At 46.4% G+C, this 144179-nt stretch overlaps 1 protein-coding gene across 2 annotated transcripts; it reads right to left on the bottom strand.

Annotated features, from left to right (window-relative positions):
• Positions 1–35615: 35615 nt before the first annotated feature.
• LOC137545086 (uncharacterized) lies at positions 35616–113560 on the bottom strand. Of its 2 annotated transcripts, XM_068266195.1 has the most exons (6): positions 113186–113560; positions 59232–59579; positions 55064–55096; positions 50041–50184; positions 45142–45182; positions 35616–36432 (listed from the first exon to the last, which is right to left on the bottom strand). In XM_068266195.1, exons 1-6 carry the CDS (start codon positions 113280–113282, stop codon positions 36163–36165), a joined length of 933 nt encoding a protein of 310 aa, XP_068122296.1. In that variant the 5' UTR covers positions 113283–113560; the 3' UTR covers positions 35616–36162. The 2 variants fall into 2 exon arrangements, with proteins under 2 accessions (XP_068122296.1, XP_068122297.1); XM_068266196.1 differs by lacking the exon at positions 50041–50184.
• Between the last annotated feature and the right edge of the window lie 30619 nt (positions 113561–144179).

The following is a 144179-nucleotide window of genomic DNA, read 5'->3' as shown; positions in this document are numbered from 1 at the left end:
GGAGTGGAATCTCCGCTTTCAAGACAAAGACATTTCTAAAAGCATATATCAATATTGCAGAATGCTGAAGTTTTTTTTTTTTTAATGAATGTTGTTAGAAAATATATCTTTATTTTATTTTGCTGCCAGCTATGAGTTTCCAGAAGCAACTTAACTAAGCTAAAAATGTGCTTCTTTGCGAGATGGTATGTGTAGTGTCTGAGCAGTTATTTCCTTTTCCCGCATGGATGGTTAGCGGAAACACAAAAGCAGAAGTCTTGCGATTCATTTTCTAAGCCTGTTCTGGATGAGAGAGTGGCAGCCAACTTGGCTATCCAATCTGGGTTTAACACACACCAGGGGAACACTACCTGCCTCAATACATAGGGGCATATCCACAAAAGTTCAGTAAAGCTGCCATGCACAGAGAGGACGTGGCCAGTGCGAAATTTCGCATTGAAATTCGCATTTTCGCATTGTAATCGTAATGCGAAATTTCAGGGAAAATTGTAATTGATTTCGTATGTAATAGTAGTATTTCATAATTTCGTTTTTATGGTAAAATTGCTGTGCACTCTCTGTGCACAGGCAGCTTTTCCAGACTTTTGTAAATATGCTCCATCGTGCCAACTGTGAAATGTGGTGGTGGAAGAACAGCCCTTAATTCCAATCAATGGAGTTAAAGTATACCTGAGATGGGGCGCAATAAAAAATGTATACATACCTGGAGCTTCTTCCAGCCTGATCACTCCCTCGTCGTCCTCAGTCGCCTCCTCCTTGACCCGCAACTTGCCACGGGAAATCCTCTAGTCAGGGCCAGTTAGTGCAGGTGCAGTCTGGTCAGGCACGCTCCCCCGTCTTGCTTCCATCGTTGTGAGCATTATGCACCTGCGCAGTAGTACCGCACAGGTGCAGAACTCTCCCAGCAATGTGAAAGCGGTGGGAGTGCACGGCCAAGCCACTCATATGTAGTGGGCCCTGGAGGCCAATTGCAGACAAAAGGGAGTCGTAGGAGGATGGCGTGGGAGCGATCAGACCAGAGAGAGCTGGAGAAAGCCCCAGGTATGTATATTTTGTCTTTTTATCTCCATCTCAGGTTACCTTTAACCTCTTCAGGACCATAGACTTACACCCACCTAGTGACCAGCCTATTTTTTTTACAAATTAGGGCTCTGCAGCTTTGAGTGCTCACTGCAGAGCCATACTAATTGGAGGGCTCTGATCCCTGTTGGCATGTTTGTTTATTTATTTATTTATTTGTTTGGTTTTGTTTTTGTTTTTTTATTAAATTTTACTATTTTTTTTCTTTCTTTATTTTTTAACCCCTTCCTCCCTCCAACCGCCAATGACAGCGATCGGCTCTCAATAGGCATCAGCCTGTGAGAGGGGATTGCTCTGTGAGCCTCTCTAGAGCAGGCTTTCTCAACCAGGGTTCCCTGGAACCCCAGGGTTCCTTCGAGTACTCTGCAGGGGTTCCTTGGGATTTTTCCCATCGTGGGGGGAAGTATAATAGAGCACATTATAATAGATGGTACTGTAACAAGAAGCACTAAATTGGGGGGTCAGGAGACAGTATAATGAGTGGCAGTGTAATAGGGGGTAGTGAAATAAACAGCCACACAGATTTTTAAGACCACGCCTCCTGCAAAACAAATGCAGGGGTTCCTCGAGATCAAAAAATTGTTTGCATGGGGTTCCTTGAGATCAAAATGTTCTTTTCAGGGTTCCTCCAGAGTAGAAAGTTTGAGAAAGGCTGCTCTAGAGGATAGCGGAGTGAAACGGCTGTCCCCAGTACCGCAGTGCTGTAGATCGCATCGCTGTACAATGTAAATAGACAGGTGGTTTCCCTGTCTGTCACGTGTGATCTCCTGCAAAAACCCCGCCCCGGGACTTAACGCCTTTCGATGTTAGGCGGTCCTGGGGCTGCCACCCTCCCGACGACTATCGGCGTTAGATGGTCGGGAGGGGGTTGAGGGCTCAATCATGAAAAATAGTTGGGTTACAGGCTTACAGCACTTAATTCTAATAATTGGACAGTGTCACAGGAGCCCTAGTGGCTGACCGCACTTAGCCCTCTAAACGGTGCCAGCGCACAGATCGTGCGAACTCTGGTCGCAGTCAATGCGCAGGAACCGTTAAGAATTAGCCGCAGACAACTCAGAAGGGAGCCTGTGAGACACGGGTGATTACAACGTCACCCACTGGTTCAGAGTAAGCTGCCACCACCGCGGTTAGCATGGGACCGTGGAGCCCATTAACTGACTAGTCCTGCGAATAAAACCGTTAAACACACGATATTCTGTCTAGCCAACAACAAACAAACAGTAGCGTATCTTCAGAGACCCGGGATCAGTTCTGTGTGTGCTGATAAGCAGGGTAGCGGAACCGTGAATGACTTGGAGGAAGTCTTTTATTCACAGCAATATAAATAATTAATATATACAGACAATTATTAAAATCAACAATTATTAAAACAGTAATAGCCAGTATGAAAAATAAAAGAAGGGAGAAAAATACTTAGTTCCGGAAAAGATGTCCTTTTTGTGGGAAGAATCATAAAGTTCTTGGTTTCAAAGTCCAGAGTTCAGACCAGGTGGGGGCCAGCATATCCTCAAGCTGGCACTAATGAGTTCAAGATGGTTTCAGAGTGGAGGACCCTGAGTTTGGGTCCTCTGCCATTCTTATGCCCCTGAGTCAGTAGGAGGGAGTGAGGGAGGGGAGCCACACACCCCCTTAGAGGATGAGATGAGCCCTCCCCTTGTCCTGAGGACCAGCAATCATATCTACCCATATATGGGCTCTATCTCACAGAACCGTACAGGTCAGGGCAGATTTATTAACATTTTCAGGTCTGTCTCGATTTACCCAGCGCCCTGATACCAGACATGAGGGGTGGGACCCCTGTGGTATCATCAGGGCACTTTCAAACTGCCTAACTGGCAGTCCTTACCTCAGAAGGTTCTGAAACTTCCTCAGAACCAGCACCGGGGCTCATGCTACACTTCCCCACGTTTGGTGAAGCTGCCATCTCAGGAACCCCAGAAATATTACAGATCTGGGAAGTTATGGATTATGCCATGAGACTTCAGGTTTATTCAGGATGTGTTCTAGCTGCTAACAGCTGACTTTCCTTTGATCTTTACTAGGGAGCAAAGTGTCAAGACCTCCCGTGGATTCGTAGCCTGCCTGGCTGTACCTAGGCATCCTTTGGTTAATTAACATCTCCATGAGATCAGCTAAGTGTCACCTGGTTCCCAGAACCAAAAAGGGAATTGTGCCTTCCACAGGGAAGATGTCCAAGCTAATTAACACCTTCCCCCAGGCTGTCACTTAGCTAAGACAGATCCCCCAGCTGTTCCTAGTCAGAGGGATACTACACGTCAAATCTTGGTTCTATTGATCTGAGGCGCACTCGATGCAGGAATCGAGTGCGATCGTTCTTTTCTTCACGGGCGGTTCCAGGACGCGCCTGCGTCCCCGCAATCGTCCGTGACAGCCCTCCCCCTTGTCTGCGGCTTAGCCACTCATCCGCACGATGTGTGGCGGCGCCGCTAACCTGGCTGACGGGCCTCGAGTTGCCGGTACGGCGGGGAAACCTATTGGAGCCTGTGGCTCGGTTCCCCTGGACCGGTCGCGGTCTGGTACCCTCAGGGTTGACCCGACCTGGACCGTTCTGGACAGGGCGTTTGCGCCACTGCAGTCGGACGTGGTGTCTGCCGGGACTGCTGACAACGGGCAGTGGGTTGGTTAGGTCAACAGCCAGCCCACGCAGGGTTCCCCTGCTAAGTGGCTGTGGACCTAAGGGAACCCCGCGGGAATCCCTGGACCTTCCCAGCTCCTGACAGACGGCACATGCCCTGCAGTAGTTCGCTACATCCCTGTTCATCCGGGGCCAATAAAACTGGTTCCGAATACCGGCGAGTGTCTTGCGGACACCCGAGTGCCCTGTCAGAGGATTACCATGTGCGGATTTCAGCACATGTCCCCTGAACGCACTCGGGACCAAAAGCCACTTGGTATTCGCGTGGGATCTACCTGTAGGGGGCTGTACAGACTCACTGTACAGTCTCCCACCTTCCCAGTACACCTTGAAAGCGGCCCCGTCTGCGAGGGACTCAGCGGCTTGCTGCCTGAGCACCTCCAGGCTTGGGTCACTTTGTAGTGCGGCTGAGAATACGGCGCTGTCAGTTTCAGCCAACTGGCTCATGTCACACGAGGCCAGCGGCTGAAAGGTCTCATCCCTGCGGTCAGAGGAGGGGGAGGAGGCCGGAACCCCCTCCACCTGTTCTGAGCTCGGGTTCTGAGCAGTGCAGCTGCGCGGTACTGCTAGCACAGGTACACTGTCAGAATGGCACAGACGGACATTACTCAAATCATCATTGCATGCAGTAATGACATTGACAGGTATAGACATTTTTTCATTACAGACAGGTTGTACAGTAAACTCAGGTACAGTTACAGCATCATCACAACAGACAGTCTGTACATCAAACTCAGGTGCCTTTGAAGCAGGCACTATGGAACCTGGTACCCTTGAACTGGGCACATTCAACCCACCTCCCCCTGGTGCTCCCCCAAGTGTATAAAGTACCTGGTGGTGGGTGGAGGGTCCGTCTCCTTCCGTGAGCGACAAGGCGGTCGTGGCAGGTTCATAGTAGGACACAAGCTTGCCCAAATCAGTCCCCAGCAACACAGGGACTGGGAGATCCTTCATAACCCCAACAACCCTTTTGTGGACCCCTCCTCCCCAATCCAGCTTCACTCTTGCGTGGGCTATGTGAAAAAGGGTGCCCTCTACTCCAGTAAGGGCAAGGGATCGGCTGGAGCTGATGCTCTCCGTTGGCACAAGGTGTGAGTGAACTAACGTGATGTCAGCTCCGGTGTCTCGGAATCCGGTGACAACTTTGCCGTTCACTCTAACAAGTTGCTGCTGGTCGGTTCGGTCGCGGATTTCCTTTCCGCGGGCAAACAGGACAAAATCTGATGATCCAGGCTGTGGTTCGCTGGCGGGTTGCCTCTGCTGTGGGTGAGGTACAGGTGATGCAGATGATCCAGGTGCCGGTGGTGTCTGTCTCCGCTCCGGACAGTCGAATTTCATGTGTCCGGGCTGGCGGCAGTAGTGACAGGTGACCTCTCCAGGCGCTGCAGGCCTGGGTGCAGCAGCTGCGCTGGGCGGCCTCTGTGGCGGACGGCTCACAGGGGCAGGAGAGTCTGCCAGAGTATTGGGCTGACCTCCTCTCCATCTGGATGGGACAGTTCTGCGGGTATCAGCCACCCGGGTAGTTGCAAAAGTCTCAGCAAGGTCTGCAGCGACAGTGGCTGAAGCCGGCCTGCGTTCTAACACAAACTGTCGTACATCAGCAGGGCAAATGTTCAGAAATTGTTCGAGGACTATCAAGTCCTCCAGGACGCCATAAGACCCTTTGGTGAGGCCTAGAGTCCACTGGCGGAGTGTGGTAAGCAAGCTGCTGACCACATCTCGGTACGAGTCAGAAGACTTTTTCTGCCAGGCCCTGAACTTTTTCCGATAGGCTTCTGGCGTCAGCTGGTACTTAGTAATGATAGCGTCTTTTATAGCAGCATAATCATTATCCTTCTCCGCAGGCAATTCTGCGAAGGCATCAAGCGCTTTGTAGCGCAGCAAAGGTGTCAGATGTCTGGCCCACTGGTCTTGGGACAGACGATACTGACGGCATGCTTTTTCAAAAGACCGCAAAAACAAGTCAATGTCAGTGTCTTTTTCAATATTAGCAAATTTAAATTTTGCACTTACGGGCGCTGCAGCTCCTTCAGCAGGGAGGCTGGGCGGTGAACTCCGGCTGGCCTGTTGCACTTTTGCCATGTTTAGCTCATGCTGTCGTTGGCGCTCCCGTTCTCGCTCAGCGGCATCCCTCTCCGCGTGGCGTTCAGCACACAGCAGCAGCTTTGCGTTCTGCAGATTGGCGCTCCCGTTCCTCTCGTGTTTCCATGTACTGCATGTACTTGTCCAGGTCAGTCTCCATCAGCTTTTGTAATGCCTGCTGCATTACCGGGTCAGCACCCATGGACAGTCCAGTACTGGCCAGTTCCGGGCGAGTAATGTCAGAAACTCTGGGATTGGGGTCCATACTGACAGTCTCTGGCGTAACTGTTGCAACAGGGCCCGCAGGATGCTCAACCTCTGTACGCCTAAGATCTTCAGCCTCTGGTTCCCCTCGATTGTCAGATGGGCTGGTATCCACCTCAGCGGACACTCCCGGCTCCCGCAGTTGCTGGGCATCCCATCTGGACAAGTCTGCTATCAGGTCCCGTTTTGTCTTGCGGAGGATGCCAATGCCCCTCTCTTCGCAAAGATTTTCCAGGTCTGCTAGGCACATGTTCTGGTAGATCCCAGACATTTCCATGCCAAATAAAATAAAACTTTGGGGAAGGGGTACTGGCTACACAGTCTCTCTGTATATAAAAAAAATATATTGCCTTCCAGCTACACCAACGAATTAGTTCGTTTCTCGATAGCGCTAGCGCTATCGCAGATACTTTCAGCACAACACAGGTCCCAACCGCTGCCTAACACTGTCACAGGAGCCCTAGTGGCTGACCGCACTTAGCCCTCTAAACGGTGCCAGCGCACAGATCGTGCGAACTCTGGTCGCAGTCAATGCGCAGGAACCGTTAAGAATTAGCCGCAGACAACTCAGAAGGGAGCCTGTGAGACACGGGTGATTACAACGTCACCCACTGGTTCAGAGTAAGCTGCCACCACCGCGGTTAGCATGGGACCGTGGAGCCCATTAACTGACTAGTCCTGCGAATAAAACGGTTAAACACACGATATTCTGTCTAGCCAACAACAAACAAACAGTAGCATATCTTCAGAGACCCGGGATCAGTTCTGTGTGTGCTGATAAGCAGGGTAGCGGAACCGTGAATGACTTGGAGGAAGTCTTTTATTCACAGCAATATAAATAATTAATATATACAGACAATTATTAAAATCAACAATTATTAAAACAGTAATAGCCAGTATGAAAAATAAAAGAAGGGAGAAAAATACTTAGTTCCGGGAAAGATGTCCTTTTTGTGGGAAGAATCATAAAGTTCTTGGTTTCAAAGTCCAGAGTTCAGACCAGGTGGGGGCCAGCATATCCTCAAGCTGGCACTAATGAGTTCAAGATGGTTTCAGAGTGGAGGACCCTGAGTTTGGGTCCTCTGCCATTCTTATGCCCCTGAGTCAGTAGGAGGGAGTGAGGGAGGGGAGCCACACACCCCCTTAGAGGATGAGATGAGCCCTCCCCTTGTCCTGAGGACCAGCAATCATATCTACCCATATATGGGCTCTATCTCACAGAACCGTACAGGTCAGGGCAGATTTATTAACATTTTCAGGTCTGTCTCGATTTACCCAGCGCCCTGATACCAGACATGAGGGGTGGAACCCCTGTGGTATCATCAGGGCACTTTCAAACTGCCTAACTGGCAGTCCTTACCTCAGAAGGTTCTGAAACTTCCTCAGAACCAGCACCGGGGCTCATGCTACACTTCCCCCACGTTTGGTGAAGCTGCCATCTCAGGAACCCCAGAAATATTACAGATCTGGGAAGTTATGGATTATGCCATGAGACTTCAGGTTTATTCAGGATGTGTTCTAGCTGCTAACAGCTGACTTTCCTTTGATCTTTACTAGGGAGCAAAGTGTCAAGACCTCCCGTGGATTCGTAGCCTGCCTGGCTGTACCTAGGCATCCTTTGGTTAATTAACATCTCCATGAGATCAGCTAAGTGTCACCTGGTTCCCAGAACCAAAAGGGGAATTGTGCCTTCCACAGGGAAGATGTCCAAGCTAATTAACACCTTCCCCCAGGCTGTCACTTAGCTAAGACAGATCCCCCAGCTGTTCCTAGTCAGAGGGATACTACACGTCAAATCTTGGTTCTATTGATCTGAGGCGCACTCGATGCAGGAATCGAGTGCGATCGTTCTTTTCTTCACGGGCGGTTCCAGGACGCGCCTGCGTCCCCGCAATCGTCCGTGACAGACAGTAATTTAGTCATACCTTCCAACTTGTTGAGATGAGAAAGAGGGACACTTAAGCCACACTCCTGCCACACCCCTGACCACGCCCCATCACAACCCTAGTCATGCATACCATAAAGATTTCATAAGGAAAATATGTTGTTTTATAATTCAAACCACACACCGTCCTTTCTATCCTGGTTCATTTTCCTTCATATTAACATTTTTAAATTAGTAATATATCAATTTCAAGCATGTGAATAAAATTTAGAGTCAATCAAACACATTTTTTAGTAGAAAAATATATACATTTACATAGAAAAAGGGACAAAGTTCTGAAAGAGGGACAACTGAGGAGGAAAAAGGGACAGAGGGACAGGGCTCCCAAAGAGGGACAGTTGGGAGCTATGATTTAGTATAAAAAAAACTTTATATTCTATCTCTGATAATTGTTTTTGTTTTTTGTTATTTAGCATCTTCAAGTGACTGCAGATATATTTGTAGTGTGATAGGTGAGCACTACTTCCTGTTTGTTAAAGCACTCGTGAGACCAGGAAAAAGGTGGTGCGATATTTGCCTTGCTGTCAGTCCTGGTTTCCTGTGTGTATCCTGTGCTGTGGTATAAATAGCTTGCTGGTTTGCTGTTCATCATAATGTTACATAGTTACATATGTAAAGTTACATAGTTAGTTTGGTAGAAAAAAAGACATCCATCCATCAAGTTCAACCAGAAAAAAAAAAAAAAAAAAAACACCATCCTTAGCACGCACATATCCCAGTTGATCCAGGGGAAAGCGAAAAACCTTACCAGGTCTGGGCCAATTAGCTTTTAAATCAGGCCAAGATTTACCATAAGGCACTGTAGGCACGTGCCTTTAGGCGACTAATGATATGCAGAGTCCTGATGAGAGTGTAAAGTAGAGGTTACTCACCCAGCTTTCCACTGACAAAATCTCCCGGATCAACCCCTCCACGTACAGCTTCGGTAGCTCCGGTCTTTTGTCTGCACATGATTGGGGCTTAGCGCCATGATGTTGATGATGTCCTGGCGCTAAGCCCCAATGATGTGCAGAGAGAAGACCGGAGCTTCCGAAGCTGTAAGGGGCGGGGTTGATGCAATCCTCGCTGGAAAGAGGCATGGTAAGTAACGGTCCCGGGGATCGCTGCAAGGGGGCAGGGGGTGAGGGGGGCAGGGGCTGAGGGGGGCACTTATAATAGGCTATCTGTAGCTGGCTAACATACAGGGGCACACATAGCTAGCTAACTATTACTGGGGTCACCTATACCTAGCTATCTTTACTGGGGGCACCTATACCTAGCTATCTTTACTGGGGGCACCTATACCTAGCTATCTTTACTGGGAGCACCTATACCTAGCTATCTTTACTGGGAGCACCTATACCTAGATATCTTTACTGTGGTCACCTATACCTAGCTATCTTTACTGGGAGCACCTATACCTAGCTATCTTTACTGGGGTCACCTATACCTAGATATCTTTACTGTGGTCACCTATACCTAGCTATCTTTACTGGGGTCACCTATACCTAGATATGTTTACTGGGGTAACCTATACCTAGCTATCTTTACTGGGAGCACCTATACCTAGCTATCTTTACTGGGGTCACCTATACCTAGATATCTTTACTGTGGTCACCTATACCTAGCTATCTTTACTGGGGTCACCTATACCTAGATATGTTTACTGGGGTAACCTATACCTAGCTATCTTTACTGTGGTCACCTATACCTAGATATCTTTACTGGGAGCACCTATACCTAGCAATCTTTACTGTGGTCACCTATACCTAGCTATCTTTACTGGGAGCACCTATGCCTAGATATCTTTACTGGGAGCACCTATACCTAGATATCTTTACTGGGAGCACCTATACCTAGCTATCTTTACTGTGGTCCCCTATACCTAGCTATCTTTACTGGGAGCACCTATACCTAGATATCTTTACTGGGGTAACCTATACCGAGCTATCTTTACTGGGAGCACCTATACCTAGCTATCTTTACTGGGAGCACCTATACCTAGCTATCTTTACTGGGGTCACCTATACCTAGATATCTTTACTGTGGTCACCTATACCTAGCTATCTTTACTGGGGGCACCTATACCTAGATATCTTTACTGGGGTAACCTATACCTAGCTATCTTTACTGGGAGCACCTATGCCCAGCTATCTTTACTGGGAGCACCTATACCTAGCTATCTTTACTGGGAGCACCTATACCTAGCTATCTTTACTGGGAGCACCTATACCTAGATATCTTAACTGGGGGCACCTATGCCCAGCTATTTTTACTGGGGGCACCTATACCTAGCTATCTTTACTGGGAGCACCTATACCTAGCTATCATTACTGGGAGCACCTATGCCCAGCTTTCTTTACTGTGGTCACCTATACCTAGCTATCTTTACTGGGAGCACCTATACCCAGCTATCTTTACTGGGAGCACCTATACCTAGCTATCTTTACTGGGAGCACCTATGCCCAGCTATCTTTACTGTGGTCACCTATACCTAGCTATCTTTACTGGGAGCACCTATACCTAGATATCTTTACTGGGGGCACCTATGCCCAGCTATTTTTATTGGGGGCACCCAGGGGTGCCTCTAGTCATTTTGTCACTCCAGGCGAGAAAACCTGTGGCGCCCCCCCCCCCAAGCCCCTCCCCCCAGGAAAATAATCATAATGCAGCATCGTTTCACCAGAAAATAATCATAATGCGGCAGTGTTTCATCAGAAAATAATAGTAATTATCGTAATTCAGAATCGTAATTCACCAGAAAATAATCGTAATGTGGCTGTGCTTCACCTGAAAATACACTTATTGCAGCAGCATTTCACCAGAAATTAATCATAGGGCAGCAGCGTTTCACCAGAAAATAATCGTAATGGGGCAGCTTTGTCAGAAAATAATCGTAATGTGGAAGCGTTTCACCAGAAAATACACGTAATCCGAGCAGATGGAAAGAGTAGAGAGGGAGAGGCAGCATAAGATGTAAGAGGGGGGTAGAGGAACAGAGAGGGGGAGGGATAGACAGCATAAGATGGAAGAGGGTGCAGAGAAACAGAGGGGAGAGGGAGAGACAGCATAAGATGGAAGAGAGTGCAGAGGAACAGAGAGGGGTAGAGACAGCATAAGATGGAAGAGGGGGCAGAGGAACAGAGAGGGGAGAGGGAGAGACAGCACAGCACTAAAGCACAGGTTTACAGCTTTACCAGCCTACAGCCTAACCAGCTTTCAAAGAAAACTCTAGTATCAAAAGAGCAGGGCACATTCTAGCAGTTATAACAGTACTGGGAGTCTGCACACAGGACAGGAAGTGTACTTAGCAGCCTGCCTGCATACCTTCTCTTCTGCCTGTGCATGCAGCTTATCATCTCTGTCTGGAGCAGAAACGTCCCTTCTCCCGGGCTGTGTTGCTGTCTTGTGCGGGGGCGGGGCTCCAACACGGACACATCACATTCTTCTCTCTGTGACTGCATCTGTCCCCTGGCTGTCTCGCTCCAGTGTCTGTGTGCAGCCAGTGACACAGACTGTCGGGGGCATAAGCTGGCTGGCCGCTGGCTCCTGGTTTGACTGGCATGGGGCAGAGTTAAAGGCTGGGCCACACAAGGTAAACACTTTACCTGTGTGGCTACTGAGAAGAAGGGGCACGGCTTTAAAGAAGGAGCCTGGCAGAGAAGAGCAGTATTGATTGCTCTATTGGCTGGGGAGAAGTGGAGGTGGAGGCACTGCTGAGCACATGGTAGCGTGCCGAGTACCGGGGACTGAGTCGAGAGGTAATATAATATAAAAAAAACCAAAAAACATGGTCACGGTAGCAGCGGCGGGGGAATGCGCCTCACCACCTCATGGCGCCTCACCACCTCATGGCGCCCCAGGCAACCGCCTATACTTGCCTGGTGGGTGAGACGCCCCTGGGGGCACCTATACCTAGCTATTTTTACTAGGGGCACCTATACCTAGCTATTTTTACTGGGAGCACCTATACCTAGCTATCTTTACTGGGGGCACCTATACCTAGCTATCTTTACTGGGGGCAGAGCTGGGACAAAGTCCTTCAGCACCCAAGGCTAAGACACCAAAGTGCACCCCTCCATCCCTCCCCCCCAGCCGTCACACACTACTAGACTGAGGTGCCCCAGGGCCCCAAACCTCCCCAATACCTTAATCTCTAGTTATCTGACTTGCAGTCACTGCTATGTATCCCCTTTTCCTATTTCTTTCTGCTTCAAACACAATTGGGAATGACAACTGAATGAATTGTGCGCCCCCTCCTACACTGCGCCCTGAGGCTGGAGCCTCTCCAGCCTCTGCCTCGGCCCGGCCCTGACTGGGGGCACCTATACCTAGCTATCTTTACTGGGGGCACCTATACCTGGATACCTACGGTATATTGGAGGCACCTATACCTGGCTACCTATACTGGGGGGCTAAATATTACTGGCAGGGGTGGTAATTTTTAAATTTTGTTTTAATTAGATTTTGCGTTTCAAACTTTTATTGTACTCATAATGTATACTAGACCCTTCCCAGCCACATTTTGGTAAGTTACAGGAAGAAAGGTTTTGGAAATTAATTGGATCACTTTTTGCACAGAAATACAGCAGAAACTGAAACTGAACCAGAGAGGTTAAGTTGCAGAGTGGAAGAAAAATTGTGACAGATTTCAGATGCACCTGTGTGAAAAGCACAAGATCGACCACAAGTGTATTAGGCTGCTTTTTTTTAGCAATCATTATAAAGTTTATTTGGTCTGCCAGAAGCCACAAGCCGTGGAAAGAGTGGGAGGGTGACGGGGAGGGGTGAGCGGTGGGCTGCTGTGCGCTGGTGGTTTTTGTTAGAATTCTATGAACTCTGCCCCACCTTGGGGGCTCCACCCAGCAGCCTCTGTATGTGTCATCTGTCACTTTCACCTTAGCCCAGTTTCTTTCCATAGATAGGTTATGTGCCCTCCATTCTAAACCTGTCACCCCTCTGGGTTTCCAGAGCAACCATTGCTTAGATACTTAAAGAGGCCCTGTAGTGATATACTGTATAGCAGAATAATGTAGTAAATTATTCAGGATATCCACTTTTATGTTAATTATCTTGGTTTCAGCATCAGAAACAAAAGTTTGCTTTCTTAAAACAGAAAGAATTTGCAATAATTCAGGTTGGAGTGAGCTTGAGATGTCTCCCAGTGCATCACTGCTGAATATATGCAAATTAACCATTGTTACCCTTAGAAGCTAAACACACCTCCAGAACCGCTGGAATGCAATAATGTGTCAGCTTGTTAATTTGTACAGAGCCAGAATAATCCAACATGCACACAGACTGTTTCGGATTGTTTGATCCTCATCAGTGCATGGCATGGATTAATTTGGCTCTATGCAGTGTACCACCAAGCAACAGAAACACTTCCTATACCTATATAATGCTGTATATTAGCATGAACTCCCGCCCTCCCGGTGATATTTAGCTTAGACTGTTTAGTTATCTGGGAGATATTATTACTACTGACTTCAAAACACGCAGTAAACAAACATTCTGCAGTGGTGCACCTGGCAGCACTAAAGATGTCACCACCAGTGATAAATTGTATAAGACTCGCTGTATGAGAAGGGACAAAAACATCAAGGAGTCGGACAACACTCACTCTGGAAACGCCTTGTTCGAGCTCCTTCCAACAGGTAGACGTTTTAGATCAATCAGCACACACAAACAGACTTTTTCCCATCTGCCATAAACTTATTAAACTCTGAATCATCTTTGAAATAATGAACACTGTGTAAAAATTGTTTCAATATTTGAGATATCTGGCATACTTGTATAATGCCTCTATTTCTACCTTTGTTACTATGTTCCCTATAGGCACCATGGGGCTGTCCTGAAAAGTAATGTGTTGTGTTCAGGGGCGTAGCAATAGGTGGTGCAGAGGTAGCAACCGCATCGGGGCCCTTGGGCCAGTGGGCCCCCAAAGGGCCCTCCTTCAACTACAGTATTAGCTCTCTATTGGTTCTGTGCTCATAATAATCACTTCTATGGATACTTTGAATAGTGGTAATCATAAACAGACTGTTTCCCATCCCCTTCTTGTCTGACACTGTAGTTACCATTGGCAGGTTTTGGTGCGCCGTATCAATTGTTATGTATAGAGTGCTTGGGGGGCCCCATTGTAAAAGTTGCATCGGGGCCCACAGCTCCTTAGCTACGCCACTGGTTCTGTTATACAATGACAATAAAGTGCTTGAAAAATTTTGAAATCTAGGTGGTTGATGGTAGTTATTTCAATGATCAGCCCATGGTATAGAAAAAAAAAAAAAACAGGAATCTGTTCATCCCATTTAGATAAGTCTGATCTCCAAGCTCATCATTGTAAACCTAATCCAGGCCATACATTATACAATCTGACAGTTCAAATTGTGCCCAATCTTCCTACATGTATGTTGTATAAGGGCCTAACTGAGTTTCATCTATCCAAATGATATCCAAACTGTTGGTAATTTTATTACATAGATGATGGAAAGATTATGCAAAGTTTATACAATCAGGTTGTGTAGTATAATGTAGTATATGGCAAGCTTAAAGATTTACCTACCAACTTTTGGAGCCAGTAAAAAGGGATACTAAGACCTGCCCCCACTGCAACTTTAGCCACTCCTCAATTTTGCATGCAGCGTGCTGCTCTATACAGTTCCCTGGTGTTTAGCGGCCCACCCTCTCATCCCTATACAGTTCCCTGATGTCTAGCGATTCTAGGAACTGAGCAGGGGAGCACAGGACAGGGCATGAGCACAGGGACACGGGAGGGGCATAACTAGAGATCACTGGGCCCCTCAGCAAAACTTTGGATGGGGCCCCACAAGCAGTAGTTGCTGGAGGGGGATTGCTGATAGTAGCCTGAGGTGAGGGAGGGGTGGAATCTGGGCCCCCCTCCATGCTGCTGTTTGTGCTTGCTGCTCACCCTTCCTGCACTGTGTCCCCTCCTGCCCTTAAAAATTGCCCCAGAAGGCCCCAGAGCCAGGGCCCCCCCTCAGGCTTCTCCCCCTAAGGGTCCCCCTGTGGCTGCATCCACGGTAAATGAGGATCGTTGAGTGATATGCTTAAAGGACTTCCGAGGCCAAAATGAAGAAAATGACACTATATTAGCAGAATCCACAGAAAGCAGAATCCACGGAGGACGTCCTGCGCGTCCCCCGCTCCGTTCCGCCGTCAGTGCAGGCCTTTCCGTTCCCCCCAGGGCTTGGCCCGACCCAACCAAACGGTTCGAATCGATTCCACCTCTAAGATGGCCACCGCCTTTGATCTGCGGCTGCGCAGTACGCTTTGCCGCGAGTGCGACTGCGCAGCCTTTAGCCCACCTCCCGCCGCGTAGTGGGTCCCGGCATGCTCCCCAAGTGTATGTCGGGCGCGGCTGGAGGCGGGCTAAAGGCTGCGCAGTCGCACTCGCGGCATAGCGTACTGCGCAGCCACGGATCAAAAGCGGCGGCCATCTTAGAGGTGGAATTGATGCGACCCGTTCGGTGGGGTCGGGCCAAGCCCTGGGGGAACGGAGAGGCCTGCACTGACGGCGGAACGGAGCGGGGGACGCGCAGGACGTCCTCCGTGGATTCTGCTAATAAAAAGGTATAGTGTCATTTTCTTCATTTTGGCCTCGGAAGGTGGAGTCGAGGCCTGCTAAGAATTTTACTTCCTGCTCTGAGGAGGTGATTACTCCTACACTAAACATCCTGTACATAGAGTTGGGCCGAACGGTTCGCCTGCGAACGGTTCCATGCGAACTTCAGTGGTTCGCGTTCGCGTCCCGCAGGCGAACTTTTGCGGAAGTTCGGTTCGCCCCATAATGCACTATGAGGGTCAACTTTGACCCTCTACATCACAGTCAGCAGGCCCAGTGTAGCCAATTAGGCTACACTAGCCCCTGGAGCCACTCCCCCCCTTATAAAAGGCAGGCAGCGGCGGCCATTACGCTCACTCGTGTGCCTGCGTTAGTGAGAGTAGGGCGAGCTGCTGCAGACTGTCTCTCATAGGGAAAGATTAGTTAGGCTTAGCTTGTTCCTGGCTGCATACCTGTTCTGTTCAGTGAACCTGCCACTGCATACCTGTTCTGTGAACCCACCACTGCATACCTGTACTGTGAACCCACCACTGCATACCTGTTCAGTGAACCTGCCACTGCATACCTGTTCTGTGAACCCACCACTGCATACCTAGTCTGTTAACCCACCACTGCATACCTGTTCAGTGAACCCGCCACTGCATACCTGTTGTGTTCAGTGAACCCGCCACTGTATACCTGTTCTGTGAACCCGCCACTGCATACCTGTTGTGTTCAGTGAACCCGCCACTGTATACCTGTTCAGTGAACCCGCCACTGCATACCTGTTCTGTTCAGTGAACCGCCACTGTATACCTGTTCAGTTAACCCGCCACTGCATACCTGTTGTGTTCAGTGAACCCGCCACTGTATACCTGTTCTGTTCAGTGAACCCGCCACTGTATACCTGTTCTGTTCAGTGAACCTGCCACTGTATACCTGTTCTGTTCAGTGAACCTGCCACTGCATACCTGTACTGTTCAGTGAACCCGCCACTGCATACCTGTTCTGTTTAGTGAACCTGCCACTGTATTCCTGTTCAGTGAACCTGCCACTGCATACCTGTTCTGTTCAGTGAACCGCCACTGTATACCTGTTCAGTTAACCCGCCACTGCATACCTGTTGTGTTCAGTGAACCCGCCACTGTATACCTGTTCTGTTCAGTGAACCTACCACTGTATACCTGTTCTGTTCAGTGAACCTGCCACTGTATACCTGTTCTGTTCAGTGAACCTGCCACTGCATACCTGTACTGTTCAGTGAACCCGCCACTGCATACCTGTTCTGTTTAGTGAACCTGCCACTGTATACCTGTTCTGTTCAGTGAACCTGCCACTACATACCTGTACTGTTCAGTGAACCCGCCACTGCATACCTGTTCTGTTTAGTGAACCTGCCACTGTATACCTGTTCTGTTCAGTGAACCTGCCACTGCATACCTGTACTGTTCAGTGAACCCGCCACTGCATACCTGTTCTGTGAACCCGCCACTGCATACCTGTTGTGTTCAGTGAACCCGCCACTGTATACCTGTTCAGTGAACCTGCCACTGCATACCTGTACTGTTCAGTGAACCCGCCACTGCATACCTGTTCTGTTTAGTGAACCTGCCACTGTATACCTGTTCTGTTCAGTGAACCTGCCACTGCATACCTGTACTGTTCAGTGAACCCGCCACTGCATACCTGTTCTGTGAACCCGCCACTGCATACCTGTTGTGTTCAATGAACCCGCCACTGTATACCTGTTCAGTGAACCTGCCACTGCATACCTGTTCTGTGAACCCGCCACTGTATACCTGTTCTGTTCAGTGAACCCGCCACTGCATACCTGTTCTGTTCAGTGAACCCACCGCATCAGTGCGCATACCTGTGCAGTTAAGTGAACCCACCTACCTACGTGAGTGCACGCAGTGTGATATACCACTCCGTGCATACCCGATATGGACAAAACAGGTAGAGGAAGAGGTAGTGCCAGAGCCAGAGGAAGGTCACCCGGCAGGTCTGTGCGAGGTTGTGTAAATGTAATTTCGTGTGGACCTGGCCCACAGTACAGTGCTCGGAAGAAGGCACGTCCCATCACCTCCCAAGATTGTCAGGACGTGGTTGAGTATTTAGCGACACAGAACACCTCATCTTGCTCAGCCACCAGCGCTACTACTAGCACCACTTCCGCTGCATTTGACACTTCGCAAGAATTATTTAGTGGTGAAATCACTGATGCACAGCCATTGTTGTTACAGCCAGATGAATTTTCACCAGCTCATATGTCTGAGTTACGCGCCAACACTATGGATGTAACGTGTGAGGAGGATGAAGGACCTACTGATGGTGCATGTTTGGATTTTTCTGAGGCAAGCGAAGCTGCTCAGGATGATTACGATGATGACGATGATACAGATCCTCTGTATGTTCCCAGTAGAGGAGATGAAGAGGACAGTTCAGAGGGGGAGTCAGAGAATAGTAGGAGGAGAGAAGTTGCTGAAAGAAGCTGGGGCAGCTCTTCGTCAGAAACAGCTGGTGGCAGTGTCTGGCACCATGTATCGCCACCTATGTACAGCCAGCCAACTTGCCCTTCAGCATCAGCTGCTGAGGTCCCCATAGTGCCCACATCCCAGGGTGGCTCAGCGGTGTGGAAATTTTTTAATGTGTGTGCCTCAGATCGGACCAAAGCCATCTGTTCGCTCTGCCAACAAAAATTGAGCCGTGGAAAGGCCAACACTCACGTAGGGACAAGTGCCTTACGAAGGCACCTGGAGAAAAGGCAAAAACAGCAATGGGATGGCCACCTGAGCAAAAGCAGCAGCAGCACACAAAAGAAAAGTCACCCTCCTTCTCCTCTTCCTCCTTCAGGTGCATCATCTGCTTCTGCCGCTTTCTCCCTTGCACCTTCACAGGCACCCTCCTCCACTCCGCCTCTGCCCTTGAGCGGTTTCTGCTCCTCTGCCCAAAGCAGCAGTCAGGTGTCCGTGAAGGAAATGTTTGAGCGGAAGAAGCCAATTTCGGCCAGTCACCCCCTTGCCCGGCGTCTGACAGCTGGCGTGGTGGAACTGTTAGCTCGCCAGCTGTTACCATACCGGCTGGTGGACTCTGAGGCCTTCCGTAAATTTGTGGCCATCGGGACACCGCAGTGGAAGATGCCAGGCCGCACTTATTTTTCTAGAAAGGCCATACCCCAACTGCACCGTGAAGTTGAGAGGCAAGTGGTGTCATCTCTTGCGAAGAGCGTTGGGTCAAGGGTACACCTGACCACGGATGCCTGGTCTGCCAAGCACGGGCAGGGCCGCTACATTACGTACACAGCCCATTGGGTCAACCTGGTGAACGATGGCAAGCAGGGCGCAGCGGACCAAATTGTGACACCTCCACGGCTTGCAGGCAGGCCTCCTGACACCTCCTCTCCTCCTGCTACATGCTCTTCGCTGTCCTCCTCATCCTCCTTCGCTGAGTGGCAGTTCTCCTCTCCAGCTACACAGCCCCAGCTCCACAGGGCCTATGCTGCATGCCAGGTATGACGGTGTCACGCCATCTTAGACATGTCTTGCCTCAAAGCGGAGAGTCACACTGGAGCAGCTCTCCTGGCTGCTCTTAAGAAACAGGTGGATGAGTGGCTGATCCCGCACCACCTGGAGATAGGCAACGTGGTGTGCGACAACGGCAGCAATCTGCTTGCCGCTTTGCATATGGGGAAGCTGACACACATACCCTGCATGGCACATGTCATGAATCTAGTTGTTCAAAGATTTGTGTCAAAGTACCCTGGCTTAGCGGATGTCCTGAAGCAGGCCAGGAAGTTCTGTGGGCATTTGAGGCGGTCTTACACAGCCATGGCACGCTTTGCGGAAATTCAGCGGAAAAACAACTTGCCGGTGAGACGCCTGATCTGCGATAGCCCGACTCGCTGGAATTCGACCCTGCTCATGTTCTCCCGCCTGCTAGAACAGAAGAAAGCCGTCACCCAGTACCTCTACAACTACAGTAGAATAAAACAGTCTGGGAAGATGGGGATGTTCTGGCCCGACAACTGGACACTGATGAGAAATGCATGCAGGCTCATGCGGCCGTTTGAGAAGGTGACCAACCTGGTGAGCCGCAGTGAAGGCACCATCAGTGACTTGATTCCCTACGCTTACTTCTTGGAGCGTGCTGTGCGTAGAGTGGCGGATGAAGCTGTGAATGAGCGTGACCAGGAACAGTTACGGCAGGAACAGGCATGGGACCAATTTTCATCAGACCCAGCTGTTTCCTCAACACCTGCGGCAGCACAGAGGGGGGAGGAGGAGGAAGAAGAGAAGTCGTGTGCAGAAGACGAGTCAGACTCAGAGGATGATGAGCAAGGTGTTTCTTTGGGGAAGGAGGAGGAGGAGGGGACGGCGGCAGGAGAACAACCGCAGCAGGCGTCGCAGGGGGCTTGTGCTGCTCAACCTTCCCGTGGTATTGTTCGCGGCTGGGGGGAGGAGGTTGACTTACGTGACGTCACTGAGGAAGAGCAAGAGGAGATGGATGGTACATCTGGATCCGACTTTGTGCAGATGTCGTCTTTTATGCTGTCCTGCCTGTTGAGGGACCCCCGTATAAAAAACCTCAAGGGGAATGAGCTGTACTGGGTGGCCACACTCCTAGACCCTCGGTACAGGCACAAAGTGGCGGACCTGTTACCAACTCACCTTAAGGCGGAAAGGATGCAGCACATGCAGAACAAGCTGTCAACTATGCTTTACAATGCCTTTAAGGGTGATGTGACAGCACAACGACAGCAAGGTACCACTGCCACTAATCCTCCTCCCGTGTCCACGCAGTCAAAGACAGGACGCTCCAGCGATCTCATGGTGATGTCGGACATGCGGACGTTCTTTAGTCCAACGCCTCGCCATAGCCCTTCCGGATCCACCCTCCACCAACGCCTGGAACGGCAGGTAGCCGACTACCTGGCCTTAAGTGTGGATGTAGACACTGCTGTGAACAGCGATGAGGAACCCTTGAACTACTGGGTGCGCAGGCTTGAACTGTGGCCAGAGCTGTCCCAATTTGCCATCCAACTTCTCTCCTGCCCTGCCGCAAGCGTCCTGTCAGAAAGGACCTTCAGCGCAGCTGGAGGCATTGTCACTGAGAAGAGAAGTCGCCTAAGTCACAAAAGTGTTAAGTACCTCACCTTTATCAAAATGAATGAGGCATGGATCCCGGAGGGCTGCTGCCCGCCCCAAGACTAAGTCAGTCCCTGCACACACAGCATCTCTGCCTGCACGCCGTGTGACTGGCTGCCTGGCCTGCCCCAAGAAGACTAAGTCGCTCCCAGTCCCTCCACACAGCATATCTGCCTGCAGGCTGCTTGACTACCTTCTCCGCCACCACCAACAGGGTCCAGGACTCCAGGCGGATTGCTGAATTTTTTAGGCCGCTGCTAGCAGCGGCCGCTGTAATAATTTTTCTGGTGCGTGTACATGACTGCCTAATTTTTCTGGCTGCACTGCGGGCAGCTGCAACAACAAAAGAAAAGGCATGTACATGCGCCCATTCCCCTTCGTGATCATTACCTTGCCGTGGTGAAGGGGCTTGCGTATCACAATGAAGCAATGACCGGCGCCTAGATGAGTGTCTCGGGGGGCACACCCACGATAATAAGGTCGTTGCCTCATTGTGGTCAGACCAAATTTGATCAGCTGGACAGTCACTGTTCTGTCATTCAGCTACATCAGCCAGGCGACCATATGGGCTGTAAAGCCACCAAAACCTGCACTCTCGCCATGGTGCGCACCAGTCCAGCACGGCCGTCACTACACAAACAGCTGTTTGCGGTGCGTTACACGGTGAGTTTGGTGTGTCAGTGTGAAGCAGTACCTTAATTAGAGTTGGGCCGAACGGTTCGCCTGCGAACGGTTCCATGCGAACTTCAGTGGTTCGCGTTCGCGTCCCGCAGGCGAACCTTTGCGGAAGTTCGGTTCGCCCCATAATGCACATGGAGGGTCAACTTTGACCCTCTACATCACAGTCAGCAGGCCCAGTGTAGCCAATTAGGCTACACTAGCCCCTGGAGCCCCACCCCCCCTTATATAAGGCAGGCAGCGGCGGCCATTACGGTCACTCGTGTGCTGCCTGCGTTAGTGAGAGTAGGGCGAGCTGCTGCAGACTGTCTCTCAGGGAAAGATTAGTTAGGCTTAACTTGTTCCTGTCTGGCTGCATACCTGTTCTGTGAACCCACCACTGCATACCTGTGCTGTGAACCCACCACTGCATACCTGTGCTGTGAACCCACCACTGCATACCTGTGCTGTGAACCCACCACTGCATACCTGGGCTGTGAACCCACCACTGCATACCTGTGCTGTGAACCCACCACTGCATACCTGTGCTGTGAACCCACCACTGCATACCTGTTCAGTGAACCTGCCACTGCATACCTGTTCTGTTCAGTGGACCCGCCACTGTATACCTGTTCATTGAACCCACCACTGCATACCTGTGCTGTGAACCCACCACTGCATACCTGTTCTGTGAACCCACCACTGCATATCTGTTCAGTGAACCCGCAACTGCATACCTGTTCTGTTCAGTGGACCCGCCACTGTATACCTGTTCAGTGAACCCGCCACTGTATACCTGTTCTGTTTAGTGAACCCGCCACTGTATACCTGTTCTGTTTAGTGAACCCGCCACTGCATACCTGTTCTGTTCAGTGGACCCGCCACTGTATACCTGTTCAGTGAACCCGCCACTGCATACCTGTTCTGTGAACCCGCCACTGTATACCTGTTCTGTTTAGTGAACCCGCCACTGTATACCTTTTCTGTTTAGTGAACCCGCCACTGCATACCTGTTCTGTTCAGTGGACCCGCCACTGTATACCTGTTCAGTGAACCCGCCACTGTATACCTGTTCTGTTTAGTGAACCCGCCACTGTATACCTGTTCTGTTTAGTGAACCCGCCACTGCATACCTGTTCTGTTCAGTGGACCCGCCACTGTATACCTGTTCAGTGAACCCACCACTGCATACCTGTGCTGTGAACCCACCACTGCATACCTGTTCTGTGAACCCACCACTGCATACCTGTTCAGTGAACCCGCCACTGCATACCTGTTCTGTTCAGTGGACCCGCCACTGTATACCTGTTCAGTGAACCCGCCACTGCATACCTGTTGTGTTCAGTGAACCCGCCACTGCATACCTGTTCTGTTCAGTGGACCCGCCACTGTATACCTGTTCTGTTTAGTGAACCCGCCACTGCATACCTGTTCTGTTCAGTGGACCCGCCACTGTATACCTGTTCAGTGAACCCGCCACTGCATACCTGTTGTGTTCAGTGAACCTGCCACTGCATGCCTGTTCTGTGAACCCGCCACTGTATACCTGTTCTGTTTAGTGGACCCGCCACTGTATACCTGTTCTGTTTAGTGAACCCGCCACTGTATACCTGTTCTGTTTAGTGAACCCGCCACTGCATACCTGTTCTGTTCAGTGGACCCGCCACTGTATACCTGTTCTGTTTAGTGAACCCGCCACTGCATACCTGTTCTGTTCAGTGGACCCGCCACTGTATACCTGTTCAGTGAACCCACCACTGCATACCTGTGCTGTGAACCCACCACTGCATACCTGTTCTGTGAACCCACCACTGCATACCTGTTCAGTGAACCCGCCACTGCATACCTGTTCTGTTCAGTGGACCCGCCACTGTATACCTGTTCAGTGAACCCGCCACTGCATACCTGTTGTGTTCAGTGAACCCGCCACTGCATACCTGTTCTGTTCAGTGGACCCGCCACTGTATACCTGTTCAGTGAACCCGCCACTGCATACCTGTTGTGTTCAGTGAACCCGCCACTGTATACCTGTTCTGTTTAGTGGACCCGCCACTGTATACCTGTTCTGTTTAGTGAACCCGCCACTGTATACCTGTTCTGTTTAGTGAACCCGCCACTGCATACCTGTTCTGTTCATTGGACCCGCCACTGTATACCTGTTCAGTGAACCCGCCACTGCATACCTGTTGTGTTCAGTGAACCTGCCACTGCATACCTGTTCTGTGAACCCGCCACTGTATACCTGTTCTGTTTAGTGAACCCGCCACTGTATACCTTTTCTGTTTAGTGAACCCGCCACTGCATACCTGTTCTGTTCAGTGGACCCGCCACCGTATACCTGTTCAGTGGACCCGCCACTGTATACCTGTTCTGTTTAGTGAACCCGCCACTGTATACCTGTTCTGTTTAGTGAACCCGCCACTGCATACCTGTTCTGTTCAGTGGACTCGCCACTGTATACCTGTTCAGTGAACCCGCCACTGCATACCTGTTCTGTTCAGTGGACCCGCCACTGTATACCTGTTCAGTGAACCCGCCACTGCATACCTGTTGTGTTCAGTGAACCTGCCACTGCATACCTGTTCTGTGAACCCGCCACTGTATACCTGTTCTGTTTAGTGAACCCGCCACTGTATACCTTTTCTGTTTAGTGAACCCGCCACTGCATACCTGTTCTGTTCAGTGGACCCGCCACTGTATACCTGTTCAGTGGACCCGCCACTGTATACCTGTTCTGTTTAGTGAACCCGCCACTGTATACCTGTTCTGTTTAGTGAACCCGCCACTGCATACCTGTTCTGTTCAGTGGACCCGCCACTGTATACCTGTTTAGTGAACCCGCCACTGCATACCTGTTGTGTTCAGTGAACCTGCCACTGCATGCCTGTTCTGTGAACCCGCCACTGTATACCTGTTCTGTTTAGTGGACCCGCCACTGTATACCTGTTCTGTTTAGTGAACCCGCCACTGTATACCTGTTCTGTTTAGTGAACCCGCCACTGCATACCTGTTCTGTTCAGTGGACCCGCCACTGTATACCTGTTCAGTGAACCCGCCAATGCATACCTGTTGTGTTCAGTGAACCTGCCACTGCATGCCTGTTCTGTGAACCCGCCACTGTATACCTGTTCTGTTTAGTGGACCCGCCACTGTATACCTGTTCTGTTTAGTGAACCCGCCACTGTATACCTGTTCTGTTTAGTGAACCCGCCACTGCATACCTGTTCTGTTCAGTGGACCCGCCACTGTATACCTGTTCAGTGAACCCGCCACTGCATACCTGTTGTGTTCAGTGAACCCGCCACTGCATACCTGTTCTGTTCAGTGGACCCGCCACTGTATACCTGTTCAGTGAACCCGCCACTGCATACCTGTTGTGTTCAGTGAACCCGCCACTGTATACCTGTTCTGTTTAGTGGACCCGCCACTGTATACCTGTTCTGTTTAGTGAACCCGCCACTGTATACCTGTTCTGTTTAGTGAACCCGCCACTGCATACCTGTTCTGTTCAGTGGACCCGCCACTGTATACCTGTTCAGTGAACCCGCCACTGCATACCTGTTGTGTTCAGTGAACCTGCCACTGCATACCTGTTCTGTGAACCCGCCACTGTATACCTGTTCTGTTTAGTGAACCCGCCACTGTATACCTTTTCTGTTTAGTGAACCCGCCACTGCATACCTGTTCTGTTCAGTGGACCCGCCACTGTATACCTGTTCAGTGGACCCGCCACTGTATACCTGTTCTGTTTAGTGAACCCGCCACTGTATACCTGTTCTGTTTAGTGAACCCGCCACTGCATACCTGTTCTGTTCAGTGGACCCGCCACTGTATACCTGTTCAGTGAACCCGCCACTGCATACCTGTTCTGTTCAGTGGACCCGCCACTGTATACCTGTTCAGTGAACCCGCCACTGCATACCTGTTGTGTTCAGTGAACCTGCCACTGCATACCTGTTCTGTGAACCCGCCACTGTATACCTGTTCTGTTTAATGAACCCGCCACTGTATACCTTTTCTGTTTAGTGAACCCGCCACTGCATACCTGTTCTGTTCAGTGGACCCGCCACTGTATACCTGTTCAGTGGACCCGCCACTGTATACCTGTTCTGTTTAGTGAACCCGCCACTGTATACCTGTTCTGTTTAGTGAACCCGCCACTGCATACCTGTTCTGTTCAGTGGACCCGCCACTGTATACCTGTTCAGTGAACCCGCCACTGCATACCTGTTGTGTTCAGTGAACCTGCCACTGCATACCTGTTCTGTGAACCCGCCACTGTATACCTGTTCTGTTTAGTGAACCCACCGCATCAGTGCGCATACCTGTGCAGTTAAGTGAACCCACCTACCTACGTGAGTGCACGCAGTGTGATATACCACTCCGTGCATACCCGATATGGACAAAACAGGTAGAGGAAGAGGTAGTGCCAGAGCCAGAGGAAGGCCACCCGGCAGGTCTGCGCGAGGTCGTGTAAATGTAATTTCGTGTGGACCTGGCCCACAGTACAGTGCTCGGAAGAAGGCACGTCCCATCACCTCCCAAGATTGTCAGGACGTGGTTGAGTATTTAGCGACACAGAACACCTCATCTTGCTCAGCCACCAGCGCTACTACTAGCACCACTTCCGCTGCATTTGACACTTCGCAAGAATTATTTAGTGTTGAAATCACTGATGCACAGCCATTGTTGTTACAGCCAGATGAATTTTCACCAGCTAATATGTCTGAGTTACGCGGCAACACTATGGATGTAACGTGTCAGGAGGATGAAGGACCTACTGATGGTGCAAGTTTGGATTTGTCTGAGGCAAGCGAAGCTGGGCAGGATGACTACGATGATGACGGTAATAGGGATCCTCTGTATGTTCCCAATAGAGGAGATGAAGAGGGGGACAGTTCAGAGGGGGAGTCAGAGAGTAGTAGGAGGAGAGAAGTTGCTGAAAGAAGCTGGGGCAGCTCTTCGTCAGAAACAGCTGGTGGCAGAGTCCGGCACCATGTATCGCCACCTATGTACAGCCAGCCAACTTGCCCTTCAGCATCAGCTGCTGAGGTCCCCATAGTGCCCACATCCCAGGGTGGCTCAGCGGTGTGGAAATTTTTTAATGTGTGTGCCTCAGATCGGACCAAAGCCATCTGTTCGCTCTGCCAACAAAAATTGAGCCGTGGAAAGGCCAACACTCACGTAGGGACAAGTGCCTTACGAAGGCACCTGGAGAAAAGGCACAAACAGCAATGGGATGGCCACCTGAGCAAAAGCAGCAGCAGCACACAAAAGCAAAGCCACCCTCCTTCTCCTCTTCCTCCTCCATCAGGTGCATTATCTGCTTCTGCCGCTTTCTCCCTTCCACCTTCACAGGCACCCTCCTCCACTCCGCCTCTGCCCTTGAGCGGTTCCTGCTCCTCTGCCCACAGCAGCAGTCAGGTGTCCGTGAAGGAAATGTTTGAGCGGAAGAAGCCAATTTCGGCCAGTCACCCCCTTGCCCGGCGTCTGACAGCTGGCGTGGCGGAACTGTTAGCTCGGCAGCTGTTACCATACCGGCTGGTGGACTCTGAGGCCTTCCGTAAATTTGTGGCCATCGGAACACCGCAGTGGAAGATGCCAGGCCGCACTTATTTTTCGAGAAAGGCCATACCCCAACTGCACCGTGAAGTTGAGAGGCAAGTGGTGTCATCTCTTGCGAAGAGCGTTGGGTCAAGGGTACACCTGACCACGGATGCCTGGTCTGCCAAGCACGGGCAGGGCCGCTACATTACCTACACAGCCCATTGGGTGAACCTGGTGGTGAACGATGGCAAGCAGGGCGCAGCGGACCAAATTGTGACACCTCCACGGCTTGCAGGCAGGCCTCCTGACACCTCCTCTCCTCCTGCTACATGCTCTTCGCTGTCTTCCTCCTCCTTGGCTGAGTGGCAGTTCTCCTCTCCAGCTACACAGCCCCAGCTCCGCAGGGCCTATGCTGCATACCAGGTACGACGCTGTCACGCCATCTTAGACATGTCTTGTCTCAAAGCGGAGAGTCACACTGGAGCAGCTCTCCTGGCTGCTCTTAAGAAACAGGTGGATGAGTGGCTGATCCCGCACCACCTGGAGATAGGCAACGTGGTGTGCGACAACGGCAGCAATCTGCTTGCCGCTTTGCATATGGGGAAGCTGACACACATACCCTGCATGGCACATGTCATGAATCTAGTGGTTCAAAGATTTGTGGCAAAGTACCCTGGCTTAGCGAATGTCCTGAAGCAGGCCAGGAAGTTCTGTGGGCATTTGAGGCGGTCTTACACAGCCATGGCACGCTTTGCGGAAATTCAGCGCAAAAACAACATGCCGGTGAGACGCCTCATTTGCGATAGCCCGACTCGCTGGAACTCGACCCTGCTCATGTTCTCCCGCCTGCTAGAACAGAAGAAAGCCGTGACCCACTACCTCTACAACTACAGTAGAATGAAACAGTCTGGGAAGATGGGGATGTTCTGGCCCGACAACTGGACACTGATGGAAAATGCATGCAGGCTCATGCGGCCGTTTGAGGAGGTGACCAACCTGGTGAGCCGCAGTGAGGGCACCATCAGCGACTTAATTCCCTACGCTTACTTCTTGGAGCGTGCTGTGCGTAGAGTGGCGGATGAAGCTGTGAATGAGCGTGACCAGGAACCGTTACGGCAGGAACAGGCATGGGACCAATTTTCATCAGACCCAGCTGTTTCCTCAACACCTGCGGCAGCACAGAGGGGGGAGGAGGAGGAAGAAGAGAAGTCGTGTGCAGACGACGAGTCAGACTCAGAGGATGATGAGCAAGGTGTTTCTTTGGGGGAGGAGGAGGAGGAGGAGGAGGGGACAGCGGCAGGAGAACAACCTCAGCAGGCATCGCAAGGGGCTTGTGCTGCTCAACCTTCCCGTGGTATTGTTCGCGGCTGGGGGGAGGAGGTTGACTTACCTGACGTCACTGAGGAAGAGCAAGAGGAGATGGAGGGTACTGGATCCGACTTTGTGCAGATGTCGTCTTTTATGCTGTCCTGCCTGTTGAGGGACCCCCGTATAAAAAACCTCAAGGGGAATGAGCTGTACTGGGTGGCCACACTACTAGACCCTCGGTACAGGCACAAAGTGGCGGACCTGTTACCAACTCACCGGAAGGTGGAAAGGATGCAGCACATGCAGAACAAGCTGTCAACTATGCTTTACAATGCCTTTAAGGGTGATGTGACGGCACAACGCCAGCAAGGTACCACTGCCACTAATCCTCCTCCCGTGTCCACGCAGTCAAAGACAGGACGCTCCAGCGATCTCATGGTGATGTCGGACATGCGGACGTTCTTTAGTCCAACGCCTCGCCGTAGCCCTTCCGGATCCACCCTCCACCAACGCCTGGAACGGCAGGTAGCCGACTACCTGGCCTTAAGTGTGGATGTAGACACTGCTGTGAACAGCGATGAGGAACCCTTGAACTACTGGGTGCGCAGGCTTGACCTGTGGCCAGAACTGTCCCAATTTGCCATCCAACTTCTCTCCTGCCCTGCCGCAAGCGTCCTGTCAGAAAGGACCTTCAGCGCAGCTGGAGGCATTGTCACAGAGAAGAGAAGTCGCCTAAGTCACAAAAGTGTTAAGTACCTCACCTTTATCAAAATGAATGAGGCATGGATCCCGGAGGGCTGCTGCCCGCCCCAAGACTAAGTCAGTCCCCGCACACACAGCATCTCTGCCTGCACGCCGTGTGACTGGCTGCCTGGCCTGCCCCAAGAAGACTAAGTCGCTCCCAGTCCCTCCACACAGCATGTCTGCCTGCAGGCCGCTTGACTACCTTCTCCGCCACCACCAACAGGGTTCGGGACTCCAGGCGGATTGCTGAATTTTTTAGGCCGCTGCTAGCAGCGGCCGCTGTAATAATTTTTCTGGTGCGTGTACATGACTGCCTAATTTTTCTGGCTGCACTGCGGGCAGCTGCAACAACAAAAGAAAAGGCATGTACATGCGCCCATTCCCCTTCGTGATCATTACCTTGCCGTGGTGAAGGGGCTTGCGTATTACAATGAAGCAATGACCGGCGCCTAGATGATTGTCTCGGGGGGGCACACCCACGATAATAAGGTCGTTGCCTCATTGTGGTCAGACCAAATTTGATCAGCTGGACAGTCACTGTTCTGTCATTCAGCTACATCAGCCAGGCGACCATATGGGCTGTAAAGCCACCAAAACCTGCACTCTCGCCATGGTGCGCACCAGTCCAGCATGGCCGTCACTACACAAACAGCTGTTTGCGGTGCGTTACACGGTGAGTTTGGTGTGTCAGTGTGAAGCAGTACCTTAATTACACTACCTGATTGATGTATACACATGCAAGATGTTTGAAAGCACTTTAGGCCTGTCATTTAGCATTCAATGTGATTTCTGCCCTTAAAACGCTGCTTTGCGTCAAATCCAGATTTTTCCCGGGGACTTTTGGCATGTATCCCACTCCGCCATGCCCCCCTCCAGGTGTTAGACCCCTTGAAACATCTTTTCCATCACTTTTGTGGCCAGCATAATTTTTTTTTTTTCAAAGTTCGCATCCCCATTGAAGTCTATTGCGGTTCGCGAACTTTTACGCGAACCGAACCTTACGCGAAAATCGGAGGTTCGGCCCAACTCTACCTGTACATCAAAGGGGGTGATACATTCTCCAAACAGTGTCATGTTGCCAGGTGGTAAAACTTAATAACTTTAATGATATAATGGTTTGTAGTAGCCCTGATGTTTTTTTTTTTCTTTCTTTTTTTTCTTTTTTTTTTTTTTTTTTTTAGCATACAAGGAGTTTAAAGAGACACTGAAGCGAAAAAAATGATGATATAATGATTTGTATGTGTAGTACAGCTAAGAAATACAGCATTAGGAGTAGAGACACAAGTCTTATGCTGGGAATCTTATGCTGGGATTCCCCGCTCGATTCCGCGGGCAATTCTCTTATCTTCCGCTCGTTTATCTTATCTTTTTGCTTTGTGGTCAATGCGGAATCGAGCGGCGTAACGATCGGGCCATCTAAATGGCTCAAAAAACGAACCGTGTATTCCCAGCGTAATATTGTTTCCAGTACCGGAAGTGTTAAGAAACTCCAGTTGTTATCTATGCAAAAGAGCCATTGAGCTCCACGACTTTCAAAGTTGCAGAGAGCTCTGTCTTCTGAAGCTTGTTATCTCAACTGTCAGTCATTGTATTTTCTTTTCTCTGCAGAGAAGGGTTCAAAAGTTCAGTAGGCTGCTCTGTAAAATCATTTAGGGCTTGATTCACTAAAACGTGCTAAGTGTTAGCACGCCAGTGAAAAGCCACTTAGCATGTGCAAACTGGCTTTGCATGCGCTAATATGTGCGCTAAACTTTGCGCGTGCAAAGTTTTGCGTGCAACGCTTCGCATACTAAATCAGCCACTTCGGGTGCTAAGTAGCATGATAAGCATACTTTGCATGCGAAGCGGCTGATTTGCACACGAACGGAGCGTATGGCACAACGCGGTGCGCGCGATAAAATAGCACGCGATCAGTAACAGCTTTGCTGTACAAACTACTTAGCACCCTAGTTTACATGTGCAAAACTTTTAGGCGTGCTAGCTGTGTTAGCATGCTTTAGTGACTCAAGCCCTTAGAATGCTGAGTAGTGTGTAAACTGCAAATATTAGAGAATGATGCAATGTTATAAAAAAAAAATACTGAAAATAAAAATATGAGAATATTTTCTTTGCTACTAATGTTCTAGCAATTATCCGTACTACACACCCAATTCATTATATCATGATTTATTTTTTTTTCGCTTCAGTGTCTCTTTAAAGGTCAGGTTCGGGTGAAGGTATTACATGGAGATGGAACATTTTTATTATTGTGTTCTTTCAATGGAAATAAATGACGTTATGGTGATAGAACTAGAGAGAAACCACAGCTATAGAAAGTGCAGCGGAGTAACACTGCATAGACTGAACTTCCAACCTGCTGCTACACATAGCAGTTCATCAGCTACAAGCCCCCATAGGAAACCCGCACACGTACAAAGAGAGCATGCAAAGCAGCATGGTGCCCTAAGGGGAAATGCAGCCAGGAAACCAGCTCTGCTAAGTGAAGCGTCTCGCCACCGAGCTACCTGCTTATAACAAAGGCACATTGTGAGATGCAGCAGTTACGGTCACAGCACAGACCACATCTTCCTGGCATATGTTATAGACCTCTCCACATGACAATGAGTGATGGTCAACTTCTACTTCTAGCTTAAAGGATAACCGAAGTGACATGTGACATGATGAAATAGACATGATGTATATGGACAGTGCCTAGCACACAAATCACTAGGCTGTGTTCCTTTTTTTATTTCTCTGCCTGAAAGAGTTAAATATCAGGTATGTAAGTGGCTGACTCAGTCCTGATTCAGACAGGAAGTGACTACAGTGTGACCCTCTCTGATAAAAAAAAGTCCAACTATAAAACACTTTCCTAGCAGAAGATGACTTCTGAGAGCAAGAAAGAGGTAAAAAGGGGAATTTCTTATCAGTGAGGGTCACACTGTTGTCACTGCCTGCCTGAGTCAGGACTGAGTCAGCCACTTACATACCTGATATTTAACTCTTTCAGGCAGAGAAAGAAAAAAAGGAACACCGCATAGTTATTTGTGTGCTAGGCACTTGTACATACACATGTCTATCTCATCATGTCACATGTCACTTCGGGTATCCTTTAAGGATACCAGAGCTCACATTTTTTTGAGAAACGGGGGAAGAAGACATATACTGTTACCTGTGCTGATGCCTATCGCTCTCCCCAATTCTCCTCTCAGCCCCCCGTAACTCACCTAATGGCCCACCGGAAAGATCCTTTTCCGGTTGGCCAGGTCTTACTGCGCAAGTGCCAGGTGCCCCTCCGAGAGACAGTTAAAGCGGATCCGAGCTGAAAAACTATAGCAAGTAACTTGTCTATATATCTTATCTAAAGTTTAGATAGTTTACACAGCAAATCCAGCTGCAAACAGCTTCAACAGAATATGATTATTTGTTCCTTTGAGGGCCCGTTTCCACTATCGCGAATCTGCATGCGTTTCCTGCATGCAGATTCGCACAGCCAATACAAGTGGATGGGCCTGTTTCCACTTGTCAGTTTTGCTGTGCGTTTTTCTGTGCAGGATTTTTCTGCACGGCAGAGCCCTCAGAATTCGCCTGCGTGTGGAATGCAGGCGAATCGCACACAATGTATTTAATAGGGAAATCGCATGCGTTTTTCCCATGCGTTTTTTTCCGCGAATTCGCATGCGAATTCGCATAGGTACCAATGTAAATTCACACAGGCAGTGACATGGTTAAAATCGCATATACACTCACCTATGCGAATTCGCATGCGAATTCGCGGCAAAAAACGCATGCGGAATTGCATCCGCATGCGATTTCGTCAGCGGTGGATTCCGCACCGCAATAGTGGAAACGAGCCCTGATACAATGACAGTGGCCATGTTCTGTATGTCACATTACACACAGGTAAGCTGATAGCATCTCCAGCCCTCACCTCAATCCCCTCTCCTCCTCCCTCCTCCCGCCTCCCCTCTGCCTCTGAAATCTCTGGCTAGTAGCGCCTTCCCCTCCTCCTGCCCAGACTGAGCTCCCATAAGCCCTTGCTACTGTCTGAAAATGCCAAGGCTTTCTGAAAAGCTGTGGGCGAGACTTGTTTCGTTTATAGGGAATTAGAGTATTAAAACAAAAACAAAAAAGTATTTGGCTTGAGGAATGGCCTATAAACTATATGAAAGGAACACAATTATGCAATGAGTAAAAGTTTATCTCGGATCCACTTTAAGTGACAAGGAAATGGTTTGTACAGCTCTGCACAAGATTGCAACGCTATTTACATGTTTTTTATTAGAATTGTAAAGAACAGCCTGCCAGCGGGATCACTGCTCCCGTCAAATCTCACTCCTCGCGAGATGATGCCATACAGCGCCGCTGAGAAACAACAGACGCCACTCGGCGTCCACCAATCTGTGTTAGGTGGTCGCAGCCCCGGGCTGCCCATGTGGCAGGTTCCTCAGGCGGCTGAAGTAGGGGGGTGGCGCCCCATGGCTGTGATTGGAGGGGTGCCAAGCTGGAGGGGGTAGCAGCCAGGAAGGGGAGGGGCAACGGGCACAGCAGCAAGGGTGGTGGTCGGACCGCCCCTCCCTCACCTGGGCCCCCCGTTCTCTCTCTCGTCAAGGTATTTGCGCAGCAAGCGATGTGTCAGCAGCGGGCAGGGAAGGTAATTACTCGCCTATTCTTTCCGCGTTCCAAGCGATGCATACCACCGCTCGTCACTTCCTGTAATGCCGCCCACTGTACAGTAGGCTGCATTACAGGGGGGGGGGGGGGGGGGTTTGTGGCATCCTCACAAATTTGCCTCAGGCGGCAAAAAGCCTAGAACCGGCCCTGGGCGGTCACAGAGTGGTTTAATAATTGGTTGGCTAGCTCCTCAAGCTCTTTTTTCTGTGGAGGTGACAATGCAATCTTATTGGAAGGTCAGTTGTCCAAACTCTTCCCCCTCTTCTGTTATCACACATATGAGATAGTCAGGATAGAGCTGGGAGGGGCCAGCAGGCAGCCCCTCCCTTGTGTTCACAGATTTTTCCTAACTACCCCCTCTTCTGAGATATTAACTCTTTATAACCAGCATTGAAACACTACATCTATGCAGAATTATCTCAATTTCCCTTCTAAGTGTGCAAAAAAAGAAAGAAAAAAGCATGTATCCCTTTCCACACCCTCCCAAGAGCAACAATAAATGATTTCTTACTGAGAGATACATATGCAATTATAAACACAGTGGAATGGGCTGGGAGGGGTTAAATGCTTAGTAAACATTAGGCAAGGAGGAGCTACAGCTGCAGTGCTGACCACAAAGTCAGTAAGTAATGTATAAAGTAATTCAGTAAAAATTAACACATTTCATTCAATGGGCCTGATTCACAAAGCGGTGCTAACCCAGTTAGAGACTTAAGGCGTGATAACCATTGCACCACACTGGTGAAAAGCCAGTTTAGGCGTGATAAGTTTAGGCATGATAAGTTTAGATAAGTTTAGATCGCGCACAAAGTCCCGCACGCAAAGCAGCGCCATTAAACTTTATGCGAAGTGCACTAGACTTTGCTAGCGCAAAACTTTTGATCAGCTGTGCACTGCTGTGCTAACCCAGTTGGCGCTTAAACTTATCACGCCTAAACTTATCACGCCTAAACTTATCACACCTAAACTTATCACACCTAAACTTATCATGCCTAAACTTATCATGCCTAACCTGAGTTTAGGCATGATAAAGGGCTTTTCACCAGCATGCTAACTGTTAGCACCGCTTTGTGAATCAGGCCCAATAAGTTATTCAGTAAAGTTCCACATAAAGGGGCACTATTGTGAAAAACTTAAAAATGTAAAATACATGCAAACACATACATATAAGAAGCACATTTCCTTCAGAGTAAAATAAGCCATACATTACTTTTCTCCTATGTTGATGTTGCTTACAGTAGGCAGTAAAATTATGATACAGCTGACAGGTTTTGGACTAGTCCATCTCCTTATGGGCGATTGTCAGTATTTTCTTTATTCTTTACAAATGCACTCACTGGAAATGATGTATATGATTCTGTCTGGTCTCCCTACTTGCTTGCACACTGTTTTGGTCTTTAGACTGAGCAACTGCCATTCAGGAAGTGTTTGGAAAATAAAGGAAATCATTAGAATCCCCCATGAGGAGACTGACTAATCCAAATCCGTCAGACTTTTGCATCTTATAGAGATTGTTACCAACTTAGGAAAAAGGTCATGTGTAGTTAATTTTAAATGTCACAATTTTTTGCAATAGGGGTCCTTTACAGGGAACCTGAACGGAAGGATATGGGTTTTTCCTTTTAAAATAATACCAGTTGCCTGGCTCTCCTGCCGATCCTGTGTCTATAATACTTTTAGCCACAGCCCCTGAACAAGCATGCAGATCAGATGCCCTGACTGAAGTCAGACTGGAATAGCTGCATGCTTGTTTCTGGTGTGTGATTCAGCCTCTACTGCAGCCAAAGAGATCAGCAGGACTGCCAGGCAACTGGTATTGTTTAAAAGAAAACATCCATATCCCTCTCAGTTTAGGTTCCCTTTATGTGTGTCATCCCAGAGCAAAGCCACTCACTTTGTGGTACACATATGATCCTAACTGGCCTACAGAAACCATAACGCTGCATTATTAAATGCACTGCCGGGCTACACAATTAATGAGACTATTAATTAACTCATTTTGGTATGATATTATTATTATTGACCGATTATCTCATGCATTGTATATACATGCAAAAAAAACACGTCTCTTGAAAAAAAGCTTACATTCATGTGTCACACAGAAGTATCCATGTCACAGACAATAATAAAAAAGTGATAGTTCTTAGTACAAACTCCTGGATCTCATAACTTAGAAGAAGTCAAAGGCTTCTGTTTGTCAAAGTTTACATGATGTTCTTTGGAAGAACAGAAGCAGGAACAGGAAGTCCATCATGAAAGGTAGTCCAACTGTCCCACCAACTTCATTGTTATACAATCAATTCTGTATTGACCTAAACTGGTCTATCTTAGGTTCATGATGATGATTGTACCCAAAGTTATTTGCTGAAGGAAGGAAAGACATTGAGAACATGTTCATAACTCCATAGATGGCACCTTGTTTTGAAAAGAAGCCACAGTAGATATATCTTTGGTATAGTAGATTGGTCTGAAGGACTCATCTGTTGGACCTCTACAGAACTCCTAGTCGCACAATTGTTTTTTAAATTATTCCACATTATTTCACACGCACAGTTGCATATTCAACGTCGCCTCCCTGTTCTTCAAATTGGAAAAACATCTTTTTGGCATCATGGTTTAAATCCGCATAGACAATAGAGTCTTCCTCTGGAGAAAGAGGGGTCCTAGACTGATAGCAAAGGTGGGCGTTATCATAAGTGGTTTCAGTGAGGACTGTAGTGACCTCCTGGCCTGGTGGGCCTGAAGCCCCTGAAAGTTTTCTCTCCAGGCACTTCTCAGGATCTGTTGGTGAAGCTACAAAACGTACCTGCAAAAAAAAAATTAGTCATTTCCTAATGTGAAAAATGTGCATTTTTTGAAATTTTTTCAACCATTGTCAAGTCCTGATTCACAAAAAAAGAGAAACATTATTCAATGCCTTTTTTTGAACATTTCACATTGCTTACTACCCTTGACACCTGGGGCTTGATTCACTAAGCCGTGATAACTCATATCACGGCTGTTTTCATGTGCATTTTTGTGTTTACGATTGCGCGCAATCGCAAATTTTTGCGTGAAAACTAAAATGTGCGAGAAAACGTTATGAGTTATCACGGTTTAGTGAATCAAGCCCCTGATATTTTCAGTGACGGTATAGTTCCATTAAAATGAATGTGGCTCCCAGCACTATACAGCAAAAAAATCTGACAAGGCCCACATGAGATGGCCTATGGCCTGCACCAAGTTTACACACTTGGCTGTTTAATCTCAGCTTGATATTCTTGGCGCTGATCTCCCAGGTGCAGAGATTTTGTTCTTTTCTATATCATTAGACTATTGGAGGGATTTTTTAGGCAAGAGGGTTATTTTTAGAGAACTTCTTTTAAGATTTGAAGGGGGTTGTGTTGGCACACTATAAAGGGAGGGTGTTATAGTTGGTTTGGAAGGTGAATAGTATGTATTTAATGCCAGTGGGATATGCTACGTCCGAGAGGGCATACATTTAATATAGGCAGTGGGTAAAATGGGCGCATGCTAAAATGGAGTAGTAGAATACTGGTAATAATAGCGACATTTTTCTATCCCTGTATAATCCTATTCTCACACTGACCCTCCCTTATCTATGCCTAATACCAACTTCCACTCACCTGCTCCTAACACTAACCCTATCTATGCCTAATACCAACTTCCACTCACCTGCTCCTAACACTAACCCTATCTATGTCTAATACCAACTTCCCCTCACCTGCTCCTAACACTAACCCTATCTATGCCTAACACTAACTTCCCCTCACCTGCTCCTAACACTAACCCTATCTATGCCTAATACCAACTTCCTCTCACCTGCTCCTAACACTAACCCTATCTATGCCTAATACCAACTTCCTCTCACCTGCTCCTAACACTAACCCTATCTATGCCTAATACCAACTTCCCCTCACCTGCTCCTAACACTAACCCTATCTATGCCTAATACCAACTTCCACTCACCTGCTCCTAACACTAACCCTATCTATGCCTAACACTAACTTCCCCTCACCTGCTCCTAACACTAACCCTATCTATGCCTAATACCAACTTCCCCTCACCTGCTCCTAACACTAACCCTATCTATGCCTAATACCAACTTCTCCTCACCTGCTCCTAACACTAACCCTATCTATGCCTAATACCAACTTCCACTCACCTGCTCCTAACACTAACCTCTCCCCTATGTATGCCTAATACCAACTTCCCCTCACCTGCTCCTAACACTAACCCTATCTATGCCTAATACCAACTTCTCCTCACCTGCTCCTAACACTAACCTCTCCCCTATGTATGCCTAATACCAACTTCCCCTCACCTGCTCCTAACACTAACCCTATCTATGCCTAATAACAACTTCTCCTCACCTGCTCCTAACACTAACCTCTCCCCTATGTATGCCTAATACCAACTTCCCCTCACCTGCTCCTAACACTAACCCTATCTATGCCTAACACTAACTTCCCCTCACCTGCTCCTAACACTAACCCTATCTATGCCTAATACCAACTTCCCTCTCACCTGCTCCTAACACTAACCCTATCTATGCCTAATACCAACTTCCACTCACCTGCTCCTAACACTAACCCTATCTATGCCTAACACTAACTTCCCCTCACCTGCTCCTAACACTAACCCTATCTATGCCTAATACCAACTTCCCCTCACCTGCTCCTAACACTAACCCTATCTATGCCTAATACCAACTTCTCCTCACCTGCTCCTAACACTAACCCTATCTATGCCTAATACCAACTTCCACTCACCTGCTCCTAACACTAACCCTATCTATGCCTAATACCAACTTCCACTCACCTGCTCCTAACACTAACCTCTCCCCTATGTATGCCTAATACCAACTTCCCCTCACCTGCTCCTAACACTAACCCTATCTATGCCTAATACCAACTTCTCCTCACCTGCTCCTAACACTAACCTCTCCCCTATGTATGCCTAATACCAACCTTCCCTCACCTGCTTCTAACACTAACCCTATCTATGCCTAATACCAACTTCCCCTCACCTGCTCCTAACACTAACCCTATCTATGCCTAATGCCAACTTCCACTCACCTGCTCCTAACACTAACCCTCCCCTATCTATGCCTAACACTAACTTCCCCTCACCTGCTCCTAACACTAACCCTCCCCTATCTATGCCTAACACTAACTTCCCCTCACCTGCTCCTAACACTAACCCTCCCCTATCTATGCCTAATACTAACTTCCCCTCACCTGCTCCTAACACTAACCCTATCTATGCCTAACACTAACTTCCCCTCACCTGCTCCTAACACTAACCCTCCCCTATCTATGCCTAACACTAACTTCCCCTCACCTGCTCCTAACACTAACCCTATCTATGCCTGCCTAATACCAACTTCCCCTCACCTGCTCCTAACACTAACCCTATCTATGCCTAATACCAACTTCCACTCACCTGCTCCTAACACTAACCCTACCTATGTCTAATACCAACTTCCCCTCACCTACTCCTAACACTAACCCTATCTATGCCTAATACCAACTTCCACTCACCTGCTCCTAACACTAACCCTATCTATGCCTAATACCAACTTCCACTCACCTGCTCCTAACACTAACCCTATCTATGCCTAATACCAACTTCTGCTCACCTGCTCCTAACACTAACCCTATCTATGCCTAATACCAACTTCTCCTCACCTGCTCCTAACACTAACCCTATATATGCCTAATACCAACTTCCACTCACCTGCTCCTAACACTAACCCTATCTATGCCTAACACTAACTTCCCCTCACCTGCTCCTAACACTAACCCTATATATGCCTAATACTAACTTCCCCTCACCTGCTCCTAACACTAACCCTATCTATGCCTAATACCAACTTCCCCTCACCTGCTCCTAACACTAACCCTCCCCTATCTATGCCTAACACTAACTTCCCCTCACCTGTTCCTAACACTAACCCTATCTATGCCTAATACCAACTTCCACTCACCTGCTCCTAACACTAACCCTATCTATGCTAATACCAACTTCCACTCACCGGCTCCTAACACTAACCCTATCTATGCCTAATACCAACTTCTGCTCACTTGCTACTAACACTAACCCTATCTATGCCTAATACCAACTTCCACTCACCTGCTCCTAACACTAACCCTATATATGCCTAATACTAACTTCCCCTCACCTGCTCCTAACACTAACCCTATCTATGCCTAATACCAACTTCCCCTCACCTGCTCCTAACACTAACCCTCCCCTATCTATGCCTAACACTAACTTCCCCTCACCTGCTCCTAACACTAACCCTATCTATGCCTAATACCAACTTCCCCTCACCTGCTCCTAACACTAACCCTATCTATGCCTAATACCAACTTCCACTCACCTGCTCCTAACACTAACCCTATCTATGCCTAATACCAACTTCCCCTCACCTGCTCCTAACACTAACCCTATCTATGCCTAATACCAACTTCCACTCACCTGCTCCTAACACTAACCCTATCTATGCCTAATGCCAACTTCCACTCACCTGCTCCTAACACTAACCCTATCTATGCCTAATACCAACTTCCACTCAACTGCTCCTAACACTAACCCTATCTATGCTAATACCAACTTCTCCTCACCTGCTCCTAACACTAACCCTATATATGCCTAATACCAACTTCCACTCACCTGCTCCTAACACTAACCCTATCTATGCCTAACACTAACTTCCCCTCACCTGCTCCTAACACTAACCCTATATATGCCTAATACTAACTTCCCCTCACCTGCTCCTAACACTAACCCTATCTATGCCTAATACCAACTTCCCCTCACCTGCTCCTAACACTAACCCTCCCCTATCTATGCCTAACACTAACTTCCCCTCACCTGTTCCTAACACTAACCCTATCTATGCCTAATACCAACTTCCACTCACCTGCTCCTAACACTAACCCTATCTATGCTAATACCAACTTCCACTCACCGGCTCCTAACACTAACCCTATCTATGCCTAATACCAACTTCTGCTCACTTGCTACTAACACTAACCCTATCTATGCCTAATACCAACTTCCACTCACCTTCTCCTAACACTAACCCTATATATGCCTAATACTAACTTCCCCTCACCTGCTCCTAACACTAACCCTATCTATGCCTAATACCAACTTCCCCTCACCTGCTCCTAACACTAACCCTCCCCTATCTATGCCTAACACTAACTTCCCCTCACCTGCTCCTAACACTAACCCTATCTATGCCTAATACCAACTTCCCCTCACCTGCTCCTAACACTAACCCTATCTATGCCTAATACCAACTTCCACTCACCTGCTCCTAACACTAACCCTATCTATGCCTAATACCAACTTCCCCTCACCTGCTCCTAACACTAACCCTATCTATGCCTAATACCAACTTCCACTCACCTGCTCCTAACACTAACCCTATCTATGCCTAATGCCAACTTCCACTCACCTGCTCCTAACACTAACCCTATCTATGCCTAATACCAACTTCCACTCACCTGCTCCTAACACTAACCCTATCTATGCTAATACCAACTTCCACTCACCTGCTCCTAACACTAACCCTATCTATGCCTAATACCAACTTCTGCTCACTTGCTACTAACACTAACCCTATCTATGCCTAATACCAACTTCTCCTCACCTGCAGCTAACACTAACCCTATCTATGCCTAATACCAACTTCCACTCACCTGCTCCTAACACTAACCCTATCTATGCCTAACACTAACTTCCCCTCACCTGCTCCTAACACTAACCCTATCTATGCCTATTGCCTAATACCAACTTCCCCTCACCTGCTCCTAACACTAACCCTATCTATGCCTAATACCAACTTCCACTCACCTGCTCCTAACACTAACCCTGTCTATGCCTAATACCAACTTCCCCTCACCTGCCCCTAACACTAATCCTATCTATGCCTAATACCAACTTCTCCTCACCTGCTCCTAACACTAACCCTATCTATGCCTAACACTTACTTCACCTCACCTGCTCCTAACACTAACCCTATCTATGCCTAATACCAACTTCCCCTCACCTGCTCTAACACTAACCCTATCTATGCCTAACACTAACTTAACCTCACCTGCTCCTAACACTAACCCTATCTATGCCTAATACCAACTTCTCCTCACCTGCTTCTAACACTAACCCTATCTATGCCTAATACCAACTTCCACTCACCTGCTCCTAACACTAACCCTATCTATGCCTAATACCAACTTCTCCTCACCTGCTCCTAACACTAACCCTATCTATGCCTAATACCAACTTCCACTCACCTGCTCCTAACACTAACCCTATCTATGCCTAATACCAACTTCCACTCACCTGCTCCTAACACTAACCCTATCTATGCCTAATACCAACTTCTCCTCACCTGCTCCTAACACTAACCCTATCTATGCCTAATACCAACTTCTCCTCACCTGCTCCTAACACTAACCCTATATATGCCTAATACCAACTTCCACTCACCTGCTCCTAACACTAACCCTATCTATGCCTAATACCAACTTCTCCTCACCTGCTCCTAACACTAACCCTATCTATGCCTAATACCAACTTCCACTCACCTGCTCCTAACACTAACCCTATCTATGCCTAATACCAACTTCCACTCACCTGCTCCTAACACTAACCCTATCTATGCCTAATACCAACTTCTCCTCACCTGCTCCTAACACTAACCCTATCTATGCCTAATACCAACTTCTCCTCACCTGCTCCTAACACTAACCCTATATATGCCTAATACCAACTTCCACTCACCTGCTCCTAACACTAACCCTATATATGCCTAATACCAACTTCCCCTCACCTGCTCCTAACACTAACCCTATCTATGCCTAACACTAACTTCCCCTCACCTGCTCCTAACACTAACCCTATCTATGCCTAATGCCAACTTCCACTCACCTGCTCCTAACACTAACCCTATCTATGCCTAATACCAACTTCTCCTCACCTGCTCCTAACACTAACCCTATCTATGCCTAATACCAACTTCTCCTCACCTGCTCCTAACACTAACCCTATATATGCCTAATACCAACTTCCACTCACCTGCTCCTAACACTAACCCTATCTATGCCTAATACCAACTTCTCCTCACCTGCTCCTAACACTAACCTCTCCCCTATGTATGCCTAATACCAACTTCCACTCACCTGCTCCTAACACTAACCCTATCTATGCCTAACACTAACTTCCCCTCACCTGCTCCTAACACTAACCCTATCTATGCCTAATACCAACTTCTCCTCACCTGCTCCTAACACTAACCCTATATATGCCTAATACCAACTTCCACTCACTTGCTTCTAACACTAACCCTATCTATGCCTAATACCAACTTCTCCTCACCTGCTCCTAACACTAACCTCTCCCCTATGTATGCCTAACACTAACTTCCCCTCTTCTGCTCCTAACACTAACCCTATCTATGCCTAATACCAACTTCTCCTCACCTGCTCCTAACACTAACCCTATCTATGCCTAAAACCAACGTCCCCTCACCTCCTCCTAGTCCTAACACTAACCTCTCCCCTAACTATGCCTAATACTAAACCCGCTTACCTACATAAACCCCCTCCCCCACTAATTGTTCCCTGTAGCCAGGGGCGTAACTAGATAACTAGAAGGGAGGAGCCCCTGCGATTGCAAGGGGACCTAGAGCTTTGGGGGGGCCCAACTACTAACCTTCCCTTTCCCTGATACAGGGGAGTATACTTTAGTTTCTGTGTTTTTGTGGCTACACTCATTATTGGTGTGACGATCATGATGGCCACACTTGTTTTATGACGCTTGTGAGATGGGCCCTGAGGGGAGGCAAGGGAAGAGGTGTGAACATTGAGGGGCTCCATCAATGTTTCGCTGGGGCCCCATGAATTGTGGTTACGCCACTGCTTGTAGCGGTTGTAGCTGCTATTTTTAGTTGCACCTTTTGTTGTGGCTATTTGTGACATTTATCTTTGGTCTACATACAGTTTCTATCAGCCATTAGCTTTGTGTGTTTCCTGGCCGGCCGTGCCGGTGTGCTGCTGTTTGGTTGAGGCTGAGTGGTGGGATTTCCATCTCATGTGTCCATAATATTGTTATGTGATTTTACCCTGCCAAGTTTTTACATAGTAAAGTTCTAGTTCTTCTTTGATAAACTGGTTAGGATAAGTTATTGGGATGCTCCGCAGTCATTTTTTCCTTTCCTTTGTTGTATTCCACTATTTACCTGGAGCAGCTACTTGTATTGTTATTTTCCCCATCATCAACACACCAGCTATTCATAGCCTCTCTTTTCCCTGTAGTAGCCTCCAAACTTCCCCGGCTCCTCTGTCACTCAGATTTGCCTCTTTGATGACTGAGGCGTATAGTCTTTTGCACCAGAGAAGACTGGCCTACTTTGGCAAAGGTTTATTGAATTTAAAGAGGAACTCTAACCAAGGTTTGAACTTCATCTGAATTAGTAGCTAATACCCCCTTTCTCAAGAGAAATCTTTGCCTTTTCTCTAATAGGTTATCACGGGGGGTCTCAATGGCTGATATTGTGGGGAGACCCCTCCCATAGTGTGATGTCAGGACCTTGGCCCTGACAGTTTCTTGTCTGTGAGCTTTGTTGCATTGTGGGAAATAACAACTGTTTCCAGTTATAGATAATGGCAGTTGGTACAGTGCATTTTCTTTCATGTCTGTCAGTAGTAAAGATGATTATCTGCATATGATTGTGAATCAAACAATATGAACATATTACATGGCGAATATCAGTCATTTCTTGATCTCTTTTCTATTTTTTAACTTCTCACTTTGCAATGTATTGATTCTTCCCTCCTTTTCGCAGGAGGAAGGAAGAATGGTGGCACAGGATAACAGTTATTTAATGATTTATTTATTTTTTGGTGGGGGGGAGAAGGTACACCGCAGAATATGCATCTAAGTTTAGGGACTGCAAAGAATTACTGTAATCTGCACAGGGGGTACAGAAAGCTCTTGCCAAAAATACACCGTGCCAAATTGTCAAACTTGAAACTACCGGTAGAGGTGGGGTCTGTGTGAATGAGGTCGGGGGGGATGCAAACTCAGGGCAGGATTTCTGGAAAGGTCACCAAGGCCCGGGCCCTGGGCGGCAGCTGGTCAAGGGGCGGCTGAACATGTAAGAGGGATTGATGCATATGGAAGAAGAGGCTGCAAATGAAATACAAAGGTTGCAAATGAGAAGCAACATATGGAAATAGGGAATTGCAGCCCAAGGGATCTGTATAGAACTGAAGGGGGCTGCTGTATGTGCATGTCAGACGTGGAAGAGGAACAGGAGGGGGTTGCTGCACATGGAAAGGGAGCCAAAAGAAAGTTGGCCTAGGAGCAGAAAAAATATAAATCCAGCCTTCTACAAACTACTAAGCCAGCGTGCTGCAGATATTTATAATTGACCTTTCTAATTTCAGGTTAATAAAAAGAATAAATAGAATTAACAATAGATAAATATATACTGTACCTCGTCTGCTGGCTCTGGGTCTGATGAAGATCTGCGTTTTTCTGGGGGAGAAAAAAAGGGGAAAATGTGACAAAATGTTTTTATTTTGGACCTTCTCTAGTCTTTTACTTTTTCCTTCTGTTGCTTTTTCCTTTTGCTAGACTGGGAAAAAAATGAAAGCATCACCTGATCTGGAGGAGGGTTGTTACAGTGACATCATCACACTTGGCCTACTAAGGGCATGTCTGAGACCAGGTTTGAGATGGTTAACAGATGTATGCATAGAAAGGTCCCAGTGGACTGCTGTCAATCTATTAAAACGGAATTGTAAACTGCTAAAAAAAAATAAGAGTTTCACTTACCTGGGGCTTCTGCCAGCCCCCTGCAGCCGTCCTGTCGCCAGGCAGCCACTCACCGATGCTCTGGTTCCACGCCGCGGCTCACTTTCAGTTCACGCAGTTCGGGTGGCACAGAAGAAATGTTATCATACTGCACCTGTGCAGAGCGCTACAGGACACGTACTAGGATACGCGTGGCCGCAGCGCAATGTAAGTCAACTTACAAGTCGACCTCTATTACGGGGAAACAAGTGACCTGCTGTGGGGTAACCTAGGATTGGTCCAGGACTGCAAGGGCACAGGTCGGCTACAGGGGGCTGGCAGAAGGTCCAAAACTCCAAAAAAAAAGTGAAACTCTTATTTTTTTCAGCAGTTTACAGTTCCGTTTTAAGCATTAAGTGCACTATGCAATGCGTTTCACAGGCAATTCAAGTCTCTGGGTAGCAAAGAGCCAGGTTGAACTGCTTGCAAGACTTCTTCCACCTGTCTTACAGGCACTCCAAGCTGGCTGTTTGCTATCCAGAAACACTTTATTTGACCTGGTAAAGCAGAAATTACCCACAAAACGCATTAGAGTGTAGTGCACCTAATACTTTGTTTCTTTTTAACCACTATACAGATGACAATACATTGTTCAAGTGAAAAAAAACATACCTTTTCTTGTTTCACATTGTTTTTAATTATTTTATTACTTTTGGGAGTACATTCCTCCACCAGAATAGTAGAATAGTTCCCCCGCCTGCTTTTTGGAGTATGCTATAGAGAGATTGCTTTTATCTAACAACAATTCCCTTTTTTTGGCAGGAGAGAAAACAACCACATCACCAAAATCCCCAAAATCCCCAGGCACATTCATAGATTAGGGGGGCAGTGAAAGGGTGGACATGGCGGGCACAGCTGATTCCCTTAAAGCGGAATATAACCCTGCATTTCAACTTTGCTCTAAAACATTATTTACAGCATATTATATGCAACCAGCATTTTTTTTTACTAGACCAGCATTGGAAGGGTTACACACAGAGCTTTAAAGTTCCGTGGAGAGAAATGCAGACGCATCCGAACTTTAGATAGATACATTTAAGTAAACACAATGTAACATGTGAGGAATGTGACTGACTCACTCTCTCTCTGTGTCCAGGAGCTCCTGCACAGTCAGAGTGTAAGTCACATCCCACACTTGTTACATTGTGTTTACTTAAATGTATCTATCTAAACTTCGGATGCGTCTGCATTTCTCTCCACGGAACTTTAAAGCTCTCTGTGTAACCCTTCCAATGCTGGTCTAGTAAAAAAAAAAATACTGGTTGCATATAAAATGCTGTAAATAATGTGTTAGAGCAGGGGTCCCCAACCCCCGGTCCGCGACCCAATACCGGGCCGTGGGGCGTTTCGCACCGGGCCGTGGCAAATCCCCTGCCTCACAATGATTTTTTTGCTGGTGACTACCGTCCCGCCCCCTCCTTCATTAGCCGCGAGTGCACGCGGCTACATCTCCGCCTGCACGCATTAGAGCGCAGCCGCGGAAGCCGGAAGTCACGCCCAGCCCAGCCCATCCCATCTTTCTCGGCGTCAGCGTGTGTAGCCTATGCAGCTGCGCTTTTCCCGGGCAGTGTGAGGCAGCGAGACAGGGGGATAGCGTGCCGTGATAGCGTGGCCGTGGTGGACCGTATTCAAAATACATTCTCTTCTCGGTAAGGCGGCTGTCTATATACCAGGGTTTTTCCACCTTTGAATCTAGCCTCACTACCTGTTCCGATACTTCTGTGCTGCATAGGTCAGGCCTTAGGCCTGGGATTGTTACACATGCAATTTAACAAATATGCAGTGATCATAGTTATGTGCAGTTTTTGATCCACCTCTTGCTGGCTTGTTTGCGGGCTAACTATACTTGCTATACTAGGCTAACTATACTTGCTATACTGGGCTAACTATACTTGCTATACTCGGCTAACTATACTTGCTATACTGGGCTAACTATACTTGCTATACTGGGCTAACTATACTTGCTATACTGGGCTAACTATACTTGCTATACTGGGCTAACTATACTTGCTATACTGGGCTAACTATACTTGCTATTCTGGGCTAACTATACTTGCTATTCTGGGTTAACTATACTTGCTATACTGGGCTAACTATACTTGCTATACTGGGCTAACTATACTTGCTATACTGGAATAACTACTGGCTATACTGGGCTAACTATACTTGCTATACTGGGCTAACTATACTTGCTATACTGGGCTAACTATACTTGCTATACTGGGTTAACTATACTTGCTATACTAGGCTAACTGTACTTGCTATACTGGGCTGACTGTACTTGCTATACTGTGGTAACTGTACTAGCTATACTGGGGTAACTATACTTGCTATACTAGGCTAACTGTACTTGCTATACTGGGCTAACTGTACTTGCTATAGTGTGGTAACTGTACTTGCTATACTGGGGTAACTATACTTGCTATACTAGGCTAACTGTACTTGCTATACTGGGGTAGCTATACTTGCTATACTACGCTAACTGTACTTGCTATACTGGGGTAGCTATACTTGCTATACTAGGCTAACTGTACTTGCTATACTGGGGTAGCTATACTTGCTATACTAGGCTAACTGTACTTGCTATACTGGGGTAACTACTGGCTATACTGGGGTAGCTATACTTGCTATACTAGGCTAACTGTACTTGCTATACTGGGGTAACTATACTTGCTATACTGTGGTAACTGTACTAGCTATACTGGGGTAACTATACTTGCTATACTAGGCTAACTGTACTTGCTATAGTGTGGTAACTGTACTTGCTATACTGGGCTAACTGTACTGGCTATACTGTGGTAACTGTACTTGCTATACTGGGGTAACTATACTTGCTATACTAGGCTAACTGTACTTGCTATACTGGGGTAGCTATACTTGCTATACTAGGCTAACTGTACTTGCTATACTGGGGTAACTACTGGCTATACTGGGGTAGCTATACTTGCTATACTAGGCTAACTGCACTTGCTATAGTGTGGTAACTGTACTTGCTATACTGGGCTAACTGTACTTGCTATACTGTGGTAACTGTACTTGCTATACTGGGCTAACTGTACTTGCTATACTGTGGTAACTGTACTTGCTATACTGTGGTAACTGTACTTGCTATACTGGGGTAACTATACTTGCTATACTAGGCTAACTGTACTGGCTATACTGTGGTAACTGTACTTGCTATACTGGGGTAACTATACTTGCTATACTAGGCTAACTGTACTTGCTATACTGTGGAAACTGTACTTGCTATACTGTGGAATCTAAGAAAAAAGGGGGGGCTGCTGCCGCTAACACTAGCCACGCCCACTCACCCCTCCCACCCCCCCCCCCCACCCACCCCGCCCCCAGGGGGGCCCCGGAGAAAATTTTGGTCGGGATAGTGGGCCCCGGGCTCAAAAAGGTTGGGGACCCCTGTGTTAGAGCAAAGTTGAAATGCAGGGTTATATTCCGCTTTAAGATTTCATGCTGAAATCGGAAGGGAATCGGCCTGCATTATATGGGCAGCTTCGACAGAGTCAAATTTATCTCTAATCAAATTTAATTAGAGATAAATTTGTCTCTGTCAAATCTGCCCATCATCTCCTGATGTATGGGCACCTTAAAGAGTATTTTTCCCAATCACACCTTCATTTAAAGGCATACAATGCTTGTAACTTCACATATTAAAATTTAATAATAATGTTCGTGCCTTAAAGAGGAGCTGTCAGCCATACTACCTCAGAAAAAAACCCACATAAGTAGATAAATACTTGCTCTACTTGCATAACATATGTATTGCACTGTCCACGTTTTGATTTTAGTGATTTTTCTACAGTAAAAACAGAGAAAATCTGTCTTAGCAGTTCCCATTTTAAGTGTGGCTATTTTGAAGCCAATCCTGATGTAATTTTCTCCTTTACTCTCCTCTCCTTGATTTGCCCACCCTTCACTACAGAAAGTGCATTGTCTCCGCATGATAAATATTGGCCAATCAGAGAGGAACAGAGGAGTGGGAGGGGGAAAAAAGGAGGGAAAGAGACTTCAGCCAATCAGGCTGCATGAGTTAATAAGTCTGAGAGGAAATAGAGAAGCAAAATAGGAAAACCCAGCATGCCCTGCAACTTCCTTTTTTGTTGTACTAAATCTTGTTTGTACCAAGTAAGAGTCAGATAAACTGCGGAATGATCATTTATCAGCAAGAAAAGTAATAGTGATTTTAACGTTTGGATTGCCTGGTTAGCATCCTTATTACTTGTTTACCAGATTAAAAAAAAAATGATTTTTGAAGTTATGCCCGACAGCCCAGCTTTCTGCCAGTAGAGGATAGATATAAAAGGTCAATAGTTCATATCTTAAGCACTCTGAGACCCAGGGACAGACTGTTACATTCAGCTGAGACAAAACAATACATCTGCTTTTTTAAGTTTATAAACATAACATAAAGCTATGGGATATCTAAATGTCCTTTTTAGGAGTAGGAGGATAAATACAATCGTTTATCTCATCACTTTGTTTTCACTTTTCAGTCAGTATTGAAACATCAGCCACTTATTAGACTCACCTCTTCTTCGTCGATAACAAAAAACAGCAAGGGAGACGATGATAAGGATGACACAAAGTGCTGCTGCGGAGGCCATAATATAAAATAAAATATGGAACTGCTGTAACACCGGAGCAGGTGGTGCTGATGTAGCGCTTGTAGTATCTGGAGGGAAAAATGTGATAGCTGCCATTAGATATTACCAGAGCTGGTCACATTACTGCTAAGCAATGATATCTATTTTCCATGGCTAGGGCTGCTCAAATCCGGATCCGGGAGATACCCGGATAGTTGCTATCCGGATGACTCCCAGTAAACCTGTGGGTGTGTGTGTGTGTGGGGGGGGGGGGGCGGGGGGGGGCGGGGGTTAAGCTTACCTGTCTGACGTCTTCTTCGGTCCGTCCCTCAGCGCCTCCCACGATGCGGTCCAGCGCATCACGTGACTACAAACACTTCCTCCTTCAACCCGGAAGGAGGAAGTGTTTGTAGTCACGTGACCGCCATGTGGACTGCATCGTGGGAGGCGCCAGGGACGGACGAAGAAGACGTCAGACAGGTAAGCTTGACCCCCCGCCCCCCCCCCTGCACAGGTTTACTGGGAGATATCCGGATAGCAACTATCCAGGTATCTGCCGGATCCGGATTTGATCAGCCCTATCCATGGCACAGGTGTCCTCCATGCCATTTAATGTGACCCTCAACTGCTATAAATGTCCATCACTTTAAGCAGAGAACAACAGCACACTGCCCTCACATCCAGAGGAGTTGAAATATTGTTATTTTGACCCTGGATGTAGCAACAACCCACAGGACCCTCAGTGAAATTAACATGCGGCCCCCTCCTAAGATCCAAACCCTCTTGTATGCTTCAGGCTAGTGATATGGTCTGTTGATATGGAAGGGGGCGAAGGACCAACAGCGCGGAGCACAATGGAGAGGCAGGGTAAGTAGGAGAACAATTTGCTAAGCAAGGACAATATGCCAGGTGGATTGCTCACCAACACGCTGAGGAGGATCGGATGCCACTGTACACAAGTTAGATTTTTGACAGAGGTGGGCCTGACCTGAACCATATAGCATATGAGTACAAGGCTTAACAAATGCTTCAGATAGTGGGGTCAGTATTAGTGATGAAGCGAACCTCAAATTTTCAGGAACGCGATCGTGAATTTTTCCACAAAAGTTTGCGAACAGGCAAACCGGTGGGAACCACCATGGACTTCAATGGGCAGGTGAATTTTAAAACCTATAGGGACTGTTTCTGGCCACAAAAGTGATTAGAAAAGTTGTTTAAAGTGGCCTAACACCTGGACCATGGCATGCCGGAGGGGGATCCATGGAAAAAGTCCCACCAAAATTACGTAGTTGATGCAGAGTCGTGTTTTAAACTCTAAAGGGCAGAAATCACAGTACATTCCTAAATTTGTAGAATTAAGTTTTTCAAAACGTCCGGCATACGTACATGGGGATAAGGTGGTGTAAGGGTTAGGCCCTGTTCACACTGACAGACAAAACGCTGCGTTTAATGCACCGCAAAGAACCGCAAAGAGCTTTAGTAATAATGTCGGGTGAGCAAATCATTGTTTTTACTAGTTGACACCTCCAGGACATAAATAATAGTCCTCTCGGCGGTAATCTTTGTGTAGTGATGTGTAGTGGCCGCCTTGCTTGTGCACACATTCGCAGGAGTGCAGGGGATCGCAGTTTTCTAGCCCCTACATTCGGGCTGAGGTAGCTCAATGACAGTTAAGTGACCAAAAAAAACACTGATTCTGCACGGAGGCCTTATACAGGGAGCAGTAGTGGATACTAGATGCCAGTAGTGATGGTGAAGGATTATTGGGTTATGGTCGGTGCACTACTAAGACCAGCAGACCTGTCTCTCACAGCTAACATGTGCACTGGACACACAGAACTGCAATATAACAATAGCAAGAAAATGAAAAACAGCTTTTAGAAGGGCAATTGGGTGATGGTCGGTGCACTACTAGGACAAGCAGACTTGTCTCCAACAGCTAACACGTGCATGGACACACAGAACTGCAATATAACAATAGCAAGAAAAAGAAAAACAGCCCTTACAAGGGTGATTGATTTATCAAGTCGGTGCACTACTCGGACCAGCATACCTGTCTCCAACAGCTAATGGGTGCACTAGACACACAGAACTGCAATATAGCAATAGCAAGAAAAAGAAAAACAGCCCTTACAAGGGTGAACTACTGTAGCACTAAGCACTGACTGCACCTGTCTGCAACAGCTAAAGTGCACTGTGGGGACACCACTGTGTACTCCTGCCGACACAAACACCCATTATTCGCAGGGAACTGTCTGCCAGCGAACAGTTCAGGCCATCTCTAGTCAGTACATTGTGCAGAAAGACAGAGAGAATTCAAAGAATTCTTTAACCTCCCTGGCGGTTTATTTCCTGAATTCAGAATCTAAACGCGGTGCAATTTTTTAGCATGCTTTTAGACGCTAAAATCGGAGGAAAAAAATCACACCACAGAGAGGCAGCCCATCATTTACTCACCTTCCTGGAATCAAGCACTGCAATTCTCCCTCCGTCCTCCGGGTGGCGCTGTCACCCTATACTGAGATTGCGGTCTGTCATGACGACAGACAGCGATCACAAAAGGGGAATGCAAAGCCAGGGAGGAGAATGGCTGCTGGCGTCTGGATCCCTGGGGAGGTGAGTTAAAAAGTCACAGTGCGCTGCACTCTGCATAGAGCTCCTGGAGGCTACCACGAGTCAGGCTCGGGTGTTACCAGTCTTTGCTGCTTTTTCCACCCCAAGTCTGACTCGGGATAACCACCAGCGAGGTTAACCTAAAAGTAATTTATAGTGGTTGGATATTATATTGGTTAAAGGGTACCTGAGAAGGGGACTAAATGGGAGACTTGAGGGAGAAAAAAAAAGCCCCCTGGAGGCATCCTGTGCTCTTGACACCGGTCCACCAGTCACTTTGCATGCTTGGCCCTGAGCCATGCACACCCTGATCGCGCTCCCACTGCTGGGAGAGCTCTGTGCAAGCGCAGGTGTGATCTCCCTGTAACAGCATCAGGAATGCGGTGAAGGGGTGCGTAGCAGGCCAGCCTTGTGGGGGTCACTGCTGCTTGCTGGAGGGACTGGTGTTGTGGGCGCAAGATGTCTCCAGGAGGCTGCAAGAAGCCCCAAGTAAGTTAAACTGCCTATCTGAAACACAAAATTAAAAAAAAGTTAAGGGCAGAAATTACATCAAGATTTAGCCTCAAACTGTGGGCAAAAGACATGGTTCCCATCAGGAACGGAATTCTCTTAATTTACTATATAACATTCACTGAAATCAAAACATGGACAGTACAATACATGTTTTATGCAAGTAAATCAAGTATTTATCTACTTATATATTTATTTATTTTTTTCCTGGCATAGTATGGCTAATCCTCCTGCTTTAAGGTTTCCTTTAAGAAAAAAATATACATACCTGGAGCTCCTTCCAGCCCCCTCCAGGCTTATCCCTTTCACGCCATCCTCCTCCGCCTCCTTGTTCATCCGCAACTGGCCCTGGAAAATCCTCCAGTCAGGGCCAGTAAGCGCAGGCACAGTCCGGACCCGGGCCGGATTTGTACTTTTTACTGCCCAAGGCCCACTATCACCAGCTCCCACCAACAGACAGCATCCTAAACTCCCCCTCCCCCCCAACATGTAGGGAATAGATTGTAGGCTTCTCTGAGGACAGTTAGTGACATGATGGCAGGGATGAAATTGTAAGCTTCTTGGCGAGTGGCACATTTGGTGAGTGACAGGCAGCTCAGAGATCACTGTAAGTGCTTGATCGCTGCCCCTTCATCCCCCCAGTCCAATATTCAGCTGTTAGTAGCCACCCACCGCTATGTGCAAACTCTGTAGTAGGATGAATGTTCGGCAGACTAACTTCTACTACCACCCTGCTGCCCACAGCTCGCCCCTTGCTCTCCTGGTGCCCTAGGCCATGGCCTATGTGGCCTTGCCTGAAATCCAGCAATGGTTCGGACACGTGTGATCCCTTTATCATTCCCGGGAACGTTTTGCCGAGAGCGTTCTGTATCTCTGCAGTATTACTGTGCAGGGACAGAATGCTCCCAGCAACTGGTGTCAAGGACCGACCCGTGACTGAGTAAATTGGCGCGGGCCTTTGTGGCCTTCCAGAAATCCGGCCCTGCCCGGGGCAGGCAAGGGAAATCGTGTGAACATTGGCCCCATCAAAGTTTTGCTGAGGGGCCCTACAGGGGCGTTGCTAGGATCCTAAGAGATCCGGGGCACTTTTGGGCACTACAGATGGAAAATGGGTGTGACCACAAACCAGAATGTGGGTGTTTCCATGGGTGGAGCCAAATTTACATGAACTTAACGGCAGTGTAAGTAGGCCTGCCCAGCAAAATGTAGGATGAAGCCCCCTCTCTCCATTAATACAAGAAATGAAAATGCAGCACATCACATAAATAGGAAATGTCACTTAAACATAACCCGGCAGAGTTACCTGGCTTCTGTGCTGGCTGGTCTGGCTTTCTGCTGGGTGGGCTGGCCTGTCGCCAGGTTATCTAGCAGTTCCCCCATTCCCTGACCTTCTAGTGGACCCACTCCCATGCTCCCATGGGTATTCCATTCAGGTACCACAACTCCCAGCATGCCCCCATAGCAGAACCACAGTATCCTGCATGCCCCCATAAAGGCATCACAGTGCCCAGCATGTAACCACAACACCCAATATGCCCACATGGAGGCACCAAAGCACCCAGCATACCCCCGATTGATGCACCACAGCTCCCAGCATGCCCGCCATTGAGGCGCGCCACTGACTCTGCCTGGGGGACATCAGGGGCCCCCCAGAATAGATCCGGGGCACGTGCCACTGATCTTTGGGGCTAGCAACGCCCCTGGGGTCCTATGATTTGAGGTTACACCCCTGATACTCAGTAAAATGTTTATCTGTACAGAAAGTAAACTGATCACATGGACATGACACTGACTGATCTGACAGGAATAAGAGGAGAAACAGTGCAGGAAATAGTTGTAACTTACTGTATTCCATTGGTGTACTTTGAGTTTTATTTTCTGTAAAAGAAAAAAAAATAATTCAAGTTTAAAATGATGAATCCAGTGATTTCATGAAAAATAAAAAGATAACCTGCTGTGCTGATATTGCTATGATTTATTGACTGAATTATTCTTCTATTATCAGGGGCGGAATCACCAGGCCCCCTGCAGAAATTCTGAGCGCATTCCACCGCAGATGTTCCTCGCTCTAGTGTCTGATGCTACTTCCTGTTTATACAGGAAGTAGCATCAGATACTAGAGTGAGGAACGTCCGTGGTGGAAGGCAAGGAAGGTATGTTTATCTGCTGCTGCCCGCCGCCTGCACAGACACTAATTTATGCTGCAGGAGGAGCGCAGAAGGGAGAGCCCGAGGTGAGGGAGGGGGGACCTTCACCCCTCCCCACCAATGTGTGGCCATGCTTTCCTCTCATGTTGCGACCCATCCTGGGTGGGGATGTAAAGGGGACTCCCAGATGCCACCATAACCCCCGCCCCCAGAGTGTCGTTGAACCTGTTGCAACGTAGGTGGGGAAGAGCCCCTTGTCCATGGATTGGACAAGGACTCTGTTTTAGAGGTGGAGTCTTGGCCACCCCTCTCTCTCAGAACCACCCGCATACCATAGACCATGCAGGCTGGTATAGCTCTGAGTGTGAAGCCCCAGGCAGCCAGAGCTCCGCATTCTGGCTATCCCAGCCTGAATGCAGGTCAAGGGGTTAAAGAGGCTTGGGACCCTCTGAACATATATTTAAAAAAAAATTATATGCATGTTAATACATTATCTGTCATTTTACCGCATGTACTTTGCTACTTTTTCCTGTAACTTTAACATCAATTTTCTTTATTCTTTTTGAACCATGCAAATTTGGTGTTTCTAACGTGTTTGTAGGCTGTGCTATTAACCATTAACCACTAAAGTCAGCGGCCATTAAAACATTTCCCACACTCAGAACAAGAACTTTAAAATCAATTTTCTCCAAAATTATAAAGTCTTTTTGAAAAAAACATGTTTTCTTCTTGTACCCACTGTCCTCTTCCACATACTGTGCAAATTTGGTGTTTCTAGCACATATGGGGGCTTTGCTATTAACCACTAAATTCAGTGGCCAGCGACTGACTGTAATGTAAAAAATGTGAATGAAAAGTTCACTAGAAACTGTCCCTGGCGAAGTGAAGATGTATGATCATGTGATTTTACAGAGACCCAGCAATTCAAGTCCGAGTTAGTCCATGGGAAGGGTGACATAGCTGGGGTTGCAAGATCAAGAAGGGCACACTGGGGGGTGGGGAGACCCTGCCAAAGGCTTACAATCTAATCTTACAATCTAAATATGTCAGTGGACTATTTGAGAGTACCTACATTTGCTGTGTTTACAAAGCAGTTATAGGTTTCACTCAGGTCAAGGAGTGAGGGGGGCAATGTTTCTTTTTAAAGTGAACCTGAAGGAAAAAAGTGCCCTTAGGGGGTACTTATCTGGGGAGGAGGAAGGCTCTGGGTCCTAAATAGGCTTCCCCCATCTTCCTCAGCAGAAGCAATCCAGCTCTGGCTACCCCAAAAGTCCACTTGTCGGCACACAGGTGCACTAGCGGCTTTCAGCTCAGGCACCGACGGAAATAGCTGAGCTCAGTCAGGTCTGCTCTACTGTGCAGGCGCCAGTAGGGATGGTCAGAAAATGTCCATGGAATACCAACTTCCAAGTTTCCATTCGGAAATGGGCTTGCCACAGCAGTATTCAGAAATCTGTCTAGGAAATCGGTATTCTGCGGAAACACCGCATTACAGCAACTTTGACATTTTAGCCCAATCACAGAGCTTGTTGCATTGGACCAATCACAGATTGAAAAATGTTTCCATGGAAATCAGAATACTGCAGAAATTTTAGGCCGATCATTGGTCTAAAATTTCCATGGCATTACGATTTCCATTGTAAACTACGGTATTGTTTAATTGGTTCAATACCACTTCTGAATTTTGAGTGTTGTGATTGGCCTAAATCTGAAATTTTAGTAGTAGTATCAGTTGCACTCAGTACTTAGTAGTATTGCACCAATCAGAGAAGTCAGAGGTTTACCTCGGAATATAGAAAACGTTTGCGGCCTGTGATTGGTCCAATGCATTTTGCCAATCAGAGAATTCAGTAGTACATCAAGGATGTCCAAATAAGAGCGAACGTAAATATAACGTAAAATATAACACATTTCACAAAAACGACATAATTTTATTAACAAAAATGATAAAAAAAAATTCCACAGTAATCGGTGATGGAAATTTGGATTTCCATGGTAATCTGTGGAATCTGTAATCGAAATTTACAATTATGATTGTCACGGAATCACAAACCGGCATTTCCAACCATACCTAGCTGCCAATAGAGTTGGGCCGAACGGTTCGCCGGCGAACGTGGTTCGCGCGAACTTAGGTGGTTCGCGTGCGGGTGTCGCACGCGAGCGTTTTGCGGCAAAAGTTCGCAAAAAATCGGTTCGCCCCATAATGCACCTGAGGGTCAACTTTGACCCTCTACATCACAGTCAGCAGGCCCAGTGTAGCCAATTAGGCTACACTAGCCCCTGGAGCCCCACCCCCCCTTATATAAGGCAGGCAGCGGCGGCCGTTATGGCCACTCGTGTGCCTGCATTAGTGAGAGTAGGGCGAGCTGCTGCAGTCTCTCATAGGGAAAGATTAGTTAGGCTTAACTTCTTCCTGGCTGCATACCTGTTCTGTTCAGTGAGCCCTCAGCCCACTGCATACCTGTACTGTGATCCTGCCACTGCATACCTGTTCAGTGATCCTGCCACTGCATACCTGTTCATTGATCCTGCCACTGCATACCTGTTCAGTGATCCTGCCAGTGCATACCTGTTCATTGATCCTGCCACTGCATACCTGTTCAGTGATCCTGCCAGTGCATACCTGTTCATTGATCCTGCCACTGCATACCTGTTCAGTGATCCTGCCAGTGCATACCTGTTCATTGATCCTGCCACTGCATACCTGTTCAGTGATCCTGCCAGTGCATACCTGTTCATTGATCCTGCCACTGCATACCTGTTCAGTGATCCTGCCAGTGCATACCTGTTCATTGATCCTGCCACTGCATACCTGTTCATTGATCCTGCCACTGCATACCTGTTCATTGATCCTGCCACTGCATACCTGTTCAGTGATCCTGCCAGTGCATACCTGTTCATTGATCCTGCCACTGCATACCTGTTCAGTGATCCTGCCACTGCGTACCTGTTCAGTGATCCTGCCACTGCATACCTGTTCATTGATCCTGCCACTGCATACCTGTTCAGTGAACCCGCCACTGCATACCTGTTCTGTTCAGTGAACAGTTTGGTGTGTCAGTGTGAAGCAGTACCTTAATTACACTACCTGATTGATGTATACACATGCAAGATGTTTTAAAGCACTTTAGGCCTGTCATTTAGCATTCAATGTGATTTCTGCCCTTAAAACGCTGCTTTGCGTCAAATCCAGATTTTTCCCGGGGACTTTTGGCATCTATCCCACTCCGCCATGCCCCCCTCCAGGTGTTAGACCCCTTGAAACATCTTTTCCATCATTTTTGTGGCCAGCATAATTTTTTTTTTTTTCAAAGTTCGCATCCCCATTGAAGTCTATTGCGGTTCGCGAACTTTAACGCGAACCGAAGCTTCCGCGAAAGTTCGCGAACCCGGTTCGCGAACCTAAAATCGGAGGTTCGGCCCAACTCTAGCTGCCAACACTGGATCGGGGCAGCTGAGGAGGACAGTGGAAGCCACATTAGGATCCAGAGGCTTCCCCCTCCCAAAGTAAGTATCTTTTTTTTATTTTTTTAACTTGCAGGTTTCCTTTGAAAATGCATATTTACCAAGTCCAGGTATTGCCAAGTCAATGGGCTTGATTCACTAAAGCGTGCTAACAGTTGGCACGCTGGTGAAAAGCCCATTATCACGCCTAAACTCAGTTAGGCATGATAAAATAAACTTGCGCGCAATCTCGCAGCGCCATTAAACCCTATGCGACTTTCCGCGCGTGCAAAACTTTGTGTGCAAGTTTATTCCTCAAAACGGTGCTAACCTACTTAGTGCAATGGTTATCACGCCCAAAAGTCTTTAGGCGTGCTTTGTGAATCAAGCCCAATTTGTTTATTTTAGACAGTGACACTTACCACCACCAGCTATGGTAACTTCTATTGAAGTCCCCTTCACAACCTGTCCATATGTAAAGGATGCTGAGCATTGATAATATCCAGTGTCATTTATCTTTGCAGAGTGAAGTTTTAGAACATGGACTGCTTTATGTTTCTCCTGTTGTTCCCACTCGGAGGATATCCGATGATCTGTCTTCTCAAGGTCACAAAGGTCACTCTGTCCTTCTATTTTACACCAGGTCACATTAGGCAATTCTCCGGAACAGAAACCCACTGGACACCTCAGAGTCAGTGTTTGGCCTTTACTTTGCTCAACCTTTGTGTTTCTTGGAAGGTTTATTGTTGAGGTACAGGATGACTGACTGCCTGTGTAGAAGAAAATACAACCATTTGTTATCTAACAGTAGAACTGAGCAGCAGCATTTTGAGGAATCATTTTGTAGCTTTTCTTCATTTTTGTATCTATCGGTATTATTTATCATAATAAGATTGTACATATTCATTTTTGGAAGATGGGATATTTTTTATCTGTCTAGCAGTTTTGTGGTAGCTACTTGTCCTTCAAAACCCCTATCTAATCAGCAAGAGGAAGCTGGAGATTCCAGCCCCTTGGTATAAAATGCATCGTCTTAAGGGAACGTTAATGCTGAAATAATGTAGGGATAGGGCAGGGGTAGTCAACTTGGTAAGTCAATGGAAAAACAGTTGAGGATAGCATACATTAAAATGTGTTTGCTCAATGCTTGCTTTTGTTTCAGAGAAATGTTATCTGTGTAAAAATAGCAAGTCCCCCAGCACAGAGTAAGGGCCGGTTCACACAGACGGCAGGCGGCGTCTACCGCCAAGCGTTCGGGACCCATCGGCTAACCGCTCCCATTCAAGTGAATGGGAGCGTTTAGCATTGCGCGGTTTCCGTCGATTACCGTCGATAGCATAAGCGCGGCGTTTCAATCCCGATTTAACGCATCGTTTCGGCCGTCCCTAGAAGCCGCATGCGACGTCCAGGGACGGCTAGCCGACGCGGCTTCATGTCCCCCTGCGGGGAGGAGAAACGCCGATCGCGACGATCTCAGTACTGCCGCCAGCGAACAGGACGTCACAGGACGACACGACTTCCTGGCCGCCCCAACTCGGCCAGCCGTCCGTGTGAACCGGCCCTAAAGCAGTGCATGGGTATCTTATATCTGGTCCATGCAAACAAACTTTTTAGTGAGTAAAATTATATTTCCTCTGCTTATACACACTGAACCCTATCTACTGTGTTTGTCTTAATTAGTGCAATCAGTGAACAAAGGAAAACCTAGGAAGCTTATTTAACTGATAGAGCAAAGTGAAACACAGTCTATTAAATCTTTTAGTAGCGTTTTTTTTTCAATTTTTTTGCAACTATAAGTTCTAATGAGGTGCCTGGGGGGTCACATATTGGCCTCAATTCACTAAGCAGTTTAGACTAGTCTACAGATGGTATTCAGTCTACTGATGGTTTGGTGTAATGTTTTAGTACCTGTTTTCAGACCTGTTCTAATATTCAGTAATTACATGATTCACAAAGACCAAACAAGGAGTAACCATGCCCACTTTTTCTGACAGAGATTAGACCAGCTGATTTCTGTCGGTAAAGTAATTCTGTGAGGTATTTTAGATGTGAGGATGGAACCTTTTCAATTAATTATACAGGAGTTTAATTGTATCCAGAGGAGAGCTCATCAGAGGAGAAGGATGTCAGTCATAGCTACTCGTTTGTGAATTGCATCTTTTGATCATTTCTCCTGCTTTACTAACCTAATTACCGAATGTTTAGACCAGGTCTAAAAACAGGTCTAATTTATTTGGTAATAGTGAATTCCCCTTTGATGCAACTGACCAAACCATCAGTAGACTAAAAACCATCAGTAGACTAGTCTAAACTGCTTAGTGAATTGAGGCCATTGCTGAAGTAGTGAAAAAGGCACAGACGAGGCTATATTTTTTAAGGGTGCTTAGGAAGAATAATATTCCTGAGAAATTTTTGCTCAGATGTAAATAAATGCTGATAATTTTTTTTCCCACAATAATGCCTCTTGTACATTGTCTTATCTTTTGGGAGACACCTGTGTCATTTCCCGTCAAAAAGTTACTTGCTGGTTGAATAAAAGTATCTTTAAGTCAAAATGTGCCAGGGGTATGAATAATTATGGGCAGCACTGTACGTGGCCATGTTGATAAGGGGTGTGTGCAATGCAATGTATGTAGCAATGGAATGTTATGTTGTTTTGCTGGAAAATTGCACTTTAGAATTTTGTTGTACAATTTTGGTTGTTACAATGACAATGAAAAATTCTATTATATCTTATTCTATTCTAATCTGCTGGGGCAAAGGGGAAATTTTAGTTTCAATGTATTAATGTGGGAAGTGCAATACAATAGCATTGAACATGTTCCACTTCCAACTATCATACATGGGCCCAGTGGCGTAGCTAGGGCCTTTGGCCCGGGCCACCGGCCTGGAACCTGTTGCCATGGTGCCCCGGATCTAGGGAGTGGCAGGAGGGGGCACTGGGCGGAGCAGCGGGGGGGGGGGGGGAGCTGGCAGTTAAAAACTCACCTGTCTTCAGATCGCTGCAGGCACAGCTTCCATGTAGAGATGTGGCGAACTGTTCACCCGGCGAACATCTCTGGGGCTCTTACTACTTCCGGGTCGCACTGACCCGGAGTAGTACGCCTGCTCTGCCTGGCGGAGCGCGGCCTAGATCGCGCTCCTGTTGCCGGGTACTCTCTGCGCATGAGCGTGACATCGTTCATGACGTCACGCACATGCGCAGAAAGTGCCCGGCAACAGGAGCGCGAAACCTACCTATCTAACCTACACTGGGGGAAGCTGTCTATATAATCTATACTGGGGGAAGCTGCCTATCTAACCTATACTGGGGGAACCTACCTATCTAACCTACACTCAGAGCCGGGACAAGGTCCTCCAGCACCCAAGGCTGAGACACCAAAGTGCGCCCCTCCATCCCTGCCACCCCAGCCATCACACACTGATTGCTATTAGACTAAGAGGCGCCACAGGGCCCACAACCTCCCCAACACCTTAATATCTAGTAATCTGGCTTGCAGTCACTGCCATGTATCCCCTTTTCTTATTTCTTTCTGCTTCAAACACAATTAGGAATGACAGCTGAATGAATTCTGCGCCCCCTCCTACACTGCGCCCTGAGGCTGGAGCCTCTCCAGCCTATGCCTCGGCCCAGCCCTGCCTACACTAGGGGGAAGATGCCTATATAATCTATACTGGGGGAAGCTGCCTATCTAACCTACACTGGGGAAGCTGTCTATATAATCTATACTGGGGGAAGCTGCCTATATAATCTATACTGGGGGAAGCTGCCTATCTAACCTACACTGGGGACGCTGCCTATATAATCTATACTGGGGGAAGCTGCCTATCTAACCTACACTGGGGAAGATGCCTATATAATCTATACTGGGGGAAGCTGCCTATCTAACCTACACTGGGGAAGCTGCCTATATAATCTATACTGAGGGAAGCTGCCTATCTAACCTACACTGGGGACACTGCCTATATAATCTATACTGGGGGAAGCTGCCTATCTAACCTACACTGGGGAAGCTGCCTATATAATCTATACTGGGGAAGCTGCCTATTATTATTATTTTTTATTTATATAGCGCCAACATCTTCCGTAGCGCTGTACATAGTACAAACAAATAATGGGGAACAAATATACATAAGAAATACAATACACTGTACAGTCATGACATTGAATAGAGTAAATACAGATACATACATAGTTGATATGTAGTTGGTACATATACATATGTTAAAATTACAGCAGTATGGGAAACACTAGGAGGAGGTCCCTGCCCTTGCGAGCTTACAATGTAGAGGGTAGTGGGGAGGAAACAAAGGGGAAGGAAACACAAGGATTAGTGGGTGAGCCAGTGTGCCTTCAGTGCTGCCTATAGCAAATTATAGGCTTGTCTGAACAGGTGTGTTTTCAGAGTACGTTTGAAGGTTTCCAGACTCGTGGCATGACGAACCGGCTGAGGGAGAGAGTTCCAAAGGAGAGGGACCGCCCGTGAGAAGTCTTGGATGCGAGAGTGAGAGGAGGTGACTAGGCTGGAGGACAAAAGGGTCTCCTGTGAGGAACGGAGGGTCAGAGCGGGGAGGTATCTGGAGATTAAAGAGGAAATGTATGGAGGCGATAGCTTGTGTAGAGCTTTGTATGCAAGTGTGAGAAGTTTAAACTGGATCCTTTGGGCAACTGGTAACCAATGGAGGGATTGGCAGAGAGGGGCTGCCTCAGAGGATCTAGAAGAGAGGTGGATGAGACGGGCCGCAGAGTTTAGTAGGGATTGGAGAGGTGCCAGTCTGCTTTTTGGTAGACCACAGAGTAGGGTGTTGCAGTAGTCAAGACGGGAGATGATTAGGGCATGCACAAGCATTTTAGTTGCTTCTTGTGAAAGGAAGGGACGGATTCTGGAAATGTTTTTGAGATGGAAGTAGCAGGAGGTAGTTAAAGTGTTAATATGTGGTTTAAAGGAGAGCTCAGAGTCCAGAGTTACCCCTAGGCAACGAGCTTTGGGGGTTGATGCTATTGGGGTGTTCTCTACATTGATTGTGACAATGGGAGGTGGAACAGAGAGCGAAGGTGGAAATATTACAATCTCCGTTTTGCTCATATTGAGTTTAAGGAAGCGGGATGACATAAATGTAGATACAGCGGATAGACATTTGGTGACTTTTGATAGTAGTGTGGAGAGGTCTGGGGCAGAACAATAAATTTGGGTGTCATCAGCATAGAGGTGGTATTGAAACCCAAAAGAGCTTATTATCTGTCCCAGGCCATGGGTGTAAATGGAAAAGAGGAGGGGTCCGAGGACGGACCCTTGTGGTACTCCCACAGACAGTGGGCGTGGAGAGGAGTTGGTATTGGCATAGGAGACCATGAAAGAACGTCCAGACAGGTAAGAGTTGAGCCAGGAGTGTGCTAAGCCCTTGATTCCCAGTGTTGAGAGGGTCTGGAGAAGCAGGGTATGATCAACAGTGTCGAAGGCAGAGGACAGATCTAGGAGTATTAGTACCGAAAATCTGCCTTTGGCTTTAGCAACTAGGAGGTCATTGGCAACCTTAGTGAGAACGGTTTCCGTAGAGTGTTGAGGGCGGAAGCCAGACTGGAAGGGGTCCAACAGGGAATTAGCAGAGAGAAAGTTAGACAACTCTGAGTAAATGTGGCGTTCCAGCAGTTTGGAGGCAAAGGGAAGGAGAGAGACTGGGCGGTAATTAGAAAGGGCAGTAGAGTCTAAAGAGGGTTTTTTGATTAGTGGCGTTATGATAGCTTGTTTAAATGAAGAAGGGAAAATGCCAGTTGTGATGGAAAGGTTAAACAGTGTTGTTAAAGCAGGAATGAGGGGGGAGGAGAGCTGGGGGATAACATGAGAGGGAATAGGGTCTGAGGCGCATGTAGTAAGATGAGCTTTAGAGATTAGTGAAGAAAGATGCTGTTCAGTTAAGGCAGAGAAGGTTTTTAGCAGGGAGGGGGTTTGAGTGGGTGAGTGGTTATGTGGAGAGGGATAGTTAATAGTAGGGTTAGCTGCCGGGCAGAGAGGAAAAAGGAAGAGGTGATTGGACCGGTGAAGAGGGTTGCTTTTGAAAGCTGTTCTGTAGCGTTTCAATTTTGCTCACAAAATATGCTGCAAAGTCCTCTGCAGACAAGCTTGTGGTTGTAGGGGGAGGCGGGGGGTGGAGAAGAGAGTTGAAGGTGTTAAAAAGTTGTTTAGGGTTATGGGATTGTGAAGAAATAAGTATAGAGAAGTATGACTGCTTTGCAAGTGAGAGAGCGTCCCTGAGCTGGAGCAGCGTGTTTTTATAGTGGGCAAAGTCATCTGCGTTGGAGCTTTTCCTCCACTGCCGTTCTGCTGCCCTGGACTGTCTTTTCAGTTGTTTGATGGGTTCAGTCAGCCAGGGCTGTCTGTTGATGTGGCGGGGGCTGAAGTTGGTGAGAGGGGCGGCTGTGTTCATGGCAGCAGAGACTGTGGTGGAGTAGTAGATGGATGCTGACTCGGGGTCGATGTAGGATGACAGGGAGCCCAGGGGTTTTAGAGAATCAGCTAGGGAGCAGAGGTCGAGGTTGCGATAATTCCTGCATAAGCGTGATGGCTGCACTACAGTAGCTGGAGGAGGCAGGGAGGGGCTGATTGTAAACGTTATGAGATTGTGATCTGAAAGGGGGAATAAAGAGTTATTAAATGTGGAAACTGGACAGAGCCGGGTAAAAACTAGGTCCAAAGTGTAGCCATCTTTGTGGGTGGAGGTTGAGGACCATTGGGAGAGGTCATAGGATGAGGTGAGTGAGAGGAATTGTGTGGTAGTGGGACAGTTAGTGTCTATGGGGATGTTAAAGTCCCCAATGATGATGGAAGGAATGTCAGTGGATAGAAAGTGGAGAAGCCACGTTGAAAAGTGGTCAATGAAGGTGGAGGCTGGTCCAGGAGGACGGTAGATGACAGCAACCTGGAAATGGTGAGGGGAGTAGATGCGGACAGCATGAGCCTCAAAGGAAGAGAAAGCCAGAGAAGGTGCAGGTGCAAGCGGTGTAAAGGAGCAGTGTTCGGAAAGAAGAATTCCCACCCCACCCCCATGTTTGTCACCCGATCTAGGTGTGTGGCTAAACTTGAGGCCACCGTATGAAAGGGCAGCTGGAGACACAGTATCAGATGGGGTTAGCCATGTCTCAGTGAGCCCCAGGAAGGTGAAAGCATTAGTGATGAACAGATCATGGACGTGGGCTAGTTTGTTGACTACAGAGCGTGCATTCCAGAGAGCCCCAGATATGGGAGGGGGAGAGCTGGGAAGGCAAGGAATGGTGATCAGGTTACATCGGTTAATGTGTGCGGAGGAGTGAGGACGGTCAGTGCGGGATGTGGTATTTACCAGAGTGCAGTGCGGTCTGGGAGAGGGTCCTGGATTGGGTGATATGTCCCCAGCAGCAAGTAGGAGTAGTAGGCAGAGATGAGAGAGGTGAGGATGTGATTTGTATGTGACAGAGGGCTGTTTGAGAGATGTGGAGGAAGGTATGTGTGATTTGAGAAATAAGAATAGTTCATGAGTAGAGAGAAGAGAGGATGGTAGGAGAGAGGGAGCAATGTAGATGTTATTGCTAGCAGCGGGAGGGGTGAGGGATGTAGGTATTTTAAGTAGTGGGGCTGACAGAATAATGGCTGTAAAAATGATATTAAACATTTTGCAAGTTGGTGTGTGTATAATTAGGGAAAATAAGTGTCAGAGTTAGGCCCGGTTCACATTAGAGGTTGCTATCCGGAATCGCCGTGCCGGAGCCGTGCCGGAGCCGGACCGCATGCGGACCGGACGAAACGGACGCACGGCATAGCAATGAAAGTCTATGCGACCGTTCACATGCGTCCGTTTCGTCCGGACCGGAGCCGGACCGGATCCGGACTCCGGCGTCCGTTCCAACATGCGCTATTTTTTGGTCCGGCTGGTCCGGCTGACGTATCCGGACCGGAGCCGGAATGTTGCATCCGGCCAATGGAAACCAATGAGAACCGGAGAGCGCACAACACACTGGCTATAAAAACCGGATGTTATACCACACTTCCAATGCTGACTCTATGGTATGGTGGCCATTTTGGATGGGGACCACATGGCACCAGCGTTCACAGAGTGGAGCAGCAGTGACTTCATGCTGGAGCTCTTTGGCAGCAATATGGAGCAGGATCTGTCTGATAGCGAGGGGGTGAAGCCCTACACAGCAGAAGACCTCATCCTACAGGTGCAGCAGGTACCAGCCCTGTGGGACAAGGGGGATGCGGACCACAGCAACATCAAAAAATGCAGAGGCCTGTGGAAAAAAATTGCCAAGCTGTATGTGGAGGACTTTGAGCACTTGAGCAAGAGACAGCAAGGCACAGAGGGTATGTTGACTAGAAGTTTTTGGGGGGGCTTGTGGTTAGCTTGTGATGTATTCCACTTTTGCTATGGATTTGTGTCACCCACGTGTTGCCCACCCACCCGTGGCCCACCCACCTGTTCCCCACCCACCTGTACCCCACCTGTGATGTATCCCACCCACCTGTGATGTATCCCACCCACCTGTACCCCACCTGTGATGTATCCCACCCACCTGTACCCCACCTGTGATGTATCCCACCCACCTGTGATGTATCCCACCCACCTGTACCCCACCTGTGATGTATCCCACCCACCTGTACCCCACCTGTGATGTATCCCACCCCCCTGCGATGTATCCCACCCACCTGTGATGTATCCCACCCACCTGTGATGTATCCCACCCACCTGTACCCCACCTGTGATGTATCCCACCCACCTGTACCCCACCTGTGATGTATCCCACCCACCTGCGATGTATCCCACCCACCTGTGATGTATCCCACCCACCTGTGATGTATCCCACCCACCTGTACCCCACCTGTGATGTATCCCACCCACCTGTACCCCACCTGTGATGTATCCCACCCACCTGCGATGTATCCCACCCACCTGTGATGTATCCCACCCACCTGTACCCCACCTGTGATGTATCCCACCCACCTGTACCCCACCTGTGATGTATCCCACCCACCTGTACCCCACCTGTGCTGTATCCCACCCACCTGTACCCCACCTGTGATGTATCCCACCCACCTGTGATGTATCCCACCCACCTGTGATGTATCCCACCCACCTGTACCCCACCTGTGATGTATCCCACCCACCTGTACCCCACCTGTGATGTATCCCACCCACCTGAACCCCACCTGTGATGTATCCCACCCACCTGTACCCCACCTGTAATGTATCCCACCCACCTGTACCCCACCTGTGCTGTATCCCACCCACCTGTACCCCACCTGTGATGTATCCCACCCACCTGTACCCCACCTGTGCTGTATCCCACCCACCTGTACCCCACCTGTGATGTATCCCACCCACCTGTACCCCACCTGTGCTGTATCCCACCCACCTGTACCCACCTGTGATGTATCCCACCCACCTGTGATGTATCCCACCCACCTGTGATGTATCCCACCCACCTGTACCCCACCTGTGATGTATCCCACCCACCTGTACCCCACCTGTGATGTATCCCACCCACCTGAACCCCACCTGTGATGTATCCCACCCACCTGTACCCCACCTGTGATGTATCCCACCCACCTTTGATGTATCCCACCCACCTGCGATGTACCCCACCTGTGCACATAAAACATACACAATGACCAATTATTAAACATCAATTTATTGTAAAAAATTAAGACATTTAAAATCACTTAAAAACTTGAAACTCCAAAATAAACACATTTCAACAAAACATTAAAAACCAAACATTCACCCTCGTCCTGGTGGTGTGGTAAAATAAAGTCTCAGTTGGTCCCTGTTCCGCAGTGACACTACCCTTGGCCTGGTTGCATACCTCCGCAGGGGCATTAGTGGAAGCACATTCGGGGGTTCCGGAGTCTCTCTTTCCTCCTGCCGCACAAAGTTGTGGAGGATGCATGCTGCCTTCACCACGACAACTGCATTGCCCGGTTTCAGCAGCATGGGCGTGTGGAACACCCTCCACTTTGACACCAGGATCCCAAATGTGCACTCCACCATTCTCCTCGCACGGCTCAACCGAGCATTGAAGTGTAGCTGGCTGGCATCAAGTCCCCTGTCTGGGTACGGACGCATTACATGGTCGGACAGGGCGAAGGCCTCGTCCCCCACAAACACATAGGGGTAGGCTGGTGCCCTTGTCCCAGGCCAGGGTCTGTCACGGGGGAGACGCAGTCTGCCTTCCTCCATCAGCCGGCAAAGGGTCGTACGCTGGAAAATTCCAGAGTCATTGGAACTACCGTACGACCCCACGTCCACGTACACAAACTTGTAGTCCGCATCTGCCACTGCCATTAGAACAATGCTGAAGTATTTTTTATAGTTGAAATAATGGCTGCCACTCCCCACGGGTTTCTGAATCCGGATGTGTTTCCCATCCAGTGCGCCAACACAATTAGGAAACTTGCACTCGGTCCAGAAGCCCTGGGCGATCTCCTCCCATTTCGTGGTGTCTGGCACAGGCATGTATCTGGCCCTCAGTCGCGTCCAAAGGATCCTCGAAGTCCTCACGACGATGCCTGCCACCGTGCTCTTCCCAATACGAAATGTGACATGTAGCGATGTATATGTTTGTCCAGTTGCGATGTACCTACAAGAGAAATAATCGAAATCAATTTTTCATGTCGTTACAGGAGAAAGGTTCAAGACAAGGTGGCGCAATATACGTGATGCATACGTGAAATGGCTACGGAAGAAAAAACTTGCCGAACGAAGTGGCAGTGGCGGGGGAAAGCGACAAAAAGACTACCAATTTGCCAAGCAATTGTCTTTCATCAATGCAAGCCTGGAACCTAGACTGTAAGTACCACTACTGTGGGCAGGAACTGAGAGCTCATTTTAGCAGACAACTACCATGACTTCGGCCATGTATTGCTATAAACTGGCCTCAATTCCCATGGCTAGCGAACTTTTCTCACAAGCTTTATCAAATGTTTGGTAGAAACGGTTGATAAAGTGTTTGCTAGTGTTTGCTAGCTCTGTGAATTGACGCCACATGCTGTTTGGCACACCAATAAATATTGTTTTTATCTACAGGACTGAAGACAATTTGGAGCAAGAGGAACCGACCCAGGAGGCACGGTTCAGCAGTGAGGAGAGCTTGGTGGATGATGACGTCGCCGATGTAACCTATTTCCCCGAGGAGAGGAGTAGGAGGAGGGAGTCCTTAGCTATCCCAGCTCTCTCCTTTGATGATGACTTGGGAGAAGAGAGCTTGGATGTTGAGGTTGCAGGACCGAGTGTGGAAGAAGCTGCACCTCCACAATCGACCGCTATGGAAGCTCCCGGGGAACAAGAACAAAGTGAGGAGCACCGAGAGACTGCAGCACAACCAGCGCGCAGGGCAACCCCGACACAGGCCAGAGGACGGGAAGATGCTGCCACACCACCAGTGAGGACCACCACACCAGTGAGGCGTCGAGGTACCCTCCCCCCAACAAGGAGAGAGACAGAGTCCGAGATGTCCGGGGCTGTCTCCGGACTTCTCGGGATTCTTCAGAGCCACCAAACTCTCATAACCCGGCAGTTGCAAGATGAGGACAGGGGCCATATCATGGAGCAGTACAAGTCCCACATCACTTCACTGCAATGTGAGCTCGACGCTGTACATGGGCACTACAGGGACGAGCTTAAAATGATGCATGAGATGCACAGAGGAGAAATCGACCAACTGCGTGCGCAGCATCATCAGTCGGTGGGCCAGCTGCAGAACATGATGCAGCAAATGCATCAACAAAGCAAGGAACTACTGAAATTGCAGGCACACCCGTGTTTTCACACTGTGATGTCTCTAATACCATATTTGGAAAAGGTGCCTTCCCAAAACATGATGGCGTGCCATTCCACTTTGCTGGAGGTGATCAAACAGCACATGGACACGCCATTATTGCAACCACCAATTTTTAGACCCCCACAACCAACAGCGGTGCCCACCTGGCAATCATCACAGATGTACACCGGCTACAGAGGCAGTCAATATGGGCCACCGCTGTCAGGGTCCAGCTCATCCACGACCAGCACCCAAGAGAGTACAGATTTCCAGGCAGCAACTCCCACCTTTTCTAGTAGTGGTGCAGATACAATTTGAAAAAAAAAGTCAAATTGTTCCTGGACATGCTCCTCTGAATACTACCTCCGATCCTCGGAGAAAGGATACCATCACAGGGCTTTTTAGCCCAACCTTTTCCCTGCCCCATCTCCTTCAACCAAGGTTCAGAGGTGTTCAGATGACCATGTCAGGGAACTTTTGGTTTTGCTGGACTTGAACTTTAGGGCCTGGTGTCCCCGAAAGACACTACCTGGGTCACAACCTTGTGCCTGTTGCACTGCACCTGTAGTCATGCACCTGTCCCTTTGATTCCTCTTGTTCCTTACTTTGTTGTTCCTAATCACTTGCACAAGACCCTTGGAGCCATGGGTGAAGGACACCTTGACTGGTCGGTGAGAGGCCTAGCCTTTTCACTGACCTGTGTCCTTCATCTATGGCTCAGAGGGTCATGTGCCAGTGGTTAGGTTTTTGAAGCACTTCAATTTATTAGGGCCTGGTGTCCCCGAAAGACACTACCTGGGTCACAACCTTGTGCCTGTTGCACTGCACCTGTAGTCATGCACCTCTGCCATCGGTTCCTCTTGTTCCTTACTTTGTTGTTCCTAATCACTTGCACAAGACCCTTGGAGCCATGGGTGAAGGACACCTTGACTGGTCGGTGAGAGGCCTAGCCTTTTCACTGACCTGTGTCCTTCATCCATGGCTCAGAGGGTCATGTGCCAGTGGTTAGGTTTTTAAAGCACTTCAATTTTAGGGCCTGGTGTCCCCGAAAGACACTACCTGGGTCACAACCTTGTGCCTGTTGCACTGCACCTGTAGTCATGCACCTCTGCCATCGGTTCCTCTTGCTCCTCACTTTGTTCTTGTTCCTAACCACTTGCACAAGACCCTTTGAACCATGGATGAAGGACACCTTGACTGGTCGGTGAGAGGCCTAGCCTTTTCACTGACCTGTGTCCTTCATCCATGGCTCAGAGGGTCCTGTGCCAGTGGTTAGGTTTTTAAAGCACTTCAATTTTAGGGCCTGGTGTCCCCGAAAGACACTACCTGGGTCACAACCTTGTGCCTGTTGCACTGCACCTGTAGTCATGCACCTCTGCCATCGGTTCCTCTTGCTCCTCACTTTGTTTTTGTTCCTAACCACTTGCACAAGACCCTTGAAACCATGCATGAAGGACACCTACACTGGTCGGTGAGAGGCCTAGCCTTTTCACTGACCTGTGTCCTTCATCCATGGCTCAGAGGGTCCTGTGCCAGTGGTTAGGTTTTTGAAGCACTAATAATTTAGGGCCTTTTGTCCCCAAAAGACACTACCTGTAGTCCTGCTCCTCTGCCATCGGTTCCTCTTGCTCCTCACTTTGTTCTTGTTCCTAATCACTTGCACAAGACCCTTGGAGCCATGGATGAAGGACACCTTGACTGGTCGGTGAGAGGCCTAGCCTTTTCACTGACCTGTGTCCTTCATCCATGGCTCAGAGGGTCCTGTGCCAGTGGTTAGGTTTTTAAAGCACTTCAATTTAAGGGGCCTGGTGTCCCCGAAAGACACTACCTGTAGTCCTGCTCCTCTGCCATCGGTTCCTCTTGCTCCTCACTTTGTTCTTGTTCCTAATCACTTGCACAAGACCCTTGGAGCCATGGATGAAGGACACCTTGACTGGTCGGTGAGAGGCCTAGCCTTTTCACTGACCTGTGTCCTTCATCCATGGCTCAGAGGGTCCTGTGCCAGTGGTTAGGTTTTTGAAGCACTTCAATTTATTAGGGCCTGGTGTCCCCGAAAGACACTTGGGCAGCTATGCCCTGCAACTCTTCCAGCACAAAGTTGGTGGTTGGTGTTCCTTAAAACTGACCGGGCTATACCATAGATATGTTATTTTTTTGTCTTCCATGTTGGAAGAATGTTTCCATGTTGGAAAGTGGTTGTTTTTGCAATAAAAAAATTTGTTTTTACATACCTCAGTGTGATGAGTAGTTGTTCTTGTGGTGTGACTGTTCTCCTGAACGTGGTATCCTTCTTCCTAAGGTCATCCTTCACCATCTCCAAAAGGGTATCAAACCTGTCAGGAGATGTAAAGGAAGAAGCTGTAAAGTATGTTGTGGGACAAGGTGTTGGGTGGAGGATGGGGGAGGTGTGTTTACAGAGGTTTGGGAGTGTTGTGGAGGGTGGGTAGTGTATAGCTAGGTATACAGGGGTGTGGGGGTCAGGGTGGTGTGTTTAGCTAGGTATACAGGGATGAGGTGTTGTGGGGGTGAGGGTGGGGTGTTTAGGAATGGTGGGGGTTGGTGTATTTAGGCCTATATACTTACAGGGGAATAGACATCCGAGTGTAGCTGTAGAACTTCTGTGGGTGTCGTCTGAGGTCCCGGTAGAGGGCCTGGAACTCTCCCTTCCTCTGCCTCCTGGCTAGTAGAGGGTGCACCCACCATCTCCTGCGAGGAGCACGCCTTCTCCCCACATAGTAGTAGGTAAACAACAGGAAGGAGAGAATTCCCAGGTAATAAGCGTAAAAAATGACTGGATCCATGGTCCCAACTGCTGTCTCTGTATCCAAGGATGGTCTCCACACGTCCAGCTGTCTCCAACAATGACCCCAGAGCTTCTGCTGACCTCCCAGAACCCCAGGTATTTATACAGGTTGTTATCTCTTTAAGAATCCGGATCCGGACCGCAACCGTGTTCATACCGCACGGAAACCGTATGCAACCGGACCGGATCCGGACCGGATCCGGACAGGAACCGTACGGTTCAGGTCCGATCCGGCTCCGGTGCGGTCCGGACATCCGGTGCGGTTTTCGCAAAACCGCAAGTGTGAACGGGGCCTTAAAGAGTGCAGGGTAATTTGTGTGATATTGTCAGGTGTATGTTGATGGTTGAAATCAGGGTAGTTCAGGGATTGATAAACATGAGCTGATGGTGGAAGTCAGGGAAACCAAAGAGAAAAGATCATACCAGTGTTAGATCAGCAGATGAGCAGCCATGGAGAGTTTTGTGTTTGTTCTCATCTGGTCTCTTCTGGTTTAATGCTGGGCTAATTCGGGGTGTCTTTTACACCCTTAAAGATATGCCCTTTAAGCATATGCCCTGCTGACCAAAAGGTCTGCTGACCTTTGAGATCTACTAATATAGGCCCTAACTGAGTTTGGAGTTAATAGGCAGACTGCTAACAGGTGAGGATTGGCTGGCCAATTTGTCTCACAGGGGCAGGGCTAGTCAAACATATGCAAAGGCTCTATTGAATAGGTAAGAAGTAGCAGGAAGTGGTCTAAGTTAATTATGCATACCATTTAAAATAGAGAAATTAGCAATGCAGGATTCAAGGAGCAGATCAATCAGTCAGGAAATATTGCATAGAGTCAAATGCATACCATTTAAAATAGAGAAATTGGCAATGCAGGATTCAAGGAGCAGATCAATCAGTCAGGAAATATTGCATAGAGTCAAATGCATACCAGTTAAAATAGAGAAATTAGCAATGCAGGATTCAAGGAGCAGATCAATCAGTCAGGAAATATTGCATAGAGTCAAATGCATACCAGTTAAAATAGAGAAATTAGCAATGCAGGATTCAAGGAGCAGCTCAATCAGTCAGGAAATATTGCATAGAGTCAAATGCATACCTGCAAGAAAGAATATCGCGATGTCAGTACAGATGGATAAGTAGATCTTCAAGTACAGGGAGTACAGTATATATTAAATAATTCTGGGCTAATTCGGGGTGTCTTATACACCCTTAAAGATATGCCCTTTAAGCATATGCCCTGCTGACCTGCTGACCTATCTAACCTATGCTGGGGGAAGCTACCTATCTACAGCCAAGCAAAGCCCCAGGGCCCCAGCCCAGCAAAGCAGAGCCCTCAGCAAAGTAAACCCCCCAGCCTAGCAAAGCCTCCTGGTCCCAGCCGAGCAAAGCATACAGCCAAGCAAAGCCTAGTAAAGCCCCCAGGCCAGCAAAGCCGCCCAAAATGCCCCCAGCAAATAGCCCAGCAAATCCCTAGCAAGTCACCTAGCAAAGCCAGGCCAGCACAGCATCACCGTCAGCCAGGCCGGCACAGCATCACCGTCAGCCGGGCCGGCTCAACATCACCGTCAGCCAGGCCGGCACAGCATCACCACCAGCCGAGTACAGCACACAGGCCAGCCAGCCAAAGGCAAAACAGAAGCCAGGTCAGGGGCTTATATATGTGACATACTGTCTATTGAATATATTTATGTTACGCCACTGTTATGTTCAAGTACATTTGGCCTCACCTATGACCACGCCAACTTTACATGGCATGGCCACGCCCATTTTTTTTGCCGTGGCGCACACTCCTTCCCTCTTGGTGCCCAGGGGTGCACTGGATCTCCCAGGAACCTAGAAACGCCCCTGCATGGGCCCATATGCAATTCACTTTTTCACCAGAGTTTTCTCCTAGATGAAATTTTCAAACTTTAACAGAGATATAGTTACATCCCACAGTAACAGCAGAGGCACTTCACAATCAAGAATTAGGTATTTAACACATCAAGAGGCTGCTAACCAGTGCTGCCTGCGTATGTTATTCAGGAGATGTAAAGTACCTCCACTAATATACAGTGCAAATTCTCAAGAAGCAACATATGCCTAAGTAATAGAAATTTTCTCTAGACTTAATGTATGAAACAGATAGCAAATTAAGTTCACATGGCTGCCCCCATGTGAGCATCGAAAAGCCCTATAAATAGAACCTCCAAGTGGGAGGACTCATCATACAAGTGTGGGTACCTCAAGGCCCGGAGGGATCATACACTCGAGGGACTCCGCTAATATAAATTGACATGGACTTTTGTCTCAACATACATTAGAAGGGGAAGTGGAAAGGCATATGAAGCCTAACATCTGGTGGGAAAGCAGAGCACTTAGGTTTAGGAGAGATAGAGGAGGAGAGAGAAAAGAAAGGAGAAAGGAAAGGGAGGAAGTTATATGTAGAAAAGGAGAGCCAGAAAAAAGAATAGAAGAGGGTGACATAAGGTAATGTCTAGAGGCAGCGCACCAGGGTGCAGGGACCTACGGTAGGCCCCGAAATGGGGGAGACCTAATTCAGGTCTCAAGTAGGGACACCAATGTATGTCTACACGGGAGAGCACAAGACAAATTTGGGCAATATATAATACACATATATAGAAGGTTTTACAATTTCAGATGTTTGTACTTTTGTATGTTTCTCAGAAGTTCAGAAGCCATACAGTAAGAGCTTAAAAATGGTATAATATGATTTATGATCAACTTGGCTCCTGAATACAGACTCGAGACCTTGTGGAAACTTGACATTTGATAGAGATTTTAGTGTTCACTTTCAGTGATGAGGGAAAATGTCAATATTCTTTTCACATTATTTTTTGCAAAAATAATGTCAAATTCCACTTTTTAGCAAAAATGCCATTGAAAATTATTTTGTAATAAGTGTGTAATTTTTTGCATTTTTTGCAAATTTTCACTTTAACCAGTTCACCCACAAGGGTTTTTACCCTAACGGACCAGAGCAATTTTCACCTGTCAGTGCTCCTCCCTTTTATTCCCTAATAACTTTATTACTACTTATCACAAGACAATGATCTATAGTTACATAGTTATTTTGGTTGAAAAAAGACATACGTCCATCGAGTTCAACCAGAGAACACCTCGTTTTTTTTCGCCACCAATTAGGCTTTCTGTGGGTAGTGCATTTTGCTAAGAATTATTTTATTCTAAATGTGTTTTAATGGGAAAAATAAGAAAATAATGGAAAAAAAATAATTATTTCTCAGTTTTCGGCCTCTATAATTTTAAAATTAAACGTTCTCCTGTGGATAAAACAGACACATTTTATTTGCCCAGTTGTCATGATTATTAAACCATTTAACTTATGTCCCTATCACAATGTACGGCGACAATATATTATTTTGAAATATAGGTGTTATTTTTCTGTTTTGTTTTTCCTTTGTCTGGTCCACAATTACAAGCCCCTATGTAGTAAAGTAAAAGTAATTTCCCATCATAAAATGTAGATTAAAAAAGCTGAGCCCCTAAGGCAACTATTTATGTAATTTTTTTAAACTGATTTTTTTATGAGGTTTTTTTTTAATGGGGGGGGGGGGGGGGCTGGCTTTGGTAATGCAAGTTATTAATTTTATTAGTATTGTGTAAGCATGTATGTGTCTGTAGGTCTAATTTTACTATTTGGCCACAAGATGGCGCTCGTGAACATTTTCCCGATATAGGAAATGTTTCCTTTTTTTTATTTGTACATTTAAATACAATGTGACGGCTTCCTGTTTTCTGAATGGACGCGGCCGCTGATTGTGGTCACGTCCATTCATTCCAGGCATTGAGATTGGGTAGAGGACCTCTCGGTCCTCTTCCCCAATCGCTCAACACGGAAACCCGATGGAAACGGCGGTGGTAGTGGCGCGCACACGTGCAGTGCAGCGGCGGGAACGCGTGACATATGAAAACGTCATGTTGCCGTTAACAGGCTAATGCATGACGTTTTAATACGTTAGAATGCCGTTAAATGGTTAATGTAAATGATTTTTCATGTTTTTGTGCTAAAATTAAAGATATTTTTTGCAGTAAAAATACAGATTTTTTGGGGGGCGTTTTTGTGGATTCTCGCTGTATTGCAAAAATACAATGTATTTTCATGAAGATTTTCTCGAAATCAAAAATGTAATTTTCAAAGCAATTATGACATTTGCAAAAATTCTTGAGCAACACTGTTCATTTTTTACAGACTATTTTTAATGTCTTTTCTTTCTGTAAGAAGAAACGTTCATAGTGGGTATTTTACCATAAAGCATTATGTACTTGAATAGTATGTGAATAGTATAGTATTCTAGTATAGTGAATAGTATTTATTCACACTAGTATGTGAATAAAGATATGTCTAGTAGAGAGGAAATTCTTTGACTATCGTTTCACAAAAAAAAAAAAAAAACCTTAAATATACCTTATAGTGTAAAAAAAAAAAAACAAAAAAAAAAACCTTAAATATACCTTATAGTGGGCACATTCCTCAAACAACATGCTGTGCATGATTATTATTTATGCTTTCAAATAAATATTATAGTCATTTTGAGTTGACCATCTCATGTTGACTGAGTCCTACAGCAAATCCTGGTTCGGTTGCTTGATTCTCCATGGAAAAAGCCGAGCTCGACCGGGTCTATGCTTAGATATACTGTACCTATCTTAGGGAATATCACTATCACCAGCACGGTGGCTTAGATATTAGCTTTCTTGCCTTGCAGCGCTGGGTCCCCGGCAGTGGTGCTCTCACAAGTAATCACGAGTGATTACCCATAATGCCGCCATCCACCCTGCGTTTCAAAGAGCTTGCATGCGTCCTATTGGTCGCGTTGCAAGCCTTACTATGGCACACTTCCTCCTTCATGCCGGAAGGAGGAAGTGCGCCATAGCAAGGCTTGCAACGCGACCAATAGGACGTGTGCAAGCTCTTTGAAATGCAGGGCAGACGGCGGCATTATGGGTAATTAACCCTGCCGCATCAAGCCGCACACCTGCAGCAATTACAGCTCATTTGAATCACGAGTAATCACTCGTGATTACTTGTGAGAGCACCACTGGTCCCCGGTAGTGTTGGGCGAACACCTGGATGTTCGGGTTCGGGAAAGTTCGCCGAACATGGCCGCAATGTTCGGCATGTTCGGGCCGAACCCCGAACTCCCCGAACATCCCGCTTTTGGGGGCCCTATGGGGTCGCAGGCATAAGGGGGGAGCATGCCCCGATCGCGGGGGGGTCGGAAATTCCCCCCACCCCCTCCGCTAGCGTTCCCCCCTCTGCCCGCTTCCCCATACAAAAGTTAGGAAGTAAAACAGTACCGGTGGTAGTGGGTGGCTGGCAGTGGGCGGCACTATGAAGTGAGTGACTGAGGAGGAGGAGTCCGGAGAGTGACGCGTTGAGGGAGGCCGGGCAGCGGGCGGTTCAGCAGTAGTACCGTACTACTGCTGAACCGCCCGCTGCCCGGCCTCCCTCAACGCGTCACTCTCCGGACTCCTCCTCCTCAGTCACTCACTTCATAGTGCCGCCCACTGCCAGCCACCCACTACCACCGGTACTGTTTTACTTCCTAACTTTTGTATGGGGAAGCGGGCAGAGGGGGGAGCGCTAGCGGAGGGGGTGGGGGGAATTTCCGACCCCCCCCCGCGATCGGGGCATGCTCCCCCCTTATGCCTGCGACCCCATAGGGGGGCAGTATTCGGGCGAACAGGACCCTGTTCGGCCGAACAGGGGCCCTGTTCGGCCCTGTTCGGCGGCCATTTAGTAGTTCGGGGCGAACCCGAACTTAAAAGGCCGAACACCATCAGGTGTTCGGCCGAACGCGAACATCACCCGAACAGGGTGATGTTCTGCAGAACCCGAACAGTGGCGAACACTGTTCGCCCAACACTAGTCCCGGTTCAAATCCCAGCCAGGTCAACACCTTCAAGGAGTTTGTATGTTCTCCCCATGTCTGTGTGGGTTTCTTCCGGCCACTCCAGTTTCCTCTCACATCCCAAAAGCATACAAGTAAGTTAATTAGCTTCCCCCCTAAAAATTTTCTCTGGACTATAATTCATACACTACACTACATGATACATACATGGCTACCCATTCTGGTAAAAGCAGATTTCTGGCAGCACTACAGGACAATTACTTGACTCAAATGGTAACTGAACCAACTAGGGGGAATGCGTTACTGGATCTGATCATTTCTAATAGACCAGATAATGTATCAAATGTGCAGGTTCAAGAACATTTGGGAAATAGTGATCACAACATGATAGCGTTTGAGCTGGTGACTGATAGGCCACGGGGCAGCGGGACCACTAAAACTATGAACTTTAGAAAAGCAAAGTTCACTCAAATTAGGCAGGCACTAAGTTTGGTGAACTGGGATAATGTACTACAAGGGGAAGACACTGAAGGGAAATGGCAAGCTTTTAAACTTATACTCAATCAATACTGTAGTATGTATATCCCATATGGAAACAAAATGTCTAGGAATAAAAAAAGGCCTCTATGGATGAATAGAAAGGTTAAAGATAAAATGAAGAGGAAAAAGAATGCCTATAAGGTCTTAAAACAGGAGGGGACAGAGGCTGCACTAAGCAATTATAAGGAGTGCAATAAAAATTGTAAAAAAGAAATTAGGCAGGCAAAGATTGAAGCTGAAAAACAAATCGCTAAGGATATCAAATCTAACCCAAAAAAGTTTTACAAGTACATTAACTCTAAAAAAAGAAAGGTTGACTGTATAGGACTCCTAAAGGATGAGGATGGGAACTCAATGGTGGATGACCAAGGTAAGGCAGAGTTATTAAATGCTTTCTTTGCTTCTGTCTTCACAAAAGAAACAGCACTGTTGCAAACTACAGAGGCGGAAGAGTCTCAATCTTCTAACTGTAATATTAAATACTTAACGCAGGAAGAAGTGAAGGCAAGACTAAATAAATTAAAAATAGACAAGGCACCTGGCCCGGATGGCATGCATCCTAGGTTCCTAAGGGAATTAAGTTCAGTTATAGATAAACCCCTTTATCTTATCTTTTGTGACTCTCTTGCAACTGGCAGAGTCCCAGTGGATTGGCGTACAGCCCACGTTTTCCCATTATTTAAGAAGGGCAAAAAATCTGATCCAGGAAATTATAGACCTGTAAGTTTAACATCAGTTGTAGGCAAACTATTTGAGGGGTTACTAAGAGATACTATACATGACTTCATAGTAGAAAATAATCTTATTTCTCAGCATCAACATGGGTTTACTAAAGACAGGTCCTGTTTGACTAACATGCTCAGCTTTTATGAGGTAGTGAATGCTAATATGGATATTGGGAATGCTGTAGATGTGATATACTTGGACTTTGCAAAGGCCTTCGACACTGTTCCCCACAAAAGTCTGGTGCAAAAGTTGAGGATGCAAGGACTGGGGAAGAGTCTGTGTTCATGGATAGGGAACTGGCTAATGGACAGAAAACAAAGAGTTGTGGTCAATGGATCATACTCAAAATGGGAGACTGTTAGCAGTGGGGTCCCACAGGGGTCTGTTCTGGGTCCAGTGCTCTTCAATTTATTTATTAATGACCTAGTAGATGCAGTAGTGAGCAATGTTGCTACTTTTGCAGATGATACAAAATTGTGCAGAATCATTAACTCTCAGGAAGATAGTGTCATATTGCAACAGGATCTGGATAGGATGGCTATATGGGCACATACATGGCAGATGAAATTCAATGTTGACAAATGTAAGGTCATGCATTTTGGACGTACTAATGGTCTAGCACCATACAAAATAAATGGGATACAGTTGGGGACATCAAACTTGGAGAAGGACTTAGGAGTACTCATTGACAACAAGTTAAATAATCGTACTCAATGCCAAGCAGCTGCAGCTAAAGCTAACAAAATTTTGGGATGCATTAAAAGGGAAATAAAAACTCGAGATGCTAGCATAATATTGCCCCTGTTTAACTCTCTAGTAAGGCCACATCTGGAATATGGAATTCAGTTCTGGGCACCACATTACAAAAAAGATATTGCAGTTTTAGAACAGGTGCAGAGACGAGCAACAAAATTGATGCGTGGGATGGAAGGTCTCACTTATCGAGAAAGGTTAGATAAACTGGGTTTATTTAGTCTAGAGAAAAGACGCCTTAGAGGGGATCTAATTAACATGTATAAATACATCAGAGGGCAATATAATACCTTGGCGGATGAGCTTTTTGTCCCTAGGCCTTCTCAAAGGACTAGAGGACATGATCTGCGCATGGAGGAAAAACGTTTTAGCCATTTATTTAGGAAAGGGTTCTTTACAGTAAGAGTGATTAAGATGTGGAATGCATTGCCACAGGAAGTCGTTATGGCAAACTCTATACCTGCATTTAAAGGGGGCTTAGATGCTTTCCTTGCGTTGAAAGACATCCATGGCTACAATTACTAGGTAATGCCTAATGATGTTGATCCAGGGATTTTATCTGATTGCCATCTGGAGTCGGGAAGGAATTTTTCCCTTTAGGGGCTAATTGGACCATGCCTTGTAAGGTTTTTTTTCGCCTTCCTCTGGATCAACAGGGATATGTGAGGGAGCAGGCTGGTGTTGTACTTTATACTGGTTGAACTCGATGGACGTATGTCTTTTTTCAACCAAAATAACTATGTAACTATATGTAACATGGATATATGACTATGGTAGGGATTAAATTGTGAGCCAATATATATTCTGTACAGTGCTGCGTAATATGTTGGCACTATATAATTACTAAAAAAATAATAATATAACCAATATCTTAACTAATATTGCAAATATTGGCTGCTTGGCAGGATGAGGTTTGAGAGGTACATGTGGATTGTATAAACACGCTGGGAAAGGTGTGGGGAGGATTAGATGGTTCATTCCACACTGAGCAGTGGCTATTTTCATCAATAATCACTCTGATGCAGTCTGGCGCTGACATTTTTTACACCACTTCCTGTTTTACTGAATGCCCTGCTACACTTCCTCTTTTATTTTGCCCTGATGATGTTAATGAGACATATTTCCAACAGTAACTCAGGAATCTATGGTAAACATTTATATTATGCCATCAGGCAGCACACAAAGAGGAAGTGAGACAGTAACTTGTTGCCTGGTAGCGTTATTAAACGTACCTGCCACAGATCTCTGAGAATTTATGAACTACTCCATAGAGCCAAATTAATCCATGCCATGCACTGATGAGGATCAAACAATCCAAAACAGTCTGTATGCATGTTGGATTATTATGGCTCTGTACAAATTAACAAGATGACACATCATTGCATTCCAGCGGTTCTGGAGGTGTGTTTAGCTTTTAAGGGTAACAATGGTTAATTTGCATATATTCAGCAGTGATGCACTGGGAGACATCTCAAGCTCACTCCAACCTGACTTATCGCAAATCCTTTCTGTTTTAAGAAAACAAAACTTGTTTTCCTTAGCATTTTAGTAAGGGGGCTTTTAGGACCATTGTAGTCCCTTACACACTCCAATGAGTTCTGGTTCACCATGAGCTTACTGGTTAGTCTGTACCTCTCGGTGTTACAAGCCCTACTCCATAGAGCCAAATTAATCCATGCCATGCACTGATGAGGATCAAACAATCCAAAACAGTCTGTATGCATGTTGGATTATTATGGCTCTGTACAAATTAACAAGCTGACACATCATTGCATTCCAGCGGTTCTGGAGGTGTGTTTAGCTTCTAAGGGTAACAATGGTTAATTTGCATATATTCAGCAGTGATGCACTGGGAGACATCTCAAGCTCACTCCAACCTGAATTATCGCAAATTCTTTCGGTTTTAAGAAAGCAAACTTGTTTTTCTGAACTCATTCATGTAAGCATAAAAAGAAAAATGTTTTTTGGTTGGTAAGGAACTGTAGGAATTGGCTAATTTTACTGACAGTTTATTCGGGAATTGATTTGTATCCACACTTTTCCAAGGAGGGGCCCCACCCCCGGCAGAGAGAGGGTAATTATTCAACTGGATGATGTCCTCTTGCTGCGGAACTCCATGCTGTGCTCCATCCTCCGACACTTCCTGTTTCACCGCCAGAACTTCCGCTTTGAAGGAGGGTAGTATGCAACAGTGCTGCTCGGACACCCCTTTTCAAAATCCGGATTGGATCCGGATACCCAGATATCGGATCCGGGTCGGATATCCGATTTCAAAATTTTCCCATCCGGATCGGATATCCGACCTCAGTATCCAGGGTATCCGGCCGGATTTGGATATCCGGATAGAAAAAAACGGAAGTGACCTTTAAATTGCTTTAAAAACGGTTTTCAGGGTAAATGAGGCACGTAGCATCATTATTTTTTAAAGGGGAACATTAATTGATGATGTGGGGACTTAAAATCACCCCCCCCCCCAAAAAAAATGGCTGTCAATTAACATCAGGCCTAGGTTCCAGACAGCGGTCGTGCAGCCCACATTGTGTCCAAAGTCCAACCGCACAACTGGGACATGGCAGTTTTCAGCCAAGACACCTCCAAAAAATTACGCAGCAATTGTGTTTTGGGTTAAATATAGGTGGTATCAGCACAGCAGCAGTGGCCTGTGGCACCCTAGTGGTGTGAGCAGCACAGGCAGCAGGAGCAGGGCAATGCAGCAGCAGCAGGTGTAACGTGTGTCAGGAGCATGCCGGACGTGTCACGTGGCACTGGGCACGTGTCACGTGGCACTTGCCATGTGGCAAGGGCCACGTGACACGTGGAAAGGGCCATGTGACAAGTGACACATGCCACGTATCACGTGCCAAGTGCCGAGTGACAGTCAGACAGCAGAGGAGAAGACACTAGTACACACTAACTGTCACACTGGCACTGCTCACTGCACAGCAGTTCTGTAGAAAGCTAACACTACTACTGTTAGAGTAGTAGTACTACTACTCTAACAACTGCTAGAACTGACTGCAGTACTACAGTACTAACTACACAATAACACAGTAATCCTATCCCCTAATCCCTAACCTAAGATATACTGTAGCTAGCTAAGGCTAATAGCTGGCCAGCAGGCAGCAGCTGGCCTGGTCTGTGCACAGCACACACACAGACACATAGCAGCTGCCTGCAGCCCTGCAGCACAGCACACACTCTGACTGTCACACAATGAAATCAATCAAGCTAATAAACGATTTAACAATAGTGTAGTGATAGTGAAGGGGTTAATCACTGAACAGCTTTGTTTAACACTGTGTACAGCCCTTGCTAGGCCAGCAGCACTGGAGCACACGCTCTGACTGTCACACAAACAATGACTGTCACACAATGACATCAAGCTAATTAACGATTTAACAATAGTGTAGTGATAGTGAAGGGGTTAATCACTGAACAGCTTTAGGTTTATCACTGTATACAGCACTTGCTAGGCCAGCAGCACTTGAGCATGTCTCTCAGTGAGCATTCCCAAGCTAGGATGATATGTCTCATCATGGCAGCCCTCATTATTATACAGGATGGATGGCCAGTGTTCCTTTCTGTGAATAGGTGCCAGGGTTTAGGCTGGGAGCCCTCTGATTGGCTCAATGAGGTGAGGTGGGGCTGGCAAGGGTTCCCCTCTGTGATTGATTGCTAGGGCTTCTGCTGGGAGCCCTCTGAATGGCTCCAGGACGTCATCTCCTTAGTTACAGTATTTCGGATCCGAATATCCACGGATATCCGCGTTATGCGAATCGGATAGCTGAAAAATGGTCGGATATCCGGGTTACCCGGATATCCGGAATCCGAATGAGCAGCACTGGTATGCAATGTGAAGTTATGTGGCAAGTGGACGTCATCTGCGTAAATGAACGCTCTCTGCTGTAGCGCCCTTTTCGGACACAAGCTGGTACTTTTTTGCAGCTCTGAAACTGGGCTCGCTCATCTAGAACATTAAAAAAAAAACCATTCAAATAAATCACTAAAAGCATCCTAGGGGTGGAAACACCATCTAAGTGCACAGTGTTTGTCCATCATTTTCCTGGTGTTCAGCAATGTGTCTTACTGTAGCAGCCAGTGACGTATCTAGGTAAGACAACGCCCATGGCAAATACTAAAATTGCGCCCCCCCCCCGCCCCCCCAAGCACACACACACAGAGACGGACACACACACACACACACACACACACACACACACACACACACACACACACACACACACACAGAGCGAGTAGCTGTTGGGAGGTACAGGATACAGGAGAGGCAAGGCATCAGCCCTGATCATGCTGCCTTGTGTTTATACACACTATAGTCACATAGTACCTCTGCACTAGTGCTAGGGCACATCTGCGTCACCGGCCACTTCTGGCCGGGCATTTGCAGGGGGCAGGATTTTGATTGCCGAGGGGCCCGCATGTCCCTTGTTACACCCCGGCTTTTACAGTAGAAATAATAATCGCTGTCTCATAACAAAGTTTAATAACACGGTCAAGCAACAGCAAACAGGAAGTAGTTTTCTGAAGCCCAGGGACTGGTGATTGTAAGAAAATGATTCCAACGCAGGCCTGCATGAAGTATTATTCGTACAGCCGCTCCCCTCCAACCAAACCATCATATGATAGAGTTCTTAAATCGAGCAATAAAAATATATTTACGGTAAGTAGTAATTTTAAATTGCAGCAGCCTTAGGCCTCTTTCACACGGTGCAGAATGGAAGCATTTTTATCCCCACATGTGTGATCGTTTGGCATACTGTGGTGCCATCCAGCCTCAAAAAAGCACTTGTATAATCTGAAGAAAGCCAGGAGTGCCAGTTAACCTCTCCTTTGCCCTCTGCTCCAATGCAGGGGTGAGGGAGTGGTCACGTGGTAAAATGGGTGGGCTCAGAGTGCTTCAAGTGTGTATGGATGGGGAGGGGGGTACTGATCAGCAATCCTTTTAAGGGTAATTTTGAAGCAGTGGTAGTGTGAACAGAAGAAGGTTTAAGGCAGGTAAGTATACATTTTTTATGTTAACGTCCTTATTCTACTATGCCCAATTCAGATACTAGACAAGCGTTTTATACAATGAAAAACAATGAATGTTCAGTTCCATTTCAAGGGGAATGCATAGTACTTTTAGCATATTTTATTTTATTTAGAAACATGAAATATGTTTACCAGCTTCCCAAGCCCAAGAGGCCATGCAAATTGGGGAAACTGCTGGATACTACACACTCACCCCATTATTAGGTCTTGTTTATTCGCATTTATTTTATTTATTTATTGTATTTATAAAGCGCCAACATATTACGCAGTGCTGATTTATATATGTATTTACTTGAGGACAATCATTGTTTCAATAAATACATACATGTTGATGATATTATTGCCCGTACTGTGGAGCACTCCGCAAAATTATACTTTCTTTCTTTTTTACCATTGTTGTTTGGTATTCAACTGTTTGTTTTGTTATGAAAATTCAATAAAAATTTACAGTAAAAAAAAAAAAATGAAATATTAGTGGATTCATTAATTAAAACTTGTTCTTTTCATTGAGGCTACTTTCCCACCAAGACGTTGCGTTTTAGGGGACGTTAAGGTCGCATAACGTGCCACTAACGCAACGCATGATGGTGTTGAAGTTGGAGGTCAGATTGAGGTGCGTTATGCAGCTCTCAAAGCAGCCGCTCCAGTTTAGTGATAGGAAGTCCGGATCTTTTTAAGGATTCGGATCATTTGAATCGGATCATTGAAAAGATCTGGATCTTTGAACCGAATCATTTGAATCATTTTACTAGGGAAGTAGACTGGGGGTGAAATGACTAGCAGGACAGGACTTTCCCTGCACTGTACATTCTGTATGTTCCTGTTTCTTCCAGACAGACATCCACTGTGAACCGAACATTGTGATGATCCGGATGATTCTACTCACAAAAAAGATCCGGATCAAATGAACGATTCGTTCATGATCCAGACAACACTACAGTCCCACCACCAGTCTCCTCAGTGCAGTGAATATTAATTAGCCATGTGGCTGGCTGCGGAGGAGGAGGGGAGACCTCCTCCTCCAACATTACTGAGCATGTGCAAACAGTCTAACGCTGCTTTGCCAGAGTATAACGTACAGCATGCAGCACTTTGTTTAAACGTGCTGCGTTACAATGTAATGCAACGTGTGCACTGTGAACAGATTGATTGATTTTACAGTGCTGTGAGTTAGGCTGCGTCAGAGGCGGCGTTAGAGTATGGGGGGCCTGGGGCGAGTGTCACATGCGGGGCCTAGAGCCATAAGTGTAGGCCATATACTGTATCACCACGTTCATGAGCTTGTCGGCCTTTAATGCAGTATTCCTTATTATTATTGTTTGAAAACAATTATGTCAGGTAAAGGCCACTAAGCCAACCAATATAAAAACAAACATTTGCATGGTGGTTTTAAGTGCAGGGGTGGGGGAGCTCATGCTTCAGTTAATTTGGAAATTCTAAGGTTCACGTTTCACAAAATTCACATTGTTGTAGTAACTTTTGTCTTGCAAAATTCAGCCAATTCAGAAATGATGAGGCCCCCAACATGACCAACTCAGCAATCATGAGGCCCCCAACAAGACAAATTCAGTAACCATGAGGCCCCCAACAAGACAAATTCAGCGATCTTGAGGCCCCCAACAAATCATGAGGCCCCCAACAAGACAAATTCAGCAGTCATGAGGCACATAAATAGACAGCATTTCACATAAATAGGCAGAATGCCCCCTTAATATGGTAGACACCTCTCACCTGGCAGCAGTTCCCCAAAATACACTCAATCTGACAGCAGTGGTTCTCCACAAATAGGTAGCCCCAGGTCTATAGGTGTCCCCAGAATAGGTGGCCAGCGGTATAGATGTCCCCAGAATAGGTGGCCAGCGGTATAGATGTCCCCAGAACAGGTAGCCAGGGGTAGAGATGTCCCGAGAACAGGTAGCCAGGGGTATATGTGCCCAGTATATGTAGTCATGGGTATATGTCCCCAGTATATGTAGCCAGGGGTATATGTGCCCAGTATATGTAGGCAGGGGTATATGTGCCCAGTATATGTAGCCAGGGGTATATGTGCCCAGTATATGCAGCCAGGGGTATATGTAGCCAGGGGTATATGTCCCCAGTATATGTAGTCAGAGGTATATGTACCCAGTATATGTAGCCAGGGGTATATGTGCTCAGTATATGTAGCCAGGTGTATATGTGGCCAGTATATGTAGCCAGGTGTATATGTGCCCAGTATATGTAGCCAGGTGTATATGTGCCCAGTATATGTAGCCAGGTGTATATGTGCCCAGTATATGTAGCCAGGTGTATATGTGCCCAGTATATGTAGCCAGAGGTATATGTCCCCAGTATATGTAGCCAGGGGGTAATGTAGCCAGGGGTATATGTCCCCAGTATATGTAGCCAGGGGTATATGTGCCCAGTATATGTAGCCAGAGGTATATGTGCCCAGTATATGTAGTCAGGGGTATATGTGCCCAGTATATGTAGGCAGGGGTATATGTGCCCAGTATATGTAGCCAGGGGTATATGTGCCCAGTATATGTAGCCAGGGGTATATGTGCCCAGTATATGCAGCCAGGGGTATATGTGCCCAGTATATGTAGCCAGGGGTAAATGTCCCAGTATATGTAGTCAGGGGTATATGTGCCCAGTATATGTAGCCAGGGGTATATGTCCCCAGTACATGTAGCCAGGGGTATATGTGCCCAGTATATGCAGCCAGGGGTATATGTGCCCAGTATATGTAGCCAGGGGTATATGTCCCAGTATATGTAGCCAGGGGTAAATGTCCCCAGTATATGTAGCCAGGGGTATATGTCCCAGTATATGTAGGCAGGGTACATGTGCCCAGTATATGTAGCCAGGGGTATATGTGCCCAGTATATGTAGGTAGGGGTATATGTAGTCGGGGGTATATGTCCCCAGTATATGTAGGCAGGGGTATATGTCCCAGTATATGTAGTCAAGGGTATATGTGCCCAGTATATGTAGCCAGGGGTATATGTCCCCAGTATATGTAGCCAGGGGTATATGTCCCAGTATATGTAGGCAGGGTACATGTGCCCAGTATATGTAGCCAGGGGTATATGTGCCCAGTATATGTAGGTAGCGGTATATGTCCCCAGTATATATATAGTCAGGGTTATATGTGCCCAGTATATGTAGGTAGGGGTATATGTCCCAGAATAGGTAGCCAGGTGTGCCCCCAGCAGGAGGGGAGCAGAGAAGAGAAGAGGGAGAGCTGTGAGCAGCGGTGGAGAAGGGGGCCATCTCCCCCCCTTCCCTCACCTTAGGGCTCTCCCTCCCTCCCTCGCTCGCTCTCCCCTACGAACTAATGTGCGGGTGGCTGGCAGGCAGCGGGCGGTACTTACCATCCGTCTCGATGCAGTGCCGGCGCGGGATGGATTAGCCGCTACTCTGGTCTGGTCCAGCAGCGGCACCAGAACTTCCGGCGCTGGCGCAAGACGGAAGGTAAGTTCCGCCCACTGCCAGCCACCCGCACATTAAGGTGAGGGAAGGGGGGGAGATGGCCCCCTTCTCCACCGCTGCTCACAGCTCTCCCTCTTCTCTTCTCTGCTCTCCTCCAGCTGGCCGCACGGGCACGCGGCTGGGGGGGGAGGGGGCGGTCAAGTGGCGGCGGCGCGGGGCCTGTTCAAGCGCGGGGCCTGGGGCGATCGCTCCAGTTGCCCCCCCCCCAAAGGCCGGCTCTGGGCTGCGTTACTGGCTGCTGTAACGTGGGACTTTAACGTCCCACTGTGAAACCAGCCTTAAAGTATTTAAGACTAAATCATAAAAAAACTTTTTGAATAGAAAGATAAGAAATCATAAAAAATAAACAAATCCAGTTTCTATACTCTTTTTTTTTTTTTTTTTTTTTAAGATCACCTGTACAATACATCTTTGTCACAGATGGGGACTTTACCTGCGAAACAATAGCTTAAAACTGAAAGAAATTCAAACAACCGTTCTATTGAAACAAAGAACAAAGGAAAGCACCTGGAATGACAGTGACTGTTGGCCACAGTACAAAAAACACAACATTTATGAGTGTGTAAAGTAATAATAACACATGTACACCATGCCTAGTCTAACTAAACACAGCTCAAGGAGAGATCAGTACATACCTATAAACTATAATACATTCTGCACTTCTTTAATTATGTAAAAAATAAAAAAATACTTTTTCTTTTTTATCCAGAAATTTTACAAATGGATCCCAGTTAAAGCAAATGTGAAGTGAAAATAAACTTATGAGATAAATAAGTGTATAGGCAGTAGAAATGGTAAATAGAACTTCCTTGAAGTCTCATTTTCTTATTTTCAGTTTAAGGGCTGCAATTCCAAATGTGAAGTTTATACAGCAGACTTGTTAGTGTGACCTAAAACCGGGTTCAATCAGCTTCCATGCAAAGAAATAATGACCTTCTGAACTTTTCAGCTCTAGCCTGTTATCAAAAGTGTATGTTCGGCCAAATACAAGTGTTTTGGCTTTTAATTGCTTTTCAGGAAAGTTGCCACCACATTCAGCTACCTCATCCACACAGCTAAACTGTGGTCCCCGGTTCGAATCCCAGCCAGGGAACTATCTTCACAGAGTTTGTATGTTCTCCCCATGTCTGCGTGGGTTTCCTCTGGGCACTCCAGTTTTCCCATTTCCCACATCCCAAAAACATACAGATAAGTTAATTGACTTCCTCCTAAATTGGCCCTAGACTACGATACATATACTACACATACACATACACATACACTACTCTATACATACATAAACATATGACTATGGTAGGGATTAGATTGTGCGCCCCCTTGAGGGACAGTTAAGCGGCAAGACAATACTGTATACTCTGAGCAGTAAGAAGTTGGCGCTATATAAATACTAAACAATAATAATAAATTTACTGTGCATACACAATGTGGGTTAATGTTACAGCACACACACAGTGCGCTGTCCTGTCAGCGTAGTGTGCACTTGTCACTGTCATGCAATGCGCTCGTAGTCATAGTAGCGGCCGTGCTACTGTAGTATCTAGTTCGCGCTAAAAGCACATCAGCAGTTCTGAGCACAAGCTATGCTGACATATAGACAATAGGTATAGGCACTAACAGTAGAGGTAGGGTTAAGCATTAGGTGAGGGGTTACTTTAACTACCTAAAGACAATGGGCGTAACCGCGGCGGCAGCCCTAGGACCGCTTAACGCCAATTGGCGTCAAGTCCTTGGGCCGGTTACTGCAGGAGATCGTGCGCAGGCTGCGCGCGCATCTCCTGCCTGGTAAGCAGAGCTTCAGTCTCACAGTGGCAATCGCCACTCTGGAGACTGTTAGATGGCGAAATCGCTGTCTTTTTACTTGGTACAGCGCTGCGATCTGCAGCAGCACTGTACTGGGGACAGCCATGTGACGGAGGGGATCGACAGCCGATCACGCTGATTGGCTGGAGGGGGGAGGGAGGGAGGGAGGGAGAGAGGATGATAAAAAAAAAAGTAAAAAATATTGTTAAAATAAAGAAATATTTAAAAAAAAAAACACCTGGGGAGTAATCAGACCCCACCAACAGAGAGCTCTGTTGGTGGGGAGAAAAGTGTGGGGGGGGGATCACTTGTGTGCGGTGTCGTGTGGCCCTGCAGCTTGGCCTTAAAGTTGCAGTGGCCAATTTATCAAAACATGGCCTGGTCTTTAGGGGGGTTTAACCCGCGGTCCTCAAGTGGTTAAGCACGTAAAAAAGAAGGTTCAACTAAGAATGGGTGCTGGCCTGGGAAATGCATAGTAAACTATCAGTAAACTAAATTAACAATATTTTATTATTATTAATTAATTAATAAAGCGCCAACATATTCAGTGGCACTGTACAAAGTAAAAACCAAACATGGGGAACAAAATAATACAGTCGATAATGATATACACCAATATCCAAAATACAAAGTTGGTACAAAATAAAGAATCAGTACAAAGTACAGAATCGGTAATAACAGTGACAGAATTAAAATTAATAAATATGTACCAAAATAAAAAAACACAAAGGGGTGAGAGAGCCCTGACCTTGTGAACTTACAATCTAAAGGAATGAGGGGGGGAGACAAGAGGTGGGGTAGTATACAATATTCATACTAGAGGCAGTGTTTTATGTTATCTATTAGAAAGTACAACTTGGCCAGAGGTGAAAAGTGGCCTAAGGTAGAGTGTATGCTTGATGGAAAAAGTGAGTTTTGAGGGCATGTTTAAAGATATCAAAGGTTGGGGAGTGACGGATGTGTTGTGGTAGTCTGGAAGAGAATTCTAGAGGAGGGTTGAAGCACGTAAGAAATCTTGGATACGTAAATCTGAGGAGGTGATTCTAGAGGAGGACAACAGAAGGTCATGTGCAGATTGCGGTTGGGTTGGTATCTGGAAATAAGTGGGGAGATGTACAGGGGGGAGAGATTGTGGAGAGCTTTATAAGATAGAGTTAAGAGCTTGAACTGGATCCTCTGTTTTTTACTCCAAGCAGCACCATGCGGCGCCCAAATGAAGCAGTGCGGCTGCATTCAGATGCCACTATAAAGTTGTTGGGATTGTTATAAAGTAATGAATACGTATGAAATAATACAAAGAAGGATAACAGTCATTATTTCATATGCATAGAGTCTAGCATCCAGTGTAGAGATGGTCATTGAGATGCAAATAATTCCAATATGCATGCAAATTTAATGCCAACTTTGTACAGCTTGAAATCTGAGCCAATCAAAATCAGCAGGATGTGATTTGCAGTGTTCTCCCCAGGCTCTTTTAGCTGGATACTCCACCCGGCTAATTTTAGTGACCACCCGGCTGTCATCGGCTCACCTCCTGATCTGCCTCTTATGCTGTAAGCAGAGAAGTGCTGACCCTGCATTCTCCCCCACCCGGTTACTTTTTCACGCCACCCGGCTGAAAAAAAATTCTGTGGAGAACACTGGATTTGGATTGGTACAATGTCAAGCTGTTTGAAATTTGAACGCAAGTGCAAAATATATGAATGTCATTGTTTGTAGCTTCCTTGTGGGATTAGTTTGAAGCACTATCTGTCCAAAGAGTGGACGGCAGGATATGTACGCCTAATCTTTTGATAGTTTGTTGCACTGTATGCTTGCATGCTTGCACTATGCATGTTACAAGGCCAGACTTAGGACACAAACAAACTCTGGGGAGCCACTACACTGCAAATGTGACTGCATAAGAGAATGTATTCTTTAGTAACAAAGACCTCAGCTTTTAACTTAGCTGCAGGGATAGCAGTGGTGCCTGGATGTCTGGTTTGCTTGAGAGCATATGCATGTGAGTGTGCAAAGGGTTAATTAACTTTGCATTTGTGTGAAATTGCGTTTGTTGAACATCTAATATACGGTATTTCAATGGCATTGTATTTTTTCAGTGTCTTTCTTATTTTATCTGCTTTTGCTATTTTTCTGAGTTTTAAAACCACGTGGCAGGTCTCCTTTTTTTGGTGCATGGTTTGTGTTCAATGCAAGTTAGTGGCAATGTGGAAAAATCAAACTATTTGCAAAAAGTCACATAATATTTTAAAGGACTACTATCGCAAAAAAGTAAACAGTTAAAATCTAACAAAACCGACAGGTTTTGGACCAGTTCATCTCCTCATGGGGGATTCTCAGGGTTTGCTTTGTTTTCTAAAGCATTTTCTGAACAGCAGTTTAACTGACAAAATAGTAAGATACCAGCCAGCCTCCCTACTCACTTGCACACTATTTTGTCAGTTCAGTTAGACTTTGCAACTACTGTTCAGGAAATGCTGTTGGGGAAAAAAAACCCTGAGAATCCCTCATGAGGAGATGGACTGGCCCAAAACCTGAAAAAATCAGTTTTGTCAGATGTTAACTGCCTACTTTTTTCGCAATAGTGGTCCTTTAAAGATAAGATTTCATTAAATATATTTTCATGTAAAATAAACTTCGAGACAAAGCACAAAAAGATTGCAATCACAAAAATTGCAGGCAACCGCACACAGAAAACGCAAAAATGGCTAAAAAAAAAATCACAGACACAGATCCCATGCAAATTTGACACCAACATCCTCGCTTGCCCCATCATTGCTTGTCCCGGAGAGACAAGGAAGCATGGTTTGCAAAAGAACCAATAGGAATCCTCCTGCAGCAAAGAAAATTCTCATTTGTTGGTGTGGACCAATGAGAATCTTCCCTGTTGCTAGGTAGAATTAATTTTTGTTTTTACAAACCTACAGGAAGCTGCATGCTTCCTAGTTTTCAGGTGCCGTAACAAGCAGCAATGGTGCGTACAACAAGAAAACCAGCGGAAGTGCTGGCGGACGGGTGGCGATGCAAACGCAGCAGCCAATGTGAACGATGTCAGCGCATCCACTCAGTATATGCATATGCTGTAAACCTGGCCTAAGTTCATTTTGTAACACATCACATCTGACCCACTTTTCAATCTTCTTCTTGTCATACGGGGGGAATTTTACAACCGCAACTTGTTACTGTCAAACTAGGTGTGATCGGGTCTGTACAGCTGAAAAAAGTGATTAAAGGGGCACTACAGCGAAAAACTGTAAAAATGTAAAATATGTGCAAACATATACAAATAAGAAGTACATTTTTTCCAGAGTAAAATGAGCCATAAATTACTTTTCTCCTATGTTGCTGTCACTTACAGTAGGTAGTAGAAATATGACAGAAGCGACAGGTTTTGGACTAGTCCATCGCTTTATAGGGTATTCTCAGGGATATATTTATTTTCAAAATCACTTAGTGAATGTCAGTTGCTCTCTCCAACTGCCAAAAACTGTGTAGGGAGCAGGGAAGCTGGCCAGCATCATTGTTTATCCTTTTTATGGAATATCTTTATAAAGAATAAAAGCCTTGCTGAGAATCCCCTATGAAGAGATGGACTAGTCCAATACCTTTCACTTATGTCAGATTTCCACTGCCTACTGTGAGTGACAGCCAGGGATGGTCGTAGTCAGCCAACTTCGCTACGCTGGAAATACGCGTAGTTTTACGCAATTACGCTTCGCCAAACTACGGCTTCAAAAACAAATATTCGCTTCGTATGCATTTCGTAGAATACGCGTTAAAATACGCAATTACGCGTAGTGGGAAACGTAATGTATGCGGAAACTTACGCCCGTATGCAAAAAATTGTACGCATTCATTTCTTTATTAATGCATGTACTGGGAACCCTTCTATGCGTACATTCCCTTTTCCAATGCGTAAATTTGTATGCATACAACCGCATGCGGAAAATTAGACGCGACTAACGCATTCGTAGTTCACTACGCAATACACATGTTAACTACGCATAGTGGGCGTAAGCTACGCGTTGCGGTACTTCGCTACGCGTAAATTCGTAAGCATAGTTTTGAAACTTCGCCTATGAACTACGATGCGTAGCTGCGAACTACGATGCGTAAATTCGCACTGGCGTAGTTTCTGCTCATCCCTGGTGACAGCAGCATAGGAGAAAAGTAATTTATGGCTCATTTTACTCTGGAAAAAACGTACTTCTTAATTGTATGTTTGCACATATTTTAAATTTTACAGTTTTTCGCTGTAGTGCCCCTTTTAATTATTTCTCTCTAAAATTCAGACAGCAATCACATAATATGATTAAAGGGTAGGTAAGCATGCTATAATGATTACCCGGAATGAGTCAACAAAGCACTGCAAATAGTAACATTTCCAAAACTTTCTCAGACCTCTCTGAGAAGGAAATGAATCATGTTAGTCTTCCTTATTTTACAGGTCAGACTAACAACAGCTAAGACCTTAAAGCGGGATTGTCACCATAAACATCCAATTTCAACAGAAACTGGTCTGAGTGTATTAAGGGATAAAGATGCTAATCCTGCATTCAAAACTTTCAAAACTTTTTCTGCTGTTATGGGTTGGAGTTATCACATACCTAAGGAGCACTGTCCCTTTAACTGCCATTGCCATCGGCTGGGAAAACAGTTGCATGCTAGGGAATCTTTTTATCTATAATATATTCCTCCTCTTCCCTTTATTTCCCCCTCCTCCTAATCACATAAGACAGTGCACTTCCTAGTATAGACCACAGTGGGAGTGTCTAAAGATTCTGGGAGGAGGGCGGGTAACGAATACACAATTAGCAAGAGGAGAAAAAAGAGTGAGGGAGGAAATGATGTCAGGATTAGCTTCATTCAATGGTTGTGTTGCGATGTTTAAGTCTCAACGCAGATTACAACGCAATGCCCCCAAAAAGTTGCAATGCAACTTAATGCCCGTTACGGTTGCATACAGTAGAGCATACAGGCAATGAAAGTATGCTTCCAGGTCATTACTGAGCATGTGCAAACAGTCCAATGCAGCTAATAACGTGTATAACTCACAGCATGCAGCACTTTCACTTAACGTGCAGCGTCAGTCACCACTGTGAACGGGGCATTGATTTTTCTTGCAGTGAGTTATTCTGCGTTATATGTTGTTTTAACGTGCGACTTTAACGTCCCACTTTGAAAGAGGCCTAAAGTATCAGTAAAAAGTTGATTTTTTTAGTGTTTTCACTGTGAACTAACTGAAAGGCAAACCTGTGTCCAAATGTGTTTAATAAGTCAAATGTGTTTATAGATATAAAGAAGGTTAATTTGGAGTTACCTGCTGTATCCTTTATTTTTTGTGTGGAAGCTGTACCATACATACACTACGGCTCTCAGAGGAGCTCACAATCTAACCCTAAATTAGTCTTAGGGTAATGTCCTACCATATTATTATGTATTTATATAGTAGTGACATCTCCTGCTGCACTTTACAGAGTACATAGTCATGTCACTGACTGTCTTCAGAGGAGCTTACAATCTAATCCTACCATAGTCATGGTCTAAGGTACTACCATATTATTACGTACTAGCCGACCCACGGCATAGCATACGCCGCATAAGGGTGTAGCGGGCAGGAAGGGGGTATTGGGCACAGCAGCGGGGAGGGGGTCGGACCACCCCTCACCTGGGTCCCCCATGTGCACTCCCCCTCCAGCTTAATTTCGCGGCGGGGAGGGGGGTCGGACCCCCCCTCCCTCACCTGGGTCCCCCATCTGCGCTCCCCCTCTAGCTTAAGTTTAGCAGCAGACGCCACTATTAGTAAGAGGCAGTGGGCGGGGATGACTCACCTCTTCCGCATTCCAGCGTGTGGTCCACTGTCATCACTTCCTGCAATACCGCCCACTGTATTGTTAGTGGAGGGCATTGCAGGAAGTGACAACAGTGGAACGCACGCTGGAACGCGGAAGAGGTGAGTCATCCCCGCCCACTGCCTCTTGCTAATAGCGGCGACTGCTGCTGAACTTAAGCTACAGACTAACCAGCAAGCTCATGGTAAACCAGAACTCATTGGAGTGTGTGAGGGGCTACAATGGTCCTAAAAGCCCCCTTACTAAAATGGTATGGAAAACAAAAGTTTGCTTTCTTAGAACAGAAAGAATTTGCAATAATTCAGGTTGGAGTGAGCTTGAGATGTCTCCCAGTGCATCACTGCTGAATATATGCAAATTAACCATTGTTGCCCTTAGAAGCTAAACACACCTCCAGAACCGCTGGAATGCAATGATGTGGCAGCTTGTTAATTTGAACAGAGCCATAATAATCCAACAGGCATACAGACTGCTTCGGATTGTTTAAACCTCATCAGTGCATGGCATGGATTAATTTGGCTCTATGGAGTAGGGCTTGTAACACCGAGAGGTACAGACTAACCAGCAAGCTCATGGTGAACCAGAACTCATTGGAGTGTGTGAGGGGCTACAATGGTCCTAAAAGCCCCCTTACTAAAATGCTATGGAAAACAAAAGTTTGCTTTCTTAGAACAGAAAGAATTTGCGATAATTCAGGTTGGAGTGAGCTTGAGATGTCTCCCACAATGCATCACTGCTGAATATATGCATATTACCATTGTTGCCCGTAGAATCTAAACACACCTCCAGAACCGCTGGAATGCAGTGTTTAGCTTCTAAGGGCAACAATGGTTAATTTGCATATATTCAGCAGTGAAGCACTGGGAGACATCTCAAGCTCACTCCAACCTGAATTATCTCAAATTCTTTCTGTTCCAAGAAAGCAAACTTTTGTTTTCCATAGAACTTAAGCTAGAGGAGGAGCGCAGATGGGGACCCCTCCCCGCCGCTGTGCCCAATACCCCCTTCCTGCAAGCTACCTCCAGCTCGACGGCAAGTGTAGGATCACCCCTGGGGGCAGGGTAATACTTCTTCTTGCTTGAAGGTTGAGGCACTTAGCATATTATATACATAGATTTATATAGCACTGACATCTACTGCAGCACTTTACAGAGTACATAGTCATGTCACTGACTGTCCCTCGCAAGCTCGCAATCTAATCCTACCATAGTCATAGTCTAATGTCATACCATATTATTATTACTATTATTATTAATAATATTATGTGTTTATACAACATGGACGTCTTCTGCAGCACTTTAGAAAGTACATAGTCATGTCACTGATCTTGTGATTAGTAACCCAAACCTGATACTTAATTTCATTCCCTTTCCCATAATCCTATTCTCAAATTCCTAGCCTCCCCCTAAATTACCCAAGAGTGTAGCCTTTTATCTTTTCTATCTGCAGTTACTGTATGTTTCCGATCTCTAAGTGCTTCACGCTACTTCCTGTTTAAACAGGAAGTAGTGTCAAACACTTAGAGGAACCTCCGGCAGTTGGAACGCAGGAAGGTGTGTGTTCCTGCCCGCTGCCTACTGCCAGTGATAGATGCTGCAGGGGAGCGTAAAGGAGAGAGCCCGGGGTGAGGGGGGGGGGGGACGACTGTCCCCCTTTCCCGCCGATGTCCAATGCTCTCCCCTCATGTTGTGAAACCTCCGGCCCCCAAAAAAACAGCCCTGAGCAGGCCCTAGAGGGGATCCAGTCCCCCTCCTTCCCCCCGTAGGTGCAGGGGTTGCATACCCTATTGTTACGCTCCTGGGCGGCAGGTGATAGTGGGCCTTGGGCGGTAAAAAGTACAAATTCAGCCCCGGTTAAGGTGCCTCTTTAAGGGGATTTTTTTCCTCTGAATTTCCCTTTCACCTGAAACCTCAGTTTCCCCATTTTACATGTGATCAAAACACAACGAAGTTGGTTTTACTACTTTAAAAGACACCCTAAACATTTGTGTAAAATTCCCCATTGACATTCTCATGTGACATTCATAGCACCGCTGTAGAAAATCCCACCAGCTTTCAGTATTGGTGAGTCACCGAGCTCATACAGTAAGTGTGACAGTTACCATGTAACTGCAGGGAGATTAGGGCATTCTGTTTAAAAAGGAACTGCCACGAAAAAAAAAAAACATTTAGAACACGTACAAATAAGAAGTACTTTTCTACCAGAGTAAAATTAGCAATAAATTACTTCTCTCCTATGTTGCTGTCACTAACAGTAGGTGGTAGACATCTGACATTACCGACAGGTTTTGGGCTAGTCCATCTCTTCATGGGGGATTCTCAGCATGGCCTTTATTCTTTATAAAGACATTCCCTGAAAATGATTAATACAAAGATGCTGGCCAGCCTTCCTGCTCGCTGCACAGTTTTTTGGCTATTGGACGGAGCAACTGCCATTCACTAAGTGCTTTTACAAATAAAGAAAACCCTGAGCCCCCCCCCCCCCCTCATGAGGAGATGGACTAGTCCAAAATATGTCGGTAATATCGGATTTCTACTACTTACTGTAAGTGACAGCAACATAGGAGAAAAGTAATTTATGGCTAATTTTACTCTGGCAGAAACATACTTCTTATTTGTATATGTTTACATGTATTTTACATTTTAAGATTTTCACGACAGAGGTCCTTTAAGCCTTACAAGCAGAACAGAAAAATACATTCTGTAGAGTGTTTATTTTCTACTTTTGTAAGGAGATGAAAACATCTGTATGAATCACAGCTGACATCAGTAAAGGTGCCGGTAGACTTGCTTGATTTGATCATCGAAACTCCCAGAGATCAATGCAGCAACACAGTTGCCCAATTTCTGTCCAAAACCAATCAAAATTATTGATTGGCAGACTGGAAAGATTTTGCTCGAAAGGGGAAGTCAGGTGCCAGCGGTAGCGACAATCGAATTTGGGACAACCAGCAGACCCTACGGACCATCGGTCTGTTTCCCCCCACCTAAAATGTGCACCCCTCGGGCCATGCAGAGTTTTGGCAATGGAGTACGAGCTCTCTCTATCACCACTGGGGTGTCTGTGTCCTCATGACCCGATGTACGTAGTCACCTAACATCACAGGGTACAGGCGCATGGCAGCCATGGAGAGAGGACACACGAGGAGTGATGTTCTAGTGTGTCTTTAAACATTGTTTAAAGAGGAACTCCAGTAAAAATAATGTAAAAAAAAAAAAGTGCTTCATTTTTACAGTAATTATGTATAAATGATTGAGTCATTTGTTTGCCCATTGTAAAAGCTTTCCTCTCCTGGATTTACATTCTGACAGTTATCTCATGGTGACATGGTGATGTCAGTGGAAGGAGATTCTGCTTGCTTTTTTGCCAGATGGAAAACAGCTGTAAATAGCTGATATTTCCCACAATGCAATGAGGTTCACAGACAGGAAACTGTCAGGATCATGGTCATGACATCACACTGTGGGAGGGGTTTCACCACAATATCAGCCATACAGCGCCCCTGGATGATCCGTTTGTGAAAAAGAATAGATTTCTCGTCGGAAAGGGGGTATCCGCTACTGATTGGGATGAAGTTCAATTCTTGGTTATGGTTTCTCTTTAAGGCCCCTTTCACACTGGTGTGTTGTGTTACTCTGTTTTGCCGCAGGGTAACGCTAAACCAAGGAAAGTCCATGGGTGTAAGGAATAGCGGAGATGCTGCCGCATGGGCAAGCGGCATGGCGGCTATCTCCGCGTTCCAGCCGGCGGCTTCTGCCGCGCAGCAACATGCTGCTGGTTCGCTTGGTCCTTCTAGTGCACACAGATTGAGAACTACGTGCGTGCGCGCGCCAGGCGACAGGACCTTTATGCTAGTAGAAGGGGAGTCAGCTGATCAAGCCGATCAGCTGACTCCAGCTATGCTCCGGATTGGCTGAGTGACTGGGGCGGCGCTGTGCAGCGCTCTGGGTATATATAGGACTTGCCTGTCACTTGCAAGTTGTCTGCTGTTGCGAATGCTTATGTGTGAGCACTCAGACCCTAGTCAGATCTTACAGTGTGTTAGAACCAGCCGGAGCTGGGAATTCACACTTAGTCAGATTCCGTTGATAGCCTATAGCACGATTGTATCGTGGGACTTGTATGCCATTCATTAGACTAGCTTCCAGGTGTTGAAACCAAGGACTTCACACCTAAAGACTAGGAGATTGCTACATTACTACTGTTTATGTATTAGACTAGTTCCCAGGTGTTGAAACCAAGGACTTCACACCTAAGACTAGGAGATTGATACATTACTACTGTTTATGTGTTAGACTAGTTCCCAGGTGTTGAAACCAAGGACTTCACACCTAGATTAGGATTGATACATATTACGGTTTACCTGTTATTATCTCTGGCTTTCCTGACTATTCTCCTGCTTGCTGATTCGATACCTCTACCTATCTGATAAATTGTTGCCGACATTGCCTGTACCCGGATACCGAATCAGTCTTCCGTCTCTGTACCTTATCTGCCCGAATGTTACTGACCTTGCTTGTCTGACCTTTCTGGCTGTCACCTAACCCTTAGGTGATCAGCTTTACTGTACTGTCTGTGACACTTGATCTTCAGGTGTTAATTAGCTGCAAGCACAGCTTTATGGTCACCTTCCCCTCAGGAGACCATCTTGCAGCACAGTCAGTGGTCTCTACCTCTTAGAGGTCCACTGGCTGCAGTACAGTCTGATTTCCTGCTCCTCAGGGAATCCTTGGCTGCAGTCCAATCATAATCTCTCAATTCTCCAGTCACCACTCTTGCAGCCCAGTCAGTGGTCCCTGCTCCTCAGGTGTCCACTGGCTGCAGTACAATCTGATTCCCTCAGGGAATCCTCGGCTGCAGTTCAATCATAAACACTCATTCCACCAGTTATCGCTCCTGCAGCTCAGTCAGTGGTCCCTGCTCCTCAGGTGTCCACTGGCTGCAGTGCTATCTGAATTCCCTGCTCATCAGGGAATCATTGGCTGCAGTAGAGTCTGTATCTCCCGCTTCTCAGGAGATAACTTCTCTGATTACTGTTGCACCAAACACTATACCACATTGGGTGTTCCGTGTCTAGCTATACTAGTATTATTGGTGATTCTGTAGATCACCACATAATCAGGTATAGCATCTGTATTATTGGTGATACTGCAGATCACCAATAATCAGAAAAATCTGTGTTGCTGACACCAATCATTACAATGGGGCATTTCATACCTGGTGCAATGCGATGCACCGTAAGTCTCCAATTTGACATGCGGGCAACAGCGCGTTAGCGGCCAGCATGCGCGAGGATGTGCAGCGACCAGAGGTCATGTAAGTCTATGGCGACGCAGCTTTTTTAAACTGTTCGGCATGCGTGATGAGGTGCGGATGCACAGGACACTTCCTTGCAATACATATTTTCACCACAGGAAGTGAGTGCTAGAGAGCCTCTTTTAGGCTCTCATTAGCATACATAAATCCCATTACTGCGCATTAGCGCAGGTATTTGGAAAGGCTTTTTTTTCCATTGCAGTGCGGTGCAATTATCCGATTGCACCGCACTAAAACGCTGGTTAGTAGTGTGAAAACGGCCTCAAGATCCTTAGCAACCTAGCCCCTCGATGCCCAAAACAGCCCCTGAGCTCATTGTTCTTGCTCCTGCCCATGGGAATCCACTCTGTCATTTACCCTTGTTGTCACTCCAACATTCCCCTCCATATCAACAGTTGCATCGCTGGCCTACAGGTGTTTGTAGGAACTTGGCCACAACTATTACCTATACCTCCCAACTTTTTGACATGAGAAAGAGAGACTTTTAAGCCATGCCCCTGCCACACCCCTGGCCACGCCCATGCTACACCCCTAGTCACACATACCATAAAGATTTCATAAGAAAAATGTTGTTTTATAATTCAAACAACACTGGTCCTTTCTATCCTGCTTCATTTTCCTTCATAGTAACATTTTAAAATTAGTAATATATCAATTTAAAGGATGGGAATACAGTTTAGAGTCAATCAAACACATTTTTTGCTAGAGAAATATACAGTATATTTTTACATAGAAAGAGGGACAAAGTACTGAAAGAGGGACAAATGAGGAGGAAAGAGGGACAGAGGGACAGGGCTCCCAAAGAGGGACAATTGGGAGCTATGATAACCCAAGGGACTGAGATGAGCCCCCATCCCTGCCGGGCAACAGAGATTGAAAATGTGTACTTAGCTTTAGTCATTTTCAAGAGTACTGGTCACCATGTCAGATTATTTTCAGACAACCGGAATTAAAAGAACTGTCCACCTGCGCAGAGATTGGGAATCCCTTCCTCTCCCCATAGATAGCCAGATGTGCGCCCCTCCCCCCTTCCACTCACACCGGCACAGCCCTGGCAATGCGCATCCTTGCTCGCAATAGCGTCTTGCAGGGGAAGAACGGAGAACTAGCTGGCGGCGGGAGATCGGAGGATCACGTAGGATCGGCGTGGGCACAGGATGGCTGCAGGGGGCTGATTGAAGCCCCATGTAAGTGGAACTCTTCATTTTTTACAGTTAAGGTTCCCTTTAAAAAAAGAGAGGAAAGGACAAAACCAGTATATGCTGCTCAAAAAACTGCACTTTATTCAAAATAGTTTAAAAAGGCACACACATATATTATAGAAAAAATGTCAGGAAATAACCTGGCATATAGATTTAAGTATTGACAAGTACAATACTATGTGCTGCAACTGTCAAGGACAGTACAAACAACCCCGTATGAATATGAATAGCAATTTAATAAGTCAGGTCACATCCGACTATCAGTGGCATAATATATCTCAACAGATCTAAAGAACATATAATACTGGCTAGGGGCTATATATAGTTTAATAAATATAAGCAGTAGCCATGAAAAAGTGGTCCAAATAATTCATTGCACCTTGGTGGCACCAACATAATACCTCCGCGAGGAGACCCGGATATTAAGAACGGCTATGGTCATAACCACTCACAGAGGGCAAATCCTGGCGCAACCAATATGGTCAATGTCAAAAGATGCCAATATTCTTTAAATAAGTGTAGACAGTAACCATGGGACCTAGTCCAGATAATTCATTGCACCTTGGTAGCACCAACATAATATTCCCGTGAGGAGACCAAATGAGGTAAGACAGCTATGGTCATAACTACTCACAGAGGGCAGATCCTGGTGCAACCAATATGGCCAATGTCAAAGGATGTCAGTATGAAGTGAGATAATCAAGGTAACCCCAAGATTTAAATTGAGTCATGGTAAAATTATTGGGGACATCGTAGCCAACCGCTGTGAGGAAACCATTATGGTAATTGATTATGATTATAACCACTCACAGAGTATAGAAAAGGTGTGACCAATATGATCAAACATAAGCTATTCATAAAATGACAAGGAGCCGGTAAACTGATAACTGTAAATAGGCCGCTTAATATTCATCAAGCCAGAGCCACATATATTGATCAACCAAATAGAATATCTAAAAGAGCCATGCGAATTCCTATATCTGCAGCCGTTAAATAAAGTCAATCCAAAAAGCCTGAATCCTGTCACAGTACAGTTAATGAAGCAATACTGCCTCCATTGTGACAGCAATAAGCCCACACATCTTAAGAATTGACTCAGAGAGATCTCAGTTCAGTGATGCATTTGCAGATTCTGAAGGAAAATATATGAAGTAGAGTTGTCCGGATCAGAACTTATGCAAAGTCAAAATCCTATTCATCCAGATCTGCGAGGATATCCTAATACCAGACGTCCATTATTATCAACGGAGCATGCATATGGGTTATCAGCCAATGTTGATGATGATATGGCAGCTTTTTAAGCTGAAAAGTGTTGTAAAACAGCTGGTAATGTCCCACTCGCGTCAGGCCGCCTGGTCTAGAACGCAGTATAGAGAATGCTGCAAGCAGCCATCTAGATACAGAGTCACTGTATTGCAAACAATTTCTCCACATATGGGGGATATCACTTGTAAGTTGTCAGCCAAATTTTGGTGGTTATATGGCAGATTGTTTAAACCAGGCGATGTTGTAAAACAACTAGTAATGTCCCACTCACATCAGGGCGCCTGATTTTGAACGCAATATAATGAATGCTACAAGCAGGCATCTGGATACAAAGTCATTGCATTGCGGACATTAATCCGGATATGAAAGATGTCACTTATCTGATCCGGTAGTGTAACTTGAAAACGCCAACTCCATAAATTGAAAGATGGCCCATAATGGCTCCAATGTATTGGCTGATCAAACGGCTCGAACGTGCGCCAATGGCGGCGGCCTGTATCAGTCAAAGCACGACTCCCTGTAGCGTACTGCGTAGCATGACGTCTACGCGTTTCGCTCCGCCCACCGGAGCTTTGTCAGGACGTGCTACGTCACCACGTAAGCTGTCACCCATGATCATGAATTTATATCATCTAGTCAGTTTGGCAAATTTCCAAACAGACTCCATCTAATGGTGATGATGGGGTAGCAGCAAGTAGTGTATTACAGAGACATCTTGTGGTCAAATTCAAACACAGCAGAGTCAAACAAAAGAGCCACAACAAGCTCAATTGATCGGTCAAAATACAGCAAATCATGCCTAACAAATATTCTATCACACAGGGGACTATTTCAGAAAAACCTTTAGGTTTAGATCAACATTAAGTCCCAAAGGGACAAGAGTTTTTAGCTGATATATCCATAAACTTTCTTTTTTGATTAATTGGGCCCTCATATTACAATATCTCATCCCTGGATCCAAACGATAAATGGCCTTAAATTTTAATCCTATCGGATCTGAATTGTGGTATTCAGCAAAATGTGAGGCTATTGGGGTTTTATCTCTTTTTTCTTCCTTTGATGAATCGATTATAGCTCTCACATGTTCCTGAATTCTAGTGCGCAATTCTCTTTCTGTCTTGCCCACATAATGCTTATTGCAAGGGCAAGTCATCTGATATACAACATATGTGCTCAAACAGTCAACAGGACATCTGATGCTATACGACTTGTCCCCTGCAGAATTAGTAAAAGTATCAGTTTTGTCCACATATTGACAAACCGAACATTTTTTACAGGGTGTCATCCCATTGCGCTTTTTTTAAAAAAGGAATTTTTTTACTTTTATATTCTGATTGGGTGAGTATATCAGCAAGATTTTTGTTACGCCTTGCGGTAAGTAGAGGTCGTGGGCCAATTATTTCGGCTATTTTTGCATCATTTAGTAAAATAGGCCAGAAACGCTGCAAAGTGTCTCTAAATTGCCTCCAGTGAGGACCATATGTTGCTACAAGTCTAGGGCAGAATTGAACATTGGCACGTGGTTTTTTAATCAAAAGATCATCCCGATTTGTTTTAAAGGCCCTGTAATAGGCAGACTTTAATAGTTTGTTTGGATAACCTCTGGCACGTAATCTCAACTTTAACTCCCACGCTTCCTTTTTGAATGTATCAATATTGCTGCAATTTCTTCTAAGGCGTAGAAATTGTCCTATAGGGACCGCAGACTTCTGTGAGGCTAGATGAGCACTCTGGTAATGTCGTAATGTATTGCCTGCAGTACTTTTTCTAAATGTAGAGGTTGAGATGCCCCCACCCTCACGCCTAATCCGAACGTCTAAAAATTCCAATTCAACATCACTTGACTTGTAGGTCAGAAAGATGTTGTAAGTATTGTTATTCAGGCGAGCCACAAAATCATTTAGGTCCTGAAGGGATCCCGTCCACAGTAAAAACACGTCGTCCACGTACCGCAGCCAGAGGGCGGCATGCTCCCGATACGCCCGGTCCACATAGACCACCTCCTCCTCCCATGCGCCCAAATGGAGGCAGGCGTATGAAGGAGAGCAGGCCGCCCCCATGGCCACGCCCCGCCGCTGGCGATAATATCGATGATTGAACGTGAAGAAGTTATTGTTCAGAATGAACTGAAGCAAAGTATCTACAAAATCATTGTGGGCATCCTGGTCAGGGTAGAAACGAGCCATAAACTTATTTACCGCCCGTCTCCCCACATCATTGGGAATGGATGTGAAAAGAGATTCAACATCCAATCCCACCAATATCGCCTGTTCGGGTACGGTCACCGATTCCAGTTTGTGTAACAGTTGCATGGTATCAAGGACAAAGGATGGCAGCATCTCAACCATAGGTTGTAATTTTTTGTCTACAAATTGCGCTATCTTTTCAGTTGGAGAATTTATGGCAGCAATAAATGGGCACCCCGGCGGAGAGACAGGGTCTTTATGAATTTTAGGTTGTATGTAGATAGTTGGAACAACGTATTGGTCAACACGTAGAGCCTTAAACTCTTTTTCAGTAAGAACATTGTCCAAGTATCCCCACTCCAACCGGGTGTTTAGTTCTTCTTTTAGTTTAATGAAAGGATTGACTAAAACAAGTTCGTAACAGTTGGCATCTGCCAACTGCCGATTGATCTCCTTTAAATACATTTCTTTTGGCATCAGAACTATATTCCCACCCTTATCACTTTTTTTAATGATTATATTTTCAAGATTCCTTAGTTTTCTTATTGATTCTCGTTCTCTGGGCGACAGATTATCTGGTACAAAGTCCTGCCCCTGCCAAGTTTCAATTTCTTTCATGACACATTCATTGAACAATGTAACATATTTATTTTTTGACATAGATGGCATATACTCTAAGACAGGTCTCATATCAGTATGTAGGGGGAATTTTTGTTCGGAACCCATCTCCTCTTCCTCCATCCCCTCGAAGGTTCCCTTTAAGTCTCAAGCAACCAGAAAGCATACTTATCCAGCACCAGCCGTCCCACCGTGCCATATAACTAAGACTCCACTGTATTTGCATTAATCTGCTCACCTTGATGAGAACGAACAGGAAAATATGTGTGTTTACGTAACGAGAAGACTGCTAGGATTCCTGCAGCATTTTTACTGCTCCACTTTAGCCACTTGTATCTGGGTGGCTAGACATCAAAAATGAGAGGAAACCTAAAGTGTGTCCTGCGACACAAAGCCTTATTCATTCAGCCATGCGTGGGAGTGTGCGGTGGTCACTGTTATGACGGCACCACTCATAATGAAAATAAGAGGTAACCATGTTTAGGTAATCATCCTATAATTAGGCATCATACAACTCGATCTAGAAGTGTGAAACAAAGTCACTATTGTAACAAGTTTAGAGGAACGTGGCAAAGTCAGGACAGTTGTACTGCAAATAATGATGACAATATAATAACAATGTCTTTATGCATCCACTGCTGTTATAAGTTAGATGACTGCAGCTGTGTTAGTACATGGGGTAGGGCAGTTTCTAGGCTAAATAGCTCTCAGGGTAAGTTTGCTGCACTTTCTGCTGATTCGTCCGGCTCTGAGCCTCCGTGCTGAGACTGAAAGTCCATGTGTGCACGAATTCTGCCGCTGGCCGGGGGCATTTTGCCGGGTCTTATCTTATTTCTCTACCAGAAGAGGCGTAGCATGGTGGGTGCAAAGGAGGACTATGTCCCCAGGTGCAGCACTGTGAGAGCACATGTGAGAGGCAGCTCAGTGGCCACCCGAAGTGGCTCCGCTTCTCAGGGCCAGAGTTAGGACACATACGACACTGGGCTACCTCTACGCGGTGTATGTGACTACCCAAGAGACTTTATTCTTTTAACGAAGATCCAAGCTTTTAACCTAGCTGTAGGGTCAGCACTGATTGCTGCATAATTTTTGTGAATGGATTCGCATGAATATTTGCATGAGTGTTTGGAAGCTCATTTTGACTGTGCTGAATTAACAGTTGTAGGAGAAGGGGAGTAGAAACTAGCAGAGCTGAAATTCTGTCTGTGAATGTGTGCATTAAAATTGAATGCAGTTCTGTCGGCTTTCTACTGTAAACTGAAGTAGAGATGGCCTGAACGGTTCGCCCTCGAATGGTTCCAGGCCAACTTTAGGTGGTTCACATTCGCCGGCGAAGGCGAACATTTGCGGAAGTTCGATTCGCCCCCATAATGCTCCATTAAGAATAACTTTGACCCTCTACATCACAGTCAGCAGGCACATTGTCGCCAATCAGACTGCACTCACTCCTAGATCCCCACCCTCCTTTATATAAGGCAAGGTTCTCCTGCCGTTTTACTCACTCGTCTGCCTATAGGAATTAGTTAAGGGACAGCTGCTGACAGACTCTGCTAGGGAAAGCTTAGTTAGGCTCTTCTAGGCTTGTTAGCTTGCTCCTGGCTGATTGTTATTCCTTATATTGCTCCCTCTCTCTCCTCTGGAGGAGGAGGGTCTTGTCTTCCAGGGAATTGTAGGATTTCAAAAGCCAGCTTACATACCTTGGCCAGGAATTGAACCCAGGTCTTAGTGCTTGGTAGGCAACTCTCTTCACCACTATACCACTACCAACACTACATGCTGAAGCCAGCCTAGCATGTACCATTATGATATATCCAAGAGAAAAATGAGCTTGCTTAGGGATTTGTAGGATTTCAAAAGCCAACTCACATGCATTGACCAGGAATTGAACCCAGGCCTACCGCATGGTAGGCTGCTATCCTAACCATTATACCACCAACACAACACACTACAATGCTACATTCTAAAGCCAGCCTAGCATGTACCATTATGATATATCCAAGAGAAAAATGAGCTTCCTTAGGGATTTGTAGAATTTCAAAAGCCAACTCACATGCATTGGCCAGGAATTTAACCCAGGCCTACCGCATGGTTGGCTGCTATCCTAACTATTATACCACCAACACAACACACTACAATGCTACATGTTGAAGCCAGCCTAGCCTGTACCATTGTGATATATCCAAGAGAAAAATGAGCTCTCTAATGGGAGATGTAAATAATGGGATTGTGAGGTGACAGCAGGTGCTGTCATAACACACTGAGGAGTAAGGGAGATGTAGGGATTTAGTTGTCTGGAATTCAGGCATCAAAGCAAAGTAGGGTGGCTGATTTACTTTGACATGTAACCTCTTTACTCTCCAAGTCCTACCACCCTTATAATTATATCTGATTTTTATTGCACAAGGCTATGGACTTTGTAGCCTTCACAGAAATCCAGCCCTTTAGTTGAGCAAAGTGGATCATGATCCAATCTGATATCCAAGCAAGATGTGCTTTTTTCACATAGTTGGCAAGGAATACTTGGTGCAAGGAGTATTTACATTCTTTGCATTTTAATTCATATATAGAGTCATTGATGATGTCTATGTTTCCAGGTAAATCACAATCTGATTCAATGTAAGAAACCAAGTACAGGGCATTGTATATTATCCTCACCATATGCAAAGGTGAGGGGCCTGTTGCGCTATAGGTTCTGTGGTGGTATTGGTGTAATCTTCGCCACTGTCTCTGTTCATACTGTTTCCATGGCTAAGCAGTCAAGCAGGTAAATGCACATACAGAGGAAACCCACGGATACAGTTGGCGCAGGTAAAACTTCCTCAAGAGCTTGCTGGAGCTCAAGCCTCAGTTGGACTGCTTCAACGACATAAAGTACCAACCATATAAAGAAAAGAGGTGGCATGCAACTGGCTGCAATAGTGCTTGCAATACGTTGGTACCTCATACTATGGAAGCAGTCCAACTGAGGCTTGAGCACATGTCCAGGGAAGTTGCCAACTGTAAACGTGTATTTCCTGTGTATGTGCATTCATCTGGCTACTAGTGTTGGGCGAACAGTGTTCGCCACTGTTCGGGTTCTGCAGAACATCACCCTGTTCGGGTGATGTTCGAGTTTGGCCGAACACCTGGTGGTGTTCGGCCAAACAGTTCGGGTTCGCTCGAACTGCTGAATGCCTGGCCGAACAGGGCCCCTGTTCGGCCGAACAGGGCCTTGTTCGGCCGAATACGGCCCCCCTATGGGGTCGCAGGCATAAGGGGGGAGCATGCCCCGATCGCGGGGGGGGCGGAAATTCCCCCCACCCCCTCCGCTAGCGCTCCCCCCTCTGCCCGCTTCCCCATACAAAAGTTTGACGAAAGTAAAATAGTACCGGTGGTGGTGGCTGGCTGCTGCAGTGGCTGGCTGGCACTATGAAGTGACTGAGGAGGAGGAGTCGGAGTAGGACGCGTTGAGGGAGGCCGGGCAGCGGGCGGTTCAGCGGTAGTACCCTTGTGGTACTTCCGCCCTTTCTCTGACCTCACGTCCTCTGCGTGATGACGCATACGAGGGTACGCGTGACGCGTACCCTCGTATGCAGAGGACGTGAGGTCAGAGAAAGGGCGGAAGTACCACAAGGGTACTACCGCTGAACCGCCCGCTGCCCGGCCTCCCTCAACGCGTCCTACTCCGACTCCTCCTTCTCAGTCACTTCATAGTGCCAGCCAGCCACTGCAGCAGCCAGCCACCACCACCGGTACTATTTTACTTTCGTCAAACTTTCGTATGGGGAAGCGGGCAGAGGGGGGAGCACTAGCGGAGGGGGTGGGGGGAATTTCCGACCCCCCCCCCCCGCGATCGGGGCATGCTCCCCCCTTATGCCTGCGATCCCATAGGGCCCCCAAAAGCGGGATGTTCGGGGAGTTCGGGGTTCGGCCCGAACATGCCGAACATCGCGGCCATGTTCGGCGAACGTTCCCGAACCCGAACATCCAGGTGTTCGCCCAACACTACTGGCTACCTACACTGGGGAAGGTGGGGGGGGGTCATCTGGCTATGCATACTGGGTAGAATATCTTGGCAGCCTATACTAGATAGGTAGACAGAGAGAGCGTCATCTCCCACATGCAACTCACCTCTCCAGGATCCATCTTCATCCTACTAGACACACTGCCATCTGTGTAATCAAAGTGGTGCTTGTACCATATAGAACAAGTGCCTAGGAGCATGAAGACAGATCCTGGAGAGGTGAGTTATTCACCCCTCCACTGCACATTGGCCCTCCCGTTTCTCCCCTCTTCTACCCTAGACTGTGATGCAACTTGCCCTTCCCTTAAAACACTAGTGGCATATGGACTTTATTTTTGCCATCTTTATGCCCCAGACAAGGCACTTCATAACAAATTGATAGTTTACAAATAGAAATGATGTTTCTCAAAATAAGTCTATAAAGGATACATATATTCTTACCAGACAAGATACACCTCAGGGGCCTAAGTCACCTAAACCACATACATTTCCTATAACTGTTATGAGTGGGGTGTAGCTACTTTATAGACCTAGGTTTGTTTAAAAACGGGCTCTAGGTCTCTCTCACCGCCGCCACCTCCGCATTTCAGCGCACACATCGTCCGCCCCCCCCCCCCCCTCCCGGCCCCGTCCTTCTCTTGTCTCAATGGCTACTCATGCGCAGTAGCCAAACCACACGAGACACATGGACAGGAGCATGATGCAGGGACAGTTAGGGTTTTATTATATAAGATTATACTGATTATGTAGAGCCTGGGTCTACAGATCAGAATATCGTCCTGGCAATCCAGAAGTGTGGAAGCAATCAATACAGACCAGTCAATATGCCTCACCATTCCAAACTCACTGCTTGCCGACGCACGCTGTCCATGGTGGCTGTGATGCCATACAACTCAATGAGAAACTGCATGCATCAGCCTCAAAAATGTTCAAAGGTGTGTTATATCTAAAGCCTGGTACACATCATCAACTTTGATTGGACAGTCACTGACCTATTAATGCTATGCTTTGTATAGTGCCTTAGACTATAGATAAACTTCATCACAGTAGATTAAGTCCCTCTTAGAATACAACCCTGGCATGGACTGAATGCCACCGGAGTTGGCAGCTATGCACAGGAGGTCCTTACCTTGCACTTGGTTGACTAGCAGCATCATAGCGAGCAGCACGTTCAGCAGAGGAAAGCTCCGCCATGGGGCACACCAGAACCCAGCAGGACCATCCATGGTTATCTGGCCGTATTCTCACAGATGTCACCAGTGCAGGGACAGCTCATTCTCTATCCAAATTCCCAGTTTCGCAAATAGAAGAAAAACAGGAAGGCTGAGCGGAGAGCTGGCCGCCTTTTACCTAAGAAGACCTGTTGTTTTTGTAATAGGTAGTAAGGTGTGCGTTGCTTGTGGTCTGCAGAGGATGAACTTCTCACTTTCGGAAGCTGCGACACCCCCGTAGCTGCTGCAGGCTCGGCCTCAGTCTTCTGAACTGAAAGCCATGAGTGTGTGAACGCTCTCTTATTGCTTCCTCCTATAGATCAGTCGCAGCTCAGGAGACATATAGGGTGAATTGTGGGTGTTATCTGGCCCTGCATCAGTCACTCAGCTTCCTGCACTTGTAGAAGGAGACGTGTGTCTGATTTCTTTCATTTGCGTAATGAATTATGCTGCAACAGGTGAAGACTGCAGAACTGCATATACTATACTGTACAGTCACACTATGCAGTACACACTGTATTGCTGGGTGCTGTATTGCTGCACGTTGTATTGCTGCTCGCTGCATTGCTGCACGCTATACATCGAGTTCAACCAGAGAACAAAGTACAACACCAACACCAGCCTACTCCCTCACATATCCCTGTTGATCCAGGGGAAGGCGAAAAACCCTTACAAGGCATGGTCAGTTAGCCCCAAAAGGGTGGGATGGCAATCAGATAAAATCCCTGGATCAACATCATGTATTGCTGCACGCTGTATTGCTTCAGCACAAATGGGGAAGATTCCCAAGTGCCCCCCAAAATTGTGCCCACCCCAGTATAGGTAGCATATGAAATGAGCCCCTAGTGTTAGGAAGACCCCTGCCCAGTTTGGATAGCCAAATGTGCCACCAATATTAGCTAGCTCCTCTTCCCAGTAAAGATAATCAGATGTACCTTCCATATTAAATAGCCCACCTCCACTTAAAGTGAGATTTGCCTCCAGTATTAGGTAGCCCTCCTCACCACCACCAGTATAACCAGATGTGCCTCAGTATTAGGCAGTCTCCCCCCACAGGAGAGTGTTTCTCAACACTATCATAGCATGTACCACTTTATTATTATCTGAGTATCCCCCACTGTGGGTAATGTCATCTCAAGTACCCCTGTAAGCCTGTATATCTGCTGTTCCATAGTTATTTATAATCGCCTATCAAACAATTCTTGATACTTTCGATGAAACCCTTGTGGACCTGAAGGCTCTGGCCATTTTAAGACCAGAGCTATCAGTGCACCTTTAAAAGCAGTGATTGCTGTGATTGGCTCACAGCAATCACGGGTTCAGGAGCCAATGAAATTTGCTCTTGATTGATACACGGAAGCACCGATGTCAGCGTAACAGCAAAGTTGAGGGAGTGATTACATTATCTTGTTTATGTTTCTTTATCAGCCACTATTAGTAAACATTGTTAGCAGTGCTTCAGCTGTAAACAGAAGACAAATTCACACTGGATACATTATAATATATAAATTCAGCAGCTATGCAATAAAATGCAATGGCAGTCATTTGTAAACGGGCAATAAATACTTGTGCACTAAAGTAAATATGTTAAATGTATGGGTAATAATAAGTAGGAAAACATTTTTTTACTGAATGTTATGTCACGGTTTAATCTCATTTTAACTACAAATACTGCTTCAGATTTTTGAACAGATGATTAATTATATTTAAGTCTCAAAACTTATTATAATGGATCAACTGTTACAAGTTTAGGTATCCTTTGAAGCCTGCCAAAGTCTTGTTGCCCATGCAGTCTGGTATCGCTAGAATTCTGAGCTTCAACACCATGGGGTTCCACACCCTGAGCTATACCAGCCCACATAGTCCATTATGTAGGGGAGGGGGCACTGGAAGAGAGGGGCGGTAAAGCCTCCCCCTCTCCCCAGAGAATCCTTGTCCAATACATGGAATACTAATCGCTGCTGAAAAGTGCACCAGTATCAACTTTGCTAGAGATTTCTCATACGATTTAGCATCATAATTGCAAATTGTGATGCTAAATTATGATTACTCGCATATAAGCCGTCCCACGTATAAGCCGAGGCACCCACTTTTCCCCCAGAAACCAGGAAGAGGTGATTGACTCACGTATAAGCCCCTTCCCCAGTACAGGCCCCTCCACAGTAGCCAGATGTGGCCCCAGTCAAAGTAATTCCTTCTCCCCATACCCAGATGTGCCCCAAGGATCATACAGCTGTGTCTCAAGATGCCACTAGATGAAGTCATAGATACGAGACACAGCAATGGCCACACAGGACGAATACCTAATCATTACACCGTTGAGACATTGCTTACATGCTCCGCTGCACAAGCCAGGGGACATGCAGGTAGACTTGTGCAGCGCACTATGCACACCATGTTCAGGGGATGGAGGGCATGGGCACAGCAGGGAGCCAGCTGGAGAGAGCAGGATCACTACTAGTGCACATCCTGATGCTCCTCTGCCCGTAACAAAACCTGCTCCACCATCCATTCTGCTCCACTGACTCGCATATAAGCCGTGGGGGTAACTTTTCAGAACTTTTTTTTAATGAAAAATTAGGCTTCTACACGAGTATGTAAGGTATGAAATTTGAGCTCAACATCAACACTAATAATAATAATATATAAAACCAACAAAGTACCTTGGGAAATGATCCCTCACAAATGACTATAAACTTCTTGCATTTTGAATAAGAACAGATATGGGCCAAAGGCTAAAAATAAATGTTATTATCATTGATTTCAAGTATGAAGTTAGAAGGGATGATTTCATCCTACCGAGATCCCGGGCCCAGAAGCCTCCATACTGATCGCTTTCTCACAGCTCACTGTGTGTGTTGGAAAGAACATTTTGAGAAGTCTGCCAAGAATGATGGTTATTTTAAGAAGAGAAGAAATTCCCACCAAACTGCCTGAGACTGAGAGAGAATTGATTAGCAAGCCGCAGAACGCCGGTCACCAAGGGATATACATGAAAGTTTTACGAGAAACGATTCCTACTGAAATGCACTGATAAAGTTTTTGTGCCCCACCACTTTCTTGTAATAGGTGTGATAGATTGATAAATGCACTAAATTGTTAAAGGTGACCACACACAATTCAATAAAGTGATCCAATTTTGTGGCGGGGCAGCACGGTGGCATAGTGGTTGGCGCTCTTGCCTTGCAGCGCTGGGTCCCGGGTCAAATAACAGCCAGGTCAACAATATCTGCATGGAATTTGTATGTTCTCCCCATGTCTGTGTGGGTTTCCTCTGGGCACTCCGGTTTCCTTCCCACCCCAAAATCTTACAGATAAGTTAATTGGCTTCCCCCTAAATTGGCCCTAGACTACGATACATACACTAAACCATACATACAGACATAGACATATCACTATGGCAGGGATTAGACTGCGAGCCCCTCTGCGGGACAGATAAGTGACAGGACAATATACAATGTACAGCACTGTGTGTTGGTGCTATATAAATAATAATAATAATGGCAATTAAATAAAAATGATTGTTGTAAAAAAAAGTTTGTTTGAGAAATCTGATTAAATTTTCCAGGTTTCTTTTTTTTCAATAAAAGTAAATAGGGAGTTGTGGATTTTTTCTGATCATTTTTTTTGTAATATAAATGGTGTAGGGTAGATTGTCAATTTCTTATTTTATAGATCCAAGCAATTTTATCCATTTTTTTTGTTTTTGTAATTGGGGAAAAATTGAACACAAATGTGTGGTACATTGGTCAAATGTTACAATCAATCTGAAAAATTGATTGTAATCATTGAAGTAAAAAAAAATATAAAAATGGTATGTTGTATGACCACCTTAAAGGACAACTTAAGTGAGAGTTATATGGAGGCTGCCATATTTATTTCCTTTTAAGCAGCAATACCAGTTGCCTGGCGGTCGTGCTGATCCTCTACCTCTAATACAATTAGCCATAGCCCCTGAACAAACATGCAGCAGATCAGGTGTTTCTGACATCATTGTCAGAACTGACAAGATTAGACACTCTTGCGGCCAAATAGATCTCCTCTAATCACATTAAAGGATGACTATGGCAAAAAAAATGTAAAAATGTAAAATGATGGTAAAATAAAATAGTTTGGAAAAAAATATTTATAGAGGAACTTCAGCCTAAACAAACATACTGTCATTAAGTTACATTAGTTATGTTAATTAAAATAGCTAGGTAATATAATCTCTTACCCACACTGTTTTAAAAGAACAGGCAAATGTTTGTGATTTCATGAGGACAGCCATCTTTTTGGTTGAAAGGAGGTCGCAGGGAGCATGAGACACAGTTCCAACTGTCCTGTGTCCTGATCACTCCTCCCAGTTGCTAGGCAACGAGAACATCATCAGAAATCTCATCATGCTTTGCACAGCATCAACGGAGAAATGCCCCGGGCAGTTTTCTTTGATGGGGCGGAGCTTAGCTTCTGTGCAGCTAAAAATGAGGTTTTGGTAAGAAAAACAAAGTTCTGATGCTGTGAATCTGTCAAAGAAACACCAAGCCTATTCAGTGCTGCTGAGTAGATTTTTAGTCTGGAGGTTCACTTTAAATATTTTCCAAGGAAAACCTAGATTGTACTGAAAAAAACAATATATGTATCACTAAGATGGTATAATTAATTAAAAAGTTACTGCTGTATCAAATCGACACAGCTAAAGTGTCAGAATTGTCAGGAACCTTCACAAGTAAAAACCGTGGAACGTGAACCAGGTAAAAACTTGCTGTATTTTTTTTTTTACTTTTAGATACATAATATAAGACTATGCAGTATGCAACTCTAGGAAAGACCTATTGAGGATTAGGACTATTTATTCAGTCATGAGTTTATTTTCAGTTCAGGTTTGCTTCTGCAAGAGCTCCCCCTGCCTGCCTCCCTCCTCTCTTCTGTAATGGTCTCTTCTCCTTTTACAGATTCTTTTCTCAAAACTCGAACAGTCAGTCATTTAAAGCGACAATGTAACTCAAAGGCAGTGGGCCCCAATTTACCTCCTGTACATGTTACACATTCTCCCCCCCTCCCCCCCCCCCCATGCATGAAATGCAGCAAATGTTATTTTTGACACATGTAATACAGCAACTGTTACCTAAGACACATGAAGTGCAGCAAACGTTATCTCTGGCACACACATCCCATGTGTACTTCCCGGTTTCATGGAAGGAGACAAAGGGTCCTGTGTTTACAAATTAGACGAGGCTGCAGAGATTCCTGCGCTGACACAGAGATCAAATAACACTTGTGATTAACTAAACAAAAATAGGGTGGATTCATTTGTGTTTTCCTTGTGTCTTGTGCATGAGTTCAAGTCCACTTTAAAGGGGAGCTCCAGTGAAAATCATGTAATAAAAAAAGTGCTTAATTTTTACAATAATTTATACAATACAATAATGGGCAATGTTTGCCCATTGTAAAATCTTTCTTCTCCCTGATTTACATTCTGACACTTATCCCATGGTGACATTTTTACTGCTGGCAGGTGATGTCAGTGGAAGGAGATTCTGCTTGCTTTTTTGGCAGTTGGAAACAGCTGTAAACAGCCATTTCCCACAATGCAACAAGGTTCACAGACAGGAAACTGCCAAGACCATGGTCCTCACAGTTTCCTGTGGGAGGGGTTTCACCACAATATCAGCCATACAGAGCCCCCGATGATCCGTTTGAGAAAAGGTAAAGATTTCTCAAGGGAAAGGGGGTATCAGCTATTGTATTTTCCGCAATTTTGGGTGGAAATTGGTCATTCCGTTCCGTTTGGTCTGAATGGAATTGCTTTTTCAATCCGGCGGAATTCCGAAATTGCATGTGAAATTCTGCCAGTATCCGTTGATGGTTTTAAGCTGAAAATTCAGTTCAATGGCATCAAGTACTAGAGAGAGAGAGAGAGAGAGAGAATTGCGGAAAATACAATTCCATGGAAAGCGGTGACCATCCCTACTAGAGAGAGAGAGAGAGAGAGAGAGAGATTAATCTACATAGCTATCTGGGGTTCTCTTCGGACAACTGTTGAATACAAAAGGCAAGGCCATGCCTTGGTGGGCATGAACCACCAATCTTTTGGTTAACAGCCGAACGCACTAACCGATTAGGCCACAGGGACTGCGCACCGCAAAGACTGTGCATGCAGTTGCTGTTGAATGATTTTATGGGGATGTATGTGTGTCTTTTGGAGGTAGGAAGTACGTCTGCTCCAAGAAGTTTCAACATGTAGTGTTGGTGGTATAATGGTGTGGATAGCTGCCTACCAAGCGGTAGGCCTGGGTTCGATTCCTGGCCAATGTATGTGAGTTGGCTTTTGACATCCTACAAATCCCTAAGCAAGCTCATTTTTCTCTTGGATATATCACAATGGTACATGTTAGGCTGGCTTCAGCATGAAGCATTGTAGTGTGTTGTGTTGGTGGTATAATGGTGTGGATAGCTGCCTACCAAGCGGAAGGCCTGGGTTCGATTCCTGGCCAATGTATGTGAGTTGGCTTTTGACATCCTACAAATCCCTAAGCAAGCTCATTTTTCTCTTGGATAGATCACAATGGTACATGCTAGGCTGGCTTCAGCATGTAGTGTTGGTGGTGGTATAGCAGTGAGGAGAGCTGCCTTCCAAGCACTAGACCTGGGTTCGATTCCTGGCCAATGTATGTGAGCTGGCTTTGACATCCTGCAATTCCCTGGAAGACAAGATCCTCCTCCTCCGGAGGGGAGAAGAGAGGGAGGAGGGAAGAAGAAAAGGACCAGGGGAACAGCCAACAGGTGCCATTAAGCATAAACAAGGTTTCATTTGCGATTACTTTAATTTTTCCGCCAGAATGCGGAATTCCGCGGAATTTCGCAAAATGTCATAGCGACGGAATTAAGTGCTGGCAGAATCCGTGAATTCCGGCGGAATGGAATTTCCTCTTTCCGATGATCCCTAATGATCAGCATGCCTGTTACTACAATACACAGATAATGTCACATATAAGTGAAGTAAGGGTATGCATTTAAAGCAAACTTGAAGCGGAAAATTTTTTATGATATAATGAATTGTATGCATAGTATGGATAATGAATAGAACATTTGTAGGAAAGAAAATAGTCTCATGTTTTTATTTTCAGCTATATAGCTTTTTTTTATAACATTGCATAATTCTGTCACATTAGCAGTTTGCAAACCACACTCTGGAGGGAGTAGCAGCCAGGACGGGGGGTTGTAGCAGACAGCGGATTGTTGTCCCCCCTTCCCCGCTCCCCCTCCAGCTAGTTTCTGCTTAAAATACTTTAAGAATCAATGTTATAAAGCAAACGGCGAGCGGGGAACTTACTCACTACCTTGCGCTCCACCGCTCGCCGCGTCACTTCCTGTATGCCGCCCAATGAAGTACAGAGGGTGGCATTACAGGAAGTGACGCAGCGAGCGGTGGAATGCAAGGAAGTAAGTTCCCCACTCGCCTCTTGCTTTATAACATTGATTTTTAAAGTATTTCAAGCAGAAACTAGCTGGAGGGGGAGCAGGGAAGGGGGGACCCAGGTGAGGGAGGGGACGATGACGATCCCCCCTCTCCACTGTCCACTGCAACCACCCCATCCTGGTTGCTTCCCCTTCCAACATGCCCCCCCCCCCCCCCACCACCCATGGCCAGGGCTGGGGACACGTTTCCACGACTGGAAACGTAGACTGCAAAAAGCTATTTTTAAAGCTATTTTTAAATGCCCCAGGCCACAAAACGACCCATAAAAACCAGCATAGGATAGTCACAACTGGTAGTTCCCTAGAGATAGCAAAGATGCTAGAACTGCCCTGACTACTGACCAGACTGCATTCTTCCGCAAACAACGTTCAGACCTCGTATTGGTAACGTTATTCCCATTTTATTGTAAGCAAACTGTCTTATTGTGTATCTTTGTAATTTTTACTTTGTTTTTGTAAATCTTTTGTATATATTATTTCTGCATTGTTACACTTTTTTTTCTGGAATATTAAATCTTTATTTAATAAGTTTGACTTCTGATGTACTAAACTAGCTCATAGCCTAGAAAGAGACTGCAGTGTAATTTACGTTACACGCTCAGTGCCTGATTGTGCCTTGCTACTGTACGATTGTATTGTGTGTGTGTGGTGTTCCCGTGTTTGGCCTAAGCGCAAAGCTGACCCAAATACGAAAACATGGACTGCGTGCAGATCACTCGACAGCAGAGTGGGAATCGTTGAAGTGTCTAGTGGTGGCAGTGAGAATTGCTTTGAGGGGTGACAGCCTTGTTGTATCTTGAATAAGGCTGCTCCCCGCTTGATCTGGTCAAACCCGCAGACGGGAACCATATCTGCAGGCGTGCCGCGGGGCCGGTTCCTGACAACAGCAACATAGGAGAAAAGTTTAACCACTTGCCGACCGCGCACTCATACCGCGCGTCGGCAAAGTGGCAGCTGAAGGACCAGCGACGCAGTATTGCGTCACCAGCTGCAGGCTGATTAATCAGGAAGCAGCCGCTCGCGCGAGCGGCTGCTTCCTGTCAATTCACGGCGGGGGGCTCCGTGAATAGCCTGCGGGCTGCCGATGGCGGCTCGCAGGCTAAATGTAAACACAAGCGGAAATAATCCGCTTTGTTTACATTGTACGGCGCTGCTGCGCAGCAGCGCCGTAAGGCAGATCGGCGATCCCCGGCCAATCAGCGGCCGGGGATCGCCGCCATGTGACAGGGGACGTCCTGTCACTGGCTGCACAGGACGGATAGCGTCCTGTGCAGCCCTGATCTCCGGGGGGGGGAGCAGGTAGGAGAGGGAGGGGGGAATTTCGCCGCAGAGGGGGGCTTTGAGGTGCCCCCCCCCGCCAGCCACATGCAGGCAGGAGAGATCGGACCCCCCCAGCACATCATCCCCCTAGTGGGGAAAAAAGGGGGGTGATCTGATCTCTCTGCCTGCTACATGATCTGTGCTGGGGGCTGCAGAGCCCACCCAGCACAGATCACTCAACACAGCGCTGGTCCTTAAAGGGTAAAGGGTGGGTCCTCAAGTGGTTAATAAATAATTAAATTATGGGGAAATTTAATCTGGCAGAAATGTACATCCTATAAGTCTGTGTACACGTGTATTTTACGTTTTACAGTTTTGGCAATAGTAATCCTCAGGGGCTTTGCTGAGGATCCTAAGAGATTCGGGGTACTTTTGGTCACTCCAGACAGAAAATGGGTGTGGCCAGTGCAGTTTCTAGGCTAAAATGCACCCAGGGCGAGGGTGTAAAAGCTGCCCCCCCCCACGGAGCCAGGTATAGGTGCCTGCAGTATAGGTTAGCCTGGTCTAGATTCACTCAGTATAGGTCCCCCCAGTATAGGTAGCCAGGCATAGGTGCCCCATTATAGTTGCCCCCAGTATAGGTTAGCTAGGTAGGTGCCTCCAGTATAGGTAGTTGGTATAGTTGCCCCCAGTATAGGTTAGATAGGCAGGTGCCCCTGGTATAAGTTAGATAGGCAGGTGCCCCCAGTACAAGTTAGCTAGGTGGGTGCCTCTAATATAGGGAGCCAGAATAGTTGCCTCCAGCATAGGTTAGATAGGTAGGTGCCCCCAGTATAGGTTAGTTAGGTAGGTGCCTCGAATATAGGTAGCCAGTATAGTTACCACCAGTATAGGCTAGCTAGGTAGGTAGGTGCCCCCAATACAGGTTAGATAAGTAAGTGCCCCCAGTATAGGTTAGATAGGTAGGTGCTCCCAGTATAGATTAGATAGGTAGCTGCCCCCCAGTATAGGTTAGATAGGTAGGTTCCCCCAGTATAGGTTAGATTAGGTAGCTGCCCTCCAGCATAGGTTAGATTAGATAGCTGCCCCCCAGTATAGGTTAGAGTAGGTAGCTGCCCCCAGTATAGGTTAGATTAGGTAGCTGCCCCCAAGTATAGGTTAGATTAGATAGCTGCCCCCCAGTATAGGTTAGATCAGGTAGCTGCCCCCAGTATAGGTTAGATTAGGTAGGTGCCCCTAGTACAGGTTAGATAGGTAGCTGCCCCCCAGTATAGGTTAGATAGGTAGCTGCCCCCAGTATAGGTTAGAATAGGTAGCGGTCCCCCAGTATAGGTTAGATTAGGTAGGTACCCCCACTATAGGTTAGATTAGGTAGATGCCCCCCAGTATAGGTTAGATAAGGTAGCTGCCACCCAGTATAGGTTAGATAGGTAGCTGCCACCCCAGTATAGGTAGGTTGGTAGGTAAGCACCCCCCACCCCCCATAATGGAGGGGGAAGTCAGCCACGGGGAGGGCAGCCCGACCTCTCCCTCCTTTCCTCTCCCGGGGCGCCCTCCATGCTCCCCCGTCCGACTGCAGAGTTAGCACAGGGAAGCGCTGTATACAGACAGCAACTCACCTGCCTGTGTTCCAATCGCCACTCACTTGCCGCTGGTCTCCTCCTCTGCCTAGACGCTGATATTTAGCAGGAAGCAGCGTGTGTATCAGCGGCTAGGCAGAGGAGGAGACCAGCGGCAAGTGAGTGGTGTTTGGAACGCAGGCAGGTGAGTTATGACTATTTACAGCCCTTCCCTGTGCTAACTCTACAGTTGGACTCGGAGGGTGGCCCGGGAGAGGAAGGGAGGGAAAGGTCGGGCTGCCCTCCCCGCGGCTGACTTCCCCCTCCATTACAGTACCCCCCCTCCTTCAGCGCTCAGGGCAGCCGCACGGCCCTAGAAATGGGCCTCGGTGTGGCCATGTACCAGGTGTGGTCGTGGGTAGAGCCAAATTTACATGAACTTAACAGCAGTCTAAGTAGGCCTGCCCAGCAAAATGTTGGATGATGCCCATTAACACAACAACAAAAAACAAAAATGCAGCATATCACACAAATAAGAAGTGTCACTTAACCAACATAACCAGGCAGAGTATCCTGGCTTCTGTGCTGGCTGGTCTGGCTTTCTGCTGGACAGGCTGGCCTACTGCTAGGTTATCTGGCAGTTCCCCCATTGCCTGACCTTCTAGTGAACCTGCTTTCATGCTCCCTAGGGTATCCCATCCAGGTACCACAACTCCCAGCATGCTCCCATAGAAGAACCACATAGAAGAACCACAGCACCCTGCATGCCTCAATAAAGGCATCACAGCGCCCAGAATGGCACCACAGCACCCAGTATGCCCACATAGAGGCACCACAGCACCCAGCATAACCCCGATTGAAACACCACAGCTCCCAGCATATCCGTCATTGAGGCACCACAGCTGACTGCCTGGGGGATATCTGGGGCACCCCAGAATAGATCCGGGGCACGTACCACTGATCTTTGTGGCTAGCAATGTCCCTGGTGGTCCTTTAAAGCAGTACCTACCTCAGGTTATGGGTTGTCAGCCTCAGCTAATAGAGATGTCCTCTGCTTCGCAAGCCACCTGGATCTCCAGTGAGGTGTTGGCTCAGCCACAGAGGTATATTAAGGAAGCAAAGGAGGGAGGGGAGGAAATCTGAACAGGTTTTATTATCACAGCACCTCACCACTTCTCCTTCTGCTGCTCAGAATATCTCTTGCGAAACATCCCTTTATTTCTCCTGTTATCAAACATTCTGACACCACAAGAAGATGATACGCCTCTTTTTCTCATTTTCTGGTAATCTGAACCACAGAGGGGACAGCTTTTGGGTTCATGGTGCCCTGTGCAAAATCTTAAAGCTAATGGGAACCCTTATTTCAATAAAAAAAAAGTCAGATACTCACCTAAGGAGAGGGAAGGTCCGGTCCTATTGAGCCATCCCTCTCCTCTCCCGGTGCCCTCCGTGCTGCGCTGTCTCCCCCGTTCACATCCCCCGCCGAGGGGACTTCGGAAGTCTTCGGGTGCCGAGTCCTCCCGAAGACAGGCGGCGCGTCACAAAGGGTGCGCGCGCGTGCGCAGTGTAGAGTGGCCCGTCTTCGGGAGCACTCGGGCTCCCGAAGCATTTCCGAAGCCTCCCTTCGGCCGGGAGACAGCAGTATTTGACCGAAACGGTCGAATACCGCTACGGGGGTGCCAGGACAACAGCGGGGAGTGGGAGAGAAGAGGGAATGCTCTATGGGACCCAGAACCTCCCTCTCCTTAGATGAGTATCTGACTTTTTTTTTTAATACGGGTTCCCATTTACTTTAAAGCAGCAGGGACAGCCATACTATCCCAGGAAAAAAAAACACATCTATAAGTAAATAAATACTTGTTCTACTTACATAACAGATGTATTGTACTGTCTACGTTTTGATTTCAGGGAGTTTTATATAGTAAATAAAGAGAAAACTGTTCCAGGCATTTTCCCTCTTTACTGCCTCTGACTGAAACCAATCCTGAGGTCATTCTCTCCCTTACTCCTTTTCTACTCTCCTATAAACTGCACTGTCATATCTAGCTTGCTTCATAAACACATATGAGCACGGCATAGATCAAATTTCAGCAGCTTCTGCAGAGAAGTGAGGTGTATATCCCTCCTCAGCCTTGTGTCACACTGAACTGCCATCAGCCAATCAGTGATTGTCAGGAATGTGGGAGGGGAGATAACAAGCTTCCCCCTCCCCGGCAAAAGTACCAGAATAGAGTCAGGCTGAGATAAGATTTATTACAACAGAAACATTTATGATTATATTGTTATGCTTGCAGTGCAGGGTAAGGTTGTAGACTACATAATAAACACAGAGCAGCGGGTAGATGGAATTTGATTTTGTGGCTGACAATCCCACTTTAAGGAACTTTACTATATACACTCACCTAAAGGATTATTAGGAACACCTGTTCAATTTCTCATGAATGCAATTATCTAATCAACCAATCACATGGCAGTTGCTTCAATGCATTTAGGGGTGTGGTCCTGGTCAAGACAATCTCCTGAACTCCAAACTGAATGTCAGGATGGGAAAGAAAGGTGATTTAAGCAATTTTGAGCGTGGCATGGTTGTTGGTGCCAGACGGGTCGGTCTGAGTATTTCACAATCTGCTCAGTTACTGGGATTTTCACGCACAACCATTTCTAGGGTTTACAAAGAATGGTGTGTAAAGGGAAAAACATCCAGTATGCGGCAATCGTGTGGGCGAAAATACCTTGTTAATGCTAGAGGTCAGAGGAGAATGGGCCAACTGGTTCATGCTGATAGAAGAGCAACGTTGACTGAAATAAGCACTCATTACAACCGAGGTATGCAGCAAAGCATTTGTGAAGTCACAACATGCACAACTTTGAGGTGGATGGGCTACAACAGCAGAAGACCCCACCGGGTACCACTCATCTCCACTACAAATAGAAAAAAGAGGCTAAAATGTGCACGAGCTCACCAAAATTGGACAGTTGAAGACTGGAAAAATGTTGCCTGGTCTGATGAATCTCGATAGAGTCAGAATTAGGCGTAAACAGAATGAGAACATGGATCCATCGTGCCTTGTTACCACTGTGCAGGCTGCCACGGGCTACCTGAGCATTGTTTCTGACCATGTCCATCCCTTCATGACCACCATGTACCCATCCTCTGATAGCTACTTCCAGCAGGATAATGCACCATGTCACAAAGCTCGAATCATTTCAAATTGGTTTCTTGAACGTGACAATGAGTTCACTGTACTAAAATGGCCCCCACAGTCACCAGATCTCAACCCAATAGAGCATCTTTGGGATGTGATGGAACGGGAGCTTCGAGCCCTGGATGTGCATCCCACAAATCTCCATCAACTGCAAGATGCTATCCTATCAATATGGGCCAACATTTCTAAGGAATGCTTTCAGCACCTTGTTGAATCAATGCCTCGTAGAATTAAGGCAGTTCTGAAGGTGAAAGGGGGTCAAACACCGTATTAGTATGGTGTTCCTTATAGTCCTTTAGGTGAGTGTATAACTTAAAGAGACGAAAAGGATTTTACTTACTGATATCTTTGCCTGCAGTACTGTCTAAACACACACCGGGAACAAGCATGCAGCTAATCCAGTCAGACTTGAGTCAAAAATCTGATCTCCATGCTAGTTAAGGGTCTAAGGGTAAGAGTCATAGAGGCAGAGGATAATCAGGACAGCCAGGCAATCTGCATTGTTTAACCACTTGAGGACCGCGGTGTTAAACCCCCCTAAAGACCAGGCCATTTTTCTGTAAATAGGCCACTGCAGCTTTAAGGCCTCGTTGCAGGGCTGCACAACTCAGCACAAAAATTATTAACCCCCCCCCCTTTCTCCCCACCAACAGAGCTCTCTGTTGGTGGGGTGTGATCACTCCCCCAGTGTGTATTTATTTTTTATAAACATTTATGTTATTTTTTAAAAATAAATGTACCTATTTATTTTTTATTTTTTCCTAACTCCTAGTCCCTACCTCGGCCCAGTCAGCCAATGACGGCGATCGGCTGTCATAGGCTTCAGCCTATGAGAGCCGATCACTCTCCTGTGTCCCAGGGGGACAGCCGTGCCTTAGATTGCAGCGCTGTGCAGCCTAATTTCGCCATCTAACAGTCTCCAAGTGGCTCCGCTCCGCCTTCCTAGCAGAGATGTGTGCGCATCGGCGTTGCTTTTGATCTCTTGCTAGCACTATTGAAAGTCGTTCACGCCAATCGTCGTGGAGCGGCCCTGGGGCTGCCACCGAGTTCATGCCAATTGGCATGGAGCGATCGGCTAGTAGTTAAAAGGAAATAAATATGGCAGCCTTCATATCCCTCTCACAATTAAATAAAAAAAATGTGCAAACCCAACATATTCATTCAAATATTCTGATTAGTCCTAACATTTGTACAGTGCTTTTGTCTTACATAGTTATTTTGGTTGAAAAAAAACATACGTCCATCGAGTTCAACCAGAACTCGATGGACGTTGGACTCAAAGAGGCCACCCTGCAGTGTTAGGGAGTCTTGCTTTGAACTTCTTACTGAACAAGAAGTGACCCTAGCCAGGATTTAAACCCTGGTCTCTTGTGTCTAAGGCAGTGCCCTTGACCAGTACAAGGCAGTGCCCTTGACCAGTACACTATCCAGCCAACAACCTAACATAGGGGGAAATATGTATAGCAAGGGGAAAGGGGGTCCTCAACCCAAAATAAATTATCAACCAGGGAAAGAACAAGAAATTCCCTTTAAGGATATAAGATTAACACTCTAGAGTAGTGTGTTCAGTAGTTCAAACTTTATTAGCCAGCAACAATAAAAACAATTAAAACCAAGGCATGACCACCAGGCATTTGAATCATAATAAAATAAAATACATCAAGCTCCTTTTATGGTTTCCAAAGCATGTCAGGAGTCAGGACTGGTCGATAAAGTATACCTCCGCATCATAATCTAGTTAAAAATCCATATATAACGGTGTGGTGTTGTATCAAGGGCCGGTTCTAGCTACAATGGGGTCCCAGGGCAAAAGTAGCTTAGGGGCCCCCAAGCAATGCCTCCCCGCAGCCCCAACCCCCACTGCAAATTTACCACCCTGGGCCCCTGAGCTGGCTGCCAGGCCCCATCCTACCAGCCACTTCCCATCACACAATATAATTAGGTGTCCATCATATGTCCCCAAAAGCATTGTTGAGGTCCCCATTACCCCCCTTGTCTTGTACAGATAGCAGAGTCTTATCTAATCCAGGCAGGACACAGGAGGCAGCACCGTGCTCTATGCTCTGGACTTCTTCTCTTCCTCATTCCCTGCTGGCATGAAAAGGGTCACCATAGCTGGGGGGCAGGGGGAGGACACATTGGGGCCCTTACAGGCTGTGGGGCCCTAGGATAAGTGCTTCCTTTGCCTTTATGGAAGTGCCGGCCTTGGTTGGATCAGTCCATATCCCTCTAACTTCAAGTGTACTTGAAAGAGACTCTGAAGTCTCAAAAAAAACAGTTTTTATTTCCTATTACTTTCAAGTATTAATGTCCCACCTTTTAAGTATTATTGTCCCACCTGAAACGCCGCTTCCGCACGGCTGAACGCTCATTTAATCCCCCGAAATCCCTGGGCAAACACTTTCAAAGTTGTGGATTTTGCTGCCTGAAGGAGGCAGAGCTTTGGGCTGTAGTTCCGCCTCCATTCCCGTCAATCTGCGCTTATCGCAGTTTGACGGCGGCGATCAGCACAGATGGACGTGAGTAGAGGCAAAACTACAGCCCAAAGCTCTGCCTCTACACGAAAGCACTGCCCAAATTTTCCCTGGGGGATTTCGGGGGGAGTGATGAGCGTAATGACCTAATTATGATAACACGAAAATTACGCAAAATTTTGCGTTTTGGGGGAATTTCGTAATTACGATCGTTTTACGTAATTACAATCATTTACGTAACACAAACAAAACAGAATTTTGTGTTTAACATGGAATTTTGTCCGTTCTCGAAATTGTGTCCCAGTCCAGAGCCTTCTGATGCATTGAGAGCAACAGGTACCTTTGCATTATCAGATATTGCAAGGCCCAAAACCAAGTGTCTCAGCATGCATGACCTCTAAGTGCACCTTGACAAAGAGCACCTGTCTTAGAAGTGGCTGCAGGTAGAGCCTCCTGATACATTTAAAGCGACAGAAAATGCAGGGACTTTTGCATTATCAGATACTGTAAAGCTCAAAACCAAGTGTTTCAGCATGCATGACTGCTAAGTGCACCATGACAAAGAGCACCTGTCTTAGAAGTGGCTGCCCGTAGAGCCTCCTGATGCATTTAAAGTGACAGCAAGTGCAGGGACCTTTGCATTATCAAATATTGCAAGGCCTAAAACCAAATGTCTCAACATGGCCGCTAAGTGCACCATGGCAAAGAGCACAAAGCGACAGCATGGGCAGGAGCCTTTGCATTATCAGTAATTGCAATCAATGAGTGACTTTCCTGAGTTTAGTCATTACTTAAATGTCCATAATTACTATTAGAAAAGAAATCACGTCCATTTTCGTAACTAAAATAACTTTCTTTCTATAGAAAACAAGAAATTACGAAATTTTGTGTTAAACAGGAGTTTGCGCTTAAATGCAAAATTACAAAACCGAAATTTCGCTTATGGAATTCCGAATAATGGTTTGAATGGCAATTACGAAGTTACGATTTCATGCCATAGTGGCAAAATTCGTGTATGTAATTAAGGAAACGCGAAATTACGAAAATTTCGGATCAACACTAAGTGAGCGTTCAGCTGTGGGGATGCGGCATTTCAGGTGGGACATTAATACTTACGAGGAATAGAAGATAAAAACTGTGTTGTTTTTTTTTGAGACTTCAGAGTCTCTTTAAACATCCTGTATATTGAAAGTGCTGGGGAGGGGGGTTGCAATTAGTTTCCTAATTAATTTGTCAATCTAAGGTTACTTGTGTGTTGTAAAGGAAGGATGTTTGCTGTCGATAGTACTTATTTTCAGCCGTTCTTCTATAAATGATTGCAAAATGTATCACATGACCCACTTTTTTTTTATTTTCTAGGTTACCATTTCCACGTAAGAGTCAAAAATAGATTTCTGTTCTCTGACATAATCGCAAGAGGAAGCTGGTAGGACGATTTAGCGATAAAGTTGTACAGAGGGTTGTGGGTGAGACCGAACTGTGACCACTTCACTTTTCAGTGTAATACAGGCTGGTTTCCAAACAGAATGGGCTAAACATGCACAAAAATACATAAGCACAAACATGCAAGCACGCGTTCACATGCAAACACACACATATTGTATAAATGTGCATGTATGATAGCAGCTATTGCCTAAAACATTGCACTCTAAGGGCCCATTTCCACTAGCCGGGAATTTGCATCGCATCTCATTGAACCTGAAGCCAATGCATGTCAATGGAGTAGTTTCCATTATATTTTGCGACATGATCTGGAAAAGAATCAGATGCACGCTGCAGATGTCCACAGCACACATCCGATTCCCCTAGGTAGTAATAGATGGTCACATCCGGACTTCTGGAAGACAACTGGAAGTCACCCGCAACTACCGTATTTTTCAGACTGTAAGATGCTCCTGCACCTAGGTGTAATGATCTGCTCAGCTGCCTGTGCAGGCAGGCAGCTTTTTGACCATTGTTTAGGTTTGCATGCTGCAGGACTCTGGAAAGAAGAGCTTCTGTCAGTTTTGCAGCTTGTGCTTGCTGAGGAATTTGCATACGTTGTCATGCAAATTGCCTGGCCACATTCATTGGAGGCGTGTACTATAAGTACTATGTGTTTCCCACAATGCTTGGCTGGTCATAAGGATTTAGTCCTGTGTAACACTCCTGGAGGGGTGTCAGCCTTACTCTCTGTTTGAAGATCAGCTTAGAGTAATTCCTGGAAAACTGCACTAGGCAGGTTTCCTTAGTGCAGTTAGGTTTGCTTATCTGTTTGTTTGTTCTGTTGCTATTGTCCTGTCCCAGCGGTGGTCGACAGGAAATGGTTCTGATCTCTGTTCTTGGAGTATAGCTGGTGCAGCGGTTGCTACCAGCTATCTCTTCTGATCTGTCTCACTTGGATCACACTAGCATCTTGCGCTAGCGCTGTGGATCCTTCTGTTCTGTCTCCTTGGATCGCGCTGGCCACTTTCCGCTAGTGCTGTGGATCCTTCTGTTCTGCTACTCTGTACCTGGATCGCGCTAGCCACTTTCACTAGTGCTGTGGATCCTTCTGTTCTGCTACTCTGTCTGCCTGGATCGCACTCGCCTAGCGCTAGTGCTGTGGATCCTTCTGTTCTGCTACTCTGTACCTGGATCGCACTAGCATCTTGCGCTAGCGCTGTGGATCCTTCTGTTCTGTCTTCCTGGATCGCGCTAGCCACTTTCGCTAGTGTTGCGGATCCTATCTCTCGCTTGTCCTTGTTTTCGTGTGTCTGTCTTGTCAGCTACGAACGCTTGCTGGAGGCTCGGTGAGGTAACCGTTAAGCAAGCGCTCGCGTCCTGTTACATGTTTGTCTGTCGATGGTTAGTTAGGCGTGCTTGTCTCTATTGTGCTTATCACGTGGAGACCACGCATGAACGCGTGCACTGTTGCGAATGAGTGCGGTGTTCGCGTTCAGTTAGCGTTTGTTATTTTCCGTATCTCCTCATTGTATGATTTGCTGTGCCTTTGCTATCCTCGTATTCTGTTCTGATCTGCCTTGTGTCACTTTTTGCAATCGCCTTTCTTGCGGTTGCGTTTCTGTTTCGTATCTGCTGTTGTGTGTGCGCTGTCGCGAGGTAGCGACTAGATTGGCACACACACATACAACCTGTCCCTTTGCTCATTCTCATTCGCAATCGCCTCTCTTGCGATTGCGTTCTGCGCTTCGTACAATTCCTGTCTGGCATTTGTGGAGGTACAGAGGATTGGTTCCTCTGCACTCCCCAGCGCCATCTGCCGACAGGAATTTCCCTCTACGGGTGCGTAGCACCTCTTGCTGGGTGCCTGCAATTATACGCTTGTGGAGGATTTCAACCGTATCAGCGCACGCGTTGTGCGCTGATCACGGAGAAAGTTCCACAATCGTTACACTAGGCTTAGAGGACAAAACCAGAGGAAAAAATATATACTAAACCTGGTGCATTGATGGTGAAGGGGCATCTTGTGGATCATGCCCTCTTTGTACCTCATGCCCCCTTGTACCTCTTTGTGTCCCCCAGTGTCCTCCATTTGTCCCCCTGTGTCCTCCTCTGCATTGGCACAGTACAGGAAGTCCCTGATATTGCAGCGGGTTGGCGGTTTGTATCGGCAGGCGATCACAAGTCAGGAACTCCCTGCTTTTGGACTAGAAGACGCAGTGACTTTATTCCCCACTTTTGGGGGGAGGAAAAGTGAGTCTAATAGTCCAAAAAACACAGTATTTGCAGCGTGAAGTGATGCGATCGCATCCGTGCAATGGAAACAGGCCACACACCATACTTTTTTTTTTAATTTTGATTCGATTCAAGCATTTCAATCCAATTTTCCAATTGATCGGAAGTTTAGATCAGAATCTTTGTGGTACCACAAACATATTTTTGAGAATTGTTTGGTTACAAAAATCGAAAGAAAAATGTACTAAATAGTTACATACATCTTTTTCCGGTTCAATACAATTTCACAATCCATAACACCATACAATTCTTGATAAAATTGGTCTGAATTTTCCAACATGTCCAATCTCCAAATCTATATATATAAAATCGGATGTATGTATGTATGTGTGTGTGTGTGTATGTGCCGCGATCACGCAAAAACGGCTTGACCGATTTGAACGAAACTTGGTATACAGATCCCTTACTACCTGGGATGATATGTTCTGGGGGTCTCGCGGCCCCCCTGCACATGTGGGCGGAGCTACAAACAGCTAATCAGATTTCACCCATTCAAGTCAATGGAAAAAATGTAAAAGGCTGCCATTCTCACAGTAATCAAGCCAGAGTCCCCACACATGGCACAGTTGGTCACTTGGTGACCGAGGTTACAAATCCAGGAAAAGTGGGCGGAGCATAAAACAGCAAATCAAATTTCAGCCGTTCATTTTACATGGTCAAATGTAAACTGCAGCCATTCTTAGACTGTTAATCGCAGGGTTCTCAAACTTGGCACACTTGGCCACTGGGTGAATGTGATTAAGATTCAAGAAAATGGGTGGAGCCTACAACAGCCAATCAAAATTCACCTATTGATTTTCAAGGGGAATATTTAAACTGCTGCTATTCTTACACTTTTAATGGCAGAGGCTTCAAACTTGCTACAGTCAGTCAGTGGGTGACTGGGGTCCAAATTCACTAAAGGGGCGGGGCCACATACAGCCAATCAGATTTCCTTGGTGGATAAACTGCTTCAAATCACACATTTTTGATGCCAGGAACCTGAAAACTCACACACTTGGTCACTGGGTGACTGTGTGTCAAGGTTACAAAAAGTGGGCGGAGCTAAAAACAAATTTCACTGGAAAATATAAACTGCAGCCATTCTTACACCGTTAATAGCAGGGTTCTTAAACTTTGCACAGTTGGTCATTGGGTGACAGATTAGGATTTTGGAAGGTGGGTGGAGCCTACAACAGCCAATAAAAATTCACCTTTTGATTTTCAAAGGGAATGTTTCATCTGCTACCATTCTCTTATACTGGTAATAGCAGATGCCTCAAACCTGGTACAGTTGGTCACTGGGTGACTAGGGTCCAAATTCAGGAAGGGGGCGGAGCCACAAACAGCCAGATTTGTTTGTTTTTCAATTGGAATATACAAAGTATTGATACCAAGGACCCCAAAGCTGATAAACTTGATGATTGAGTGACTGTATGTCAAGGTTAGAAAAAGTGGGCGGTGCCAACAACTTCATTTTTTACATTGCAGGGTTCCCAAACTTTACACAATTGGCCACTGGGTGACTGGGATGAATATTCAGAAATGTGGGTGGAGCCTACAACAGCCAATCAAAATGTACATATTGATTTTCAAGGGGAATATTCACATTGCTACCATTCTTACACTGTTAGTGGCAGAGGCCTCAAACCTGATACAGTCAGTCATTGGGTGACTGGGGTCCAAATTCACTAAAGGGGTGGAGCCACAAACAGCCAATCAGATTTGTTAGCTTGATTTCAGCCATTCTGTTATTGGCAGGGTTCTCAAACGTGACACAGTTGGCCACTGGGTGACTGGGACTAATATTCAGAAGAGTGGGTGGAGCCTACAGCAGCCAATCAAAATTCACCTTTTGATTTTCAAGGGGAATATTTACATTGCTGCCATTCATGCACTCTTAATGGCAGAGGCCTAACATCTGCTACAGTCAGTCACTGGGAGACTGGGGTTTAAATTCTGAAGGTAGCGGGCCAAAAACAGCCAATCACATTTGTTTAATTTCAATGGTAAAATGCAACTTATTGATGCCAAACACCCCAAAGCTCATAAACTTGGTCATTAAGGCTGCTTTCACAGTGGGACGTTACAAGCGCACGTTAGAGCAGCCTGTAACGCAGCCCACCACACAGTAATGAAAAATCAATGGGGCTGTTCACAGTGCCCACGTTGCGTTACATTGTAACGCTGCGTCACCAGCCAACGTACTGCATGCAGTACTTTATACGCGGCTGAGCCGCGTTAGACTGCTTGCACATGCGCTGTAATGTTGGGGAGGAGCGGCGAGCGGCCAGGCACATGGCTAATTAATATTCACTGCACGTCGTGACGTGCAGTGTTTACTTCCTGGAGCGGCCGCTCTGTGCGGTGATTGGCCGTCGGGACCACGTGATGCCGCATGCGCACAAGAGTGCGCATCACGGCATCACTGACGCCAGAGTGAGCTGCACAACGCGGCTCACTCTGACGTCCAGATCCAGCACCACCAGGCGTTGCGTTAGGGGGACATTATGCGACCTTAACGCCCCCTCTAACGCATCGTCCTGGTGTGAAATTAGCCTAAGTGACTGTATGTCAAGATTAGAAATAGTGGGCGGAGACAAAAACAACTAACTTTTTACATGGGGAAATGCAAACTGCAGCTTTTCTTACAAGGTTCTCAAACTTCACACAGTTGGTCACTGGGTGACTAGGATTAATATTTGGAAAAGTAGGTGGAGCCTACAAGAGCCAATCAAAATTCACCTATTGATTTTCAAGGGGAATATTGAAACTGCAGCCATTCTCACACTGTTAATGGCAGAGGCCTCAAACCTGCTACAGTTGGGCGTTAAGTGTTTGGGGTTCAAATTCAGTAAAGGGGCGGAGCCAAAAACAGCCAGATTTCTTTGCTGGATAAACTGCTTCCATTAGCACAATTTTGATGCCAGGAACCCAAAAACTCACAAACTTGGTCATTGAGTAGTGACTATGTGTCAAGGTTACAAAAAGTGGGTGGAGTTAAAAACAGATTTTTCTGGGAAATTGTATACTGCAGCCCTTCTTCACTGTTAATGGCAGGGTTCTCAAACTTAGCATAGCTGGTTACTGGGTGACTGGGATTAATATTCAGAAAAGTGGGTGGAGCCTAAAAATGCCAATCAAAAATCACATGTCACTTTTCAAGGAGAATATTAAAATTGCTGCCATTCTTGTACTGTTAATGGCACAAGCCTCAAACCTGGTACAGTTGGTCATTGGGTCACTGAGGTTCAAATTCAGAAAAGGGACAGAACCACAAACAGTTAATCAGATTTGTTTCATTTCATGGGAAAATACAAATTATTGATGCCAAGGACCCCAAAACTCACAAACTTGGGCATTGAGTAGTGACTTTGTGTCCAGGTTACAAAAATTGGGCCGAGCCAAAAACAAATTTCACTGGGAAAGTGTAAACTGTAGCCATTCTTACACTGTTTATTTCAGGGTTCCCAATCTTTGCCCTGATGGTCACTGAGTGACTGAGATTAATATTCAGGGAAGTGGGTGGAGCCTATAATAGCCAATCAAAATTCACCTGTTGATTTTCAAGTGCAATATTTAAATTGCTGCCATTTTTACACTGTTAATAGCAGATGCCTCAAACCTGCTACAGATGGTCATTGGGTGACTGGGGTTCGAATGCTGGAGAGGGGTGGAACCACAAACAGCCTATCTGATTTGTTTAATTTCTATGGGAATATACAAATTATTGATGCCAAGGACCCCAAAGCTCACAAACTTGGTCATTGAGTGTTTGTGTGTTAGGGTTAGAAAGTGGGTGGAGCCAACACCAGTCAAATACATACACAGGCAACGCTGGGTCATCAGTGGCTGGAGACAAATACAAATTTCACTTGGAAAATGTAAACTGCAGCAATTCTGTTAATGGCAGGGTTTTTAAACGTTGCACAGTTGGTCACTGGGTGACTGGGATTAATATTCAGAAAAGTGGGTGGAGCCTACAAAAGTGAATCAAACTTCACCTATTGCTTTTCAAGGGGAATATTTAATTGCTACGATTCTTGCACTGTTAATGGCACAGGCCTCAAACCTGGTACAGTTGGTTATTGGGTGACTGGGGTTCAAATTCAGAAAAGGGGGTGGAGCCACACACAGCCAATTAGATTTGTTTCATTTCAATGCAAATTATTGGTGCCAAACAATGCAAAGCTCACAAACTTGGTCAGTGAGTAATTGTGTGTTAGGGTTAGAAAAAGTAGGTGGAGCCAACACCAGCCAAATACAGGATCTTCTAAAAAAATTAGCATATTGTGTTAAAGTTCATTATTTTCTGTAATGTACTGATAAACATTAGACTTTCATATATTTTAGATTCAAATACACACAGCTGAAGTAGTTCAAGCCTTTTATTGTTTTAATATTGATGATTTTGGCATACAGCTCATGAAAACCCAAATTTCCTATCTCAAAAAATTAGCATATTTCATCCGACCAATAAAAGAAAAGTGTTTTTAAAACAAAAAAAGTCAACCTTCACATAATTATGTTCAGTTATGCACTCAATACTTGGTCGGGAATCCTTTTGCATAAATGACTGCTTCAATGCGGCATAGCATGGAGGCAATCAGCCTGTGGCACTGCTCAGGTGTTATGGAGGCCCAGGATGCTTCGATAGCGGCCTTAAGCTCATCCAGAGTGTTGGGTCTTGTGTCTCTCAACTTTCTCTTCACAATATCCCACAGATTCTCTATGGGGTTCAGGTCAGGAGAGTTGGTAGGCCAATTGAGCACAGTAATACCATGGTCAGTAAACCATTTACCAGTGGTTTTGGCACTGTGAGCAGGTGCCAGGTCGTGCTAAAAAATGAAATCTTCATCTCCATAAAGCTTTTCACCAGATAGAAGCATGAACCCACTTTTGAACCAGAAACAGCGGCAGAAGCGCCTGACCTGGGCTACAGAGTAGCAGCACTGGACTGTTGCTCAGTGGTCCAAAGTACTTTTTTCGGATGAAAGCAACTTTTACATGTCATTCGGAAATCAAGGTGCCAGAGTCTGGAGGAAGACTGGGGAGAGGGAAATGCCAAAATGCCTGAAGTCCAGTGTCAAGTACTCACAATCAGTGATGGTCTGGGGTGCCATGTCAGCTGCTGGTGTTGGTCCACTGTGTTTTATCAAGGGCAGGGTCAATGCAGCTAGCTATCAGGAGATTTTGGAGCACTTCATGCTTCCATCTGCTGAAAAGCTTTATGGAGATGAAGATTTCATTTTCCAGCACGACCTGGCACCTGCTCACAGTGCCAAAACCACTGGTAAATGGTTTACTGACCATGGTATTACTGTGCTCAATTGGCCTGCCAACTCTCCTGACCTGAACCCCAGAGAATCTGTGGGAAATTGTAAAGAGGAGGTTGAGAGATGCAAGACCCAACACTCTGGATGAGCTTAAGGCCGCTATCGAAGCATCCTGGGCCTCCATAACACCTGAGCAGTGCCACAGGCTGATTGCCTCCATGCTACGCCGCATTGAAGCAGTCATTTCTGCAAAAGGATTCCCGACCAAGTATTGAGTGCACAACTGAACATAATTATTTGAAGGTTGACTTTTTTTTTGTTTTAAAAACACTTTCTTTTATTGGTCGGATGAAATATGCTAATTTTTTGAGATAGGAAATTTGGGTTTTCATGAGCTGTATGCCAAAATCATCAATATTAAAACAATAAAAGGCTTGAACTACTTCAGTTGTGTGTATTTGAATCTAAAATATATGAACGTCTGATGTTTATCAGTACATTACAGAAAATAATGAACTTTAACACAATATGCTAATTTTTTGAGAAGATCCTGTACATACCCGGGCAACGCCGGGCAATCAGCTAGTAATGTAAAAAAAAACAAAATAGGAAATTCGATCAGATTTCTCGATTGAAAACAGAAAGAATTAGATTTTTTGGGACAACCGATTGTATTTATCGAATTGGTGTATAATTGGTTCTTTTAATTGTATGGTGTGTGGCCACTTTTAGGATGGCTTTGCGCTGAATCAGTTGCTTTCAGTTATAGCGCAGTTGTCTTTTGCATTCACAGCCATAGACAACAACTGATTTAGTGTGAACCAAACTAAGGGTCCTTTCACACAGTGCACTTTGCATTGCGATATCAGTGCCATACAGTATGTAGTGAACCATACAGGACAATGAAAATATGCTTCACCGCCGGGGGTAATGTTCCACGAAGTAACGTGAAGCACGTGCCTTTGGGGTGGCAACAATTAGAGGGCGACTCCCCTCCCCAAATGTCCTGCTCTTCCCACTCTCCCCCCTCCCCCTCCCTGTCCCTTTCTTTCTCCCTTGTAATTTGTATGCAGCAATAAACATGAGTGACACATTATGAAGCTTTTTTTATTATTTTTATCTATATAGCACTGACATCATTGACAGAGTATATATATTGTTATGGCACCAACTGTCCCACGGAAGGGCTCACACTCTAATCCTTACTATAGTGACATGTCCATCAAAGTCCGAGGCCAATATTGGGAGGAGTCAATTAACTTATCTGTATCATGGTTGGATTTCTAGAAAGACCACAGTGCCCTGGCTGCCCGGGCCTTGGAAGACTGCAGCCCAATGGCGCGCCTGGACTTGAAATAGGGGTTGTTACATATGAAAGAGAAGGTGGCCAATGGGGAGCAGCATATGAAAAAGGGAAACAATGCCCAAGGGAGCTGTAGATGAAAGAAAGTGCTGCAGTACATGGAATATACACATGGAAGAGGGGGCTGAACATGGAATAGGAGGGGCTGCAGTATATGGATATTACACATGGAAGAGGGGGCTGCACATGGACTGGGAGGGGCTGCTGTACATGGAATATACACATGGAAGAGGGGGCTGAACATGTAATAGGAGGGGCTGCAGTATATGGATATTACACATGGCAGAGGGGGCTGCACATGGACTGGGAGGGGCTGCTGTATATGGATATTACACATGGAAGAGGGGCTGAGCATGGAATGGGAGGGGGTGTTGTGCACGGATGTTACACATGGAGGAGGGGGCTGCACATGGAATGGGAGGGGCTGCTGTACATGGATAATACACATGGAAGAGGCGGCTGCACATGGAATGGGAGGGGCTGCTGTGCATGGATGTTACACATGAAGAAGGGGGCTGCACATGGAATGGGAGGGGCTGCAGAACATGGATCTTACACATGGAAGAGGGGGCTGCACATGGAATGGGAGGGGCTGCAGTACATGGATGTTACACATGGAAGAGGGGGCTGCACATGGTATGGGAGGGGCTGCTGTACATGGAAGATTAGCCTCAACATATTCGGCCTAGAGGCAGAAAACGTATAAGGGCTGGTGCACACCAAGAGTGCTTCTGATCGCTTTTAAAAATGCCAGCGCTTGGCTAATGTATTTGAATGGGATGAAGCACACCAGAGCGATGTGATTTTCTCCCAAACGCAAACGAAGGTCCTGCAGCATTTCAGCACATCTCTGGGGCGATTCAGCCTCAATGTTAAGTATAGGAAAGTGGAAAATCGTCCAGAAAAACGCTAGATCAGGGAGATTTTCCAAGCGTTTTTGTTACAGAAGCTGTTCTGTAACAAAACAAAAAAAAACCTACACCAAAACGCTCCAGAAATCGCTAGGCATGATTAGAAAATCGCTCTGTACATGCCTAGAATCGCCTAGAAAAATCACTTCAAAAAACGCTTAGCGTTTGCAATTATGCTAGCGCTTTTTGGTGTGCACTGGAACCAAATCTGGCCTTGATCAGTTATGGAGCATGTGATCACTTTGATGAGGATTTGTAAGACTATAATTTGCTCGTCACATGTCATGTGCTGACTAAGCAAGTGACCGCAGAAGATCAGAGCCATTTAAATCTATCAATCTATCAGCTGATCAAACTGACCATATAGTTCTCCAGGAGTTCTCAACAGCCCTGTTTTTATGGGTGGACAGGGCAGGCCACCGCCCGGGGCGCAGCACCAGGAGGCGCTGTTACCAACGCGATGGACTCTCTACCACTCTCAGATTCAGAATGTACTGGCTTCATTATCTTGTAACTCCTTCTCAGTTAATATTTGGACTTGCTCAGGTAGAAAGTCTGGTGCTGGATCCCCACACGTGTCGAGATTATCGCAGACCATTTCAAACGAGACAGTAGGCGGATCTACGTCTAGCTGATGGTGACCCGAGCTCTTTCCATACTTTTTGTTAGTGATCCTACTGATGTTTCTAGAAGCAGAGTCAATCTGAAAAGTAAATTTGTATTTCAGTTTAAACAAACTTTTTACACTTTCTGACTTCAGCAATTCCATACTGTATACGATTATCCCCCTAACATTTGACCCAAGTTGAAAAAAAGTAGATTCAGTTTACCCAAGAACCACATATAGCCATGTCCCTCAACACCTGTTGCCATGTCACCCAAGACCAAGTATAACCATGCTCCCCAAAAGTATTGCCATGTGCTCCCACTGGTATCCCCAAGCAGTTCAATGTCCCCACACTTCTCCATGTCCCCCCACACACAAACTATTGCCACCAACCTCAAGTACTGCCTTCACTGGCGTATTCAGACGGGGCTTCCGGATGTATGGAACACCCCCCTGAGACTCCTGTACCTTTAAAAAAAATTCCCTGAAATCGCTGAAACGGCAAGCTGGTAAAGGCTTGCCTCCTGCAGGGACTGTGGGAAAGACTCAGCTCTTTCACTATTGTAAAGACTGCATGTAGACAGCTACAAAAGGTATTTCACAGGTTGAAAAGTTTTGACAGTCCCTAAACTCCAGGAGGGCTGCCTGCAGCTTGTGTGAGAGGCTGACCATCCCTTACATCCTCCACACCCCTATGGACGGTATACCTATATCCTTCCCCTATTCCCACAATCCCCCCCACTATGTTGTTAAAGGGAAGGTTCAGGGAGGGTGGGTAAAAAATAAAAATCAAATTCCACTTACCTGGGGCTTCCTCCAGCCCGTGGCAGGCAGGAGGTGCCCTCGCCGCCGCTCCGCAGGCTCCCGGTGGTCTCCGGTGGCGCGCCCGACCTGGCCAGGCCGGCTGCCAGGTCGGGCTCTTCTGCGCTCCAAGGCCCGGAACTTCTGCGTCCCACGCCGGCGCTCTGATGTCATCGGACGTCCTCCGGGCTCTACTGCGCATGACGTCAGAGCGCCGGCGTGGCCAGGTCGGGCGCGCCACCGGAGACCACCGGGAGCCTGCGGAGCGGCGGCGAGGGCACCTCCTGCCTGCCACGGGCTGGAGGAAGCCCCAGGTAAGTGGAATTTGATTTTTATTTTTTGCCCGCCCTCCCTGAACCTTTCCTTTAATGTTTTGTTTTTGCTTTGGCAATGCTAAATATATTTGGTCCTGCCAATAAAGCTTTTTTGGATTTGGCTGGCAGGAATAGGAGACACATTACAGGCAAGTAGCCTGTGTGATGTGGGACTGCAATACAGATACTCCGCATTCACCATTGTTTTCCTCCTTCCCCTAGTGCTGGCTGGAAGGGGGGCAATCTCCCCCCAGGCAGCCTTTCATTCAGAGATTTGTGTCTGGTGTATTCAGGTGAAACACTAGGCTAGCTGATAAAAGTGGAATTAGAGGGCAGGCAAGCTGGTAAATATACACAGCATGATGCAGAGCTTGCCTGGAGGGTATGTGGGCAAACATCTGTCTGGTCTCTCCTCTTTGTTATAATGACTGCATGTGTGGATAAGGTGTTAAACAAGGTGAAAAGTTTTTGACAGTCCCGAGACTCCAGGAGGGCTGCTTTCTGACTTGTGTGAGGGACTGTCAGGGACATGAGTCCTATTACAGGCAAGTAGCCTCAGTGTGATGTGGGACTGCAATACTGATAAGCTCTCTGCTCCATCTCAGGCTATTCTCAGTCTCTCTCCACTCCTCCTCTTACTGGGCTAATGCATGCCAAAATCACAATAGCAATTGCTAGCAATTAGCGAGTGCAATTTTGTGAAGCGATTTTCAGAGCGATTTCTGAATGAATTGCTCAAAAAAATGCTACATGCAGTATACTTGTGATTTTGAAAAAATCACAACGCTGTTGTGAGAACACCCTCATAGGGTAACATTAGCCAAGCGCTTTTCAAATCACTGTCGATTTGAAAAACGCTCAGAAGCACTCTTGGTGTGCACCAGCCCTCCCTCGTTCACCTTTGTTTCCCTCTTTCCCTAGTGCTGGGTGTTTGTGTCTTCTTGTCATACAGGAAAGCTAAATAAAAGTGCAATCCTGGTGAGGCAAATTATTATTATTTAGTATTTATATAGCGCCACCATCTTCCGCAGATGCATATAACCCTGCATCATATGGCTACCGCTTGCGCTATGTGACACTATGTGGCATATTCCACTGAATTGTCCAAACTAAGTCTATCTAACACAGAGGTGCTAAATTCGGAAGCGGGAAAAAAGGGCGCATGCCGCTAGTGGACAAAAAGGGCGCCGCCATTCACTCTCATAATAAATAGCGTTTAATGGGCGCCGAGCAGGAAAAAAGGGCGCAGGACATAAATAACGTTTACAAACGGCGCCAGGAGATTTTTAATGATTTATAAGTGTGCTTGTGGTGATTTACGTTTATAAAATGCACCTGTGCCGAATAACGTTTATAAAAATACTAAACATATTTATCTTATTTAACTAATTAAAACATTATTTAAAGTTTTATCCCTTACTGTTTGTAAAACATTATTATTCACAAAATAAAGCGATCAGTATGTAACGTAAATTGCAAAATATTTTTTGCATCCACAATTAGTAAAACCTTATTATCCACATAATAAAGGGGGGGGTCTTAGGTTTAGGCACCAACAGGGGGGTCTAAGGGTTAGGGGTAGGTACAGGGAGGATTACTTAGGCACCAACAGGGGGGGGTCCTAGGTTTAGGCACCAACAGGGGGGTCTTAGGTTTAGGCACCAACAGGGGGGTCTTAGGTTTAGGCACCAACAGGGGGGTCTTAGGTTTAGGCACCAACAGGGGGGTCTTAGGTTTAGGCACCAACAGGGGGGTCTAGGGGTTAGGGGTAGGTACAGGGAGGGTTATTTAGGCACCAACAGGGGGGGTCTTAGGTTTAGGCACCAACAGGGGGGTCTTAGGTTTAGGCACCAACAGGGGGGTCTTAGGTTTAGGCACCAACAGGGGGGTCTTAGGTTACAGGGGGTCTAGGGGTTAGGGGTAGGTACAGGGAGGGTTATTTAGGCACCAACAGGGGGGGTCTTAGGTTTAGGCACCAACAGGG

The sequence above is a fragment of the Hyperolius riggenbachi genome, chromosome 2, assembly GCF_040937935.1.
Source record: "Hyperolius riggenbachi isolate aHypRig1 chromosome 2, aHypRig1.pri, whole genome shotgun sequence".
Classification (NCBI taxonomy): Eukaryota; Metazoa; Chordata; class Amphibia; order Anura; family Hyperoliidae; genus Hyperolius; species Hyperolius riggenbachi.
This window is presented reverse-complemented; position numbering and strand designations above follow the sequence as displayed.

What these genes read in the sequence shown, in the direction of transcription:
- LOC137545086 (XM_068266195.1), bottom strand. Translation starts at nt 113,282, where the DNA reads ATGGATGGTCCTGCTGGGTTCTGGTGTGCCCCATGGCGGAGCTTTCCT. An exon ending in AGTTACCATAGCTGGTGGTG is followed by an intron (nt 55,097 to 59,231) that starts GTAAGTGTCACT and finishes TTTCTTTTACAG; the next exon opens with AAAATAAAACTCAAAGTACA. An exon ending in TTGTTATCGACGAAGAAGAG is followed by an intron (nt 45,183 to 50,040) that starts GTGAGTCTAATA and finishes TTTCTCCCCCAG; the next exon opens with AAAAACGCAGATCTTCATCA.